The sequence below is a fragment of the Conger conger genome, chromosome 5 (assembly GCF_963514075.1).
Source record: "Conger conger chromosome 5, fConCon1.1, whole genome shotgun sequence".
Classification (NCBI taxonomy): Eukaryota; Metazoa; Chordata; class Actinopteri; order Anguilliformes; family Congridae; genus Conger; species Conger conger.
In genome coordinates this window covers 9,919,679-10,061,746 of record NC_083764.1, presented here as the reverse complement: position 1 = coordinate 10,061,746, position 142,068 = coordinate 9,919,679, and the positions used below count along the sequence as shown (strand labels likewise).

The following is a 142,068-nucleotide window of genomic DNA, read 5'->3' as shown; positions in this document are numbered from 1 at the left end:
CGCAGACTCAAAACCCACCTTTTCAAACTCTACCTTAGTCCTCCCTCCTGATTTCCCCTGCCCCTCCTTTCTGATATCCCTATCCTTGTCTAACCCCCCCCCCCCCCCACAAAAAAAAATAAAAATGCACTTATGATCACAACTATGTTTAGAACAGCATTTCATGTGTATTTTGCTAGTTTCTGGATGTGATGCTTTGACTTATGGTAGAACCTATGCACTTGTAAGTCGCTTTGGATTAAAAGCGTTGTCGAGGACCCGGCCCTAGGCCCCCCTGATGAGAGATTGACGGGGGATGGGTTAGGAAGGAATGCATTGTTAACCCCTCGCACACGCCATCGAGGTGGTAGTGAGAACGCCCGTAAGAAGAAAAATATGTGGTTCAGAGATAATGAGCAGCCATACTTGTCAGTAGAGGAGTCTGAAGTCGGGGGACTTAGATTCAGGGTTTTAGAGAGCAAGGCTAAAGGCCTGACTGAGGCCATGCGTAGAATGTGTTCTAGGAGAGACTATGAAATTGAAACAGACACCAGTGATGAATAGGTTCCTTAAAAAAATACAAAAACGCTAGTGTTTTTCCACTCGTATATTAAGATGGTGGAAATTCCCAAACCGGAGGGGCACATGAGATAAAGTATTGGGGAAATTTATTTTGAGGTATGAGAAAATGACAGTTGGAAAAACAGAAATAATGAATATGGTCATTAAAAAACAAGTTACATAAGAGATAAATGTCTTCCCGCTTGAAATATTGGGGACATTTCTTATCAAAAAGGTACACTTTTGTATGCAAAAAAGATATATAAGGAATAAGCTTTTAGACCTTAGGGTAGGATCTTAGAATTTGACTTCAGAAGATATCTACGAGCTGTTGAAGAAATAGCTACGCAGAACAACTATAACCAAGCTGGAGTGGTAATTATAATCTATATTACTTGTAGAAGTAGGAAAAATAATACATAGAAGTAATACATTATAAGCTTCCTTTTATTTTAATGTCTTTTATTTCTCATTAAGGTACTATATAAGGTAGAAAAATGTAGAGACGTTATTATAGTTAGATAAATATAATATTCTAGGAATAGTTTCTTTTAAACGTCCAGAAGGGGGAGCTATAGGATAAGGCTAAGGCCAAAGAGGATGGGTATTTGAGGGGTGTACCTTGACTTTTAAACATCATGGTGGAAAGGTAAATTAGAAAGCGCTAAAGGGGTATATGTAACTTGCATGTGATCAGCAAACTGAAAGATGATATTTACACTGTAATCTGTATAACTCTATTCTTTTGATTGATTATAATAAAGTATATCTTACTATAGTCATATGTGATAAAGATTCTTTAGAGGAATACATTGAATACAGGACATCGAATATCAGATTTGCATCACACCCTTCACTTCGAGACTGGGCTGGAAGTTCAGTAGAACTTACCAGGGCTCCAGGACGTTCGGAGTACTTGAGTTCGTCCCCGAGACACCTCATTGTGAGGTACTGCTCGTGGGAATGTGAGGTCTGAGCTCGGCAAGGGGTCCGTGGCTCACGACAGCGTCTGCCAAATGACTAAAATGTAAATGAAATGTAAATGTAAGACTAAGACAAAATGAATAAACATAAAACATGGCGAGACAGACCTGAAACGTGACAACATCCTTGGACCAGCTAATTGGACCACTGTCGGCGGGTTTGGTCACCAATCTGCCAAGGGCTGCCCTGGTCAATTTAGGAGGCATGTCCTGTATCTGTCTTCTGGATAACACTCCAAAATAGGGGATAATCTACTGTGAAAGTGAGTTATAATTTGTGTGAATGTGATTTGACCATTAAAGTCAGACAGCAGCCATGACTCAAAATGTCCTCCCCCTCTCAGATTTGACAACATACGACACAGTGAAGCACTTCTTACTGAGAAATACCTCTCTCCAAGACAACAGCCTCTATCATGCTTTGGCAAGGTGAGATCTTGTAATATATATTTATTCTTGTTATTTAGTTTCTGTGGAGGTTCCATCTTGCAATTCATCTCATGAGACATGGCATGTTCCATGGACACAACAAAACTTGTTTTAATTTTTTTATATAGAAAACTCACAAACACAGAGTTCTATTTTTAATTGACTTTATTCTATAAGACAATCAGCAGGAAGGTTGTTCCAAGCATGTTGGAGAACCTGTCACAATTTTTTTGCTTTGGTTGGCTCCTTGCTTCTGATTTCAGACAGCCTTGATCAAGTTTTTATGTAAAAAGTAGTCAATTGCTTAGAGATGAACAATACTTGGTAGAAGTTTAGGGTAACAGAAAATATTTATTAATGTAGTTATATAGACAGTAATAGTGTACCAAAAAAAGAACATTCTAAATTGAAGAGGCTTAAATATGGTTGTATATCCAGTTTAGAGTTTTGTGTAACTATGATGTTACCAGGTCTAGTAATAAAAACTTTTTTGTTTTTCCTATTTCTTGAAAAGCTTATTTTTTCTGTCAAAAAACAACTGACAAAATGAAATAAAATCAAAACTGTAATACTTAATAGGAATACTTAAATCTAAGAAATCCAGAGCTTTGAAAATAGCTTATTGTATATACTAAAGATAACAGGTAAGAAAAAAATCAGTTTCAAGTAAATTTATGAAATATTCAGACAGTCAGGTACCTTTTGAAATATCAGGGACCAAATGTAATCATCCAAGTATGTCAAACACTGTTGTTCTACAGTACATACTGTAGTCCTCCACTGGCTATCTAATGCGGTTTGTTAAAGGACAGTCAGCTTGGCAGTATTCACATTGGACATGCAAGATATGTGGTTAATACACATGACTTTGTTTTTTGTTTGGTTGGCTTTGGTTGGCCTTCATAATTCCTTGTTCTATTAGCTGCCTTTCTTACCCTGTGTTCTTCAATAAATAAACTGTGCACGCTTGTTACATCGCAGTAGAGCAGGAGTATAGGGCAGGAGTAGTTTTTCCCAGAATAAAAAAAAAATGAGGGCAGTTCACACTATTAAGGAAACCAAATGTAAAATAAAAAAGTGAGTCCATTCAGAAGATGAACAGTCTACGGATACTCCGAACAGTATTCCTAGAACAGACACATACATACAAGGAGAGAGCAGGAAGTTGTGCTCTCTCTGAGGAGTGCAGAGTGTCTTCAGTCTTGCTTCTCATTATTTGCTGGCACTTTGACATAGGCTGCCAGGTTAACCACGTAACCCTGGGTCTGTATATCTTCCAAGTTGACGTTCCTGAACAGTGAAGGCTCCATGGCATCGTAGAGCCACCATCCAACATCCAGGCTAGTGCACAGCACCATGTGGTTGGAGTTTGCAGTTATTATGCCCAGGAGAAGAAACTGCAGCCTGAAGTCCCTAAGACATTTGGGAGGAATGGTATGTTTGAATACACATAAAGTCAAATACTGTTCTCAGTCACACCGTGTAGCACATATTTATTCCGTCACCAGCATTCATTGTTAAATTTCCCCCCTTTAGTTGCCAGCTTTCAAGGTTACCTTTCATAGTCATCAGTGATCATGACAGGCGGGAATTTATCCATTCGGCTGTCAACGTCCACAAGAATGAGTTCTGGATTTCCTCTGGATCCCAGCACTCTCACGTCACCAAAATCCTCAAACTTGCTGTAAAACATCCAGATCTTCAGAAGGCATTGTGCCACCCTTCATTACAAATGAGCCCTACATATTATAATGAGAGGTTATATTTCTATACCCTGCCACCTTGTACAACCCTGATCCTGGATAATGGGTTAGTTGCAACAAACAATACTTTAAATAAAAAATCCATTGGAATACTGTTATAATCGTTTCACTGACTTATGTTTTTAAAGGAAACGCCTGAATAGAAATTTTACCTCACTGTCTTCATGTAAACAACATCTTCAGGATTGGGACTCCTCCTCTCGTCGTCGTAGTGAAACTTGGCGCTGGTCAGATCCAAAAGGTTTGGAAGGTGGTCTTTGACGTAGCCCCTGATGTCAATGTAGTCTCTCTCTGTGAAGTATTTTTTGCGGCCCAGCCGAAAATCTAAGTTAATGAGCCATAGGGCTTTTGCCTCTGCATACTTCCCACTATCCAGGAGGGTCATGACTGCATCGATAGTGTTGTCTTCCATAAAAAGCTCCCTAATGTTGGGGTGCACACTAGCAGCAATGTTTAAACCTGCGAGCAGCGAGTCAAGAACACAGGTGTTACCAAATGAGTGTGTGAGGTACTGGCCACCAAACCCTATGTAAGTAAAGGGAATTTGAGTGTCACGAAACTCCTGGATTGGACTGCGCAAGCCCAGAGTCCTGGAAAGAAAATGTGTAGCATGCATTAAATCATTTATGTAATGCTAATACAAGACCGCTTCAAAAGTAATGCTTAAAGTAAATCTGTATTTTTTACTTGTGATTTCTTTAATTTAGCTTAAGTCGCACCTTAATATCTACACCATATTGCCTTAGTTTACTTCTTTTGAGCTTTGTACAGGAAAAATAATTACCTTTGATTTTTTCTTGACTTGTCAGCTGAAAAAAAAGAATTTAAAAATGAGTTTTGAAATTATGTCATTAATGAAAAGACAACTGGTTGGAAACATACAGGCCTCTGTACAAGAAAACACCCTGCTCTTAAATAATGTATTTACCCGGAGGAATCTCGAAAACATAATTTGTTAGACTTTCATAAGCATACCATATAAATATTTTGGCTGATTACAGAATTAGGAGTATTGCTGGGAGGGACTGTGCTTCTTGTATCTGGTGCCTTGTTTAGCCTTGATATAAGCCATATATTTTTCTGCACAGTAAAACCATAAAAATACCCTTTAATAAAAGCTGAGAATTTCACTTTAAAATTGTGGCATTCAGAGGCATATCAATAAAAAATGTATTTGTATTTTTAACCAAAGTATCTAATGCACAATGACTACCCTCCATTTCTCAGTCGAGCATGCAAAACCTTCAAAACCAGGCCTATATCAGACCATAGGCAAGCCCCATTTGTTGACCACTTTCCCAAATGCCCTACAGAGTATATCCGTGTTACCTATGGCCTGGCCTGGCCTAGTCAACAAACTTGATCGCTAGCAGGCTAGCTGAAGGATCAATTCCTTGCCAGCAAAATCATTAGTAAGACTGCTAGCTGTCTGAAGCATTACTAGCTAGCTAGCTAGTTAGCAGATGGCTAACCTCATCCAACCTAGCTGTGCAGCCAGATAACTATAACAAACGGATAAGTCCATTAAGCAGATAAATACATTGTCATGATTTGGAGTTTTTCACCGCTACTTTAGTAGTTTCAAGCACCATCAAAGAGTGACTTTAAATCGTATAACTGACTTTAAAGAGTGAAGGCAATGTGCTTTGATTTGGAGCACATCTACATTAGTTACGTCTACGTTAGTTGTTTTAAGTCATTCAGTAAACGGCAAACAAAACCCCACCTATTGCGATGAGCAGTGCGTAGATCTTTTTCTGGCGATCTTCTGGAATTTCCTGCAAGCTGTAAAAACACTTTATGAAGTTATAAATCACTATTAGCGTTCCAAGTTGTTTTTCCTGCATGAAGTAGCAAAATAGCTCTTGCCACCGTAGTTTTCTTATAAGTTTATATGAAGTGAGGATATGAACAGTGAAAGCAGAATTTTCTCAAAATAAGTGAGCAATGTATCAGACAAAAGCTACCTTTGAAAACATCCCATGTTGTCTCTATCAACGGTTGTTATCTTGTGATTACGCTAATCCCAGAAGAATATATAAAGGCGAAAGCGTGCCAAAAGCCTGCGTGCAAGAAGTCTCGGTGGCCTATGGAGCAATGACCGCATTAGATTAGCCTAGCCTACTTTAGCAGAATACATGACAGTGCCACGTCATTTCCAGGCCTGCTTCCCCTAGGTCAGTTTTTAGAAAACGATGTGCCCGTATCCAAAGAACTGAGAACAGGGTGTCTTGGTGGCGCAGCCTACCGGGCACTGACCGTATGTGCATTGCGAGCCGCAATGTCAGCGGCCCCAATCTGACCGTCTGACATTTGTCCCATGTCTTTCCCTCTCTCTCGCTCCCATTCTTCCTGTCTCTCTATACTATACTGTCCAATAAAGCTGAAAAAGGCCAACAAAAATATCTTTAAAAAAAAGAACTGTGGAACAGCGTGAGCTGAAATCAAACACTTAAGAGTGAAGAGGTACATCAGGAATCTAACACATTTCCCCAGCAAACTTTCTTTGATACATTTACTGTTAAAATCTGCACAATCGTTGCTTAATCTTATCTGATGTATTCTTTTCTGTTATTGCATCATACAGCAAGTGACAAAGGAAAAACAGCTTATGAGTAATGTCTCAGTAATGAGTCAAGCCACCACAAGCCTCCACAAAAACTTCAGTATGCCTTGGCATAGATTCTACAAGTTTCTGGAACTTTAGTGGAGGGAACACCATTCATCCAAAAGATAATCCCTCATTTGATGTTTTGATGGTGGTGTAAAATGCTGTCAAACAAGTCAGTCCTAAATCTCCCATAGGTGTTCAATTGGGTTGAGATCTGGTGACTACCAAGGCCATAGCATTTGATTCACATCATTTTCCTACTCATCCAACCATTCTCAGTGATGCCTTGTGCGTGGTGGTTTTGTCATCCTGGAAAAGCACTCATTGCCAGCCTAATGTTTCATGATGGAATAAAGGTGATCACTCAAAATAACTTTGTATTGATTTGCAGTGACCCTTCCTTCTAAGCAGCCCCCATAGCATAAAAGCATTTTTGCACCACTGCACTGAAATGCTAAGTGCATTTGTCTTTGTAATGAGGGGTTTATGTACTGTAATATCTGTCTCTATGTAGTTGTCGACAGGTGACAGTTTGATCACGTCCTCCATAGGCATTCTCAGTCACCTGTTTTTCCTCACACATTGCACGAATGAACGGGCACTTTTGACCACAATTTCTTTGTTCTATTTGCCGATATCCCTCCGATAGATCTGAATGCAGATGTAACTGTAGTCACTGTTCCTATTAAAACAAGCCAGTTGAGCCATCTTTGTGATTGAAATTCCTGTCATCCCTGCCCCAAGAATGAACCATCTTTCACTTAGATTTCTTTCCTCTTGTCATTTTGATCCAAAATGGAGGTCAACTGGGCCTACTCAGCATTTTTCTACATGCCACAGTGTATGATATGACGGACTGAGCTCCCCTGGCTGCCCTGTAGTTCTCAAACCCTGTGGTACATACTCTTTTAACAATCACTGTAGTTTCCTAAATTCCAATTGAAGCTTTAGCTTGACGCACGATATATTCCCTCAATCCACAGAACACTTGAAAAATATTCCACAAGTCAACTTCTTGCATTTAACTGTTTACTTGAAAATTCTTGAAGCAATCATTAAAAAAATAAAAAAGGTTATCCACAAATACATAGAATTCAAGGTTGTAAAGAGAGAGAGAACGCGAGAGCGAGGTCAAAAAACTATTTCGCCCCAATCTTCCATCTGTTTTTTCCCTAATCCACACATATCAAAATAAAAGCACTTAACAGTGGGCATCAGGATAAATTAAACTCCCGTCTTAACCTTACAGCGCAAATCAATGCATTTTAACATTTATATCAAGAAATTATGAGCTGTGGTGGCGCAACAGGCTAAGACGCAGCAGACTTGCGGTTGCAGTTTGCTGCAGTTGCACACCGGGGACCAAGGTTCGATTCTTGGTCCTGCCAAAAGCCAAGTTTGGCCGGCTCACGTGGGGCAGCAATAATTGGCTCGCTCCAGAGGGAGGGACTTGGCAGGGTTATTAGATTGCCGCACAATAAGCACCTTGGGCGCCTCGGAATCACAGCAACGGGCATGAGACGAGACGGCTTGAAGAAGGTGTGTTGCTCTCATTCGGGCTGCTGAGGGACGGGGTACGGGGGTACATCTAATACGACTACCTCCAATTGAATCAGACGAGGTACAATTGGCTACCAAAAAGGGAAAAATCTGGAAAAAAATTTAAAAAAGAAATTATAAATCATATTTATCTTATTGTAAAGTAAAATCATTTTAACATTTTAAATAAACTGCATTTAGGCTGCATTTAGGCTCCTACATTTCCGGCCCCTAATTGTTACCAATGCCATTGAGACAATTATTCAAAACTTAAACTGAAGGAGCCTAATGATACACTAATTCACATATCTTGCTTTTAGTTAAGCTAACTCAAAACTGCACAACACTTTCAGTCCATAACTACATTCACAGAACAGTCAATTAATCCTCTTCTGCCTCTTGCAGCAGGCACAGCTTTGTTATTGGGCGTAAAAGTTCAGTGGCTCGGGTCTTGACCTTCGCCTGCCGAACGAATCCTCTCCTGTCAGGAAAAATTCTCTATGATCTTTCCAAGCTGCCTGGAGTTTCTGGGTGACGTGTTGTCCACGATCAGCACCACATCACCGACACAGAAGTTCCTTTGAGGAGTTGACCATCGTTGCCGTTCTTGGAGCTGTGTGAGGTACTCTCTGCACCAGCGCTTCCAGAATATGTCCATGAGATACTGGACTTGCTTCCATCTTCGGTTTGCATACTGATCATCTTTGTTAAACACTCCTGGGGGCAACTCAGGTTTGACTTTCAGTAACAAAAGGTGATTAGGGGTTAAGGCCTCTAAGTCATTCATGTCAGAAGATGCCTTTGTTATGGGCCTAGTGTTTATGATGGCCTCAGGTTCACATAAAAGGGTGTGAAGACTCCCTTCATCCATCAGCTGTTCCTTTACTGTGACATTCAGAGTTTTTCTTACAGAGCGGATAAGCCGCTCCCAGGTTCCTCCGTGGTGAGAACCTGTTGGAGGATTGAAGCGCCACTGTACACCCCTTTGTTGCAAGTGTTTTTCAATCATACTGGTGTTCCACTCACTTATCATTTTCTTCATCTCATTGTCAGCTGCTCTGAAGTTTGTCCCATTATCTGAATACATCTCTCTGACCTGTCCTCTTCTGGCTAGGAATCTTCTAATTGCATTCAGGCATGCATCAGTGTCAAGAGAGGACGCAACTTCCAAATGCACTGCTCGAATGACAAGACAAGTAAAGATGACACCGTACCTTTTTACATGTCCCCTTCCCTTTTTTACCAGGAATGGGCCAAAGTAGTCAATACCAACTCTCGTAAATGGAGGATCGTCAGGCAGGACCCGGCATTTTGGTAGATCTGCCATGAGTTGCATGCCAGCTGTGCCGTGTAGCTCCTTACAGGTGATGCACTTAGACAAGATTCTCCTAATGGCTCCATTTACTCCAGGGATCCAGAATCTCTGCCGCAATTGAGCCAGCATGTGATTCCTTCCTGCATGTGCTGTAACATCATGAATGTATCTAAGAACAAGCCTTGTAATGTGCGAGTCCTTTGGCAAGATGGCTTGCTGCTTTGAGTCATCTGGCATTGCTACACAGCTCAATCTACCGCCCACTCTCATAAGCCCGTCTTGTAGTACTGGATTCAGCGAACTACTTCTCTTTACCCTTTGTTGTTCTTTTAGCATTCCCAGATCTTCTTTGAAGCCTTGCTTTTCGGTGTATTTCACTATTTCTGTCTCTGCAATGGTCAAATCCTCACAGGTAAGTCGTGTTCCTTTATAATCTTTCTTGAACGGATTCATTTTTTCACTACATGATGAGCTTGGTTCTGTCTTTTTCTTTGCTTTCAATTCTTTCAGCAGATCTTTCAATTTCACAAACCAGGCTACTGCACGCTTTAGCTTTGTCTAGGATGAGTAATACATCATCAGCTGGCCCAACGGATCCTGGCGCTCTTGCATCTGAATGACATGTGATTGAACTCTTTTGACCTCTGGGTCATCCACATTTATCATTCCAGGATCTGGATTCTTTGGCCACTGGTCTTCACCGCAGAGCAGGAAACAGGTCCTGAAAGCCAGCTTTCACATTTCAAGAACGCTTCTACAGACTGACCTCGGGAGACGTGATCCGCTGGATTCAGGCTAGTATTGACATACCTCCATCGTGAAGCTTGAGAGTGCTCCAGAATGGCTAACACTCTATTAGCAACAAAAGTCTTGAATCTGGTACTTTCACTATTCAAGTATTTCAGCACGACTGTGCTATCTGTCCAATATATTGATTCGTGAAGTTTCAATTTAAGCTCCTTCTTCAACAGCTTGTCCATCTTGACTGCAACTGAGGCTGCAGTTAATTCCATTCTAGGTATAGTTGGAGATTTCAAGGGCGCTACCCGTGCCTTTGCTATCATGAGAGTAGATTGAGTTTCACCTGCAGAAGAGCGTAGCACAAGGTAGCTTGTCGTTCCATAGGCGCCTTCACTCGCATCAGCGAAATGGTGTAGCTGAGCGAAGACTGGTGCACCAAACTCCTCTGTCTTGATACATCTGTCAACGCCAAACTCATTTGACTGTTGCAAGACTGAAGTCCACTTTGTCCAATTTTTAATTACATTTTCTGGTAAGCTTTCATCCCAGCTGTATTTCTGCCGGCATAAATCTTGCAGAATTCTTTTGGCGAGTAGGACCACTGGAGCTATAAACCCCAGAGGGTCAAAGATGGAACTGACAAAGGAAAGCAGGCCTCTCCTGGTGTGTGGGCTATCTTTGAGATTGATCTTGAACTTAAACTGATTCGTCTCAGCACACCACTGGGTTCCCAATGCTCGCTCGACTGGTAAACTGTTCATATTCAAATCAAGGTCCTGGAATCCTTGTGCTCTCTCTTCCTCAGGAATTGAGTTGAGCAACTCCCTGCTATTACTTCACCATTTGGTTAGCCGAAAACCACCTTTTGCCAACATGCTTCTTAAGTTGGTGCACAGACTGACGGCTGTGTCTTCATCAGCTGTTGACTTAAGGCAGTCATCCATGTAAAAATTCTTTTTTACCGTTGTAGCGGCTTCTTGACCGAATTAATCTTCAAAATCAGCTGCACATTTCTGCAGAGCATAGGTTGCTACACTTGGTGATGATGTTGCACCAAAGATGTGCACCAGCATCTTGAATTCAGCAAGTTCTCTCTCATAGTTCCCTTCTGGCCACCAGAGAAATCTTAGTAGATTTGTGTCTTCGTCTTTGACTCTAACTTGGTAAAACATGGCTTCCATGTCAGCCATAATGGCAATGGTCTCTTGTCTGAACCTCGTGAGGACCCCAACTAGCGAACTTGTCAGATCTGGTCCTTGTAAAAGCTGCTGATTTAGTGATGTTCCTCCAAAGCTCGCTGCACAATCAAAGACAACGCTCAACTTTCGCTTGACTGGATGTCTGACTCCGTGGTGTGGCAGATACCATGTTCTTCCCTCAGCCAGTTCACATTCAGCACTGTTTATTTTCACTGCATAGCCTTTCTTGACAATATCTTCCATGAATGCAACATATTCTGTATAATAATCTGCATCCTTAGAAAATCTATTTTTTAAGTTCAGTGCACGCTGCTCTGCCACTGATCTGTTTGGCATGCACAGCGATTTGTTTCTCAGTGGAAGGCAAATACTGTAATGACCATCTTTCAATTGTGACGACTGAGACACCATGTTAATGAACAGGTGATCTTCCTGGGACATTTCAATGTCTTCATTCTGCCCCGCATCGGGAAAGGCTACTGATTTCCAGTCCTGTTACAATGTGTGTGTTCACCACCGACTCATTTCCCATTGTTCGCAATGAGATGCTTGTGTGGCGTCCATTCATGTTCAACTGATTTATTAGTGACTCTGTAACAAAGGTAGCAGAGCTTCCTGAATCCAAAAACGCATACGTTGTCACAATCTTGGTTGCTTTTTGTGCCTTGACCTGTACTGGAATGATTGAAAGAAAACAGTCTTCTCTACCGGCCCCGGTGACACCACATGTTTCTGACTTCTGAGCAAGAGCATTAATGACGGCTTGCTGATCATTGCTTTTTTTCGCTGCTTCTCCCTTTGAGTCTTTGAATGTAATGTGCAGCAAGGTGGGATGCGAACGAGAACATTCTTGACACTGAGCCTTCTCTCGACAGCTGATACTCATATGGCCAGGTTTCAAGCATGCAAAGCACAGACCTTTACTTCTCAAAAACTCAAGTTTTTCCTTGTGTGGCTTGCTCTTGAACCCTCTGCAGATTATGAGGCTGTGATGTTCTCTATTGCAGTAAAGACATGGTTTGCTATTGACATCCACTGAAACGGCCTTTGTTTTGTCTGATGTTGAGTTCTCCTCATTTTCCTTCTTATCTTTATTTTCCGCTGATGAGGCAATGGATGTTGTGAAAACCCTTTTGGCTTCAGGCATTTCTGTATGTTGTGCTTTTGCTTTCTGTCAGAATGAATCCTTTGTGTTAGAGATGTTTTCTTTTATGTTTCCATACAGAGAGGGTGCAATAAGTACTTGACTTGCTTGTTAACAAATTCAACAAAGTCCTTAAACTTTACTCTTTTCTTTGTTCTTTCTTGCAGGTCGCAGGCGAACTTTCTCCAGGGTTCTTTGAGTTTGTAGGGGAGCTTATTAGCTAATGCCCTTATGCTAGCTGCATTGTCTAAATCTTCCATGTAGCTAATATCTACCATTGTGTTGGAGCAACCAGTTAGAAACAGTGCGAAGGACTGTAGAGCAGCGCCATCTTCTGGCTTGATTGTCTGCTTGATTGGCTTCCTTTAAGTATGCCTCTGCAATCTTGTAGTCATCACCAAAATATTGCTTTAACATTTGCTTTGCTTTGGCATAGCCTGTCGAAGGTGGCATGTGAATGCAGCTCTTGACCAACTCATGTGGCTGTCCACTTGTGTACTGCAGCAAAAACTGTAGACGATCACGGTCATCGTCAGTGCGACTTTCAATTCCATGTTCGATGGATCGGATAAAGGATTTATATTCCAGCGGTTCGCCCTTAAATGTTTTAATAGTGAGATCAGGAAGTAAAGATGCCTTGTGAGTCTTCACTAGATACTCTGTCACTTTGGCTTGTTGGGATATAGCCTTGCACAAACTCTCAAGCACTTTTCCGTCATTGCCGTCTCTAAAAAAATCTTCCTCGCACAAAAATCGCTGCAAACCGTGGTTTAAATCTTGGAATTCTTGCTGCAAACCACTGAAGTCAACACGCAGCTTATTCTTAACAAAGTCAACATTTGCATCATCTGCCATAAATTTTTCAACTTGTGTAATCATGCTAGTAAGCTGGCTTAGCTTGTTCCTGCGGGCATGCATTTGTCTAGACTTTTGCTCTTCCATACCCTTTTCAGTCATTTTTACAGTTAGTTTTCCTATATGCTAAATAAAGTATTTCACGTACACGTTAATTAGCTGAACTGTTAGCACTTAGCTTTGTACTTCGTCCCACGTCGTCCTTCCACAGAAAGACGTCCTTTTACAGCTTAACCAAGCAGGCTATCAGTAGCACAATCCGTAACAATAACAACTTACATTCGTCGTTTTTCTTTCTCGAACAACAGTCCAAGAAAGTCCATGAAATTGTATCCTTTTTTCAGTCTCTTTATCCAGCCAGTCCAATTCGGAATCCAATAATCTGCGAAGAGCGAGTTTTTTGACTAAAATGTAGTTTCCTAAATTCCAATTGAAGCTTTAGCTTGACGCTCGATATATTCCACGATATATTCCAAAAATATTCCACGAGTCCACTTCTTGCATTTAACTGTTTACTTGAAAATTCTTGAAGCAATTCATAACAAAAATAAAAAAGGTTATCCACAAATACATAGAATTCAAGGTTGTAAAGAGAGTGAGAGAACCCGAGAGCGAGGTCAAAAAACTATTTCTCGGGTGTCTCGGTGGCGCAGCCTGTAGAGCACTGACCGCATGCTTATTGCGAGCCGCGACGTCGGCGGTTCGAATCCGACCGTCCGACATTTGTCGCATGTCTTCCCCTCTCTCTCGCTCCCCTTATTACTGTCTCTCTATACTATATACTGTCCAATAAAGCTGAGAAAGGCCTAAAAAATATCTTTAAAAAAAACTATTTCGCCCCAATCTTCCATCTGTTTTTTCCCTAATCCACACATATCAAAATAAAAGCACTTAACAGTGGGCATCAGGATCAATTAAACTCCCGTCTTAACCTTACAGCGCAAATCAATGCATTTTAACATTTATATCAAGAAATTATAAATCATATTTATCTTATTGTAAAGTAAAATAATTTTAACTTAAATAAACTGCATTTAGGCTCCTACAATCACTGTGCTAAGGAGTGTTTGAAGTTGTACATTTTACATTATATTTACATTTTAGTCATTTGGCAGACGCTTTTAATCCAAAGTGACTTCCAAGTGCATAGGCTCTTCTACAGGTTAAAAGCATCAAATCCATAACTAGTAGAATACGCATGAAGCGCTGTTCTAAACAAAAAGACAGTCATTGTAGGTGCAATTTATTTTAATTTTTTTATTAAGGGTTAGGGTTAGAAAAGAGGGATATTGAAAAGGTGTGTTTTTAGTCTGCGTCGAAATATGGGGAGGGATTCTGCTGTCGTGACAGCAGTAGGCAAGTCATTCCACCACTGAGGAACCAGAAGGGAAAACAGGCGTGAACGTGCAGCTTGACCACCAGGTGCTCAATTTGTAGCTCAATTTGTAGCAGGTGCTCGAAAGTTGTACCACAATTTCAATTTCAACCCATTTGAATCAGAAATGGTTCACGTAAAGATCTTAGAAGCCCGCTAACCATTCGTTTTTACTTCTTTCAGGTGGGGTTTGAGTCTCAATTCCGGGGTTCAGACCCAGCTTCAGCAGTGTCTGTTAGCTGCAATGGCTTTGGCCTCATTCATTTACATTACATTTTAGGTATTTAGCAGATGTTGTTGTCCAGAGATTGCAAAAATGTGGGCACCCCTGGTTTAAATGTCTGTTACAATGAATCTGTACCTGATTGAAAGCAAAAAAAAGGCCCTGTGCAAAAGTTTGGGAACTCTAAAGCATTATTCTTTGTTACTTTTTAAGAAGATGATTACCAAGCCTGAGGCCCAGCTAATTTACTCGTTGGGGGTTCAATGAGTCAGGTGAGTAAATGGTAAATAGTTGTTACATTACATTTAGGAACGAACACTGGATACGCTGTCTACATTTCATTAAGCAATACTAATGTATGCAACACTCGAAAATACTTTGATTCCGGGACATTTCATTGCATTATTTTTTCCAGGACAGACAACAAAAATCCGGCACTGACTCCAGCTTCAGTCCACTCCTTGTGAAGGTCCCCCAAGTTCTTGAATCCCCCAAGTCCTTGACAATCCTTTGCTTGTACACCTTTTCCTACCACACTTTTCCCTTCCAGTCAACTTTCCATGAATATGCTTTGATACAGCACTCTGCGAGCAGCCAGCCCTTTCAGCAATGACCTTCGGTGGCTTACCCTCCTTGTGGAGGGTGTCAATGAGTGTCTTCTGGACAACTGAACTGTCAAGTCAGCAGTCTTCCCCATGATTGCCCAACCAAGTATTCCTTAAATGAACATATTTTTCAGAAGGTAGACATTTCGGTATTATAAATCCTTTTTTGATTGGTCTTCAAAATTCAAATATTTTGAGATCCTGGATTTTTGATTTTCATGAGATGTAAGCCATAATCATCAAGATTAAGACAAAAAAAGACTTGAAATATTTCACTTTATGTGTACATCTAGAATATATGAAAGTTTTTGAATTAAATTACGGAAAAAAGACTTCCACGATATTCTAATTTTTTGAGATGCACCTGTATATGAGAAAGGGTGTAGGGGTACTCAGACGCCAGGGAAGTAAAGATACTGTAAAGACGATGGGGTTTTTTGTTGTTGTTGTTTTTTTATTATTAAAGAAGTAAACCAAGAAGTGAAACCATAATAGTGCCACCAGTAGGTGGCAGTAATACACTATACTTAATTTGGCAACCGCCATAAAAAACTGAAAAGAAGAAAAACCCTTTCGTCTCTTATCCAAAGGACGGAGTCCAATGAAAGTAAACGGTGCAGCGTGCTTTTTACAGCCGCGTCCCTCATTTGTTCACTAGGTCTCAGGTGATCTTGAGTGAGAATTCTGTTTCTTATGTTTGTCATAATGTTATAGTTTATGTCGAAGACAACTATCCAAAGGGGGCGTTCTACCGAATCTAGTGTTAGCTTGCTTAATCGTTAGGCTTTCGGAATGGGACATAAACAAGAAAATAACAGTATTTTTTCGAAGTGGCCGCGGTCGACGAAGTTCGCCTTGTCTGCTTGTGCAGCTGCTGTTGCTGAAATAGGTAAGTTAGCTCGCAATTTTCTGTAGCTAACTTACTTAATGAAAGCAAATGTGCAACGTCAAATGATGTCAAATTGTTTAGTAGTTCAATTGAGGCATCATTTAACTTCTGTAAGGAAAATGTGTTTGGAATATAATTTAATTAATCTTAATAACGTTAAACTAACAACTGAACAACTGAACATTCTTCACGCCAGGATTTTTTTGAAATGCGGTGGTTTAAAATTGGAAAAAAAGTTCAAGATAAATATAGAGACCTGCCTTCAGTTAAACGGTAGTAGCCTACAATAATTATGTTTTAAATATTTTAATACAGCATAATAATTGTGTGTACGTTGCACATAATGCACTTGATTAGTCATGTTTCCCCAGTTTTTAACGACTTTGTGTGAAATGAAAGGTTTCATCAGTTAGCTTCGTTATTTTGACCTCAGTTACATTCCCGCTGGACTTGACGAAAACCAGGCTTCAGATCCAAGGTGAGGTTGCTCTTGGTAAACATGCGAACGGAGGCAACGGTCAGATGGTGTACCGGGGGATGCTGCGCACTGCCATCGGGATTGTGCGTGAAGAGGGCCCACTGAAGCTATGGCAGGGTGTCACACCGGCCATCTACAGACATATAGGTATACTTGCACCTTGAGTACAAATGAGTGTGACTGCAACAAAATGAATGAATGAATGCATGCATTGGCTCCCACCACAGCAGTAAGTTGTTTCCCATATTCCCAGATGCTTGAGCCAAATAATTGTGGTTGTGTGACGTGACGCAGTCAGTTATTCTAAGGTTTTGTAGCGAATATAGTCCTGATAAATCTTCTTGATTTGCAACAGACCTAGAAATCACTTCATATTGTGGCTAGTTTCACCACTGTGATGCCGAGTATAGTTGTAAATATAGTGACTTTAATGCTTTAATTCAAGAATACACTGCCTATGACCGCAATTAATGATGTACCATGTATGTTTGCGCTGTTGCTTTGAACAATTATTTGTTTTTGTTGTCCGATAGTGTATTCGGGGGTGCGGATGGTCGCCTACGAACAGCTTCGGGATTTGGTGCTGGGCAGAAGAGCGGACGCCAGCTTTCCGTTTTGGTGAGGGCGTGGCAGCACCTTCCTGCTGGTCGCCGCTACAGCAGCCGCGAGCATAGCGCGGGTCGCCTCCTGCTGTGCGTGGCTCACCGAATCACCTCTCCCCCTCCCTGCAGGAAAGCTGTGGTGGGGGGTATGGTTGCGGGGGCTGTGGGCCAGTTCATGGCCAGCCCCACGGACCTGGTGAAGGTGCAGATGCAGATGGAGGGCAGGCGCAGACTGGAGGGGAAGCCCCCTCGGTGAGTGCAGCAGTCCCTCCCCACAGCTGCTCCAGGACCCTGGTAAATGTGCTAATGTATGTCTCTCTATTTAGTTTTGCCGGATGTCCTGTCCTGAATGTATGCAATTACCATTCGATCATTGTTTGATCGTTATGTTAAATGCTGTGAATAGTAAAAAAACTATAAATAACACGCTCCAAGGCCCAGCCCTGCCCTTTTTCATGGAGGGTGGACGGGTCTGGGTCTGGTGTCTGTGTCACAGGAGTGAATGCACGCACACACATCCTTGCTAACTGCGCCACTCTTGCGGTAGGGTGCATGGCGTCTACCACGCTTTCCTGAAAATCGTCTCTGAGGGAGGGATCCGAGGCCTGTGGGCAGGGTGGGTCCCCAATGTGCAAAGGGCTGCCCTGGTCAATTTAGGAGGTATGTCCCCTACCCGTCTTCTGTATAACGCTCCACAGTAGGGGGGAACCTCTTCTGTGGAAGTGAGTTATCATGTTCAGTGTCAATGTGATTTGGCCATGAAAGTCCATGACTCAAAATGCACTCGCCCTCTCAGATCTTACGACATACGACACAGTGAAGCACTTCTTACTGAGAAATACCTCTCTCCAAGACAACAGTCTCTGTCATGCTTTGGCAAGGTGGGTTCTTGAAATATTGATTTATTCTTGCTTCTTGTTTGGTATGAATTCATCTGATGAGAAGTAATAAAAAATGGCTTGTTCAAATTCCCATTTTCTTTTTATATATTCCCATTTTTTTAATACACAAAACGCACAGTTCTATTTTTGATTTATTTTATTTAATGAACGCATTATTTTTTAATACAGTACTTGCTTGTACAGCCTGCTGATGTAGTTAAAACAAGAATCATGAACCAACCAAGAGACAGCAATGGCAGGTAAAAACTACTATGCTGAAGTCTAAATTAACCTCTAAACTGGCCTTTACAGCTTAGTATACAGTGGCTTCAGAAAGCATTTCGACCCCTTCACCTTTTGCACACTTTATTGTGTTGTAGATATATTTTAAATCAATTAAATTGTGAGTTTTCCCATCAATCTACACACAATAACCCATAATGACAAAGTGCCAACAAGTTTTCAGAAATTTCTGCGAGTTTCTACAAGCTTTGCACAGCTGGATGGCAGTTTATCCAGATCTTCCTGGTAGATCCTCAAGTTATATCATATTGGATATCCAATATAATAGCTAATATTATATGGAAATTTGATTGAGTAGGCCTATTCCTATTCTAACGTATAATAAAAACATCGTTTGGAAATTACAATCCAATTGACTGAATATGTGCACAGCTGACCTAGAGGGAGGGAGGACAACCAAAAAATTTTTTTCCCGAAATCAACATGAATATTATGATTAATATCTCAGTTTAACCTTAAATTAACGTGTTGTTGACAATAATTCTGGAATTTTAATGTGACAAAATGTTTTTGTCGCTTTTAAGCGCTCATTTTACCAGTGATCATGAGAGGCGGGAATTTATCCATTCGGCTGTCAACGTCCACAAGAATGAGTTCTGGATTTCCTCTGGATTCCAGCACTCACCCATCACCAAAATCCTCAAACTTGCTGTAAAACATCCAGATCTTCAGAAGGCATTGTGCTACCCTTGATTACAAATGAGCCCTACATATTTCTATACCCTGCCACCTTGTGCAAGCATGGTCCTGGATAATGGGTCAGGTGCAACAAACAATAATTTGAAAAAATTCATAGGAATACTGTTATAATTGTTTCACTGACATATGTTTTTAAAGGAAACGCCTGAATTGGAATTTTTACCTCACTGTCTTCATGTAAACAACATCTTCAGGATTGGGACTCCTGCTCTCGTCGTCGTAGTGATAATAATCCCTATTAAACATAATTTGTAACCTGTTCATGAGCATAATATTTATTTCTCTATTTAAAATGAATAATTAATATTGTCTTGTGTTTGGTCCCTGATATAAGATAATTTAATTTTACAGTGCTCTCCATAATGTTTGGGACCCATTCATGATTTTTTTGTGTTTTTGCCTCTTTCCCCCGCAACTGTAGATTTCTAATCAAACAATTCACATGTGGTTAAAGTGCAGGTTTTCAGCGTTTAATAAAGGAAATGTTTTATACATTTTAGTTTTACCATGTTACATACATTGCTCCCAATGCCATTTCAAGGTGCCTGTAGCTAGCTCCACTGAAAGACGGCTCAAAGGCTGATGTTGTTTGTGCAATAAAAGTAGTGTTTATTCCTGAAACTGAGTAGACTTGGTTTTAACGTAGCCTATAGACCTTACTATGAAAGCATAAACACTCATTAAAGATTGACAACCGTAAGAACACCGTAACAGCACCAACAACACCGTAAGAGCTTTAAAGGAAACGCCTGAATGGAATTTTTACCTCACTGTCTTCATGTAAACAACATCTTGAGGATTGGGACTCCTGCTCTCGTCGTCGTAGTGAAACTTGGCGCTGGTCAGATCCAAAAGGTTTGGAAGGTGGTCTTTGACGTAGCCCCTGATGTCAATGTAGTGGATCTCTGTGAAGTGTTTTTTGCAGCCCAGCCGAAGATCTAAGTTAATGAGCCATAGGGCTTTTGCCTCTGCATACTTCCCACTATCCAGGAGGGTCATGACTGCATCGATAGTGTTGTCTAATATAAAAAGCTCCCTAATGTTGGGGTGCACACTAGCAGCAATGTTTAAACCTGCGAGCAGCGAGTCAAGAACATGGGTATTACCAAATGTGCGTGTGAGGTACTGGCCACCAATCCCTATGTAAGTAAAGGGAATTTGAGTGTCACGAAACTCCTGGATTGGACTGTGCAAGCCCAGAGTCCTGGAAAGAAAATGGGTAGCATGCATTAAATCATTTATGTAATGCTAATACAGGACCGCTTCAAAAGTAATGCTTAAAGTAAATCTGTGTTTTTTACTTGTGATTTCTTTAATTTTGCCTAAATTGCATTTTAATTTCTACACCACATTGCCTTAGTTTACTTTTCTTGACTTTGTACACGAAAAATAAGTACCTTTGATATTTTCCGGGCTCCTGAGCTGTAACAAAAAAATTGAAAGCTAGTATTGAAAATAATGTCACCAATCAAAAAATAACTGGTGGGAAACACACAGGCCTCAGAATGACAAAATAAAATAATCTGGCACAAAACAGATCTGTTTATTTTCTTGAATAATCCCTATTAAACATAATATTGTAATTAATATTCTCTTGTGTTTGGTCCCTGATATAAGATAATTTAATTTTACAGTGCTCTCCATAATGTTTGGGACCCATTCATGATTTTTTTTGGTTTTTGCCTCTTTCCCCCGCAACTGTAGATTTCTAATCAAACAATTCACATGTGGTTAAAGTGCAGGTTTTCAGTGTTTAATAAAGGAAATGTTTTATACATTTTAGTTTTACCATGTTGCATACATTGCTCCCAATGCATTACATTACATTACATTATTGGCATTTGGCAGACGCTCTTATCCAGAGCGACGTACAACAAAGTGCATACCCATAACCAGGGATAAGTTCGCTGAAAGACCCTAGAGGTAAGTACAATTTCAACTGCTACCTGTACAACAAAGATAAGGACAAGGGCCATTTTTTTTATTTTTTTTTATTTTTTATTTTTTTTGAACAAACAAACAGAGCAAAAGTCACCAAAGCTAACTATCCAAACACTGCTTACCTAGCCAACTAAAAATACCGATACACAAAGCAAGTCACAGAGACAACAATTAAGGTTCACAGGGAGGTAGGGAGGGATGGGGAGAGGTGCTGCTTGAAGAGGTGTGTCTTCAGCTTGCGCTTGAAGGTGGGGAGAGATTCTATAGTTCTGACCTCAACGGGGAGTTCGTTCCACCACCGTGGAGCCAGAACAGACAGTAGTCGTGAGCGTGAGGTGGAGGTTCTGAGAGGGGGAGGTGCCAAGCGGCCTGTGGAGGCTGAACGAAGAGGTCTGGCAGGGGTGTAGGGTCTGATGATTTTTTGCAGATAAGCTGGGGAAGACCCTTTAACTGCTTGGAAGGCTAGCACCAATGTTTTGAATTTGATGCGAGCCATGACAGGCAGCCAGTGAAGGGAAGTAAGCAGGGGGGTGACATGTGAGTATTTGGGAAGGTTGAAGACCAGACGAGCTGCTGCATTCTGGATGAGTTGGAGGGGTCTGATGGCGGACGCTGGGAGGCCAGCCAAGAGGGAATTGCAGTAGTCCAGGCGGGACAGAACCATCGCTTGGACCAGGAGCTGGGTCGAGTAGGGGGTGAGAAAGGGGCGGATTCTCCGTATGTTGTATAGGAAGAACCTGCAAGACCAGGTCACCGCCGCAATGTTCTCGGAAAGGGACAGTCTGCTGTCCATCACCACGCCGAGGTTCCTTGCACTGGGTGACGGCGTGAGTGTGGTATCCCCGAGGGAATTGGAGAGATCCAGATGGGGAGAGGTATTAGCAGGGATGAATATCATTTCAGTTTTACCTGGGTTGAGCTTTAGATGGTGGTTGTCCATCCAGCTCTGGATGTCCCTCAGGCAAGCAGAGATACGGGCTGAAACCTGCGTATCAGACGGCGGGAACGAGACGAAGAGTTGGGTATCGTCCGCATAGCAGTGGTAGGATAGCCCATGTGCAGTGATCACAGGGCCAAGGGAGCGAGTGTAGAGAGAAAAAAGAAGTGGGCCAAGGACTGAGCCCTGGGGAACTCCTGTGGCGAGGGGCCGAGGTGTCGATACCGAACCAGCCCAGGCAACCTGGAAGGAGCGACCAGAGAGGTAGGACTCAATCCAGTCCAGGGCTGTGCCACAGATGCCCGTTGCTGACAGGGCAGACAGGAGGATGGAGTGATCCACAGTGTCGAAGGCAGCAGAGAGATCTAGAAGAATGAGGACAGAGGAGAGGGAGGCTGCTCGTGCGGCATGAAGTGACTCACTGACGGAGAGGAGCGCAGTCTCTGTCGAGTGGCCCGATCTGAAGCCAGACTGATGGGGGTCTAGCAGGTTGTTGTTAGAAAAGAAGGAAGAAAGTTGAGTAGAAGCGGCTCGTTCTATAGTTTTAGAAAGGAAAGGAAGAAGAGATACCGGGCAGTAGTTCTGGATGATGGAGGGATCCAGGGTAGGCTTTTTTAGCAGCGGAGTGATGTGGGCCCTCTTGGAGGATGCCGGAAAACAGCCGGAAGACAGGGAGGAGTTGACAAGGGAGGTGACAAATGGGAGAATGTCAGGTGTGATAGTTTGGAGAAGAGAAGAGGGGATAGGGTCAAGGGCACAGGTTGTAGGGCGGTGGCAGAGCAGGAGTTGAGAAACATCAGAGTCTGTAAGGGGGGAGAAAGTGGAAAAGGAAGGGATCGCCGCCAGGAGAGACTGGTAAGTCATGAGGTCGGAAGCGTCTCTGGATTTCCCCCACTTCCTCTCCGCTGCGCGGAGGCTGGCCCTGGAGGTACGGAGGGTGTCAGATATCCAAGGACTGGGAGGGGATGTGGGAGGTGGCTTTGAGACCGGGGGACAGAGAGAGTCAAAGGCGGAGGAGAGAGATGAAAGGAGGGTGGCAGATGCAGAGTCAGCGGGGAGTTTGGAGAAGGTTCGAGAGGGGGGAGTGAGGCGGTGACGGTGCTGGCAAAGGAAGAGGGTGAGAGGGAGCGGAGGTTACGGCGGGCTGAGGAAGTGTGGGTGGGAGGAGGGGGAGAATGAATGCCATTTCAAGGTGCCTGTAGCTAGCTCCACTGAAAGACGGCTCAAAGGCTGATGTTGTTTGTGCAATAAAAGTAGCGTTTATTCCTGAAACTGAGTAGACTTGGTTTTAACGTAGCCTATAGACCTTACTATGAAAGCATAAACACTCATTAAAGATTGACAACCGTAAGAACACCGTAACAGCACCGACAACACCGTAAGAGCTTGTAATCTCTTCAGTAAAAGGGAGCAAGCTTTCCGTTCCATACAGTTTGAGACAATCCATGTGAAGCAATTAATTCTGGGAAACTCTTCGAATTGCGCGCATATGCAGGCAGGTCGTAGTGCCTGTCAATATGTTGTATTTCAATATAAAAGTACTCACATGGGATAGCTTGCTCACTAAAAGTCCTTTGCTCTTACAATGATATTACAACAGAAATCAATAATCAGTACCTTGTATACTCAAAAGATAGGGTCATCTACAGTGCCGTAACAATAATGGTAATAATGTTTGCCACATCTTATGTAAATGAGTCATGTTTAGTACTTGCAATGAGTGCTTGAAGTCTGGGACCCATAGAGATTATGTGCTGCGTATCTTCTCTGGGGATGCTCTGCTAGGCCTGTACTACAGCCATCTTAAAGGAGCACTGTCTTATTTTCAGTTGAGATTATTTGAATTAAATGCTTAAATTCTGTGTGTACGCATTTTTTAAATCACCGTCAGTGTAGCTGTTTCCTAAATATGGGGCAAAACTTCTAAGGACCAAACACGTCCAGTGACACTGAACGCGTTTGGCTTGAATCTCCAGCCTGTGTTTTGCAAAAGGAAACAGGCGCTCAAACTCCACCCTTGAACACTCAGTATTTAAGCATTTAATCGAAATAATCTCAACTGAAACAAGCGTGACAGTGCTCCTGTAAACTCCTGCTTGTTCTGGGGGCTAGTTGCCTTAGGTTGTCTTTTCATTATATGGAATGCATGTTAATTTGAATTCGGATTGGATGGCTAACCTGTCATGCATTTTCTAGTTTTTGGCTTTGAAAAACTGCTTCATTGCTTTAACAGTATGTTTGGGATCATTGTCATGCTGTAGGATAAATCTAGTGAGTTGAAACTTTTGCTCGAACTCGAACAGAGGTTTCTGCACACTTCAGCATTAATTCTGCTGCTGCTATGAGCAGTTGCATCATTAGTGAAGACAAGTGAACCAGTATTTGTGGCAGTCATACTATGCCCAAACCATAACACGCCCACCATCATGTTTCACAGATGAGGTGGTGTGCTTGGATCCTGGACAGTTCCTTTTGGCCTCCACACTTTGCTCTTGCCATTGCTCTAATACAGGTGAATCTTGATCTCTTCTGTGCACAGAAACTCTGCAGGCCTTCTTGGTAAACTATAACCTGACCATCCTATTTTGTGGCTAACTAGTGGTTTGCATCTTGCAGTGTAGCATCTGTAGTTATATTTGTCTTCTTTGGGCAACAGTCACTGATAGCTCCACACCTGCCTCTAATCTGACAAGTTTTTGGGTGTGTTTCTTGGAAAAAATGTTTATTTTGTCTTCCTTGATTCGTAGCCAAATCAACAGCAAGACTGCTGGCTTTCTAAAGGATTACTAGCTAGCTAGCCAGCAATTAACGCATTAACCTAATAAATAAAAGCTAATTAACCTCAGCAAATCTGGCTGTACAGCTCCCCTGCTGCCAAATAACTCACAAATGGATAATAAGTCCATTAAACTGTCAAAATAGAGCTGCTGATTGTCTCTTACTTCTAGTTAGCATAGCAGCTAGTTCACAACAAAAGTATTTCTGTGCTACTTTAGTAGTTTGAAACCTAAAAAAATATACAGAGCAACGAAAAACTTTTTTTTCCCTCTGATTTCCTCTATTATGGCATAGACAAAATGTAATATCAGACAAAAGGTTGACTCTGAACTCTTTGAAGCCAAATGTCTCAATTTGCATCAAAAAGTCCTCCCTTTGATTTTTATTGAACAACTCTCTTATTCTTGAACATTGGATCCTTTTTTCTTTGTCATGCAGTGGAGCTTTGCAACTTGTCATGTAGCAAGACAATGGGCCTCATTTATCAATATTTTCAGCAATCGGTGTGCAAATCTAAGTGTGATTGTAAAGGAACTAAGAACTTCCACCAGATTCATGAAAGACACAGCTTCTTTTCGTATCCACGTGTATGTTGATTAATACCAAGTAATTATAAATCAAAGGCACGTACACATTATTTTTGATTAGCATAACTTGACGCCCCCTAAAACACCATATATGTAATTTTGTCTTTTTAAAGAGATAGTTGAAAAATAAAAAAGCTTCTCTGAAGCGAAGATTGAAGTTCTGTTAATGGAAATACAACAAGCCAAAAACATACACCGATCACCTATAACCAGGGCTCTCAAGTTTCTTGAAAAACTCTGAGTGAGATTGCAAATCAGGGCTGGAGAAAATCGACATTGTGTATATTTGGTCGCAGAGGCCCCTTGGCCGAATCCACTTCTCCCAATTATAATTTAGTTTATAATTGAGTTTATATAAACTATATAAACTATAATTTAGTTTAGAATTAAGTTTATAATTAACAAATAAAACAAATAGAACCGAAAATGACGGGCCAAACCAATAAGACAAACTCAGCTGAATAAAATTAATTGATTTAGTTACACATGTAAGAAAAAAATGTAATAATTCGGGAGGTGATCTTTGTGAGCATTTGTGCGAGGGCGTGACTTTGAGTGTGTGACTGAGTGTGTATGTGCGTGCGTGACTGACTGTGTGTGTGGGTGTGGGTGTGTGTGTGGTAGGGATGAACCGATATGAAATTTTACGGTACTATACGATATCTTCAAAATATCACGATATCACGATATTACACGATTTTGCCCAGTGGCGTAACGCAAAAAACGCCTAAACCTTGCGGGGGGCCTTTTTCAACGTGGGGGTAGATTGGTCCAGTGTCAAGTAAATTGAATTTTAACAAATAAATAAATAAAATACTTCGTGTTTTTACTTGTAAAATTGTCTGGTAGACTCTAAACCCCTGTCAGTAAACATTTAAATTCGAATTAACATCAATTATCTATATCATTTTCGCAGGGGCATCTTTTCATTGGCTGCACAAGCAAAACATAAGGAATTGCATTTAAACTTTCATATTCGCGCATTTTTGAGCAATGTTCCAAAACATAGGCTAATAGCAGCTAGTAGCTAACGTTAAGTTTGCATACACTTCTTCAACATGGGAGGTTAAAAACCTCCCATTGGGACTTTGTATTGCAGCCAAACACTACAATTCATAGAAAAAAATGACGTGACACATGAAATATGTCGGAAGTTTTCAACTGAAAGAATATTTTACTATTTAAAACGTACTAACTTACTGGAGCGTTGTTCATAGTATACCTACCCATCAGTGCACACCGCCTTTCTGAGCGTGCAGGTGCAGAGTGGGACAAACGCGGCAGATCCTCACAGTAACCCCGCCTACCGGCCAGACGGGTAAAGATCACCAAAAAATGTCAAAAGATCCTCAAGTGTCCAAACGTGGCTCCAAATCCAACGAGACTGCTTTTAAAATCATGTTTATTTCCGTGTAGTGGGTTTTATCCCTTCTCGGCCGACTCACCGTGAGAAAAGACAGGTGTGGCATATGAGTGTGTGAACTGGTTGAAATGCGTGTGTCTCACGGTCAATGGGTAAGACTTGAGAGGTTTGCCTATAACAGCCACTGCGCCACTCCTTTGACCTCTGCCTGCATCACTCTCCCCCAACCCCCAAGGCTGGAAACCTTCTAGACTGATCTTTGTGAGGAACTGCTCCTCTTCTAACCCCACTGTTTCCCCTTGTTAGTAAAACAAAGTTTTACCAGGAACCAGTAAGATGACCGTTGTCACAGGAAGAAGCAGATGTTCGTCGTTAGAAAACAGAAAAGTTTATTACAATCAGAACAATGTTCAGAAAACCAATGATGTTTGGGGTGTTTTAAAAAATTACATTTGCATATGTAAATGGTAGGCATTTATATAGCGCCTTTATCCAAAGCACTGTACAATTGATGCTTCTCCATTCACCCATTCATACACACACTCACACACCGACACACCGACAGTGATTGGCTGCCATGCAAGGCCCCGACCAGCTCGTCAGGAGCATTTGGGGGTTGGGTGTCTTGCTCAGGGACACTTCGACACAGCCCGGGCGGGGGATCGAACCAGCAACCCTCCGACTGTCAGACGACTGCTCTTACTGCCTGAGCCATGTCGCCCCCCATGTCTACAAATTAATTGTAACCTGATTGGAGGTTTGGAGGTAAGGAATTGCACCTATCCCAAGCACTTCGGATTGGGCCATTCAAATCCTTAATGGTTGTGAGGCCTTGCCCCGCTCCCCCCTGGAGTCCAGTGGAAAATCCCCAGAGGGGGAACCTTGAAACTGATAGCGGTCATTACCATGTATATGTGAAGTAGTCCAATATACAAATTTGTCTGTCTCCCAACAGTCCCTCCTTTTTGACACAACATGAATTACATGGTGAAGTAAATTTTTGTTAAGCTCTTTAGTCATGGTTCAAGGTGGGGGCGAAACCTGTTTTAGGAACAATTCAGGAAAAATTCCCCCACGTCCCCTTATGGGCGAACGAGATATACTCCAAGAACATGACTGATAAGAAGAAAAACCGCTCTCCTGCTAGATAATAAAGGAGCAAGAAAGAGAAAGAAAGAATCCGAAAATGATCTTGTACAAGGCCTATTACCAGATACAGGTATCTCTACTTATAGTATGATGCACTTGTAGGGGAAAATTCACAGAACAAAAGATCTCCCTCCTAAAAGTCAAAATCAGACTCCACCTTAGTGAGCAGGCTGGTTCCTCCAAAACTCTTGACGATGTGTGCTAAAAGTTTATCAATATATCTGTATTAAAGTATGATATGTACCCTGTATAGTTTCAAACTGATTAACTGCTAAATTGTGCTAGAATTACACAGCAGCCAGCTGGGGGGGGGGGGGGGGGGGGGCGTCTTGAACTGTGTAGACCAAACTGAACTAAACACCTGATTAATGAAGGCTGCAGGTGTCTGTGGCAGTGTGGTCTGGGTCAGGCGTCAGCAGTCTTGGTGGTGTCTTCAGATGATGCGCAAGGTTTGGTCCGGGAGTGGTGGATCCAGACCGGGATACCTGTAACGCGAAGGGCAGACTCAGAGGTTAATAGAACCTGATGGGGTCCTTGCCATCGGGGTTGGAAGGATTTAGGATGAGTGGCCTTTATCATAACCCATTGACCAGGTTCATATTTCTGAGTTTCCTGTTCCCCCTCCTTTTGTTCATCTTTCAGAGATGCATTAGGGGTTGCTCTCATCACCATGAGTGCAGCTGGGAGGCCCTGGACCCAGCTCCCCCCTTTTGACAATACCTTGGTCAGTTTTTCTTTCAGTGTCCGATTTGCCCGTTCGACCAGGCCTGAACTTTGAGGATGGCAGGGGCAGTGGAATTTTTGCTTGATCCCCAGGTACGAACATACCTGCTTCATGACCTTCCCTGTAAAATGGATTCCTTGATCTGAATCTATGAAACATGGAAGACCCCAACGTGGGCAGAATTCAGACGCTATTATCTTCGCCGTGGTGGCGGCACTGGCACAAGCTACAGAATCCAGGCGAGAAGAATAATATGCAACAGGGCGTTGCACACCTCTATGGGGCTGGGTAAGAACAGCCGTCATGTGACCTTGTTTAACAGCTGACCATAGAAAGAACGGTAGGTCAGAGCAGGGGAAGCCTAAAGCAGGAGCAGAAATAAGACCAGATTTGAGCGATTTGAATGCATCTTCACATTCAGGCAACCAATCAACTGTGTCTAGTGGGCGACACGGGCCCTTCAAAAGAGCATTGATTGGTGCAGCAATAACGGAGAAGTCTGGTATATGGTTCCTGCAGAAGTTAAAAAGCCCCAGAACCTTACGACCGTCTCGTACAGTGTGAGGACGTGGAGCAGTGGCAATAGCAGTTCTCTGTTTAAGTGTATTTGTTATTGGAGGGTTGCGCTTTGGGTGTAGTGGCTGGGCATTTTGTTGACCAGTGTCCTTTTTCTCCACAGCGAAAGCATTCATCTTGAGTTCGGCTTTGGTGAGCATAACCACGCCTACCAGTCCCGTAATCCCCTACTCGGCATTGATGAAAGTAATGACCTACCTTCCCACACTTTTTGCAGCGGATATTACTGTGAGGCGGATAGTCATGCACAGCGGCGATAGGATGTGGACTTGAGGCATTTTTACGTGTCTGTTCTTCTAACCGAGAAGCCCAAGCCACAATATCAGTAAAGGAATTACCGGGGTGTATACCGATCGCTAGTACCTTTTGAATATGTGGGCCAGCATCCGCTAGTAGCTGTTGGGTGAAGACAGCCACATTCCTATTTGGATTAGGGAAACCACAATGCGTTTCAAACGCTTCATATTTTTGGTCCGCACATTCTGCAAATGGCAAGTTACCCAGTTATGCAGTACTGCCGTAAACCGATGCCATTTAGGTGCGCCTTTGCCTAAAGCAGTTTTTACAGCCTCTCTGAATAAATGAATTTTAGTTACCATCGGTGCTATATTATCCGTGCGTTTATTCTCATAATATAATGGATCGGTTATCGAACGTTCCTTGCTTAGATCTGGATATAATCTTTGAACGCCTTTTGAAACCTCCGGGATACATGCTTCCGCCAAACTCTTCAACCTTTTTCCTCAGGCCGGATAATTAATTGTCTTTCATTTGCAACTGATTTTGCATTGTGTCGTACTTCTCTATAAGTTTCCTGTGTTCAGTCACCAGGATTACAGTACCAAAAACAGTGCGATTGCTATTTAGATTTCCCCACCATTGTAGCAACGACGGAGTAGATCCTTTCGAATCCCAACCCTTTTTTTATCATCTGTTTTTCTTGTTTTGCGTATTTTTTTTTTATATAAGAAGAGATACACCCGGCATATTTAAGGGCATTTTCCTTTTCTGTCGTCACTGTTAATTGTAATTTATACGGTATGTTAAATGTATATTTTATAGTTATAAATGTTTGTTAAAATGTTTATGTTAACATGTTTATGTTAAAATGACGCGATTCTTTCCAACAACTGTATCACAGTCAATGGAATCTACGTCCGACGGACACCGAAGTACGCTTCTTAGGAAAAGCTGCTATCAATAGCCAACCACTTCACCTAATACCCCAGGTACGAGGGTACACCTCTGTCCCCTGGACTGAGGGCCAAATTCTCAGCCAGCCTCAGCACGACACTTCACACAAACCCAAGTGAGACCACAACTTCCTTGTCTCTCACTTTAGGCCGGGGCGTAAAACACTCACTCTCCCCTTAAGATATAAACACAGACACGGGATACGCTTCTTGGGTAACTCTCGGGACCTAATACCCTGGCGTGAAAATATTTTGTCACCCGGGCTGTTGGCGAACACTCAGCCTGCCACAGCAACGCACCCACGTATTTCCTCAAGGCGTGAATACCTCAATCACCTTAGGGGGATGATACACCTGACACCCCGTCACATAAAGCTATACTCACAATAGATATAGCAAACAACAGCGCTGGTATACACTCACCAGCGCTCGCATATATTCCAACAATAGCGGATACAAAAACAACAACAACGCTCACGTAAATTCAAACAATAAACAAAATCAGTTATCGTACCAACTAATATCCAAGTAGACACGTTACAAAAAGACACAGTTTTTCAACAACGAACAATTGATCGCTTCTTTAAAGGTCATGAAAATTATGCAGGTTACATACCACTGGATGGAGTGCACCTCAGTTCTCCGCAGGTTTACCTTCCGATCGCCTTTATGGTGGTAGAACAAAAGTACTCACTCGTCAATGTCGATAGGGGAACCAACGGAGATTGAAGCGATTCCACCCTGCTCGCAGCGCCAATTTGTTAGGAAAACAAAGTTTTACCAGGAACCAGTTAGATGACCGTTGTCACAGGAAGAAGCAGATCCGATGTTCGTCGTTAGAAAACAGGAAAGTTTATTACAATCAGAACAATGTTCAGAAAACCAATGATGTTTGGGGTGTTTTAAAGAATTACATTTACATATGTCTACAAATTAAGTGTAACCTGATTGGAGGTTTGGAGGTAAGGAATTGCACCTATCCCAAGCACTTCGGATTGGGCCATTCAAATCCTTAATGGTTGTGAGGCCTTCCACCGCTCCCCCCTGGAGTCCAGTGGAAAATCCCCAGAGGGGGAACCTTGAAACTGATAGCGGTCATTACCATGTATATGTGAAGTGGTCCGATATACAAAGTCTCCCAACACCCTCTACATATGTCTGATCACCACTTCATTTCCTTCTCCATACCCCTTGCTCCCCTGCTTCCCTCCACACCAATTCTGGCAGTTGTGTTTAGTTTCAGAGTCCTAAACACAAGTTGAGAACCGTAAGATAATTTGAGTGCTAATATTAAGTTGTGCCAAAAAAAAAAACGAGCCCAATTTAAGAAACGGTAGTCTTGAAGCAATTGAGGAGATTATACGGAAAGCTACGAATGCAAGTAAGAACTGGGGAAAGTTTTTTGCATACAAACAACTGGCAAGGCGGTTGATGTCTTTGCTGAACGGTTTTCTGAAACCTTTCTAAGGCATTCAGGAATCAATGAGATAAAACGTGACAACTTCTCCTCCAGTGTAAATGGCCCTCTCAAAACAACATTCTTGCAAGCTACCAGTTACGATCTGCCACCAAACTTAGAAAACCAGACTGGCAAGATGAAAATATTACTTTCGATCAATTATTATCAGCAGCTAGAAGGGTTGAAACTGATACGGAATGTAAGATCCGGGTTTTGAATGGTCGTAAACAGAATCAAACGCATACAAATATCAGTAATAATTGTGGAAAATCGGATCATTATTGGAGGCAGTGCTGGGCACCAAAGAAAAACAGAGACAATGGTCCCTCAATTTCACAGAAGATGACATTGATGAGTTTGACCAACATATTGCGTGTCAGTCAGAAAAGGCCATTTTGTCTGCGGTCCCTTTAAACGAGAGGACCCCTCACTGAGACACATCGCGGCCGTGGTGAGGCAGTCAAAAGACGGACTTTATGAGTGTGCAACAACTAACCGCCGAATAGACATTGATTTCCTTCTAGATACTGGCGCTGAACTGACAGTTTTACCTGCTTCCTATGCGAACAACAATATCTTACCTTTGACAGACCGTGTACAACGATGCTATGGTGTAGGGGAGCAGGCTGTGATGTTGCGACAGACACAGCCGGTGCCGAGCCAGGACCTACAGAAATAACGGTTAATTTATGGGTTGGAGAAGCATGTCAGCCTTTACTTGGTATGGATGTTTTGTTAAAATTAAACTTGAGTCTCGTATTTTCTCGTAAATCATGTGGAATTTAAGATAACTACAGAAATCAGATGTTGCCAGACACCCAATTTGGGCAGAAAGTAAAAATGACAGTGGTTATGAAGCCAGTATTACTTACCGGGACACCTCCCCCCAGCACACCTTTATCCAAAGCGCTGTAAAATTGATGCTTCTCCATTCACCCATTCATACACACACTCACACACCAATAGCGATTGGCTGCCATGCAAGGCCCTGACCAGCTCGTCAGGAGCATTTGGGGGTTAGGTGTCTGGTTCAGGGACACTTCGACACAGCCCGGGCAGGGGATCGAACCGGCAACCCTCCGACTGCCAGACTGCTCTTACTGTCTGAGCCATGTCACCCCCAAGAAGAAACTGCAGCCTGCAAACTGCAGGACTCTGGCCAGAGGGGTGAGTGGTTCAAGACCCAGGAAAAAAACAAAAACAAAGAAGGAGAAGGTTAGTCACTGTCAAATTATTTTGGCAAACTTACTCAGATTGAGGACCAAACGATGTGCAGTGACAGGAAGTTAATGTCTGTACAATTGAAGGTTTTCTCTTGATGTAATGTGGTTCATAATTAAGGTTGCTGATTGACTATCCCAGACACTAAAGCACTTGATGTGAATTGGACCAATATTTATAGAGAAAATGACAAATAGCTGCACAATGGCCCTGTGTTTGGAAGACTGTTGGCTCATAATGGTCCGAACACCTATTCACTCTCTTATGGGCAATTCCAGCATTATGGATGTGACATGAAATGACAATCAAAATCCTTCAGAAAAATTACTTTCGAAAAGAAGATTTTCGAAAGACTGATTTGACTCATGTTATGTGTTCATGTGACACCAAAACATCCATCCATCCATCCATTATCACCCGCTTATCCGGAGTCAGGTCGTGGTGGCAGTAAGATAAGCTGGGTATTCCAGGCGTCCCTCTCCCCAGCAACACATTCCAGCTCCTCCTGGGGGATCCCGAGGCGTTTCCAGGCCAGGAGAGATATATAATCTCTCCAGCGGGTTCTGGGTCTACCTCGGGGTCTCCGCCCAGTTGGCCGAGCCCGGAAAATCTCCAAAGGGAGGCGCCCGGGAGGCATCCTGATCAGATGCCCGAACCACATCAATTGGTTCCTTTCGACGCGAAGTGTATGCAGGGTATTCTAGCTGCTAACTGTGGTATGCTGGTTTGGGAGTTGATGTATTCTTCAAGGGTTCCGATTATATCTGTATGTTTACACTAGGACTCGGAACTGTACTGTCCTCTCAGTAGTGTTGCTTTCGTCAACGAAAATTATGATGAAATATCTTCGGCAACGAACCTTTATCATGTGACAAAAACGAGACGAGACGCAACGAAGATGCTGGTCACGTGACGATAACAATAATAAAATGTGTAATGCCATTTTGTTGACGAATAAAAACGAGTCGAAAATGTGGTTTACAAAATAAAAACTATGCTAAAATGTCTCTTAGTTTTTATTATCATTATTTTGCCTGAGCGACGTCACTTCCTTGATCCCAACGAGCGGTATTATTTCATTTCAGAAGATGCAGCTGCGGTGGGTTATCACTTGATAAGCACAGCTTAATAAATAAAGGTGACACAGAGAAAGGGACCAATGGCCGCCCAGCCGGGGGTTGTCTTTGGGAGAAAAAGAAGAAACGACATTTGGACACACTTTCGTTACATAGACGTGGAAAAGAAAACGGAATGTGTTGTGGAAAAAGATGGGGAGAAATGCGGCCACAAAATCGCAACGTCTTTGTCATTGTAACGTTCGTTTATATTTTAGAAAGCTCATGCCAAGTGCCAACTGACGAGACTGGTTAATGTTTCACATTTTAACGCTAGCTCTAGTAGACGTTAGCGACTGGAGCTGTTTCTGACGAGACAAACGCATGGAACATGGACAACCAGTCTTAAAATAACACCTCCAGGAGGTTACAGTTTAGTTGCTGTTGAGACTGATGGTTATTTGATTTCATTTCAAAAATGTGTATTGGACTATTGTTGTTGTTGTTTGTGACAACCAGTCTTAAAATAACACCTCCAGGAGGTTACAGTTTATGTATTTGCTGTTGACTTGAGACTGATGGTTATTTGATGTCAAAAATGTGTAATGTAGGGTATTCCAACAAGAAGGTGGTTAAGTGGCAAACCTGGCTAAGTTAACCCATGAGAAGGGGTAAATTCACTAATAGATGAACCCTTTGGCTTTGTTTAGCTAAATGGATGTGTGTGTACTTGTAACATATTTGGTTGTTAAAATAAATATGTTGTAGAACATAATAATTCAAATCAGAGCGTCTTCCGTGTCTGAAATGGATGTATTCTTGAATCTATAAGCTAACAATTGGGTTTGGCTAAAAGAAAATGTTGGTTTCATCTCTATACCACTAGGTACTTATACTATATTGACGGGGTTAGATAGAATAACATTACTGAAAAGAGATTAATACAGTTTTCTTTGACTAAAACTAGACTAAAATGTCATCAGTTTTCGTTGACTAAAACTAGACTAAAGTGTCATCAGTTTTCGTCGACTAAAACTAGACTAAAATAGTCAGGGACAATTCTGACTAAAACTAGACTAAAATGCTCAGACTTTTCGTTGACTAAAACTTGACTAGACTAAAAGGAGTATGAACATGACTAAAACTAATAAAAACTAAAATGACCGCTTGACACAAAGACTAGACTAAAACTAAAAGTAAAATAGGCCGCCAAAAACAACACTACCTCTCAGGTCCTCTACGCACTTGTTCTTGTGCTTGATCTGCACTTTGTTGTACGTCACTCTGGATAAGAGCTTCTGCTAAATGCCATGTAATGTAATGTAATGAAGGAGCAGTGGCTCTACTCCGAGCTCCCTCTGGATGTCCAAGCTCCTCACCCTATCTCTAAGGCTGAGCCCAGCCACCCTAGGAGGAAGCTCATTTCGGCCGCTTGTATACGCGATTTCGTTCTTTCGGTCACTACCCAAAGCTTGTGACCATAGGTGAGGGTTGGGACGTAGATTGACCAGTAAATCGAGAGCTTTGCCTTCCGGCTCAGCTCCCTCTTCACCACAACGGTCCGGTGCAACGCCCGTATTACTGCTGAAGCTGCACCGATCCGCCTGTCAATATCACGCTCCCTTCTACCCTCACTCGTGAACAAGACCCCGAGATACTTGAACTCCTTCACTTGGGGCAATTACTCGTTCCCAACCCGGAGGGAGCAATCCACCGTTTTCCGGCAGAGAACCATGGCCTCGGACTTGGAGGTGCTGACTCTCATCCCAGCCGCTTCACATTCGGCTGCAAACCGCTCCAGTGCAGGCTGAAGGTCACGGTCCGATGAAGCCAGCAGAACCACAACCGCAAAAAGCAGAGACGCAATTCTGAGGTCACCAATCCGGACACTCTCCTCACCTCGGCTGCGCCTTGAGATCCTGTCCATGAATATCACAAACATACACACACAGATATCCCCGGGGGACACAGTCGAAAGCCTTCTCCAAGTCCACAAAGCACATGTGGACTGGATGGGCAACTCCCATGACCCCGCCAGCAACCCCGCCAAGGTAAAGAGCTGGTCCACTGTACACTGTAAACTGTACACCAAAACAGTTTAATAATATATATTTTTTTTAAATTCCCGCCACCACCCTTGGGAGGTCAACTAAATGTTTTTTTTTTTTTTTTTTTTTTTTCCCGCCACCACCCCCTCCTCTTGGGAGGTCAACTTAATTTTTATTTTTCTTATTTTAGAGAGAGAGAGAGAGAGAGAGAGAGAGAGGCGTTAGGACCGTGGATTCTTGTCCTGGACAGATGCACAAAGCTGGGATGTTCCCGTGCGCTGCGCCATGCCGTCCGGTCCATTCGGTTCTGGAAGATGTCCAGTGGCCCCTTTTCTGTGAGGAAAAAGTTTGTTCGCTGCAGTTTCTAATGGTGAGCTGATGTAGCAAAACCTCTGTCCGAGTCTCTGTCTCTGACAGTGTGTGACATGGTCCGAAACGAAATTATGTGTACTTCACGCGTTCACAGAACGACGTCACATCCGCATGTACGTTCCTGGGCAGGGTGTATTGAGTGTATTAAGCGTGATTTAATCACAAATTATGTCACATGTTTTGTGGTATTGATCCGTATCAGATGTATCGCGCTATTTATTGATCAGTAACCAACATTTCCCGCGCTTGATCTTGAAGGAGATTAATCTTGAAGGAGACTTGATGTAAAACCCTGTCCTGTCATATCCGTATCCGACGTTTCCAAACTATTGACGTTTCTCCATATAATGTGAATGATTAATATGACGAAACATCTGAAAACTATTGATACCAGAAAATAAATAAATAAAAATTAATTCAAGAAACAAGTCTGAAATATCCTTACCGCTCAGTCTTGCTTCTCATTATTTGCTGACACTTTGACATAGGCTGCCAGGTTAACCACATAACCCTGGGTCTGTATATCTTCCAAGTTGACATTGCTGAACAGTGAAGGCTCCATGGCATCGTAGAGCCACCATCCGACATCCAGGCTAGTGCACAACACCATGTGGTTGGAGTTTTCAGTTATTATGCCTAGGAGAAGAAACTGCAGCCTGAAGTCCCTAAGACATTTGGGAGGAATGGTATGTTTGAATACACATAAAGTCAAATACTGTTCTCAGTCACACCATGTATATATACACACATTTATTCCGTCACCAGCATTAATTGTTAAATTTCCCCCCTTTAGTTGCCAGCTTTCAAGGTTACCTTTCATAGTCATCAGTGATCATGGGAGGTGGGAATTCATCCATTCGGCCATCAACGTCCACAATAATGAGTTCTGGATTTCCTCTGGATCCCAGCACTCTCACGTCACCAAAATCCTCAAACTTGCTGTAAAACAACCAGATCTTCAGAAGGCATTGTGCTACCCTTCATTACAAATGAGCCCTACATATTATTCTGAGAGGTTATATTTCTATACCCTGCCACCTTGTGCAAGCATGATCCTGGATAATGGGTCAGTTGCAACAAACAATAATTTGAAAAAATCCATTGGAATACTGTTAGAATTGTTTCACTGACATGTTTTTAAAGGAAACACCTGAATGGAAATTTTACCTCACTATGTTTTTGTAAACAACATCTTCAGGATTGGGACTCCTCCTCTCGTCGTCGTAGTGAAACTTGGCGCTGGTCAGATCCAAAAGGTTTGGAAGGTGGTCTTTAACGTAGCCCCTGATGTCAATGTAGTTGCTCCTTGTGAAGTATTTTTTGTGGCCCAGCCGAAGATCTAAGTTAATGAGCCATAGGGCTTTCGCCTCTTCATACTTACACCTACTCACTAGGGTTATAACTGCATAGACAGTTTTGTCTTTCATAAAAAGATCCCAAATTTTGGGGTGCATACTAGCAGCAATGTGTAGACCTGCAAGCAGCGAGTCAAGAACACAGGTGTTACCAAATCTGTATGTGAAGTACTGGCCACCAAACCCTATGTAAGGAATGGGTTTGGCGGCACAAAACACCGGGATTGGAGTCCTGGAAAGAAAATGGGTAGCATGCATTAAATCATTTATGTAATGCTAATACAGGACCGCTTCAAAAGTAATGTTAAAGTAAATCTGTATTTTTGACTTGTAATTTCTTTAATTTTGCCTAAATTGCATTTTAATTTCTACACCACATTGCCTTAGTTTACTTTTCTTGACTTTGTACACAAAAAATAAGTACCTTTGATGTTCTCCGGGCTCCAGAGCTGTAACAAAAAAATTGAAAGCAAGTATTGAAAATAATGTCACCAATCAAAAAATAACTGGTGGGAAACACACAGGCCTCAGAATGACAAAATAAAATAATCTGGCACAAAATAGATCTGTTTATTTTCTTGAATAATTCCAATTAAACATAATTTGTAACCTGTTCAGGAGCATACAGTTAAATAATAATATTTATTGCTGTATTTAAAATGCATAATTAATATTCTCTTGCGTTTGGTCCCTGATTTACCCTTGATATAAGATAATTTAATTTTACAGTGCTCTCCATAATGTTTGGGACCAATTCATGTTTTTTTGTTTTTGCCTCTTTCCCCCACAACTGTAGATTTCTAATCAAACAATTCACATGTGGTTAAAGTGCTGGTTTTCATCGTTTATTAAAGGAAATGTTTTATACATTTTAGTTTTACCATGTTACATACATAGATCCCAACGCCATTTCAAGGTGCCGTAACAATAATGGTAATAATGTTTGCCACATATTATGTAAATTAGTCATGTCTAGTACTTGCAATGAGTGCTTGAAGTCTGGGACCCATAGAGATTATGTGCTGAGTATCTTCTCTGGGGATGCTCTGCTAGGCCTGTACTACAGCCATTTTATTTCAGTTGAGATTATTTAAATTAAATGCTTAAATTCTGTGTGTATGCATTTTAATCACCGTTAGTGTAGCTGTTTCCTAAATATGCAAAACTTCGAAGGAGCAAACGCGTCCAGTGACACTGAATGCGTTTGGCTTGAATCTCCAGCCTGTGTTTTGCAAAAGGTAACGGGCGCTCAAACTCCACCCTCAGTATTTAAGCATTTAATCGAAATAACCTCAACTGAAACAAGCGTGACAGTGCTCCTGTAAACTCCTGCTTGTTCTGGGGGCTAATCGCCTTAGGTTTTCTTTTCATTATATGGAATGCATGTTAATTTGGATTCAGACTGGATGGTAACTTGTCATGCATTTTCTAGTTTTTGGCTTTGAAAAACTGCTTCATTGCTTTAACAGTATGTTTGGGATCATTGTCATGCTGTAGGATAAATCTAGTGAGTTGAAACATTTGCTCGAACTCGAACAGAGGTTTCTGCACACTTCAGCATTAATTCTGCTGCTGCTATGAACAGTTGCATCATTAGTGAGCCAGTATTTGTGGCAGTCATACTATGCCCAAACCATAACACCCCCACCATCATGTTTCACAAATGAGGTGGTGTGCTTGGATCCTGGACAGTTCCTTTTGGCCTCCACACTTTGCTTTTGCCATTGCTCTAATACAGGTGAATCTTGATCTCTTCTGTGCACAGAAACTCTGCAGGCCTTTAGGTACTTCTTGGTAAACTATAACCTGACCATCCTATTTTGTGGCTAACTAGTGGTTTGCATCTTGCAGTGTAGCATCTGTAGTTATGTTTGTCTTCTTTGGGCAACAGTCACTGATAGCTCCACTCCTTCCTCTAATCTGACAAGTTTTTGGGGTGTTTCTTGGATTCCTAGCCAAATCAACAGCAAGACTGCTGGCTTTCTAAAGGATTACTAGCTAGCTAGCCGGCAATTAACGCATTAACCTAATAAATAAAAGCTGATTAACCTCTGCAAATCTGCCTGTACAGCTACCCTGCTGCCAGGTAACTATCACAAATGGATAATAAGTCCATTAAACTGTCAAAATAGAGCTGCTGATTGTCTCTTACTTCTAGTGAGCATAGCAGCTAGTTCACAACAAAAGTATTTCTGTGCTACTTTAGTAGTTAGAAACATAAAAAAATATACAGAGCAACAAAAAACTTTTTTTCCCCTCTGATTTCCTGTATTATGGCATATTTCTGACACTGAATAGTGTCAGATCCATAGACAAAATGTAATATCAGACAAAAGGTTGACTCTGAACTCTTTGAAGCCAAATGTCCCAATTTGCATCAAAAAGTTCCCCCTTCGATTTTTATTGAACAACTCTCTTATTCTTGAACATTGGATCATTTTTTCTTTGTCATGCAGTGGAGCTTTGCAACTTGTCATGTAGCAAGACAATGGGTCTCATTTATCAATATTTTCAGAAATCGGTGTGCAAATCTATGTGTGATTGGAAAGGAACTAAGAACTTTCGCCAGATTCATAAAAGACAGCTTCTTTTCGTATCCACATATGTATGGCGATAAATACCAAGTAATATTAAATCAAAGGCACGTGCACATTATTTTTGATTAGCATAAATTGATGCCCCCTAACACACCATATATGGAATTTTGACTTTTTAAGGAGATTGTCAAAAAAATTAAAATGCTTCTCTGAAGCGAAGATTGAAGTTCTGTTAATGGAAATACAACAAGCCAAAAACATACACCGATCATCCATAACAGGCACTGCTCGACTCCTTTGACCTCTCCCTGCATCACTCTCCCCCAACTCCCAAGGCTGGAAACCTTCTAGACCATCTAGAGTCTAGACCATCGGTCTTCAACCGGGGGGTCGCGACCCCTAGGGGTCCACGGAGGTACTGCAGGGGGTCCGGAAAATTATTTCACCTGAAGCTTTTTTTTCCTCTTCCAAAAATTAAAAATGTCATAAGCTAACAGAATATAGAAAAGAAAAACACTTCCTATTTGTTTATAATAACACATAGTAGGCTACCCATGAATCATGCATGCGATCATGTGATCCCCATGTGCAACATTTAGCTATCCTGTGCCAAAACACGTTAGCGATAACCATAAAATGTGAAATGATGGATCGTTTTGTAATTTCTCGGAACAAAAGCTCCACGTCAGACAGAACTGATGGTGGTTCGGGTGACCCACCTTCAGAGGATGCCAACACCATCATAATGAATAGCCATAAACGCAAACGAGAGAAGACTCGTAAATATTCAGAAAATTATCTACAGTTTGGCTTCACCTGCAAGGAGACCGATGGAGTTGAATTACCAATGTGTGTGGTTTGCTCTGCCGTGCTATCAAACGAAAGTATGAAGCTGTAACGACATTTAGAGACACACCATGCTCACTTGAAGGAAAAAACCATTGAATATTTCCAGTCCCGTTTAAAAGCTTTTGCGGGCCAACAGACCTTGATGAGACAATCAGTGAAAGTTGGCGAGTTAGCTTGAAAAGCATCTTATCAAGTTGCATTACGTGTCGCTCAGACAAAAAAGCCCTACACAATAGCGGGAAGTTTAATATTGCTTGCAGCTAGTGATATGTCTAAAACAATGTTTGGGAATGATGAGTACATTAAAAAACTGAAAAGCATCCCATTGTCAGACACAACCATCGCCCGCCAGATTGATGAAATGGCAGCTGATGTGAGGGCGCAACTAGTAGAGAAACTCCGTAAGGCAGATTCTTTTGCACTGCAATTAGATGAATCCACCGATGTGTCAAACGACGCTCAGCTTTTGGCGTTTGTGCGGTTTGTCGACCAAAATGAGATACAGGAGGAATTTCTTTTTTGTAAGCAGCTGCCTGGGCGTACAACAAGTTCTGAGATTTTCAAAGTGATCGATGATTTTTTCCGTGAACATGATATACCCTGGTCAAAATGTGTCGTGATGTGCACAGACAGTGCAAGAGCTATGGTTGGCTTAAAAAGTGGCCTTAATGCGCTCGTCAAAGATGTGGCTCCCAATATTATATGGACGTACTGCATGCTTCATAGGGAGAATCTCGTTGCCAAAGACATGAGTGATGAATTGTCAGACGTCATGGACACTGTTGTGAAAGCTGTCAATTTTGTCAAGAAGAGTGCTCTACGAACGTGCCTATTTTCCTCGTTCTGCGATGCTGCAGGAGAAGAACACACTGCGCTCCTCTATCATTCCGGCGTTAGATGGCTTTCGCGTGGAGATGTGTTGTCACGTGTGTTCGAGTTACGTGCGTCTCTCGGAGAGTTTTTAGCGTCCCACAACTCCGCAGAGCTGGCTGAACATTTTAGTGACAATACCTGGCTTACCAAGCTTGCATATCTTTCAGACCTTTGAACAGTTCTATGCAAGGACACAATACACACGTCATCCAATTGTATGACAGGATAGAGGGCTTTCTGAAGAAAGTCAGAAGGTGGAGGGAACGAGTCAGGGAGGGCACTTTTTCCATGTTTCCATCTGTGGAAGAGTTAAGTGAATCTGCAGTGCTGTCTCCTCGCCTAACAAACACAATTATTGCACATTTGGAGGCACTTGATGGTGAGTTTGGGAAATACTTCTCTGAGGCTGAGTTGTGGCGCAAAGACAAGACATGGATACAGTTCCCATTCAAAGACAGTGCAGCAGATGGCTCAAACTTAACAGTGACAGAGGAAGATCAGCTCATTGAACTATCCACCGACAGCACATACAGGAATACATATGACACAAGAACACTCATCCAATTCTGGATCTCTTGCCAGAAAGACTTCCCGCAATTGACAGCAAAAGCAATGAGGAGCCTTTTACCTTTTGCTACTACATATCTTTGTGAAAGCGGATTTTCCTCTCTTGCCTACCTGAAGAACAAATACAGGTCAAGGCTGCAGCCTAAGACTGATATGGCACTCTGCCTCACAACTTCCATCTGTTCTAGAATAGAGAAGCTCTGTGCCACTCACCAGGGTCAGTCCTCTCACTAGGTAGCCTATGAGATATTCCATCCATACTCAATTAGCTTAATTCTTTGTCCCTCCGTAATTAAAATGTGACTACCGATCGCTGTGGATTATCTTTTATTTTATTTTAGAGTTATTACGGCGAGTAAAGGATCCTTTTTCCTAACCTGCGTTAAATGTCGAAATTGGGCTTTGGGTTGGGCATCTGACCGTAAGCCAAACCCTTCTTTTCGATTCCAGGAGATCAGTTTGAGACTTAATTTACGTTTCGACTGTTTGATTCAGTTGCTAAATGTTGGGACTGATGGGCACTGAACTTTGGGGGGTATTTGTTGTTCATTGGGAAGTTTTACATTGTTTTATTAATGTCAATAATAAACAGAATAAATTGAAACGAGTTGTATAAAGCACCCGTTACAGATAATGTATAATCCTGTTGTGTGTGTGTGTGTCCGCGCGCTTGCGGGAGCGGGCGCTCGTGACTGACAGTCCAAATATAAGATGAATAGGCCTATCAATACTAAATTTGGGGTGGGGCAGGGGTGGGGGTCCGTGCTCAGTGTCTCTCTCAGCCAAGGGGTCCTTGGGCTGAAAAAGGTTGAAGACCCCTGTTCTAGACTGATCTTTGTGAGGAACTGCTCCTCTTCTAACCCTACTGTTACCCCTCTACATATGTCTGATCACCACTTCATTTCCTTCTCTATCCCCCTTGCTCCCCTGCTTCCCTCCCCTCCAATCATCCCCACTGTTTCAGTCCACTGTAACCTCCGCTCTCTATCACTCTGCTCACTTGCCCCCAGAGTCACCGCTTCTCTCCCTCCTCTTGAATCCTTCTCCAAACTACCCACTGACTCTGCATCTTCCACCCTGCTTTCCTCTCTCTCCTCAGCACTTGACTCTATCCTCTTGTCTCCAGGAGAGCTTGATCCTCCCCTCCCAGTGCATGGGTTTCCAACCTTCTACATTCCTCCAGGGTGTATCTCACCTCCTGCTCTCCCACCATCATACTACTTGTACCCTCAACCCTATCCCCTCAAACCTCCTTCAGGCAATCACACCTGACATCCTCCCATTTGTCACCTCCCTTGTTAACTCCTCCCTGTCCTCTGTCTGCTTTCCCTCATCCTTCAAGAGGGCTACATCACCCCACTCCTAAAGAAACCCACTCCTGCCTACAGAACTACTGTCTGGTATCTCTCCTTCCTTTTCAATCCAAATCCGTTGAGCGAGCTGCCTCCAACAAACTCTCTTCCTTGCTCTCACAGAATCTCCTGCTGGACCCCTACCAGTCCGGCTTCAGACTTGGCCACTCGACAGAGACCGCACTTCTCTCTGTCAATGAGTCCCTACAGGCTGCACAAGCGGCCTCCCTCTCCTCTGTCCTGATCCTCCTTGACCTCCCTGCAGCCTTCGACGCGGTCAACCACTCCATCATCCTATCCTCTTGGCATGTACAGGGATCTGTGGCACAGCCTTAGACCAGATTAAATCCTATCCTCCTAGGTGGCCTGGGCTGGAAAAGTGTCAACCCCTCGCCCCCTTGTTACAGGAGTCCCCCAGGGCTCAGTCCTCGTTCCCCTCCTCTTCTCCATTTACACCAGATCCCTTGACCCTGTTATCTCTGCTCATGGCATGTCATATCATTGTTATGCCGATGACACCCAACTCTTTCTCTCCTTCCCCCCATCTGACACACTGGTCTCTACCCATATCTCCGCCTGCCTGAGTGACATCCAGAGCTGGATGGGCAACTACCATCTAAAGCTCAACCCAGGTAAAACGGAGGTAATCTTCATCCCTGCTCTAACCTCTCCCTTCTCCAATTTTTCCATCTCACTAGGGGATACCACAGTGACCTCATCCCCCAGTGCAAGAAACCTCAGAGTGGTGTTGGACAACAGGCTGTCCTTCTCCAAGAATATCGCTACAGTGACCTGGGCATGCAGGTTCTTCCTGTACAACATCCAGAGAATCCGATCCTTCCACACCACCTACTCCACTCAGCTCCTTGTACAAGCAATGGTCCTGTCCCACTTGGACAATTGCAATTCTCGACCTACAGAAATAACGGCTAATTTATGGGTTGGAGAAGCATGTCAGCCTTTACTTGGTATGGATGTTTTGTTCAAATTAAACTCGTATTAAACTTGTATTTTCTCGTAAATCATGTGAAATTTAAGACAACTACAGAAATCAGATGTTGCCAAACACCCACCTCTGAGTTGAAAACTCGAAAGTTGGTGGCCCGTGAAGAAAGCAAATGGCAGCTGGTGTTTGACTGTTGATTTCAGAGGGGCAAACAAAACCATTGATAAGCTGACACCTTTGGTAGCAGATCCATCCACCATATTTAATTCACTGAAACCTGAACATTGCATCTTTTCAGTGATTGACATGCTTAATGCATATTGGACTGTTCCTTTAGCCCCAGAATGTCAGGACTGGCTAGCTTTTACTTTTAATGAGCAACAATATCGTTGGACACGCGTCAGGGAATGCATTCGAGCGGTACCATTTACCATGGAGGCGCTACATAAACACCTCACATATAAACAAATGCAAGATTGTGCTGACAGAGAATAAAAAATGGGATAGCCTATAGTTGCATGCTTCTTCGATACTGCCGCATTCTTTTCTCTCCTGTCTGATTCAGATTGGAGACGACCAGACATTCCCAACACTTTGATGTCATAAAGCAGTCGACTCTACCCTACGGCAAGACAACGAGGCCTCCGAGAAAGGAACAGTCATCGAGTCTTGGAGCCCCGAAAATAACAACAAATTCTTGCCGTGAATGGGACCAGAGACAGAGACAATCACAGACACATACATACCAATACAAACTGGACATATACATACACCTATACCAATTCAAGTTTTATCCTTATTTTATTATTTATTTTACATTATTTATTTATTCCCCGTATTTCATTTCTGTTTTTCATTTTATTTGGGCGGCACGGTGAATTATGGAGTTTGCATGTTCTCCCCGTGCCCGCGTGGGTTTCCTCTGGGTACTCCGGTTTCCTCCCACAATCTAAAGACATGCAGGTTTAGACCATTTCACAGGGCTTTGCTGCAAAAGAGCATGTGTGCTCAGTCAACATTATTATGATTATATTCCATTTCATGGTCAGCATACATGACTCATTGTGTCACACCGATGTATATGTAATTTCTATTTCTGTACTCTCTTGAAATGATGGTTGATCATAGATGTATATGTGATTCAGACACCTACAACTGATGCAGAATGCTGCAGCCCATCTGGTATTCAATGTTCCCAGACATTCACATGTCGTCCCCCCTGCTCAACAACCTCCATTAGAAAAGGACAGGGGATTCTACAGGCATGCATCTAGCCATATCATTGTTATGCCGATGACACCCAACTCTTTCTCTCCTTCCCCCCATCCAACACACTGGTCTCTACCCATATCTCCGCCTGCCTGAGTGACATCCAGAGCTGGATGGGCAACTACCATCTAAAGCTCAACCCAGGAAAAACGGAGGTAATCTTCATCCCTGCTCTAACCTCTCCCTTCTCCAATTTTTCCCTCTCACTAGGGGATACCACAGTGACCTCATCCCCCAGTGAAAGGGAGCCTACAGGGCGCATGCTCATGCAGCGACCGGCAGCAGGCTGTGGCTGAGCATTGTTTGATGTTTGTTTTTTTGTTTTAACTTCGTAACTTATCATCTGGATAAATAGTAGTACCGGCATGCGACTGTAAGCTTTAATCTACTGATATCAAGGTTGATCGGTGAACTATAATGGAACTTTGGGCATTGCTTCTGTTGTGGATGGCGTTTCGGCTGGTTTGGAGTTTTGGCGATTCATCTTCACTCCATTTAACGAGGATCCAGTACTCCAGGGAGTTTCTCCTATGCTGGAGTCACGTTACTCATTTGCCATCGAACTTAAACTCGCCAATATGGGACTTAGCGCGGCCAGTCGGACAACAATATCAAGGATCGGGTTCGGCCCGTAGAACCAAGACCAGGAAGCGGGGGCGCAGAGGAGTTGTTCGTCTTAGGGTGAAAAAACAGTCACTCTCACGTATCCCTCTGCCATCAATCATCCTCTCGAATGTGCAGTCACTTCGGAATAAATCCGAAGACCTACAGGCACAGGCTCGGTATTCCCACGAGTTCAGAGACTCCTGCATCTTGGCGCTTACGGAGACGTGGCTGTCCGACAGGGACACGGACAGTGACTTGGGACTATGCGGCTTCGGATCGCCTGTCCGGCTGGACAGGGACGCAACAACTACCGGCAAGTCCACTGGCGGGGGGGTGTGTCTCTACGTGAACGAGCGCTGGTGCAAATCGGTCAATGTTCGAGAGAAAATCTGCACGGCCGACGTTGAATTACTCACGGTGGCGTTATGTCCTCACTACCTCCCACGTGAGTTTCCCCAGCTGTTCGTCACTCTTGTGTATATACACCCCAAGGCGAACAGTAACAATGCCTGTGAAATTATCTCTCAAGTAACCCATTCACTCCAAATGCGATCCCCTGATGCCCCGATCATTATTCTTGGGGATATGAACAATTGCTCTTTGTCTAAAACACTCAGAGACTTCCACCAGTACGTTACGTGCCCCACTAGACACAATAAAACACTGGACTTGTGTTATTGTTCAGTAAAAAATGCATTCAAGTCCATTCCCCTCCCACCTATAGGCTCATCTGATCACAATTGTGTACACCTCATCCCCTCATATCAAACTGCTCCTAAGAGGGGCAAGGTACAGACTGTATATATTAAGGACTGGTCAGAGGATGCTTGTCTGTCTCTTCAGGGATGTCTGGACTGCACAGATTGGGATATGTTTAAGGACTCATGCTCTGATATTGATGAATTGACTGATGTTACCAGTAGTTGGGTGTCTTACTGTGAGGATATTGTTATTCCAACTAAGGCCTTGAAAGTATACCCCAACAGTAAACCGTGGGTTTCTAAGTCTCTCATGGGTCTTTTGCGTGAAAAGAAAAGAGCCTTTAAGGAGGGTAACTTGCAAGTATTGCACAAACTTCAAAAAGATATAAAATGGGAAATCAGGGCAGGCAAACTTAAGTATAAAGATAAATTAGAAACACAGCTCAAAATGAACAACCTGGGTTCAGCCTGGGATAGTATGAAGACTATTGTAGGGCCTAAGGAAAGGGGAAAGAGAAAGTTAGAATTTAACAACAAATCTGACTCAGTACTGGCAGAGGATCTCAACAGGTTTGTCAGATTTGACACACATGACTTCAGCAACAGACATTCTGAACTCAAGAGGAGTCTCCTGGCATCCCCACCGTTTATCCCTAGTTTCAATGAGTATAGTATTGTTAGGTGCTTTAAACACTGCAGACCGAAAAAAAAGCCCTGGCCCAGATAACATCAGTGGCCGCACGCTAAAAGTGTGTGCCGAACAGTTAGGCCCTATCTTTCACCACATATTCAGTTTGTCACTCTTCCAGCAGAGGGTGCCATGTCTCTATGGAAGCAGTCTGTAGTGGTGCCTGTTGCCAAGGTCAGTCGCCCCCAAACCCTTAATGATTTCAGGCCGGTTGCCCTCACATCCCTTGTTGCAAAATCCTTTGAGAAGTTGATTAAAGCTGAGCTCCTAGTTAAGGTGGAACCCCTCTTGGACCCTTTTCAGTTTGCCTATAGGGCCAAGAGGGGGGTGCAGGATGCTACCATCACTCTACTTAATCTTCTCTATAAACATCTGGAGAAGAGTGGGAATCATGCTAGGTTGCTCTTTGTTGATTTCTCCTCAGCATTTAATACCATCCAACCCCACCTGCTAACTGAAAAATTACTGAGCAACTTTAGCTTTGATCCAAGCCTGACTGGTTGGCTACTTGACTTCCTTACGCTCAGAGGGTGAGGGTGAATAATGTGCTGTCCAGTGCTCTAACATCGTCCACCGGCTCACCTCAGGGGTGTGTCCTCTCCCCCCTGTTGTACATTCTGTATACCAATGACTGCCTTAGCCAACATGACAACAGGTACATTATAAAATTTGCAGATGACTCTGTAATCGTCAGTTTGTTGAATACTCATGAGAATGAGCATGGCCCTGTCATTGATGACTTTGTGTCCTGGTGTGAAGATACCTTTTTGCATCTTAACATCAGTAAAACTAAGGACATGTCTATAGACTTCAGACGCCTCCCCCCTGCTCCTGTGCATAGTGTAATCAAGGGGCAGGATGTTGATATGGTATCATGTTATAAGTATCTGGGCACCTTGATTGATGACCGGCTTAAGTTCGACTTGAACACCACTTCTGTGTGCAAGAGAGGACAACAAAGACTCTCTGCTCTCAGGAAACTTGAAAGGTTTCAGGTGGATAAAACATTGATGACACTGTTCTATAGAGCTTTTATTGAGTCTGTCCTGACGTTCTCCATTATCTGCTGGTATGGAAATGTCACTATCAAAGACAAGAATGCACTTTCTAAAATTGTGAATGTGGCCAATAAGATAGTGGGAGTGAAGTTCAATAGTCTTACTGAGTATTTCAACAAGCAGCTGTTTAACAAAGCCATGAATATCTATCAAGATACAAGTCATCCTCTGTATACAGAATACATGTTGTTGCCATCTGGCTTACGATTTAAAACTCCCATTGCTTTAAAACAGAGGTACAAAAATTCCTTTATTCCTCTTTCTATTCAAGCACTGAATGCACACAACAGAAGAAGATAGCCTTGTCCACTTAGTGACCCCATACCCCAATCCACTACCTCTTTTTATATCTACCTTCTATTTATTGAAACTGTATCTTGATTTTAAATGACTCTGCCAGTCAGTTTTTAATGCACTGCCAATACTTATCACAACTGAACTATTTATTATGCTTCTTGTGCAGAATCTGTCTGTCTGTCTGTATTGTGTTATGCCTATTGTTGTGTGGTATGTGTGTGGTCCTGCTGCAAACAAATTGCCCATTTGGGACAAAGAATAAACTGAACTGAACTGAACTGAACTGAACTGAGCCATAGCCATTTGAATGCTGCGCACAGAACTGAACAGGAGAGTGGAAACTGGTGACACTATACCATGTTTCTTGGGAAAAACACAGGTTGAGAAAAAACAATTCTACATCAGAAGCATAGGGAAAGTGGTGCAGTTTCTGGCTGTGAACGAACTTCCTTTTCGTGGAAGCACTGAAAGTCAGTCCAAAATAAACGATGACAGAGATATCTCTGCTGGGCTGTTCCTGAAATTGTTTGAGTACACTCTGGCTAAGGATTCCAAACAAAAAACATCCCTCAGAATGCAAAGTACACATCAAAAGGCATTCAAAATGAGACAATTAACACTCTATCCAGTGTGGTGTTGCATGAGGTGAAAAGAAAATATGATAATGCAGATACAATAGAGTTCTGTATCAAACGTAATGGAACCAGAGACAGGTGCTTTCACCTGTGATTCGGTTTGTCTGCAATTTGGTTCCTGAGGAGCATTTGATTGGTTTACTGGACTTGAGTGGGTTGGATGCAAAATATATAACAACAGAAATGCTCAAACAGGGATGGGGTTCAAGCATCGTTGAAGGTACAGAAGCTTGGCAGGCTCATTCCTTATGTACATTGCTACAACCATCAGCTGCACCGAGCAGTGGTGCATGCCATTCAGGTAGAGCCATGCGCCAAAACATTCTTTGAACACTCCGGCTCACTACATTCCTTCATTCGCCATCATTATGTAGCCCAGAACTATAATGCAGCCTCTCTTAAAAGGTTACACGAGATACGGTGGACCGGTCATTATCACCCGCCATATTTACAAAATACATGGGATCGATTCCGACATAAGTTTCACCACATGCAGTACCATGTATTTCCAACGGAGGGAAGAAGGGTGAAACTGATTTAGGATTAGATGCCATGCATTTTTAACTATGGCGGGAGGTCTTTATTTCTTGTTAAATATGAAAAATTCTACAGGTCCTGGAGCATCTGTTAAAATAGACGTCATCGTGAACACCAGTATATTAAAATATTAAAATAACAAAACAGTGCGCACACCCCACGACGCTCCCCTCTCAATAAACTTACAAGTCTTCAATTTTAATTTAAAAATTAAACTTTTGATTGCAATCTGCTTATATAAGTACGCATATCATATAATTAAATATTAAGTGTTTATAGACAAGTGTATACAGTTTAAAGCATTTTTAATCATGAAAAACTGGTTTAAGCAGGTAGTTGGCTGATCGGTGTATTTTATTTCCGTAATGTAAGCAGTTCATTGTCAGAGCTGTGGAAGACTAAAGCCTGGAAATATAATGAAACGAAACACTTTTTCACGGCACTGTAACTGACTTTAAAGTGGAGCAAATGTTCATCATTAGATGTCTTGAGTCGTTTGGTAAATGGCTCTAAATATCATTCACCTATATTAATTATTCCCTCGTAGATCCTTCTGTAGTAATTGAGTAACTTCATTACTTCTTCATATATATATATAGCAATGTAATAATAAAATAGCAATATACGCTTTACAACGGTGGTTTTTCATCGAACAGCTGAGACCACTCGTGAAGTTTGTTCGGCACCTGCCAAAAAATTGACATCCGAAAACTTTGATAAATCCCACATTATTTGTTGAAATGCATTTCCGATAGATTTATGGTGAATTTCGTTCGGCTCATGTTTGATGAATGAGGCCCATTGAGTTTCGGTTTTGTTTCAACTGAAACCATTCTGCGACAAATATGTAGTAATAGAAGAAATCAGGAAGTGGGCAAATACTTTTTCACGCCACTGTAACTGACATTAAAGTGGAGCAAATGTTCATCATTTGATGCATTTTTAACTTCTTGTTAAATATGAAAAATTCTACAGGTCCTGGAGCATCTGTTAACATAGACGTCATCGTGAACACCAGTATATTAAAATATTAAAATAACAAAACAGTGCACACACCCCACGACGCTCCCCTCTCAATAAACTTACAAGTCTTCAATTTTAATTAATATAATTTATATAATATCATTAAATATTAAGTTTTTATAGACAAGTGTATACAGTTTAAAGCATTTTTAATCATGAAAAACTGGTTTAAGCAGGTAGTTGGCTGATCGGTGTATTTTATTTCCGTAATGTAAGCAGTTCATTGTCAGAGCTGTGGAAGACTAAAGCCTGGAAATATAATGAAACGAAACACTTTTTCACGGCACTGTAACTGACTTTAAAGTGGAGCAAATGTTCATCATTAGATGTCTTGAGTCGTTTGGTAAATGGCTCTAAATATCATTCACCTATATTAATTATTCCCTCGTAGATCCTTCTGTAGTAATTGAGTAACTTCATTACTTCTTCATATATATATAGCAATGTAATAATAAAATAGCAATATACGCTTTTCAACGGTGGTTTTTCATCGAACAGCTGAGACCACTCGTGAAGTTTGTTCGGCACCTGCCAAAAAATTGACATCCGAAAACTTTGATAAATCCCACATTATTTGTTGAAATGCATTTCCGATAGATTTATGGTGAATTTCGTTCGGCTCATGTTTGATGAATGAGGCCCATTGAGTTTCGGTTTTGTTTCAACTGAAACCATTCTGCGACAAATATGTAGTAATAGAAGAAATCAGGAAGTGGGCAAATACTTTTTCACGCCACTGTAACTGACATTAAAGTGGAGCAAATGTTCATCATTTGATGCATTTTTAACTTCTTGTTAAATATGAAAAATTCTACAGGTCCTGGAGCATCTGTTAACATAGACGTCATCGTGAACACCAGTATATTAAAATATTAAAATAACAAAACAGTGCACATACCCCACGACGCTCCCCTCTCAATAAACTTACAAGTCTTCTATTTTAATTTATATAATTAATATAATATCATTAAATATTAAGTGTTTATAGACAAGTGTATACAGTTTAAAGCATTTTTAATCATGAAAAACTGGTTTAAGCAGGTAGTTGGCTGATCGGTGTATTTTATTTCCGTAATGTAAGCAGTTAATTGTCAGAGCTGTGGAAGACTAAAGCCTGGAAATATAATGAAACGAAACACTTTTTCACGGCATATGCCGCCATATGTATTGCTATTATATATATATATATATATATATATATATATATATATATATATATATATATATATATATATATATAATAGCAATACATATGGCGGAAATAAAATACATAAATACATAAATACATAAATACATAAATAAAATACATAAAATACATAAAATACATACATTTGCTTCGATGAAAAACCACCGTTGTAAAGCGTGTATTGCTATTATATTTATATATATTTATTTTATTTCCGTAATGTAAGCAGTTAATTTCATTATATTTCCAGGCTTTAGTCTTCCACAGCTCTGACAATTACATTACGGAAATAAAATAAATATATATAAATATAATAGCAATACACGCTTTACAACGGTGGTTTTTCATCGAAGCAAATGTTCATCATTAGATGTCTCGAGTCGTTTGGTAAATGGCTCTAAAAATTTCACTCACCTATATTAATTAGGCTCTCGTAGATCGCTTTGTGGTAACTGTCATCATTCGGCTGGAACCTGTGAATTAATAAATCATTATCTGACAACATCTCCATCGTTCCTTTTTAAGTTTATAAAATATGCGGAAACAAGCAGTTAAAGCTAGATTTTCTCAAAATAAATGAGCAATGTATCAGAAACGTCAATAAAGCTTTGATAATAAAAAGATTCTTTACCATTGATCCATTATCTCCATTATAATAGTGTGTAGGTGTGTAATGTATAGGTATTTCCAAGATGCTTATAACAACCAAAACTCCTCCCAAAGTACAACGTCACTTACCCATCCTCCAAACTGGAACACAGGTAACGTCACAATAACAATAAGAAAGTCAGGTGGAACAGAGGTGCAGGTTGTCATAAGTATCTTGGAAATTCGTATGCATTCACACCAGACTCTTTTATGAGGATAATGTTTTATGATAATTTTTTGAAAGGCGAGTTGGCTGGCCAATCAAGCACAGTAATACCATGGTCAGCAAAGCAGTTACTAGTAGTTTTGGCACTGTGGGCAGGTGCCAAGTCCTGCTGGAAAAGGAAATCAGCATCTCCAGAAAGCTTGTCAGTAGGCGGATGTAGTGATAGGCTTGTGACATGTGATACGTCATGCTGTTGACTGTATGTGTGGTCATGCAGCTGCCAATAAAGTTATTTGATTGAATGGCACTAACGGTTTGAGACGTTCGTCAGCCTCTAGGTTTATCATTGTACCTTTTAAACAACACAACATGGTGTCAGAAGTTTAAAAACCGAACTTAATATGATTTCGAGTGACGACGGAAAGTGAGTGTTAGTTTGCGTGTTTAGCAACGTTATTTTACGTTGTTAGTAGTTAGCTAGATAGCTTCAGTTGTAGCCAGCTAGCTAGGAGTTCGCGCCGCGAGTGACGTTAGTAGCTAGCTATCTCACGAGCTAACCAAACAGCAGCATGAACCCAAACCTCTCAAGTCTCACCCATTGACCGTGAAACACACGCATTTCAACCAGTTCACACGCTCACACGCCACACCTGTCTTTTCTCACGGTGAGTCGGCCGAGAAGGGATAAAACCCACTACACGGAAATAAACATCAATAAACATAAACATCAAATAAGCAGTCTCGTTGGATTTGGAGCCACGTTTGGACACTTGAGGATCTTTTGACATTTTTTGGTGATCTTTACCCGTCTGGCCGGTAGGCGGGGTTACTGTGAGGATCTGCCGCGTTTGTCCCACCCTGCACCTGCACGCTCAGAAAGGCGGTGTACATACACCGTCAGTCACGCACGCACATACACACTCAGTCACACACTCGAAGTCACACCCTCGCACAAATGCTCACAAAGATCACCTCTCCCGAACTATACATTTTTTTCTTACATGTGTTCTATTTGTTTTATTTGTGCTGGTCAATTATAAACTTAATTAGAAACTAAATTATAGTTTATATAGTTTATATAAACTTAATTATAAACTAAATTATAATTGGGAGAAGTGGATTCAGCCAAGGGGCCTCTGCGACCAAAACATACACAATGTCAATTTGCTCCAGCCCTGATTTGCAATCTCACTCTGAGTTTTTCATGAAACTTGAGAGCCCTATGAACCAGTTCCAAATAGCCCCACCGGAGAAGTTCACGTTCAAGGCAGACGACTGGCCGAAGTGGATCAAGCGCTTCGACAGATTTCGCATCGCGTCTGGTTTAGAGACACAGGCGGACGAAAATCAAGTCAATGCCTTGGTGTACACGATGGGCGAGGAGGCGGAAGACATACTGACGTCGCTGCACCTCAGCCCGTGTGAGGGGCGAGTGAGTACTCAACCGTCAAAGAGAAGTTAGAGGCTCACTTCATAGCTCGCAGGAACGTGATTTTTGAAAGGGCCAAGTTTAATCAGAGGCAGCAAGAGATGGGCGAGTCGCCCGCCGACAGCTTCATTACTGCTCTCCATTGCCTGGCAGAGTACTGTGGATATGTTGCTTTGCATGACGAGATGGTGAGAGACAGACTGGTCGTGGGTCTGAGAGACAAAAGACTGTCCGAACAATTGCAAATGGACCCTGGTCTAACACTCCAAAAAGCAGTCACCAAAGCCAAACAAAGTGAGCAAGTGAAAAAACAACAGGAAATGTTGAAAGCTAATTTTAAAGGAGATGTCTAAAACACAGAGCTCGAGAGCGTCCATGCGCAGCAGCAACGCAGGAGCGCGAGATCAAAGCCCGCCAAACAACTGTCGACACACGCATTCAAGGAGCACAGGAAGGCACAGGACTGGCCATGCAAAAGATGCGGGGACACGAAGGGGCACAGACTACAACAGTGCCCAGCGAGAGAAGCTACCTGCAATCAGTGCAAGATGAAAGGACATTATGCTCGGGTATGTAGAACAAAAAAAATGCATGAAGTGAACGTAGCCGACACTGATGATAGCACTGATGATGATGATGACGTCAGATTCCTGGGCACAGTAACAGCGGATTCAAGGGACAGCCCCTGGATGACTGAAATAAAAATGGACAAACACAAAACCGTGTTTAAAATTGACGCTGGCGCTGACGTGACAGCAGTCCCGAAAACGCTCTACACCCAGTGAGACGGGTGCATGGGGGTTGGACCCAAAATGCACGACTCAGAAACAATGGTTAGATAAAGTCCCGGCAGGGCTTTATTCGGGACGAATCGCAGGAGCGTAGTCAAAACAAGCAAAGTCCATACACGTAGATCCAGCCAAACATAACACTAAACAAACAAAAAGCACGGTGCCGAGGGAAGAGGCAAACTCGTAGTCGGTAGACGTGCAGGAGCTGTCCGGTAGCAGGACAGCCGTCAGCGGGGCAGAAGTACAGGCGGACGGCAGGCAGAGGCGTAGTCGTGGGCGAAGCGGAAGTCGAAACCATAAAACAATCAGCGAGGCAAAGGTACAGAACGGTAGGCGAGGACGTGGTCAAAAACAAGCGAGGGTCAACAAAACAGAAATCAATAAACAATGGTCGGAAACAGGCTTGGATCGTAACGTGTAATCAATCGTAAATAATGCTCAAGAGTTGCTTTGACGGACAAGAGGCAGACAATTTCGCAGTGAACAGTAGCGCGACTGGGATATAAATGCAGGTGTAGACAGGAGTAGACAATTAGTTAGAGCGTAGCAAGGAAATGGAAAACAGGTGCGATGGATGACAAGTTTAACAAGGTAATTAGTAATCGTTAGTAATAAACCTATCCTGCCCTAGCATTAGTAAATTAGTAAATGACATGCACGAGAAACGTAAGGTAACATGAACACATGATTAGTTTGTTAGTTTCTACCCAATCCTGATCTAGCGTTAGTAGTTTTAGTAAATAGACAAATGGAAACAATTAGAGAGTGAATGACAGAAAGAGAGAGAGAAAAGGCGGAACGCAAGGTTTGCGGAAAGACATGTAAAAGTGTATGTTTAAACAGTAACCAGTCTCCGTAACAATAAACATAAATCAAAACATAACACAAAAACGAAACTAAGACGATAACCACTCAACATAACAAGGTAATATAATCGTAACGAAACATAACTAGACATGACGAGAAAATAAATCGTAACAAGAAATAAACTAACTAACATGACGAACCTAGACTAACATAATACATGATAAGACAATACAAGACTAAGACAAATGATAAAACATAAAACATGGCAAGACAGACCTGAAACGTGACACCCAGGGCCAATTCAGCTGGCTGGAGAGAGCAACACTGATTCTGAAGGGGCCAGGAAGAGCACCTCTCAAGGTAGAAGGCAAGTTCACAGCATAAAGAAAGAACTGACTACTCCTCCAGGGTTAGCACTGTATGACCCGAACGCTGAAACACTCGTCTCCGCTGATTCATCGTCGTATGGGATGGGCGCCGTTCTCCTCCAGCGGCGAGACAACGCAGAGTGGAGACCAGTGGCGTACGCTTCAAGAGCACTCAGCAGCACTGAACAGCGATACGCCCAGATTGAGAAGGAGGCGCTGGCCTCCACATGGGCCTGTGAGAGGTTCTCAGAGTTCCTCTTCGGGAAGAGCTTCAAAATCGAGACGGACCACAAACCCTTGGTTCCGCTCCTGGGCTCGAGGAACCTGGACGAGCTCCCACCGCGCATACAGCGCCTACGCATGCGGCTAATGAGATTCTCCTACACCATCTCTCATGTGGCTGGCAAAGATATCGCAACTGCAGACGTGCTGTCTAGAGCGCTGGTGAACAACAGCACCACAGACGGGCTACGAGAGGAAAGGAGAGGCGAGGCTTGAGGAAATTCAGAGACATCAGGACAACGACGACATACTGCGGCAGCTGAAGCAGTACTGTGCAGATGGATGGCCAGACCGGTTCTCGATCGGAAGAGTGTTCGAGTCCTATCTGCCACATTCAGGTGAGCTCACAGTTCAGAGTGGCCCGTTACTCAAAGGGTGCAGAATCGTAATCCCAGCATCACTCAGGGCCGACATACTCTCCAAGCTGCACGAGGGGCACCTCGGCATAACCAAGGGCAGGGAGAGAGCTAAGCGATCTGTGTGGTGGCCAGGCCTCCACAGTGAGCTGACTAAGATGGTTGAGAACTGTGACACATGCGCCCGTGACAGAACAAATCTCAGAGAGAGCATGATGCCAACAGACTTTCCAGCTAGGCCATGGTCAACGGTAGGAGCAGACCTGTTCCAGATAGAAAGCAAACAGTACCTAGTCATAGTAGATTATTTCTCCAGGTACTTTGAGGTAGCCAAGTTAACATCCACATCATCAGAAGGTGTGATTGAGCACTGTCCATCTTCGCTCATCACGGGATACCAGAGGTGCTGCGCTCAGACAATGGGCCACAGTTTGCATCCGAGTCCTTCAGGAAGTTTGCACGAGAGTGGAGCTTCAGTCATGTGACATCCAGTCCACATTTCCCACAGAGCAACGGGGAGGCGGAATGGGCAGTGATGACAATCAAAAGTCTCCTCAAGAAGTCGGGTGACCCTTACCTAGCCCTCATGGCCTACCATGCTGCTCCTCTGGCCAATGGACACAGCCCCACTGAGCTACTCATGGGGAGAAAGATCCGTACAACTGTCCCCATCATCCCAGTGCAGCTCAACTCAGCATGTGCAGACATGGAGAACCTGAAAAGGAAGGAACAGAAATGCAGACAAAAACAGCAGCAAAACTACAACCGGAGACACCGTACACGTGACTTGCCAGACCTGCAACCAGGTGAGCATGTGTGGGTGAAAGACATGAACCAGAGAGGCACAGTGGTGTCTGCATCAAACACACCGAGATCCTATGTCATCGAGACGCCCAGGGACACCCTGCGCAGAAACAGACTTCACCTCTCGCCAACCCCTGTGGCACCTGAACCTGCCACCAGCGTACCTGAGACATCACAGGAGACCACAGCTACAGGTACAGCCAGTGCACCTGTCACACCTGCCAGACCTGCCCGGTGTGACTCCAGTGCGACAGAGAGAGCAAGCCTCCCTCATATCTAAAAGACTATGTTTAGTGAGCACTGAGTGACCCCAGGGGCAGAATAATCCCCTCACTCAGGTTAAGGGTTTGGGCAGTCTACCCATCCCTTATGCCACACACATAGGAGAAGAGAGATAGTAGTGGAAATGTTTATTGTTGGTAATTATAGGTTCATGGAAGCAAAAGTTCAGAGATGCAGTTCATACCAGTTATAGCAGTAAGATAAAGGATGGCATAAAAAGCAAAGAAGTAAAGAGACACATTTATAAGATTTTGAGTTAATTCTGAAAGTAATGTTTTCATTCATGTTTATACCTGAAATGCCTGAAGTGTTCGACCTATGTGAGCTCATCAACAGCAAGGAGGAGGGATCAAATCCCGCAGAAAACAAGATGGCAATATTTAGGGCATGGGTGGTAATTATAATCTATATTACTTGTAAAAGGAGGAAAAGTAATACATAGAAGTTCAACGTTATAAGTTTCCTTTCATTTTTATGTCTTTTATTTTTCAGTAAGATACTATAGGAGGTAGCATTGTTAGGTGATTTAAAGTTATAAGTTTCCTTTCATTTTTATGTCTTTTATTTTTCAGTAAGATACTATATATGATATAAATAAGTAGTAGACTTGAGGGGTATTCGTACCCATTGTATTAATGGAAGTTCAGTAGCTTTTATCTCCATGAAGGGGGAGCCATAGGATAAGGTAAAGGCCAAAGAGGATGGTGGATATTTGAGGGGTGTACCTTGAATTTAACATCTGGTGGAAAGGTGAATTAGAAAGAGCAAAAGGGGTTATATGAACCTTCAATGTATGTGATTACCAAACTGAAAGATGATATTTAACCTGTCAGCTGTATAACTCTTTTGAATTCTTTTGATTATAATAAAGTATATCTGACTATAATCATATGTGAGAAAGGTTCTTTTAGAGGAATACAGTGAATACAGGAAATCATATACCAGATTTGCATCACACCCCTTCACTTCGAGACTGGGCTGGAAGTTCAGTAAAACTTACCAGTTCTCCAGGACGTTCGAAGTACTTAAAGGAAAAGAGAATTCGTCCCCGAGACACCTCCTCGTGGGGTACTGCTCGTGGGAACGTGAGGTCTGAGCTCGGCAAGGGGTCCGTAGCTCACGACACAGTTTAGAAAAGCTATATTTTAGTTTTGAATGAGTAATTCATGCATCTCATAAGAAAGGGTTCTTATCTGGGAAAGGGGGATGTAGTGATAGGCTCGTGACATGTGATACGTCATGCTGTTGACTGTATGTGTGGTCATGCAGCTGCCAATAAAGTTAGTTGATTGAATGGCACTAACGGTTTGAGACATTCGTCAGCCTCTATGTTTATCATTGTACCTTTTAAACAACACAACAGCGAAGCATGAAGTGCTCTAAAATCTCCTGGTAGATGGCTGCGTTGACTCTGGACTTGATAAAACACAGTGGACCAACAGATGACTGACTGTGGAAACTTCACACTGGACTTCAAGCAACTTTGTGAGGTTGAGGAGGTGCGGAGAGCCAGATGCGACTAAGGGGTAATCCCTTGTAAGCGGACACACAAACGTGCCCGCCACTAAGACCCCGGGGGGGTAGAGGAGACAGCTCTGAAACTCGGAGACAACTCCGCACAAATAAAAGGAAGAGCCCCAAATAACGGCTCTGAAAATAAAACTACCCTACAAAACCAGGGCGAAAATCACAAACCAAAAATGAGTGCGTAAAGGCTAGCACTCCTCTCCCAGACCAGGGAAAACCCAAAATAAAAGTACAACCCAGTATAAAAGACTGGGCGACCAAAAATAAAGATTCAGGAGTCGCAGCTCCGAAATAACACACAAATCAAAATACTAAATACCGGGGACAACGTCACGGACTCACACAAGCCGAAAATAAAAAGAAACAAAGAACAAAAGAACCAAAAGGAAGGCGGTTGCACTGTACACACACTAGCACGCAGACCCCTTCCTTACCTTTTTTGAACACAAAGCGAACCAGCACAATACCTGACTCGCTAGCTGCTGAGTCTACCATGTGCTAAATACCGGCTTTAGGTGGAAGAGCGAACAGTGACACCGAAGCAAAGACTGAGGGGAAATGAGGGCTTTAAATACCTTCAGGAGGTAGACATCAAGTAAGCACTAATGACCACCAGGTGAAAGTAATAAGCCTGGTGGCCACAACCAGTACTACCTCCAACCCTGACAAACTTGGATTCTGTGCCTCTCCACTCTTCCTCCAGACTCTGGGACTGATTTCCAAATGAAATGCAAAATGTACTTTCATCTGAATAGAGGACTTTGGACCACTGAGCAACGGCCCAGTTATTTTTCTCCTTAGTCTAGGTATGACACTTCTGACATTGTCTCTGGTTCAGGAGTGGCTTGACAGTAGGAATGCAACTAGGGTTGCCACCTCTGTCCTGTAAAAATCCTGGACACATACGAAGCTGGCAAACTGATCAAGCTGGACTGTCAATCGCTCTCGAGGGTGCGTGAGCCTGAAGGAATGTGGTGCGCAACTACCTTGCGCTTGGTGCCAATTCCTCTTTCATTACAAAAATAAAGAGTGTAATTCCTGAAGGTTAATAATGTCTCTGCACCATTTGTTACATTGCATTTAGGAACGAACACTGGATACGCTGTCTACATTTCATTAAGCAATACTAATGTATGCAACACTCGAAAATACTTTGATTCCGGGACATTTCGTTGCATTATTTTTTCCAGGACAGACAACAAAAATCCGGCACTGACTCCAGCTTCAGTCCACTCCTTGTGAAGGTCCCCCAAGTTCTTGAATCGACTTTCCTTGACAATCCTTTGCTTGCACACCTTTTCCTACCACACTTTTCCCTTCCAGTCAACTTTCCATGAATATGCTTTGATACAGCACTCTGCGAGCAGCCAGCCCTTTCAGCAATGACCTTCGGTGGCTTACCCTCCTTGTGGAGGGTGTCAATGAGTGTCTTCTGGACAACTGAACTGTCAAGTCAGCAGTCTTCCCCATGATTGCCCAACCAAGTATTCCTTAAATGAACATATTTTTCAGAAGGTAGACATTTCGGTATTATAAATCCTTTTTTGATTGGTCTTCAAAATTCAAATATTTTGAGATCCTGGATTTTTGATTTTCATGAGATGTAAGCCATAATCATCAAGACTAAGACAAAAAAAAGACTTGAAATATTTCACTTTATGTGTACATCTAGAATATATGAAAGTTTTTGAATTAAATTACGGAAAAAAGACTTTTCCACGATATTCTAATTTTTTGAGATTCACCTGTATATGAGAAAGGGTGTAGGGGTACTCAGACGCCAGGGAAGTAAAGATACTGTAAAGACGATGGGGTTTTTTGTTGTTGTTGTTTTTTATTATTAAAGAAGTAAACCAAGAAGTGAAACCATAATAGCGCCACCACTAGGTGGCAGTAATACACTATACTTAATATGGAAACAGCCATAAAAACTGAAAAGAAGAAAACCCCTTTCGTCTCTTATCCAAAGGTCGTCCAATGAAAGTAAACAGTGCAGCGTGCTTTTTACAGCCGCGTCCCTCATCTGTTCATTAGGTCTGAGGTGATCTTGAGTGAGAATTCTGTTTCTTATGTTTGTCATAATGTTATAGTTTATGTCGAAGACAACTATCCAAAGGGGGCGTTCTACCGAATCTAGTGTTAGCTTGCTTAATCGTTAGGCTTTCGGAATGGGACATAAACAAGAAAATAACAGTATTTTTTCGAAGTGGCGAAGTTCGCCTTGTCTGCTTGTGCAGCTGCTGTTGCTGAAATAGGTAAGTTAGCTCGCAATTTTCTGTAGCTAACTTACTTAATGAAAGCAAATGTGCAACGTCAAATGATGTCAAATTGTTTAGTAGTTCAATTGAGACATCATTTAACTTCTGTAAGGAAAATGCGTTTGGAATATAATTTAATTAATCTTAATAACGTTAAACTAACAACTGAATATTAAGTCCACAAACATTCTTCACGCCAGGATTTTTTTGAAATTCGGTGGTTTAAAATTGGAAAATAAATATAGAGACCTGCCTTCAGTTAAACGGTAGTAGCCTACAATAATTATGTTTTAAATATTTTAATACAGCATAATAATTGTGTGTACGTTGCACATAACGCACTTGGTTAGTCATGTTTCCCCAGTTTTGAACGACTTTGTGTGAAATTAAAGGTTTCATCAGTTAGCTTAGTTATTTTGACCTCCAGTTACATTCCCGCTGGACTTGACGAAAACCAGGCTTCAGATCAAAGGTGAGGTTGCCCTTGGTAAACATGCGAACGGAGGCAACGGTCAGATGGTGTACCGGGGGATGCTGCGCACTGCCATCGGGATTGTGCGTGAAGAGGGCCCACTGAAGCTATGGCAGGGTGTCACACCGGCCATCTACAGACATATAGGTATACTTGCACCTTGAGTACAAATGAGTGTGACTGCAACAAAATGAATGAATGAATGCATGCATTGGCTCCCACCACAGCAGTAAATTGTTTCCCATATTCCCAGATGCTTGAGCCAAATAATTGTGGTTGTGTGACGTGACACAGTCAGTTATTCTAAGGTTTTGTAGCGAATATAGTCCTGATAAATCTTCTTGATTTGCAACAGACCTAGAAATCACTTCATATTGTGGCTAATTTCACCATTGTGATGCTGAGTATAGTTGTAAATATAGTGACTTTAATGCTTTAATTCAAGAATACACTGCCTATGACCGCAATTAATGATGTACCATGTATGTTTGCGCTGTTGCTTTGAACAATTATTTGTTTTTGTTGTCCGATAGTGTATTCGGGGGTGCGGATGGTCGCCTACGAACAGCTTCGGGATTCGGTGCTGGGCAGAAGAGCGGACGCCAGCTTTCCGTTTTGGTGAGGGCGTGGCAGCACCTTCCTGCTGGTCGCCGCTACAGCAGCCGCGAGCATAGCGCGGGTCGCCTCCTGCTGTGCGTGGCTCACCGAAGCGCCTCTCCCCCTCCCTGCAGGAAAGCCGGGGTGGGGGGTATGGTTGCGGGGGCTGTGGGCCAGTTCATGGCCAGCCCCACGGACCTGGTGAAGGTGCAGATGCAGATGGAGGGCAGGCGCAGACTGGAGGGGAATGCAGCAGTCCCTCCCCACAGCTGCTCCAGGACCCTGGTAAATGTGCTAATGTATGTCTCTCTATTTAGTTTTGCCGGATGTCCTGTCCTGAATGTATGTAATTACCATTTGATCATTGTTTGATCGTTATGTTAAATGCTGTGAATAGTAAAAAAACTATAAATAACACGCTCCAAGGCCCAACCCTGCCCTTTTTCATGGAGGATGGACGGGTCTGGTGTCTGTGTCACAGGAGTGAATGCACGCACACACATCCTTGCTAACTGCGCCACTCTTGCGGTAGGGTGCATGGCGTCTACCACGCTTTCCTGAAAATCGTCTCTGAGGGAGGGATCCGAGGCCTGTGGGCAGGGTGGGTCCCCAATGTGCAAAGGGCTGCCCTGGTCAATTTAGGAGGTATGTCCCGTATCCGTCTTCTGGATAACGCTCCACAGTAGGGGGGAACCTCGTCTGTGGAAGTGAGTTATCATGTTCAGTGTCAATGTGATTTGGCCATGAAAGTCCATGACTCAAAATGCACTCGCCCTCTCAGATCTTACGACATACGACACAGTTACTGTTAGTTACACTTCTTACTGAGAAATACCTCTCTCCAAGACAACAGCCTCTGTCATGCTTTGGCATGGTGAGATCTTGTAATATTGATTTATTCTTGTTATTTCGTTTCTGTGGAGGTTCCATCTTGCAATTCATCTCATGAGACATGGCATGTTCCATGGACACAACAAAACTTGTTTAAATTTTTCATATAGAAAACTCACAAACACAGAGTTCTATTTTTAATTGACTTTATTCTATAAGACAATCAGCAGGGAGGTTGTTCCAAGCATGTTGGAGAACCTGTCACAGTTTTTCTGCTTTGGTTGGCTCCTTGCTTCTGATTTCAGGCAGCCTTGATCAAGTTTTTATGTAAAAAGTAGTCAATTGCTTACAGGTGAACAATACTTGGTAGAAGTTTAGAGTAACAGAAAATATTTATTAATGTAGTTATATAGACAGTAATAGTGTACCAAAAAAAGAACATTCTAAATTGAAGAGATGGTTGTATATCCAGTTTAGAGTTTTGTGTAACTATGATGTTACCAGGTCTAGTAATAAAAACTTTTTTTGTTTTTCCTATTTCTTGAAAAGCTTGTTTTTTCTGTCAAAAAACAACTGACAAAATGAAATAAAATCAAAACTGTAATACTTAATAGGAATACTTAAATCTAAGAAATCCAGAGCTTTGAAAATAGCTTATTGTACATACTAAAGATTAAAAAAATCAGTTTCAAATAAATTAATTAAACATTCAGACAGTCAGGTACCTTTTGAAATATCAGGGACCAAATGTAATCATCTGTTGTTCTACAGTACATACTGTAGTCCTCCACTGGCTATCTAATGCGGTTTGTTAAAGGACTCATCTGCATGGATGAGTTTGGTAGTCAGCTTGGCAGTATTCACATTGGACATTGTGCAAGATATGCGGTTAATACACATGACACTTCTTGGTCCATTTTAAGTCTAAGTTGTTCGTTGGTCACACTGGCCTCAGTTGTTGAATTATACAGTACCTATGCAAGTCTCTGTTCATGAAATAACAAAACATTCTCTGGACAAACGAAGCAACAAATAATAAAAGTGACAAGTGTGCATAGTTTGTTTCCTTCATAATTCCTTGTTCTATTAGTTGCCTTTCTTACCCTGTGTTCTTCAATAAATAAACTGTGCGCGCTTGTTACATCGCAGTAGAGCAGGAGTATAGAGCAGGAGTAGTTTTTCCCAGAATAAAAAAGAAATTTGGTCAGTTCTTCACACTATTAAGAAGACCAAATGTAAAATAAAAAAGTGAGTCCATTCAGAAGATGAACAGTCTACGGATACTCCGAACAGTTCGCTGGCAATCATTATCGGCTGATATTAATTCTAAATGCTTTGATTGGAGCCTTGAAGGCCAATCAGAAGAGCCAATCAGATATGTCAGCCATCTTTGGCAAAAGCAGCTTGCTGAAATGGCTTCTTGGCCACAGTGTGATGCTGCCAAGAATTGTGACTTTTATTGCTATACGTAGTAGATAAATAATGCTTCACAATTAATAGAACATCCCAATACCCTCCACCCACCCCATGATTGGTATCGGCCGATTATGATTCCGTTGTTTGGCCCCAAAAACCCTGATCGGAGTATTCCTAGAACAGACACATACATACAAGGAGAGAGCAGGAAGTTGTGCTCTCTCTGAGGAGTGCAGAGTGTCTTCAGTCTTGCTTCTCATTCTTTGCTGACACTTTGACATAGGCTGCCAGGTTAGCCACGTAACCCTTGGTCTGTATATCTTCCAAGTTGACGTTCCTGAACAGTGAAGGTTTCATGTCATCGTAGAGCAACCATCCGCCATCCAGGCTAGTGCACAACACCATGTGGTTGGATTCTACAGTCATTATGCCCAGGAGAAGAAACTGGAGCCTGAAGTCCCTAAGACATTTGGGAGGAACGGTATGTTTGAAAACACATAAAGTCAAATACTGTTCTCAGTCACACCGTGTAGCACATATTTATTCCGTCACCAGCATTAATTGTTAAATTTCCCCCCTTTAGTTGCCAGCTTTCAAGGTTACCTTTCATAGTCATCAGTGACCATGAGAGGCGGGAATTTATCCATTCGGCTGTCAACGTCCACAAGAATGAGTTCTGGATTTCCTCTGGATCCCAGCACTCTCACGTCACCAAAATCCTCAAACTTGCTGTAAAACATCCAGATCTTCAGAAGGCATTGTGCTACCCTTCATTACAAATGAGCCCTACATATTATAATGAGAGGTTATATTTCTACACCCTGCCACCTTGTGCAACCCTGATCCTGGATAATGGGTTAGTTGCAACAAACAATACTTTTAAAAAATCCATTGGAATACTGTTATAATCGTTTCACTGACTTATGTTTTTAAAGGAAACGCCTGAATAGAAATTTTACCTCACTGTCTTCATGTAAACAACATCTTCAGGATTGGGACTCCTCCTCTCGTCGTCGTAGTGAAACTTGGCACTGGTCAGATCCAAAAGGTTTGGAAGGTGGTCTTTGACGTAGCCCCTGATGTCAATGTAGTCTCTCTCTGTGAAGTATTTTTTGCGGCCCAGCCGAAAATCTAAGTTAATGAGCCACAGGGCTTTTGCCTCTGCATACTTCCCACTATCCAGGAGGGTCATGACTGCATCGATAGTGTTGTCTAACATAAAAAGCTCCCTAATGTTGGGGTGCACACTAGCAGCAATGTTTAAACCTGCGAGCAGCGAGTCAAGAACACAGGTGTTACCAAATGAGTGTGTGAGGTACTGGCCACCAAACCCTATGTAAGCAAAGGGAATTTGAGTGTCACGAAACTCCTGGATTGGACTGCGCAAGCCCAGAGTCCTGGAAAGAAAATGTGTAGCATGCATTAAATCATTTATGTAATGCTAATACAAGACCGCTTCAAAAGTAATGCTTAAAGTAAATGTGTAAATCTGAAAAATAATTACCTTTGATTTTTTCTTGACTTGTCAGCTGAAAAAAATAAATTTAAAAATGTCATTAATGAAAAGACAACTGGTTGGAAACATACAGGCCTCTGTACAAGAAAATAATAATTTATTTACCCGGAGGAATCCCGAAAACATAATTTGTTAGACTTTCATAAGCATACCATATAAATATTTTTGCTGATTACAGAATTAGGAGTATTGCTGGTAGGGACTGTGCTTCTTGTATCTGGTGCCTTGTTTAGCCTTGATATAAGCCACATATTTTTCTACACAGTAAAACCATAAAAATACCCTTTAATAAAAGCTGAGAATTTCACTTTAAAATTGTGGCATTCAGAGGCATATCAATAAAAAATGTATTTGTCCCAAATGCTACGGAGGGCACAGTATTTTTAACCAAGGTATCTAATGCAGAATGACTACCCTCCATTTCTCAGTCGAGTATGCAAAACCTTCAAAACCAGGCCTATATCAGACCATAGGCAAGCCCCATTTGTTGACCACTTTCCCAAATGAACAGAGTACATCTGTGTTACCTATGGCCTGGCTGGCCTAGTCAACAAACTTAATTAGCAACTAGCAAAATCATTAGCAAGACTGCTAGCTGTCTGAAGCATTACTAGCTAGCTAGCTTGCTAGCTATGTAGCGGGCAGATAAAATGCTCTACACAGCAGATGGCTAACCTCATCCAACCTAGCTGTGCAGCCACCCTGCTGCCAGATAACTATAACAAACAGATAAGTCCATTAAGCGGATAACAAATGCATTGTTATGATTTGGAGAGACATGAGAGCAGCTGGTTTTAACAAATATGGCGGCCTACTAAGTTTTTCACCGCTACTTTAGTAGTTTCAAGCACCATCAAAGAGTGACTTTAAATCGTATGACTGACTTTAAAGAGTGAAGGCAATGTGCTTTTATTTGGAGCACATCTACATTGTTAGTTGTTTGAAGTCATTCAGTAAACGGAAAACAAAACCCCACCTATTGCGATGAGCAGTGCGTAGATCTTTTTCTGGCGATCTTCTGGAATTTGCTGCAAGCTGTAAAACACATAGGCAAACTGTAGTTCAGCACGTTATAAATCACTGATAGCGTTCCAAGTTTTTTTTTCCTGCATCACGTTGCAAAATAGCTCTCGGCTCAGACAAGTTGTGCATTGCCACCGTAGTTTTGTTATAAGTTTATATGACTTGTGGATATGAACAGTGAAAGCAGAATTTTCTCTAAATAAGTGAGCAATGTATCAGAAATCTGAAATTTCAAAAAAGCTACCTTTGAGGACATTCCATGTTGCCTCTATCAACGGTTGTTATCTTGTGATTAGCCTAACCTCAGCCCACCTTGAGGCAGGAAGCATCATTTCCTGGCCTGCTTCCCATACGTCAGTTTTTAGAAAACAGTGTGCACGTTTGCAAAGAAATGTGGAACAGCGTGAGCTGAAAGTAGCAAATCAAACACTTAAGAGTGAAGAGGTACATCAGGAATCTAACACATTTCCCCTGCAAACTTTCTTTGATATATTTACTGTTAAAATCTGCACAATCGTTGCTTAATTTTACTCTTTTCTGTTATTGCATCATACAGCAGGTGACGATGTAAAAACCAGCTTAAAGTGTCTGAGTAACGAGTCAAGCCACCACAAGCCTCCACAAAAGCTTCAGTATGCCTTGGCAAGTTTCTGGAACTCTAGTGGAGGGAACACCGTTCATCCAAAAGATATTCCCTCATTTGGTGTTTTGATGGTGGTGTAAAATGCTGTCAAACAAGTCAGTCCTAAATCTCCCGTAGGTGTTCAATTGGGTTGAGATCTGGTGACTGCGAAAGCCATAGCATTTGATTCACATCATTTTCCTTCTCATCCAACCATTCAGTGATGCCTTGTGCATGGTGGTTTTGTCATCCTGGAAAAGCACTCATTGCCAGCCTAATGTTTCATGATGGAATAAAGGTGATCACTCAAAATAACTTTGTATTGATTTGCAGTGACCCTTCCGTCTAAGCAGCCCCCATAGCATAAAAGCATTTTTGCACCACTGAACTCTGCTATTTGCATTTGTCTTTGTAATGAGGGGTTTATGCACTGCAACCCTCCTGTAATATCTGTCTCTATGTAGTTGTTGACAGGTGACAGTTTGATCACGTCCTCCATAGGCATTCTCAGTCACCTGTTTTTCCCTCACACATTGCACGAATGAACGGGCACTTTTGACCACAATTTCTTTGTTCTATTTGCTGATGTCCCTCTGATAGATCTGAATGTAGATGTAACTGTAGTCACTGTTCCTATTGAAACACAAGCCAGTTGAGCCATCTTTGTGATTGAAATTCCTGTCATCCGTGCCCCAAAAATGAACCATCTTTCACTTAGATTTCTTTTCTCTTGTCATTTTGATCCAAAATGGAGCTCAACTGGGCCTATTCAGCATTTTTCCACATGCCACAGTGTATGATATGACGGACTGAGCTCACCTGGCTCCCCTGTAGTTCTCAAACCCTGTGGAACATAGTATTTTAACAATCACTGGACTAAGGAGTGTTTGAAGTTGTACATTTTACATTATATTTACATTTTAGTCATTTGGCAGACGCTTTTAATCCAAAGTGACTTCCAAGTGCATAGGCTCTTCCACAGGTTAAAAGCATCAAATCCATAACTAGCAGAATACGCATGAAGCGCTATTCTAAACAAAAAGACAGTCATTGTAGGTGCAATTTATTTTCATTTTTTAATTAAGGGTTAGGGTTAGAAAAGAGGGATATTGAAAAGGTGTGTTTTTAGTCTGCGTCGAAATATGGGGAGGGATTCTGCTGTCGTGACAGCAGTAGGCAAGTCATTCCACCACTGAGGAACCAGAAGGGAAAACAGGCGTGAACGTGCAACTTGACCACCAGGTGCTCAATTTGTAGCTCAATTTGTAGCAGGTGCTCGAAAGTTGTACCACAATTTCAATTTCAACCCATTTGAATCAGAAATGGTTCACGTAAAGATCTTAGAGGCCCGCTAACCATTCGTTTTTACTTCTTTCAGGTGGGGTTTGAGTCTCAATTCCAGGGTTCAGACCCAGCTTCAGCAGTGTCTGTTAGCTGCAATGGCTTTGGCCTCATTCATTTACATTACATTGTAGGTATTTAGCAGATGTTGTTGTCCAGAGATTGCAAAAATGTGGGCACCCCTGGTTTAAATGTCTGTTACAATGAATCTGTACCTGATTGAAAGCAAAAAAAAAAGGCCCTGTGCAAAAGTTTGGGAACTCTAAAGCATTATTCTTTTTTACTTTTTAAGAAGATGATTACCAAGCCTGAGGCCCAGCTAATTTACTCGTTGGGGGTTCAATGAGTCAGGTGAGTAAATGGTAAATGGTTGGCATTTATATAGCACCTTTTATTCAAAGCGTTGTACAATTGATGTTCTCCATTCACCCATTCATACACACACTCCCACACCGACGGCGATTGGCTGCCATGCAAGGCCCCGACCAGCTCGTCAGGAGCATTTGGGGGTTAGGTGTCTTGCTCAGGGACACTTCGACACAGCCCGGGCGGGGGATCGAACCGGCAACCCTCCGACTGCCAGACGACTGCTCTTACTGCCTGAGGCATGTCGCCCCCATGCCATTCAGGAAGAGCCATGCGGCAAAACATTCTTTGAACTCTCACTACATTCCTTCGTTCGCCATCATTATGTAGCCCAGAACTATAATGCACCCTCTCTTAAAAGGTTACACCAGATACGGTGGACCAGCCATTATCATTCATTCATTCATTATCTGAACCCACTTATCCTGAACAGGACTGACGGTCGAACCTCGGATTCAGGAGGAGCAATGTGGCTTCTGTCCTGGTCGTGGCGCAGTGGACCAGCTCTTTACCTTGGCAGGGTTGCTGGCGGGATCATGGGAGTTTGCCCATCGAGTCCACATGTGCTTTGTGGACTTGGAGAAGGCTTTTGACCACGTCCCCTGGGGAACCCTGTGGGGGGTACTGCGGGAGTATGGGGTACCGGGGCCGTTGTTACGAGCCATCCGGTCCCTGTATAACCAAAGTGAGAGCTGTGTCCGCATCCTCGGCACAAAGTCAAGCACGTTTCCAGTGGGTGTTGGACTCCGCCAAGGTTGCCCCTTGTCATCGGTCGTGTTTGTGATATTCATGGACAGGATCTCAAGGCACAGCCGAGATGAGGAGAGTGTCCGGTTTGGTGACCTCAGAATTGCGTTTCTGCTTTTTGCGGATGACGTGGTTCTGCTGGCTTCATCGGACCGTGACCTTCAGCACACACTGGAGTGGTTTGCAGCCGAGTGTGAAGCGGCCGGGATGAGAGTCAGCACCTCCAAGTCCGAGGCCATGGTTCTCTGCCGGAAAACGGTGGATTGGTCCCTCCGGGTTGGGAACGAGTCATTGCCCCAAGTGAAGGAATTCAAGTATCTCGGGGTCTTGTTCACGAGTGAGGGTAGAAGAGAGCGTGAGATCGACAAAGCTCATGACCATAGGTGAGGGTTTGGACGTAGATCGACCGGTAAATCGACCGGCTCAGCTCCCTCTTCACCACAACGGTCCGGTGCAACGCCCATATTACTGCTGACGCTGCTGGCATCAGGGCTCCAAGTGCATGTGCTCCATGTGCCTCTCCACTCTTCCTCCAGACTCTGGGACCTTGATTTCTAAATTAAATGCAAAATGTACTTTCATCTGAATAGAGGACCACTGAGCAACGGCCCAGTTATTTTTCTCTTTAGTCTAGGTAAGATGCTTCTGACATTGTCTCTGGTTCAGGAGTGGCTTGACACTAGGAATGCAACTAGGGTTGCCACCTCTGTCCTGTAAGAATCCTGGACACATACGAAGCTGGCAAACTGAGCAAGCTGGACTGTCAATCGCTCTCGAGGGTGCGTGAGCCTGAAGGAATGTGTTGCGGAACTACCTTGCGCTTGGTGCCAATTCCTCTTTCATTACAAAAATAAAGAGTGTAATTCCTGAAGGTTAATAATGTCTCTGCACCATTTGTTACATTACATTTAGGGACGAACACTGGATACGCTGTCTACATTTCATTAAGCAATACTAATGTATGCAACACTCGAAAATACTTCGATTCCGGGACATTTCGTTGCATTATTTTTTCCAGGACAGACAACAAAAATCCGGCACTGACTCCAGCTTCAGTCCACTCCTTGTGAAGGTCCCCCAAGTTCTTGAATCGACTTTCCTTGACAATCCTTTGCTTGTACGCCTTTTCCTACCACACTTTTCCCATCCAGTCAACTTTCCATGAATATGCTTTGATACAGCACTCTGCGAGCAGCCAGCCCTTTCAGCAATGACCTTCGGTGGCTTACCCTCCTTGTGGAGGGTGTCAATGAGTGTCTTCTGGACAACTGAACTGTCAAGTCAGCAGTCTTCCCCATGATTGCCCAACCAAGTATTCCTTAAATGAACATATTTTTCAGAAGGTAGACATTTCGGTATTATAAATCCTTTTTGGTCTTCAAAATTCAAATATTTTGAGATCCTGGATTTTTGATTTTCATGAGATGTAAGCCATAATCATCAAGATTAAGACAAAAAAAGACTTGAAATATTTCACTTTATGTGTACATCTAGAATATATGAAAGTTTTTGAATTAAATTACGGAAAAAAGACTTCCACGATATTCTAATTTTTTGAGATGCACCTGTATATGAGAAAGGGTGTAGGGGTACTCAGACGCCAGGGAAGTAAAGATACTGTAAAGGCGATGGGGTTTTTTGTTGTTGTTGTTTTTTATTATTAAAGAAGTAAACCAAGAAGTGAAACCATAATAGTGCCACCAGTAGGTGGCAGTAATACACTATACTTAATTTGGCAACCGCCATAAAAAACTGAAAAGAAGAAAACCCCTTTCGTCTCTTATCCAAAGGACGGAGTCCAATGAAAGTAAACAGTGCAGCGTGCTTTTTACAGCCGCGTCCCTCATTTGTTCACTAGGTCTGAGGTGATCTTGAGTGAGAATTCTGTTTCTTATGTTTGTCATAATGTTATAGTTTATGTCGAAAACAACTATCCAAAGGGCGCGTTCTACCGAATCTAGTGTTAGCTTGCTTAATCGTTAGGCTTTCGGAATGGGACATAAACAAGAAAATAACAGTATTTTTTCGAAGTGGCCGCGGTCGACGAAGTTCGCCTTGTCTGCTTGTGCAGCTGCTGTTGCTGAAATAGGTAAGTTAGCTCGCAATTTTCTGTAGCTAACTTACTTAATGAAAGCAAATGTGCAACGTCAAATGATGTCAAATTGTTTAGTAGTTCAATTGAGACATCATTTAACTTCTGTAAGGAAAATGTGTTTGGAATATAATTTAATTAATCTTAATAACGTTTAACTAACAACTGAATATTCAGTCCACAAACATTCTTCACGCCAGGATTTTTTTGAAATACGGTGGTTTAAAATTGGAAAAAAAGTTCAAGATAAATATAGAGACCTGCCTTCAGTTAAACGGTAGTAGCCTACAATAATTATGTTTTAAATATTTTAATACAGAATAATAATTGTGTGTACGTTGCACATAATGCACTTGATTAGTCATGTTTCCCCAGTTTTGAACGACTTTGTGTGAAATGAAAGGTTTCATCAGTTAGCTTCGTTATTTTGACCTCAGTTACATTCCCGCTGGACTTGACGAAAACCAGGCTTCAGATCCAAGGTGAGGTTGCCCTTGGTAAACATGCGAACGGAGGCAACGGTCAGATGGTGTACCGGGGGATGCTGCGCACTGCCATCGGGATTGTGCGTGAAGAGGGCCCACTGAAGCTATGGCAGGGTGTCACACCGGCCATCTACAGACATATAGGTATACTTGCACCTTGAGTACAAATGAGTGTGACTGCAACAAAATGAATGAATGAATGCATGCATTGGCTCCCACCACAGCAGTAAGTTGTTTCCCATATTCCCAGATGCTTGAGCCAAATAATTGTGGTTGTGTGACGTGACGCAGTCAGTTATTCTAAGGTTTTGTAGCGAATATAGTCCTGATAAATCTTCTTGATTTGCAACAGACCTAGAAATCACTTCATATTGTGGCTAGTTTCACCATTGTGATGCCGAGTATAGTTTTAAGTATAGTGACTTTAATGCTTTAATTCAAGAATACACTGCCTATGACCGCAATTAATGATGTACCATGTATGTTTGCGCTGTTGCTTTGAACAATTATTTGTTTTTGTTGTCCGATAGTGTATTCGGGGGTGCGGATGGTCGCCTACGAACAGCTTCGGGATTCGGTGCTGGGCAGAAGAGCGGACGCCAGCTTTCCGTTTTGGTGAGGGCGTGGCAGCACCTTCCTGCTGGTCGCCGCTACAGCAGCCGTGAGCATAGCGCGGGTCGCCTCCTGCTGTGCGTGGCTCACCGAAGCGCCTCTCCCCCTCCCTGCAGGAAAGCCGTGGTGGGGGGTATGGTTGCGGGGGCTGTGGGCCAGTTCATGGCCAGCCCCACGGACCTGGTGAAGGTGCAGATGCAGATGGAGGGCAGGCGCAGACTGGAGGGGAAGCCCCCTCGGTGAGTGCTGCAGTCCCTCCCCACAGCTGCTCCAGGACCCTGGTAAATGTGCTAATGTATGTCTCTCTATTTAGTTTTGCCGGATGTCCTGTCCTGAATGTATGCAATTACCATTCGATCATTGTTTGATCGTTATGTTAAATGCTGTGAATAGTAAAAAAACTATAAATAACACGCTCCAAGGCCCAACCCTGCCCTTTTTCATGGAGGGTGGACGGGTCTGGGTCTGGTGTCTGTGTCACAGGAGTGAATGCACGCACACACATCCTTGCTAACTGCGCCACTCTTGCGGTAGGGTGCATGGCGTCTACCACGCTTTCCTGAAAATCGTCTCTGAGGGAGGGATCCGAGGCCTGTGGGCAGGGTGGGTCCCCAATGTGCAAAGGGCTGCCCTGGTCAATTTAGGAGGTGTGTCCCCTACCCGTCTTCTGGATAACGCTCCACAGTAGGGGGGAACCTCGTCTGTGGAAGTGAGTTATCATGTTCAGTGTCAATGTGATTTGGCCATGAAAGTCCATGACTCAAAATGCACTCGCCCTCTCAGATCTTACGACATACGACACAGTGAAGCACTTCTTACTGAGAAATACCTCTCTCCAAGACAACAGTCTCTGTCATGCTTTGGCAAGGTGGGTTCTTGAAATATTGATTTATTCTTTCGTAATAAAAAATGGCTTGTTCAAATTCCCATTTTCTTTTCATATATTCCCATTTTTTTAATACACAGAACACACAGTTCTATTTTTGATTTATTTTATTTAATGAACGCATTATTTTTTAATACAGTACTTGCTCAGGTTTGGTTGCAGCCACCATGGGCACGCCTGCTGATGTAGTTAAAACAAGAATCATGAACCAACCAAGAGACAGCAATGGCAGGTAAAAACTACTATGCTGAAGTCTAAATTAACCTCTAAACTGGCCTTTACAGCTTAGTATACTGTGGCTTCAGAAAGCATTTCGACCCCTTCACCTTTTGCACACTTTATTGTGTTGTAGATATATTTTAAATCGATTAAATTGTGAGTTTTCCCATCAATCTACACACAATAACCCATAATGACAAAGTGCCAACAACAGTCCCTACAAGCTTTGCACACCTGGATAGCAGTTTATCCAGATCTTCCTGGCAGATCCTCAAGTTATATCATATTGGATGGGAAGCGTCTGTGAACTTGCCATCATCAGGTCTCTCCACAGATGTTGTACGGGGTTTAAGTCTGGTCTTTGGCTGGGCCACTCAAGGACAGTCAGACTTGTCCTGAAGCCACTGCCACAGAAGTTCTAAACACATCTCAAGGGTAATTAAAGCAAACAGATGAATTCGTATGCAAATGAGAGATTTCAGTTCTTTAAGATTTTAAGGAAATTGTTTTTAAACATGTTTTTAGTTTGTCCTTTTGGGTTATTGAGTGTAGTATAGGCAACACTACTGTCGCAACACTGAAGCCGCTTCGAAACTGTGATATTATTTACAAATTCCTGTTTCAATAGCTTTAGGTGATGACAACAACTGGCAGTAAACAAATATAATCAAAGATCAGATGTTATCAATCAAATATGTGAAACACTGTTTGTTGTTTAACAGAGGGATTCTGTACAAGTCCTCAACTGACTGTCTAATACAGTCTGTAAAAGGGGAGGGACTGAAGTCTCTGTATAAAGGATTTCTTCCCACATGGATGAGAATGGTAAAGTCAGCTCCATGTTTTTTATTTTTATTTTTTATTTTTTTTATTTTTTTTAAGCCAGCTTGTCAGTAATCGTGGTGAACATTGTGCACAACATGCAGTTAATACATTCTTTCTGCCTCTGCTGTTTGTTTGGTAGGCTCCTTGGTCGATGACATTTTGGCTGACCTTTGAACAAATCAGAAGAGCTTTAGGCGTCAGCTCATTTTAAGTGCCGTTTGTGGACGTTGTTGAATTGTGCAGTCCCAATATTAGTCACTATCTGTCAAATGACAAGTGATGCAATGAACATATGAAACGGCAAATAATAAAAATGATTTCACATTTTGTTTCCTTCATAGTTTCATGTTCTTATCACAGCTTTTCACACGCAACGTTCTTCAATTTCCAGGGAGAATACATTTATACTGTACATTCTTGTGACATTTGAAAGATTCTGATCAAATGAAAATAAATACCGTGTAGTGTACACTTGGAAATACATCATTTAAATAAAACACAAAACATCAATGAAATCAGTGCAATCAGAACAGTACTATCTGCACAGGGACACGATTTTCATAGTTTTGGCAAATATTATGATGTCCTGAAATGGGCTTAATCTCAAATCCAATGTACAGAATACCGAAGTGAAACTACAAAAATCACTGTGAAAATAGTTACGGACCGCACTGTACATGCGAGGGGAGAGCAGACCCTTACGCTGCCCAGGGGGTTGAAAGTTTCTGCAGGATGGTTCATTTGCTGTTGTTCGGTGGTTGTGTCATTGTGCCATCTTCCAAGCTTGATCAAGTAGAGGAAATGGCTATTTTTAAAAGAGCATCAAGAGAAGGCAAGGGATGTGTTACACTTTTTATGTTGTTTTGCACATGGGAAATATCCTTACCATCATCCAACATTCACTCCTGTAAGTTTTTTTTATTAGAATTATTTTCTAAATTACGTTATGTATTTTGCACAAGGGGATTTCAACACTCAATTTCATTGTGAGTGGCATGAATTCTGGCAAAGCATGCCAATATGAGCCAGGACGCTTACTGGCTGCCCTGGGTACGCTACACTAAATGTCATAGTCGTGTCAACTTCTTGCTAGCCCCCCGCCTGAAACGAAGGAGGGGTTAAATAAACTTGCTAAAGGGTCCTGAAAAGTCACTAAATCTAGCGATAAAGTTTCGAAGTGGGAAACAATGTTGTGTAGTGTTTTATCTGATCCCCCATATTTTTTCCACACAGTTCTTTTGAATCATGTCCCTCCATCGAGTTCAGGGGCGTTTTCAGGACTTTTTCTTCCACGGGAGGTGGGGACTTGTTTTGTGTCTATGTTACAGAAGTGAATGCTTGCACACACATCCTTGGACCAGCTAATTGGACCACTGTCGGCGGGTTTGGTCACGAATCTGCCAAGGGCTGCCTTGGTCAATTTAGGAGGCATGTCCTGTATCTGTCTTCTGGATAATACTCCAAAATAGGGGAACATCTACTGTGAAAGTGAGTTATAATTTGTGTGAATGTGATTTGACCATGAAAGTCAGACAGCAGCCATGACTCAAAATGTCCTCCCCCTCTCAGATCTATCGACATACGACACAGTGAAGCACTTCTTACTGAGAAATACCTCTCTCCAAGACAACAGCCTCTGTCATGCTTTGGCAAGGTGAGATCTTGTAATATTGATTTATTCTTGTTATTTAGTTTCTGTGGAGGTTCCATCTTGCAATTAATCTCGAGACATGGCATATTCCTTGGACACAACAAAACTTGTTTTAATTTTTTTATATAGAAAACTCACAAACAGTTCTATTTTTAATTGACTTTATTTAATGTAAACAATATTCACAATTGAAAGCGTTACTTGCTCAGTACAGTTTTTGTGACCACTCTTTGGTGTTAAAAGTGCATCACTTCTCTGAGACAGCCAACGCTGTCCTGCAGTTCTATAAGATAATCAGCAGGGAGGTTGTTCTCCTAGGATGTTGGAGAACTACAGTTTTTCTGCTTTGGTTGGTTCCTTGCTTCTGATCTCAGACAGCCTTCATCAAGTTTTTATGTAAAAAGTAGTCAATTCCTTTTTTATTAAATACAAAAATGTCTAAAATGTTAAATATTTTGGAAAATGAATATTTGGACATTTCAAATGTGTTCTTTTAAAAACTAACACACACAAAAAAATAAACATATATAATAAAGTCTAGGGTGCCTAAGTACCAATGGCAGTAGGTGAACCATACTTGGCAGAAGTTTACAGTACCAGAAAATATTTATTAATGTAGTTTACTGGCATTTGCTATACAGAAATATATATATTTTTTAACAGAAAAATACTATTTCCAGACAGTTATAATGTACCAAAAAACAAATATTCTGAATATGGTTGTATATCCAGTTTACAGTTTTGTATGACTATGAGGTGACCAGGTCTAGTAATAAAAACTTTTTTTTGTTTTTCCTATTTCTTGAAAAGCTTGTTTTTTCTGTCAAAAAACAACTGACAAAATTAAATTAAATCAAAACTGCAATACTTAATAGCAATACTTAACTCTAAGAATTCCAGAGGTTTGAAAATAGCTTATGATATATACTGAAGCTGGCAGGTAAGAAAAAAATCAGTTTCAAATTAATTAAACATTCAGACAGTCAGGTACCTTTTGAAATATCAGGGACCAAATGTAATCATCCAAGTATGTCAAACACTGTAGTCCTCCACTGGCTATCTAATGTGGTTTGTTAAAGGACTCATCTGCATGGATGAGTTTGGAAGTCAGCTTGGCAGTATTCACATTGGACATTGTGCAAGATATGCGGTTAATACATGAACACATGACTTTGTTTTTTGTTTGGTTGACTTCTTGGTCCATTTTAAGTCTAGGTTGTTCGTTGGTCACACTGGTCTCAGTTGTTGAACTATACAGTACCTATACCAAGTCTCTGTTCATGAAATAACAAAACATTCAATGGAAAAATGAAGCAGCAAATAATAAAAGTGACAAGTGTGCATAGTTTGTTTCCTTCATAATTCCTTGTTCTATCAGCTGCCTTTCTTACCCTGTGTTCTTCAATAAATAAACTGTGCACGCTTGTTACGTTGCAGTTTTGATAGAACAGTTTTTCCCAGAATAAAAAAAAAAATTATGTACAAGTATAAAGGAAACTAAATGTATAATAAATAAATGAGCACATTCAGAAGATGAACAGTCTGCAGATACTCCGAACAGTTCGCTGGCAATCATTATCGGCTGATATTAATTCTAAATGCTTTGATTGGAGCCCTCTATAAAGGCCAATCAGAAGAGCCAATCAGGTATGTCAGCCATCTTCTCTGTGTTTGGCAAAAGCAGCTTGCTGAAATGGCTTCTTGGCCACAGCGTGATCACAGTTAATAGAACATCCCACCCACCCCATGATTGGTATCGGCCGATTACGATTCCGTTGTTTGGCCCTAAAAACCCTGATCGGAGTATTCCTAGAACAGACACATACATACAAGGAGAGAGCAGGAAGTTGTGCTCTCTCTGAGGAGTGCAGAGTGTCTTCAGTCTTGCTTCACATTATTTGCTGGCACTTTGACATAGGCTGCCAGGTTAACCACGTAACCCTGGGTCTGTATATCTTCCACGTTGACGTTCCTGAACAGTGAAGGCTTCCTGTCATCGTAGAGCCACCATCCGCCATCCAGGCTAGTGCACAACACCATGTGGTTGGAGTTTGCAGTTATTATGCCCAGGAGAAGAAACTGCAGCCTGAAGTCCCTAAGACATTGGGGAGGAACGGAATGTTTGAATACTCATAGTACTGTTCCCACCATGAAGCAAGTGAATCTATTCTTCACTCAGTCTTCATTTCTACTTTCTTTAGTGTTGACGGTTACCTCCCATAGTCATCCTTGATCATGGCGGGTGGGAATGCATTCATCCCTCCGTTGACGTCCACTAGAATGAGTTGGTGGGGGTCCCTTCTGTTGCCCAGGACTGTCACGTCACCAAGTGTCTCAAACTTCCTGTAAAACATGTCCACAACTGCCCTTTATTAGAGTTAATGTGCCCAACATATTATTCTGTGCAGTTACATTTCTAAAGCCAACCATCTTGGTTTGCAAAAACATTTGTGCAAGTCTGTTCCTGGATAATGGGTTAGTTGCAACAATCCATCGTTTGAAAAAATCCATAGGAATACCGTTATATTGGTTTCACAGAAATTATTTCTTAAAGGAAATATCTGGAGATTTTACCTCACTGTTGTGCTGTAAACATGTTCTTCAAGACTGGGACCCCTCCTGTCATGGTAGTGTAACTTGGCGCTGGTCAGATCCAAAAGATTTGGAAGGTGGTCTTTGACGTAGCCCCTGATGTCGCTCTCTATGAAGTGTTTTTTGCGGCCCTGCCGAAGATCTAAGTTAATGAGCCATAGGGCTTTTGCCTCTGCATACTTCCCACTATCCAGGAGGGTCATGACTGCATCGATAGTGTTGTCTTCCATAAAAAGCTCCCTAATGTTGGGGTGCACACTAGCAGCAATGTGTAAACCTGCGAGCAGCGAGTCAAGAACACAGGTATTACCAAATGTGTGTGTGAGGTACTGGCCACCAAACCCTATGTAAGTAAAGGGAATTTGAGTGTCACAAAACTCCTGGATTGGACTGTGCAAGCCCAGAGTCCTGGAAAGAAAATGGGTAGCATGCATTAAATCATTTATGTAATGCTTATACAAGACTGCTTCAAAAGTAATGCTTAAAGTAAATCTGTATTTTTTCCTTGTGATTTCTTTTTTCTTTTCTTTACTTTGTACAGGAAAAATAAGTACCTTTGATTTTTTCTTGACTTGTCAGCTGAAAAAAAAGAATTTAAAAATGAGTTTTGAAATTATGCCATTAACGAAAAGACAACTGGTTGGAAACATACAGGCCTCTCATCCTGCTCTTAAATAATTTATTTACCTGGAGGAATCCCGAAAACATAATTTGTTAGACTTTCATAAGCATACCATTTAAATATTTTGGCTGATTACAGCATTAGGAGTATTCCTGTGCTTCTTGTATCTGCTGCCTTGTTTAGCCTTGATATAAGCCATATCTTTTTCTACACAGTAAAACCATAAAAATACCCTTTAATAAAAGCTGAGAATTTGACTTTAAAATTGTGGCATTCAGAGGCATATCAATAAAAAATGTATTTGTCCCAAATGCTACAGAGGGCACAGTATTTTTAACCAAGGTATCTAATGCAGAATGACTACCCTCCATTTCTCAGTCTAGCATGCAAAACCTTCAAAACCAGGCCTATATCAGACCATAGGCAAGCCCCATTTGTTAACCACTTTCCCAAATGCCATACAGAGTACATCCGTTTTTAGCAGGCTAGCTGAAGGATCAATTCCTTGCTAGCAAAATCATTAGCAAGACTGCTAGCTGTCTGAAGAATTACTAGCTAGCTAGCTTGCTAGCTATGTAGCGGGCAGATAAAATGCTCTACACAGCAGATGGCTAACCTCATCAAACATAGCTGTGCAGCCACCCTGCTGCCAGATAACTATAACAAACGGATGAGTCCATTAAGCGGATAAAAAATGCATTGTTATGACTTGGAGAGACATGAGAGCAGCTGGTTTTAACAAATATGGCGGCCTACTAAGTTCACTACAAAAGTATTTCAACGCTACTTTAGTAGTTTCAAGCACCATCAAAGAGTGACTTTAAATCGTATGACTGACTTTAAAGAGTGAAGGCAATGTGCTTTTATTTGGAGCACATCTACATTGTTAGTTGTTTTAAGTCATTCAGTAAACGGCGAAAAAAACCTTACCTATTGCGATGAGCCGTGCGTAGATCTTTTTCCAGTGAATCAACTCATCTTCTGGAATTTCGTGCAAGCTGTAAAACACGTATGCAGACTGTAGGTCAGCACAATATAAATCACTGATAGCAGTTTTTTTTCTTGTGCATGACATTGCAAAATAGCTCTCGGCTCAGACAAGTTGTGCATTGCCACCGTAGTTTTGTTATAAGTTTATATGACGTGTGGATATGAACAGTGAAAGCATAATTTTCTCAAAATAAGTGAGCAATGTATCAGAAATCTGAAATTTCAAAAAAGCTACCTTTGAACACATCCCATGTTTCCTCTATCAATGGTTGTTATCTTGTGATTAGCCTAGCCTCCGCAGAATACATAAAGACAGGAAGCGTGCCGTCATTTCCTGCTCCCTGAAAGTCAGTGTGCGCTGGAGGAACGTGCGTTTACTCATAAGAAAACTTGCACGTTCACACAGTAATGAGGAACAGTGTGAGCTGAAAGTAGCAAATCAAATACTTAAGAGTGAAGAGGAACACATTTCCCCTGCAAACTTTCTTTGATATATTTACTGTTAAAATCTGCACAATCGTTGCTTAATCTTATCTGATGTATTCTTTTCTGTTATTGCATCATACAGCAGGTGACAAAGGAAAAACAGCTTATGAGTAATGTCTCAGTAATGAGTCAAGCCACCACAAGCCTCCACAAAAACTTCAGTATGCCTTGGCATAGATTCTACAAGTTTCTGGAACTCTAGTGGAGGGAACACCATTCATCCAAAAAATAATCCCTCATTTGGTGTTTTGATGGTGGTGTAAAATGCTGTCAAACAAGTCAGTCCTAAATCTCCCATAGGTGTTCAATTGGGTTGAGATCTGGTGACTGAAGGCCATAGCATTTGATTCACATAATTTTCCTACTCATCCAACCATTCAGTGATGCCTTGTGCATGGTGGTTTTGTCATCCTGGAAAAGCACTCATTGCCAGCCTAATGTTTCATGATGGAATAAAGGTGATCACTCAAAATAACTTTGTATTGATTTGCAGTGACCCTTCCTTCTAAGCAGCCCCCATAGCATAAAAGCATTTTTGCACCACTGAACTCTGCTATGTGCATTTGTCTTTGTAATGAGGGGTTTATGCACTGCAACCCTCCTGTAATATCTGTCTCTATGTAGTTGTCAACAGGTGACAGTTTGATCACGTCCTCCATAGGCATTCTCAGTCATCTGTTTTTCCTCACACATTGCACAAATGACCACTTTTGACCACAATTTCTTTGTTCTATTTGCTGATGTCCCTCCGATAGATCTGAATGCAGATGTAACTGTAGTCACTGTTCCTATTGAAACACAAGCCAGTTGAGCCATCTTTGTGATTGAACTTCCTGTCATCCGTGCCCCAAAAATGAACCATCTTTCACTTAGATTTCTTTCCTCTTGTCAACTGGGCGTACTCAGCATTTTTCTACATGCCACAGTGTATGATATGACGGACTGAGCTCACCTGGCTCCCCTGTAGTTCTCAAACCCTGTGGTACATACTGTTTTAACAATCACTGTGCTAAGGAGTGTTTGAAGTTGTACATTTTACATTATATTTACATTTTAGTCATTTGGCAGACGCTTTTAATCCAAAGTGACTTACAAGTGCATAGGCTCTTCCACAGGTTAAAAGCATCAAATCCATAACTAGTAGAATACGCATGAAGCGCTGTTCTAAACAAAAAGACAGTCATTGTAGGGGCAATTTATTTTAATTTTTTAATTAAGGGTTAGGGTTAGAAAAGAGGGATATTGAAAAGGTGTGTTTTTAGTTTGCGTAGAAATATGGGGAGGGATTCTGCTGTTGTGACAGCAGTAGGCAAGTCATTCCACCACTGAGGAACCAGAAGGGAAAACAGGCGTGAACGTGTAGCTTGACTACCAGGTGCTCAATTTGTAGCTCAATTTGTAGCAGGTGCTCGAAAGTTGTACCACAATTTCAATTTCAACCCATTTGAATCAGAAATGGTTCACGTAAAGATCTTAGAAGCCCGCTAACCATTTGTTTTTACTTCTTTCAGGTGGGGTTTGCGTTTCAATTGCGGGGTTCAGACCCAGCTTCAGCAGTGTCTGTTAGCTGAAATGGCTTTGGCCTCATTCATTTACATTACATTTTAGGTATTTAGGTATTATATGTTGTCCAGAGATTGCAAAAATGTGGGCACCCCTGGTTTAAATGTCTGTTACAATGAATCTGTACCTGATTGAATGCAAAAAAAAGGCCCTGTGCAAAAGTTTGGGAACTCTATAGCATTATTCTTTGTTACTTTTTAAGAAGATGATTACCAAGCCTGAGGCCCAGCTAATTTACTCGTTGGGGGTTCAATGAGTCAGGTGAGTAAATGGTTGGCATTTATATAGCGCCTTTATCCAAAGTGCTGTACAATTGATGCTTCCCATTCACACACACACACACACACACCAATGGCCATTGGCTGCCATGCAACACGCCAACCAACTTGTCAGGAGCATTTTAGGGGTTAGGTGTCTTGCTTAGGGACACTTCAACACAGCCCGGGCGGGGGATCAAACCGGCAACCCTCCGACTGCCAGACGACTGCTCTTACTGCCTGAGCCATGTCGCCCCCAGTATAATTTTTTTATTCTGAAGTAACTCCATGCCTTCTAAAGTATCCAACTGCAGTAGCTGTTCTGTCTGGTGTTAACAACCATGGGTTCCTCAACAGTTGTCCAAGGATGTCAGAATGAAGATGGTTCATTTCCACCAAGAAGGAGAAGGCTACAAAAATTCTCTCAATGTTTCAAACTACCTATTTCCACTGTCAGAAACATTATTAGAAAATTTAAGATAAATGGAACAATTGAAGTCAAGGCAAGGTCTGCAAGACCAAGAAAGATTTCAGATAGAATGGCTTGAGATTTGATGAAAAATACTCAGAAGAACCCACACATCACTGCAAAAAAGCTGCAAAAAAAGTAGCAGACAAGGGTCTAGCTGTTCACAGGACAACACGACGTACTTTAAACAACAAAGAACTGCATGGTAGTGTTGCCAGATATGACCTCAACATACAATTAAGTGTCAGAAGTATGCAAAAGAAAACATTGTCTTGCTCTGTATAAAATAAAAAAAAGAAAGAACAACAAAAAAAAACTTTCAGTGCCTTGTGGCCATTTTTTGGCCTCGAAAGTGAATCAGGTTTCATTTTGTCCGCTTGTATGTCCTGCGGTTCAGCAAGTGTTTGCAGTAGATAATGGTCATCTCAGTGGAGGGAACTCTGTAGGGCAACAGCAGCAGGTCTTGGAGGAATAACTAAGACATGCAAGCCGCTTAATCTTGATTCGATTTAGCATAACTGGTTCGTGTTTTTGTATTTTTATATGGCACCACACTGGGTAGCTAGCTTGCTTTCAAAGTTATGTATTTACACATATGTAGTTATGTATCTTTATGCCTGGGCTATACTTTAATATTCCTGCAAATGCTCAGATTGTGATCGTCATGAAACCTACACATTCTTTGAACACAATCTCCACTCTGAGGACACAATATAACGTGCATCTTGTTTACTACTCTGCCATTTTTGATGATCCAACGATTAACCCATTTAATCACAATAGTGACCGAAAAAAACTTTGTCAGTCATAAGACTCTAAAAATATCACTGAATGATGTATCAATGCAGTTCCAACAAATATTGAAAGAATAAAGGGTCACAATGAAATGTGTGCAGTGTCACATGTTCACTGTAATTTGTCACATGACCAGAGCTGTTTACTTCCTGTTTACACCATGATAAGAGGATGGCAGCATCAAACCTCTCAAAGGAAAGGTTAGTAAAGTATGTTAACATCAAGATAGGGATAAGATTTGTAGACATCATGATTGAGGTGTCTAGTATTGATATGTGTATTTTAATTTGCTCAATTTTGTTCAGTGTGGTCACAGAATGAGTACAAATGTCAACGGCAACAATAGTGACTGGTGGGATAACAGTGTCTCTTGGTATACACATAATTATACATATACATACAGTAGTTACTGAGTTATTGTACTACCCAACTTTCTACTGTGTTCTTTCTCTTAGTTTAACTATGTCTGAAATCCTGGATTTGTTGGATTGAGAAAGATGCAGTCCTCAGTGATTGCGATAGTGATGGGTCAGATGGGGACTATGGGGGGGATGCAGGCCATTTGCCAGCCAGGCTGTTGAATGCGCATGCTGAAGTTATGCACACAGATCATGAGTGGAATAACATTGCCAATGAAGATGACCTCCCCTTCACCACACCCCCTACCCCTCACCCTCCCCCCTCCCCCACCCACCACTATTGCTCCCCTACCCTCCTCCATAACAATGAAGAACTACAAGCTTCTAGCCACCAGAGGGGCCAGCCAGAAGAGCCAAGAGCCTCTAGCTACCAGAGGGGCCAGCCAGAAGAGCCAAGAGCCTCGAGCCTCTATTCTTATCACAAGTGGGTACAGCTCTGTTCCAAGAAGACACATGTACTGGTCAAGTGACAATGATGTGCACAATGAAAGCATTTCAGGTGCAATGCGGAGAAATCGCTTTGACGAAATAATGGTTGACAACACAAAGATCACTGATGACCCATTTTTCAAGGTTAGACCCATCTTCTCTGAACTGAATCAGTCATACAAAATCATGCCATTTCAGGAATGGCTGTCAGTGGATGAGAGCATGGTCCCATACTATGGCCGACATGGATGTAAGCAATTTATAAGAGGTAAACCAATCCGGTTTGGTTCCAAGCTATGGAGCCTCGCTTCATCTAGTGGTTACATGTATCACATGGAACCATATGGTGGATCCCACACTCTCCTCCCTGAAACAGGGCTGGATCAGGGACCCAGCGTTGTTCTTGGTCTTTCAGAGCAAGCTCAGGTGACAACCTCTTCACATCACTTGCACTCCTTGATGAGATGACAAAAATACGATATGGGAGCTCTGGAACAATGAGGCAGAATCGCCTGTTTGATGTCCCTTTCATGCCACAGAAGGACTTCATGAAGTTACCTTGGGGAACCGCTGAGGTTCTGACCCAAGGAGAGAAGCTGCTGGTCCGGTGGAAAGACAATAACATTGTCACAGTGGCAACAAACGTGGAGGAGAAATACAGTGAGGTCACAAGGAACAAGGAGCGGCATGCCTTTGATAAAGTCCAACAACCAAAATGCATCACCAAATACAATGAGTCCATGGGTGGTGTAGACCTTCACGACCAACAAGTTTCAAGATACCATATCTCAATCAGGTCTAAGAAGTGGTGGTGGCCCATCTTTGCATGGTCTCTCAACAGTGCACTTGTAAACAGCCATCTCTTTTACAGAGATGTTATGGGAGGGACCATTGACCTGCTCAATATTTATATAAGGCTTATTGATGTTTAAAATATTCACACTACAATGTGATGGAGCATTTTAGTGGCAATGCTGGGACTGCCAGTGTCAGAGTTTAATTTGTGTTAATGAATAGTATTTCATCTATAAGGAATTTAATAACTGCTTAAGAGGAATATGGTAAGTCAATCTATAAATGTAGATACAACACGTTATCCCACCGGTCACAATTGTGACCAACCATAAAATACACTTTTTCACCCACTTCTCAGTGGAAATTAAAAAAAAATAAGATTGATTATTTCAAAGGGTTGCTAATGACACCTGATTTGGATATTTTCATGTTTGGGAAAAATTCGGGATTAAACGGGTTAAAGCCCCGCCTATTCTGCTCCGCTTTAACGTCATTTCCCGTCCAAATCAAGATGGCTGCGCCTGGCACCGGCCCGTCACGCCGTTTAGTGCAGTATGTTGTAGTGCGCTCGGATTTGGTTCATACGTTGGCATGGCCTTTGGGAGCAGTTATCACGCAAGCTTGCCACGCCGCCACCGCTGCTATTCACCTATTTTACGAGGACCCAGACACCCAGGAGTACTTGTCAGAGCTGGACAGCATGCACAAAGTGGTGCTGGAGGTAATTTTAGCTATGCTTGCTAGCTAATGAACCGGCGCCAGTCATGCCTATGTGACGTGCTGCCAAGCTTAGGTTGCTCAGTTCTTGTTCTCATTTGACAGACGTTAAGCCTACTTTATAATATCATCTACGATAATGAGGAATACATTCCCTAGTCACCTAGCTAATAACATGACGAGCATTAATAGCTGCCATGTCCTATTTTAATAAAGAACACATTTGCTCCTGTTACCTGTCCGTTTAATGTCTAGCTAGTTAAATTACCTCATCATTTTTAAATGTGAAATTCTGGAACAAATGATCAGCTTTTAACCCACGGTTTCATGTAATCATTTAGGCTCCGGACGTGGCGTCTCTCTCCGGCCTGTCAGAAACACTTCGTGAGAAGGGCGTAGCTCACAAGCTGTGGGTTGAGCAGCCAGAGAACGTACCCACATGTCTCGCCCTGAAGCCTTACCCAAAAGAGGCAGTGCATCCTCTCCTGCGAAAGTTCAAACTTTTCAAGTGATTAAAGGAAAGTGAAATCTTTCACGCGATGTGGACTTGCACTGGACATCTATACAGCTAAGCCAACTGTTCTACATTGAAAGCATTCTGCAGGCTTACCTCTTGGACATAAAAAAAGGCTATTGAAGAGGATTATGAAAATTATGAAACACATTTATTCGCTATTTTTCCGTGCTTGATTTGGAAAAATAAGCAAAAACATCAGACCAGCACAAAGATTCGGTAATGATGCCATGTTCTGTACTGTATTTTAGCATACATAAGTTGCTGTGTTTTGTTGGTCTGGTATATCTGGGGTGGTAAAAATGTGATGTTGAAGCAGGTGCTTTTATATTCAAGCGCAATAAAAAGAGGTAACATCAATTTGGTGAAGAGTTTACGTTACATTAGGGGCAAGGAGTTTAAACGCATGTATAGCCCTAGTTGCTATAAATGCAGTCCGTTTACCATTTATCTGCGTACACGTACATATTTATTCGGATCCTCTGAATTCCTGAGGCGACGGAGCCAGAAGATGGTGAGTGGATCAGTCACAGATTCCTGTTGAGATGAAACCTTCACTTGAGCGACAGGTGACCATTTTGTCTGGATAATGAGACTAAATCCCTGTTTGCCTCTGATGGCATTATAAATAATTCATCCAACTTGCATTAAGCAGGCAGCAATAACCCCAACCCAAGAAATGCCACAAACACAATCAGTACAAAGGTAATAAAAAAAAAATTCAACAACGTCACCAAAAAGGACTATTTTGGAAGTAGACTAATAATGGGAGTGTGAACCTGAAATATCTCCAACCAGAACCCAACAGAGAATAGGCTACCAGGCAAATCAACTAAAAATTATGTTACATTACATTAATGGCATTTGGCAGACACTCTTATCCAGAGTGACGTACAGTTGATTAGGCTAAGCCGGAGACAATCCTCTGGAGCAATGCATGGTTAACAACCTTCCGGGTCCTAGTCATGTACCTTAACCACTACGCTACAGGCCAATGTTCAATAAAAAATACTGCAGGAAAACTATCATACTAGAGAATGACGGTGGAGATGAGGGCTGATTATTTAGGCTCTAGAACAGGGGTCGGCAACCCTGGTCCTGGAGAGCCGCAGGGTGTGCTGGCTTTCGTCTCCACCTTAAAATAAGCAACCGATTCAGACCCAAGAAACCAGGGGAGGCGAGTTAACTGTGCAATCAACGGCTTTCATTGATCAATTAATGCCAAGTAACAACGAAAGCCAGCACACCCTGCGGCTCTCCAGGACCAGGGTTGCCGACCCCTGCTCTAGAAGGTCAAATAAGGGTGGTTGCCAATGAGTGCAGGTGTAGATTGTTCCTAATCAACAGATGGGGGAGGGACACTGGTCACTGATTGTTGTACCTCAATGCACCAGCGTGTGGCAGTGGAGGACTATGAGAGATCTGTGGCTAAGGTGTAGGCCAAGGTGGGATAGGGTGAGAACAGTCTTTGTATAATGATGGGATGAGGAAGGGGGATACAGAGGCAGGAGGGTAAAATGGGATGAGGAAGGGGGATACAGAGGCAGGAGGGTAAAATTGGTGTATGTAAGAGAGATTGAAGGCAGGAGAGCGGAAGGAGCAATTCAGAGTGTTGTCTGTTAAACCCTGTTTGTTCACTAATTGCTTATATTACTTATGTGCGTTTATCGAAGTAGAATGACTTATGTGCCTATGTACTTACAGTACTGTGCAAAAGCCTTAGGCACCTGTATAACATTCTGTACAGATAAAAATATAGATCAAAAATAATTCAATGAAAGGGCCTAAATAAATGTACTATACATTTTACATTACATTTTAGTAATTTGGCAGAATAGTTAAAAACTGAATCAAATCAGTATTTTTTGTGACCACCCTACAGCGTTAAAACTGCATCATTTCTCTGAGATATAGAACTGCAGGACAGCGTTGGCTAAGACAATCAGCAGGGAGGTTGTTCCAGGCATGTTGGAGAACTTGCCACAGTTCTTCTGCAGACTTTGGTTGGCTCCTTGCTTCTGATCTCAAACAGCCTTAATCAAGTTTTTATGTAAGAAGTAGTAAATTGCTTACAGTAATATGTTACTATTTAAAATTTAATACAAAAATGTCTCTGTAAAATTAAATCTTTTGGAAAATGAATATTTGGAAATCTCAAATGTGTTTTTATACACACACAAAAATAAACATATATATAATAAAGTCTAGGGTGCCTGAGACTTCTGCACAGTACTGTACCTATGTACTTTATCATTTTCAGAGATAGAGGTGGTCACTGTGTGAAGACGGTGTGTGTTTCAGTACGGTGGCTAAAAGACTGGACTGATGGGCAATATATGGCACACGATAGCTCAGGACAGCCATGCAGCCGTGTGCTGGGGTAATCTACTGAACGTGTTTCAGTCTGGTGGCTATGAGGCTGTGTGAGAAACAGCTGCTGTTGATGGCCTTCCAGGCCACAGAGTCCCCCCTCCCCCCCCCAGACACCTCCACCTGCATCATCATTAGTGGACGAATGTTCCATTTGGCGTCCATCTTGATTCTACGCTGTGGTGCTGTTTGAACACAGTAATGAAACTGGTCTGACTGTTGCCAGTCTGCAACCCAGTTGCTCATCTAACACGTGTGGATTCCCTTGTGTTCCTCCACGTTGGAAGTCAGAGTAGTGTCTACTAAATGAATCTTATGCAATGTGATTTATGCCCACTCCATTTATGCAGGTGCAAACACATCAAGGTGCCGTTGGGGGGACAAAAATATACAACCAAAATTCAAGATAAATATTTGCCTGGCCAGATTAAAGTCCCTGGACAACCCTACTAATATCTTATAAAAAGAAAGACTTAATGAGCAATAGTCTTCCCCATTAGGTAACTGGCTGATTAACGGCAAATGGCTGCCTTATGGAATTCCATGGTTGGTTTCATCATTTAGCAGCAGCAACACACAACATTTGCAGTTTATTTCAGTGTTGTTGTAACATTAATACCTAGGTAACTGCATGAAGTAAATACATTTTCTTGCTATAAACTCTTTATTTGGTTAACTAAAATATATTATAAGCTAAGTAGCATGTCTGATATTTTTGTAACTCGGTCAATAGGTAGCAGTGCCTTTGTATATATGCAACAAGCGATTGCCTGGCTTTTAGTGCTAACACAAGCCTTAATATGAAATGTGATACTACAAATAAAGCTGGGTGTATGACTGGGGAGGGATCTTATGGTATCTTATGGAAATTATAACATGTTATGGAAAGTGAAAAGTCCCAATTTTCAAATGAACAATGAGACATTAAATTTTTCTGGCAGCAGGGATGTCCTGTATTCTGTAAAATAAAATGCAGATGAAGTCAGTTTGTTGCCTGCCACTGACAGTGTTTTTATATTTCTGAATGTGTCAGTGAGTTTGCTGGCTGAGGGAGTTCACTGAAGACTGGAAGCGCTTTTAAATGGTGCTTTTATTGCAATGTGTTGCAATCTCACATTCGCTGATGCTTTTATAGGAAAAAATAGATACATTTTGCTGGTCAAAAGCATCATTCCTCACAGCAAGGAGGTCTTGGGTTTGAATCCCCGTCGGCCGGGGCCTCTCTGTGTGGAGTTTGCATGTTCTCCCCGTCTCTGCGTGGGTTTCCTCCGGGTACTCCGGTTTCCTCCCTCAGTCCAAAGACATGCAGGTTAGGCTGATTGGAGAGTCTAAATTGCCTGTAGGTATGACTGTGTAAGTGAATGGTGTGTGTGCCCTGCGATGGACTGGCGACTGTCCAGGGTGTATTCCTGCCTTTCGCCCAGTGTATGCTGGGATAGGCTCCAGCCCCCCTGTGACCCTGTTCAGGATAAGCGGGTTAGGATAATGGATGATGAATGAATGAATGAATGCATGAATGAAAAGCATCATTCCTTCCAAGGTCATCACTGCAGTCGGGCTGATCCAACTACACTCTGCCCTCTGTCAAAAAAGCACTGGAGGGGGCTGTGTGTGTGTGTGTGTCTGTGCACATATGTGTTTGTGCGTGCCTGTCTGTGTGTCTGTGTAATTGAAGCAATGCAGTCTCAGCCCTCTGTCAAAAAAGCACTGGAGGGGGCTGTGTGTGTGTGTGTGTGTGTGTGTGCGCGCGTACGTGTGTCTATGTGTGTGTGTGTGTGTGTGTGTGTGTGTATGCGTGCATGTGTGCGTGTGTGTGTGTGTGCATATGTGTTTGTGCGTGCGTGTCTGTGTGTCTGTGTAATTGAAGCAATGCAGTCTCAGCAGTGTACACTCCCGTGACTGAGCTGAGGTAAGACAGACTGTAGTGACTGAGCAGATGCACCTCCATCAGCCCACAGGACATGTGTACAGGTGCTGGACCCAGGACATGACTCTCTGATTAATAACTGAGGTACATTGTCAAGTTCACACCCCTCAGAGTATACCCTCACCCCTCACACGCCTTTCCATAACAAAGGATGCAAGTACAATGTACAAAAACCGGACAAAATGTGTAAAATGTATAATATATATTTATTTATATTAATTTTACAGGGAAAAAGTGGAACCTTGTTTCAAGAGAGCGTTCCCTGTGCTAATGGAGGGACACAGACAAGCTCTGGACTCATCTGAGCGACCACAACCAATATCAGTATCAATAAGGCAGCATTTACAATACTTCACAAGCATTATTTCTCAGACAAACAGGTTGCTCCTAAGTTTTTCAGACACTGGAGTAAAAGAGCGCTATAGTTAGGTGTTGGGTATTTGGTGAGTAGAAAGCGTTATTGAGAGAGAACAGCTGTACAGCAGACAGACGGGAGGTTATATGCGAATAAAAAACAAAATAAATCTGTATATCAACAATCTTGACAGCTTGTTGAAGGAGGCCTGGAAAGGAGCAGTGCCTAGTATGCCACAGTTATATTATAGACTCGAAGGAGCACAAAATGGCTGACAGTCAAATGCTGAGTTGTTTTTTTTTTTTTTAAAAGGAATGTTTGTAAAATACAATGTTAAGAGCTCTATTAAAAAAATCGACATACAGCAGTTTTTTTGAGAGGGAGAAAGGAAATGAAGTTTAGCATAGCTATTAGTGTTGACCTGCAGTAGAGAAAAACTAGCCATTTATTCAACTACTCGAGAGACGGACATCAGCAAGGTTTTCAAAGAGCCTGAGAAATTCACGGATTACTTCTGAAGGAGTAAAATCACGGGTTACATCGTGTCGATTACATTCAGGGGCTAATCTTTTTTTAACGTAGCATTGATCTAATTTGGACGTGACTACCTACAGCAATGGCCTCTTTCCTTTGAATTTTAGATATAAAGTGCAAAAACTAGATTGTATTTCCTGTAAATGCCTGGTATATTTAGATTTCAGTAAAAAAATTATGTAAAATACAGCATACATATTTTACAAAGGATAATATAAGAAATTCAGAAATTCCTCATTAACAAGGATAATTTTAATCAAACAGTAAGGATCTGTCCTCTAAATGCAGAAAATATGTACAAGAGGCACCTCAAATTTGGTATAAAGTGTTCAGCTAAATAAATTCAAATATAATAATATAATTTATATAAATTTAAATTCAGAATATTCTGCATCATCGGGTTCATTTCACAAAACTGTTCAGAAAGTTCCAGTTCCGAACATCAAATAATGCATTTTGTAAGTAAAAAAACCCCAAAAAAACAAAAAAAACAAACAAACAACTGTATTTGTTATTTGTATAGTTGCCGAAAAAAAGATGTTTGTCAATAATACAAGCATAATAAAATATGTGATTATATTCTGATTGTTGAATGTTGTGAGAGTGTTTAAGGTGCATAGCTAGCTGTGTCTGTTCCTCCTGCCCGTGCCCACTGGGGGCTTCTGGTTCCCCTCCCTTGGTTTGCATGCACCAGCAGTTGCAGGAGACACTTTTTTTTTTTTTTTTCTTTTTTTTTTTTTTTGGGGGGGGTTGGGTTCTACTTTGGGGAAACTCCACAAACCACAAGTGCGGTCCAAAAGCAGAGAGCGCCAGGACGCTTTTCAGTATCTTCGGAAAACAAGAGTTAGGCATTATTTTAAGAGGTTTAAAAAAAGAAGAGAAAAGGGGAAAAAGCATAGCACTTTACAAACTGTATACCACACAATACTACTGTTGATCAACAGGCTATTTATACATCTAAGATTATGGGATTATTATTATTATTATTATTATTAGATATTTTTTACAAGGTTAATGTTAAGTTTTGTCTCCTCCAGTCAACCCAAGGTTTGCATACGATACAATTTTCAACATATTGAAGCTTTGGTCATCATCTTCACATGCAATCATGCTTCAACAGGATTGCACTTACTAGACTTACTCGTAGTATAAACTAGATCTGTACTGGTCAGGGGTGAACAAAACCCCATTAGGATTACACAAGCAGTGCTCTCTTCAATCCAAGGTTCCACTTTTTCAGATCTGTTTAAACTTTTGACAACAGAGACAAATTAAATAATATGGCCTTTTTTATCTTTTTTTCTTTTTTCTTTTTTTTTCAAAAAATTAACCCGTACAAAAGCCGCACTGCTTCTCTCTCCGTCAAAACACATTCAGCAGTCTCTAAACCATTCTCTCGCATGTAGAGCAACCTTAACACCTACAGGTCATATGCAGGCATCTAAAAAGATAGAAGAAGAAATCAAATCAGGACATTTCTTTTCCTTTTGCATTTGAAACACCAGATATACAGTATTAATCACATACATTCTCACTCACACACAGCCACACTTAAAAAAAAAAAAATGGAAGCAAGTCATCAGGTCCACACAATTCTGGAGCACTAAACAACTTGAGTTCTCAAACAGATAAATATTATTATTTTCTTTTATATACAGTTTTACTGTAGTGGTATGCTATTTTACTTTTCCCCTTGTTAGGCTAATTGAAAATTGATTGTACTTTGCCTCCAAGATCGTTTTTGAAACATCGTATTTATGCAGTAAAATGAAGTACAATCAAATTGTATTTGCTTAGCACAAATAAAACTATAACAGTGTAGTGCTGTTGGAAATATAAATAGACCGCTGGGGCAGCAAAAAGACTGAATTCAGTGAATCACATTAATTGCATTTGAGAGGAAAAAGGGCATCTGAATAGGAAAGCTAGGAGATGTTACCATGGTACTTTTTTTTTTGGTGTTTGGTGTATTTACACAAATTAAAATCCAAGGACATGTAGCCCTTGGCTAACTCTGGCGCATTTACATAAATGCCATTAATGTGCAGTGACCTTTTCAAATAAACTAATATTTATTTTTAAAAAGCCAATATCCTAATGCACGTTCCGAATTACAACAACAGCGCTCATTTATTGCTTCCACTTTTTTTAGGTAAATATATTTACATGTACCCATGTGGCTCTATAAGTCCTGATACTCCTCCGAAACCATCTACTGCGTCACACCTCTACAGTCTGGGGCCAAAGCAACCTGGAGCGTGCAATGAAATGTAATACCTATTATCCGTCTTCTAGATGAGCCAAGGTCCTGACTCACTGCGATCATTATAGATCCCATGACACTCTTCACAAAGAGTAGGGGGTTCCCCAGTGCCCTGGCTAAATACCCAACCCTGGCTCTTTCAACCTGCCACCAAATCATGCCATGATTCAATTGGCAATACACTGTTCTCTCCCTCTCCACCTCAGCTGATCTGTGGGGAGCATTCTGGCACAAAATGGCTGCCATGCATCTCCCAGGTGGGTGCTCCACAATGGTGGTGGTTGAGGTGACTTTCCCCCTCTTCACTGTAAAGCGCTTTGAGTGTCTCAAAAAACACTTAATTGATTTATCTATCATGTGTAAATCTACCATTTCATGCCAATCTCATTTTCTAAATATGTGTGTTGGTCTGTTACCCAAAATATCACCTTAAAAATGTGCTGTGCATCAGTAGTAAAACGATCACGAGTAAGAGTGTGTGTGTGTGTGTGTGTGAGTGTTAGTGTGTGTTTGTTGTGAGTGTGTGTGTGTGTGGTAGCTGGTAGGTAACGCAGTGCAGTGGCATAAAAGACAGGTGTTTTACACACCTCTTAAATTGCACAACAAAGGGTGCAGAATGGAGAGAGGGAAATCACCTTCAAACGGGCACACAAATGGGGCTTCGAAACGGATGCCAAGGCTTTAGCCGCAGAGGAATGATTCATGTCCCGGCGCATCTTCCAAATGAAAACGAGGTGGCCTTCTCCAGCGCAGAGGTGACGACGGCAGCAGAGGGCGGGGGAGGACACGGGGCAGGAGCGCACGCACACACTCACACGCAGCCCATGTAGACGTTTACACAGAGTCATTCACAAACGAGAGGCCCATAAGCATTACTGGAGTATGACTAAAAGTGGCGGGTGCGAGGACGGCGGAGCACGGCACTCTCCGGACCCCCCGTTTTCAGCGTCGCTCTGACGACGTGGCGGGTTTTTGGGTGACGCGCCTCGCGCGCACACAGCGACGCCTCAGACAACAGGTCATGTCGGACTGTGGAATCCTTCTCAAAGCCTTTCTGCGGTCAGACACTCGCAGAGAGCGACGAGAAACAATCAGACCGTCGATTCTCTTTTCGCCGTCGAAGACTCGCCCCCGGAAAAAGGAATCTGCCTCGCCGAATCCCGCCTTCTCTCTTTGTAACGGTTATTGCTTGTTAATAGCTTTTTAAAATTTTTTACATTTTTATCATTTTTTTTCCAAAAAATTGTGGACCGTTAAAAGGAAACGGTATCTTCTGCCAAGATCCTTTTAAGCGATAGTGTTATGTCAGCGTCAACGGAGGTTAGACACTGACAGACAGTGTCTGACTGGGCGACAGTAGTCACATAAGCAGCCTACGAGCTGTAGTGTTTAGCCAGTGGGGTAGCGACCAAGGCCGTCCTCAAAGGCTAACTGGAGGGTGGAGGGGGTCTGCGCAGTGAAAAATGCCATTTCCAACCTTCCTTCGCAAACCCCCTTTTGAACTGAGATGACTGTTGTCCAGGAAACAAAAATCCCTACTCAAAGACGTAACGTAACTGTAAAACATAGTAATGTGTTTAGCGGTTGATCGTATGGGATTGCAACACCTCGTAGTGGGGGCGCGGGGAGTGGAGAGTTTTGGGGGAGGGGTGGAGGAGCAAAGCTAGCCTGACCGAAACCGAACATTCTATATCTAAACAATCGTTTCCTCTTCACATTAAACGAACAGAGAGCGAGCAATCCCCCACGACGACAACAACATTTTGCTGGGTTACATCTGTAGACGTCCGCATTCTCCTGATGCCAAAAAACATTGCGCCTTAAAAAAAACAAAACAAATAAAAACAAAACAACAAAACATAGACAGGTACCAATTCTCAAATTAAACAGCCAAAAAAAAAAAAAAAGTCCTGCTTCAAATCCAACAATATTTTGTGAGTTTGACTTCAAAACGAACTGTTGCCATTAGAATAATTCATCGACGTTAAAAGGAAAGTAGAAAGTGTTAGCTCATCCCAAATGTGTCCATCTATTGTACAACACTACCCGCCTGATTAGCACACTGATCCAGGTCCTTATTCACAGCTGCTGAGGAAAGAAAAGAGGGATTTGTTTTGAACAGTTTTGTAGTCTAGTGTTTATAACAGTTCCCCCAGGGGATCTGTGACACGCACTGGGCGACTGTACAGTCTCCTGTCCTGGCGGTTCTTGTTCTGATTCATGGAGAGGAGAGAAAAAAAAGGAAAAACAAAAAAAACAAAAACAAAAAAAAAAAAAAAAAACTGGGAAATTCCTCCCACCAGGCACTGCTGTGGAGAGCCAATCAGTGACAGATCCTGCTGAAACTGAGCTTTCCTTGCACAACAGAAGAAGAGTGTCAGTTGTGCCCCCTTTGCGTCGGTCGCGGCGGGCGGGCAAAGGCCGCGCCAAGCTGAGCTGTGTACCCATGAAGCACTGCGCCTGCCCGACGGGACAGCGAGCGGCCAATCAGGTACCAGGTCCTTCTGAAATTGGCATATCCGGAACAGGATCCTTCTCCAATCAGGAAGCAGATTCTTTTTTTGTCTTTTTTTTTGTGTTGTTGTTTTCTTTTTAAGTAGGTAACCAGGAATGAGCCTTTTTCCCACAGGTTAGAGATATCCTCTCCCCCATCACTCCACCCAGAAATACCATACCTTCAGAACCACTCCTGCTGAAAATTAGAAACCGAAATGTAAAAAATATAAATATCTCACTGCTCCCAGCGCTCGACGACAGTGTCATTCCGTTAAGAGCTGCTGGAGGAGGCTCTTCTGCTGCGATTGGCTGCTCTGTCCTCCCGTCGACCCTTTCTGTGATCCCATTGGCCCAGGCTGGTTCAAATAGGAGTCACTGCCAACCAGATTAACGGTACACTGGACATCAGCAAACACTTGAACCTGTTGTACCTGTTGAAGGAACAGACAGCAGAACGATGACCGTTAATACACAGTCTGACTCGGACTCCTTATGATATAATATGCACCCAACATGATAACCACTGGCAGTATGGATGGACTACACTCAAGATTCCCTTTTGGATTTGGCCTAATGCAGTGTCTCACTGAGATAGTTTGGTACGTAATTTAAGCAATTTATTCAGATTTTGAAGAACAGACCAGACTCTGTCCTGCTAGGTGCCTGAAACAGCGAGCGCTAACCGCTAACAGCAAGCCGCAGGGGAGGACGGGGCCAGCCGTGGCACAATGTCGTTTGTTGCGCAATGTTTTCTGAGCACGAGAGTGACAGAAAACCGGTCCGCTGAAATCCGAGGTGAGAGAGGACGTGTATGGGGGTGCGCAGTGTGATTAAAGCAGGCTAGCTTGTCTCTGACCGGGCAATAACACATCGATTAACAATGGACCAATGTTAATCACAGCGTGTGTGATTCTGGTTTTAGCACAGCGTGGGTAAACTGACCTGATCGTTGCACATGGAACTGACGTTGCCCAGGGAACTGTTGCCCATGCCAACAGGTGGTCCCATGGGAGGTAAGGAGGCCACGCCCCCGGAGCCTCCAGCCATCGACACCGTGATGCTCATGTTGTTGTACACGCCCTGCTGCCCGAAGGCCTGCGGCGCATTCTGCCCCGATTGGCTGTAGATGCTGTCAATCACAAACACACACACACACACACACACACACACACACACACACACAGACCAATCACAATCACGCGGAACCGTTCGCTTTCAAAGTGTTGCAACGATGGCGATTGTGAAAGCAGAGCTGAATGGACTCCATCTCTGTGCTGGAGAGGTCAATCTGCAAACACTGTGGCTAATGAATTACGAGCAGAACGCACTGCAGGCCAACGGGAAACACTGGAGACCCAGCACCAAATACAAATCAAAACAAACAAACATACTGTACCGGCTTTCATGTCACTGAACGGTTCATTGCTAGACCCTGAGCTAATACACTGTGGACTGACAGGCTTTTACATACTGTACAGAAGTTAATAAGTGCTAAGTAAGTGTCAGAAGGCAGATTTAATTTCACGCTAAACAGCTCGCAGTTCTTAGCCTTGGTTTAACACTGATGTCCTGCACCACTGTACGTCTCGCAGGATCCGCCAATTCAACGTAATGTGATGACTGCAAAGTAATGATTGTAATGTAATGCAATAACCTAGCAGCAAGATTCATGCCCACACACAAATGACGACGCGAGGAAAAAAGAAAAACCTGCATCTGGCTGCAATTCTTCTATTTTTGGATTTTGGCTGTCACATTCTCAGGCAAATAAGCGTTTCAGGAATTACGCAATACCTGGTAACACATTTGCACGCTGGCAGTAGGAAACGGTATGTCAAATATCTCGGTGGCAAAAAAAACGTTTTGCAATTTAACCGGCGCGAGAAAGCGATCTTCGCACCCCTTCTCACACCGGCTACGACACGTCGACGGCGGCGCGGCGGAATTCAGATTCCATATGCGAACGGCGCCCCCGCGGGCGAGCCTGCCGCCCGGCACGGAAAGTTCTGGAGAAAGTCTCTTCCCCTCGGAGAAGAAAGGCCGCCGCGCGTCGCCGTGGAAACCGTACCTGTTGTTGCCCATTCCGCCCGGCTGCCAGCTCTTCATGTCCGGAGACTGGTAGCCGGGAGGCGGCTGCGTCTGCTGGAGCAGAGGACTCTGGGAGGTGGCCATCTGCGGGGAGAGCAGCGGGCTGGAGGGGCTGAGGGACGGGGGGAAGGGTGGCTCCCCCTGCTGGACCAGGCCTGAACAGCGAGACACAGACTTTCAGCACGATGTTACCCACGGGGAGAACAGTGACCCGGCTTGATATACGCAGCGAAACAGGAATTTCATAATAGCAGCACAATAAAAATTATTTTAAAAATGAGACAGGAGTATGTAAAAGCAACATTTACACTTAAAATGTGAAGTCAGCTCTTGGTGAGCTCACAGACCCTTGTAGCGAGTGGTAAGTGGACTGCATTTATGTCGCGCCTTTATCCAAAGCGCTTTCGTAAGTTAGTCAAGACCAGGTTCCGGGAGATATACCATCCTGTAGGTATTAATTTCCTTTCAATGCTAATTTGGTACACCTGACCCTACTTATAAGCAGCTTGACAAGACCTCGAGCAGTTGAATGAGGTGTGCTTTGTCAGGGTTGGAATGAAAACCTACAGGACGGTATACCTCCAGAGACAGGGTTGTGCAGCCCTGGTCCAGAGTAACCTTAAGTAAAAGACCGGTTCAGTGACAATATGATGCGTTTACGGAGGCCTCTCCTCACACCTCCGCAGGGACTGACCTGATCCTGCAAACTGCTGGAAGAGACCGGGCTGGACTGGCGAGTTGACGGCACCCCCGAACTGGCCCTGCATGTTTCCCATCATGCCCTGGTTAGCCATGGGGCCCCTGGCGGCCATCTTGGGGTCCAGGGGCCCGCCCATGGCGCTGAAGTGGCTGGGGGAGCCGGGCGAGTTGCCGCCGGCGGGCGTGTAGCCGGGCGGGTAGGCGAACTGGGGCTGCCCCTGCTGCTGCTGCGGAGGCTGCTGGGGCCCCTTCTGCATCCGAGGGGCCCCCAGGGGCCCCGCTGCCATGCCCTGCCTCATCAGCATCACCTTCTGTTGGAGGAGCTGGCGCTGGCGGTGCTGGAAGCTGTAGAGCTCACGCTGTCTCTGCGCCAGCATCTGCGCGTTCAGGGGAGGCTGTGGGGAGGCGGGTACAGTAACACTGCTGTTTACTTCATTTATTTCATGTTTATTAGCGTAGGGACAATGCCAAGAAACATAGCATCATTACCAGTTTACAGCAGGTTCATGTAGCTGATGCCCCGCATACAGAGATTATAGCTATTGCTAGTTTTCAAACTCCCGTCCCTAGTTAGGCTTTTTTTAATGAAAAGTAAAGAAAAATACTAAAAATAAGACAGCTGATGTTTTTATGCAAAGGTACTTAAAGTTGATTTGACTAAGCTGGGGACAATCCCCCCCTTGGAGCAATGTGGGGTTAAGAGCCTTGCTCAAGGGCACAACAGCTGTGCAGATTTTATCATGGCGAAACCAGGGCTTAACACAACGCCAGTACTTTCAACCTGCCTACTGCTCTGCTCTGTGATTGGTCAACTATAATTATAATTATAACCTTGAAGAGAAGCGTAGACAATGCCTTGACAAGGGAAGTGTAGCCAAAGAAGTGTTCAGGGCTACCCCTGTGGAATTTTAATCATTTCTAATGGACATGCCAATTCTGTAAAAGGCATTTTAAATCACATTCCTCCCCTCGGTTCTATAAAATGCAGGGAAGTGAGCCCAGTTTTACGAGCGATGCTCTTTCTGAAACACGGACGGAGGTTTTCCCTGTGCGTCCCTTTGGCTTCTCAATCTCCAGCAAGACATCGGCAGAAACACTACGCCTTTTAACCTGGCTACTCAACACACACAGCGCTCTGCCAGAACCCCGTTTAAGTGCTCATTCAACTCATAACAAAGCCAAGACGGGGGGGGGGGGGGGGGGGCTATGGACTATGGACTATGGATACTCTATTTTAAATAAAACTTGACATGTAATTTCCGGCTGCAATCAGGATAATGTAAAGCCTGGAAGCAGGAGGAAAATGGCGGTTCGGCCCGAGTCCCCCGGTGACCTCTGACCCCCTGCCTCACCTGCGACTGCATCTGTGTCTGCTGCATGCCCTGGGGCATTCCCATGGCAACGTGACCCCCGCCTGGGAACTGGCTCATGGCTGCCAGTCTGTTCTGCTGCAGGATCTGGGGGGAGAGGGGGTTAGGGTTAGGGTTATAGAGAATAAAATTCACACAGCATGTGTGTATTGGTGCAGTGATAGAATGTGTACGTGCAAAGTGGGGACACAGTGCAGTGTGGGGACACAATGTGCGTGTCTGCGTGTGTGTGTGTCTGTGTGTGTGTATTGGTCCAGTGATTGACTGTGTATGTGCAGAGTGGGGACACAGTGCGTATGTATGTGTGTGTGTGCATTGGTTGAGTGACAGACTGTGCACGTGCAGAGTGGGGACACAGTGTGTGTGTGTGTGTGTGAGTGTGTGTGTGTGTGTGTGTGTGCGCGCGTGTGTGTGTGCATTGGTTGAGTGACAGACTGTGTACGTGCAGAGTGGGGACACAGTGCGTATGTATGTGTGTGTGTGCATTGGTTGAGTGACAGACTGTGCACGTGCAGAGTGGGGACACAGTGTGTGTGTGTGTGTGTGTGTGTGTGTGTGTGTGTGTGTGTGTGCGTGCGTGTGTGTGTGTATGTGTGCGTGCGTGCGTGTATGCGTGTGTATTGCTTGAGTGACAGACTGTGTACCTGCCTAGTGAGGACCCGGTGCATTACCTGCTGTTGGCTCTGCAGACGCTGCTGTAACTGTAGCCTCAGCTGGTTGGGCAGGCCAGGGGCTCTGGTCATGCCCGGACGCATCGCCATGTTCATGCCTCCGGGAAACGGCGCCCGGGGGGCCCCGAAGGCCATCCCCTGCGCCCGCGCCATTTCGGGGGCGAACTGGGGGGAGCCGCCGGGGAACTGGGAGGGGTAGCCGGGCAGTTTGGGGTCGGCCGGGACGGGGGCCGTCTGCGGGGCCGGGGCAGGAAACCGCTGGGAGAGGGGGTCCAGGCAGCCGCCCTGTCGCCACGACAACCACAACTCACTGACCCCTTCCCCTGAAGTACAGTCGCCCCCCGAGGGGGGCCTACTTAACGACGCTACGCGTGCTGCCGTTCCTCACCTGCACCAGCTTGTCGATGCCCAGCGCGCGGTCCAGTTCGGCCAGCTCGCTCTCGTCCGTGCCGCTCAGGAAGGAGACCAGCTGCTCCAGCAGGGCCTTCTCATCGCTGCGGCCCTCCGGCGTGGTGGGAGGGCACAGCAGCTCATCCAGGGGCGTGCAAGGCCTGAGAGAGAGAGAGAGAGAGAGAGAGAGAGAGAGAGAGAGAGAGAGGGGGGGGAGAGAGAGGGAGGGGGAGAGGGAGGGAGAGAGAGAGAGAAAGAGGGGGGAGGGAGAGAGAGAGGGAGAGAGAGAATGGGAGAGAGAAAGGGGGAGAGAGGGAGAGAGAGAGGAAGGGAGAGAGAGAGAGGGGGAGAGAGAAAGGGACCAAGAGAGAGGGAGAAAGAGAGGGAGGGGGAGAGAGAGAGAGGGGCAGAGAGATTTAAAACTCCTTTATTATTATTTTTTGTGGATCTATAATCCAGTTCTTCGCACCATGTTTTCCTTGAGAAAACACACCACAGCAGTTCTTATCTATTACAGTCAGGTTAAAACATAAAAAAAATAATCTGCTCGGTATCGCCCACCTCACACAAACCTACTCCCCTCCATCCAAGTTTCACTGACACTGAGTATGTCATCAACCAATTTAGAGAGAGAGAGAGAGAGAAAGGGGGGGAGAGAAAAACAGACAAAGAGAGAAACAGGGAGAGAGACAAGCCGGAGTGGTGGTAGAGGGTGTTGTGGGAAAGAGGGCGATAGGTGGGGAGAGACAGACAGAAAGAAAGAAAGAACGAAAGAAAGAAAGGGGTGAAGACAGAGCGAGAGAGGTGTCACACGGATTGGGCATGGTACTCACTCCTGGGGGGAGGTGAGGGGGGCCGGGGTGGCGCTGCTCAGAGCCCCGTCGAAAGGCATGGTCTCCCCCAGAGCCTCGGCCGGCGGGAAGGGCTGAGGGCCGGCCAGCTCCATCTTGGACAGGCCTGCGTGAGAACCACACACCGCCATTACCGCCATTACCGCCATTACAGCCATTACAGCCATTACAGCCATTACCGCCATTACAGCCATTACAGCCAATACCGCCATCACCGGCATTACAGCCATCACAGCCAAAGGTGCCTGATAACGGGCTGCTTTTCTCAAGCTCATTTCCTGCTCGTGCTGAGAGACGGTACTCGGTAGCGCTACCGCGGTGGGCTCCAGTATCGGTCATTCAGACCCGTTTTCGACGTAAAGTCAAAGGCACAACTGCAGGCAAAATACGAAGTCAATATGTCGCAATCTGTATGTTTTATTAATGTAATCTAACATGTGCCACACATTTTCCTTAAGTTAATGTGTTATTTGGACAATACGACAATACTTTGTGGACGAGTCAGGGACAGATGACGTCCCTCTCTCTCACACGTGGAGGAGCTGCATCGGCTTCCCCACTGCCCAGACTCTGGCTCCACACAGTACAACACGGCCGCACTGACCGCTAAACTTCACTTCCCCGGCAAAAAGCTTTCCACGAGCCCATGGAGAGTGGGGTATTTGTACAGTGGACGGACACGTTAGGTGTCCAGGGTTCAGGGAGGATGGGTACCTGAGCCGGCGCTGAAGGTGTTGCCGTGCCCCGCCTCGGGAGGGTAGGGGCTGCCGTCTTTCGGGGGCTGGAAGGGGTCTCCCTGGCCCTGGCTGGGAGTGGACGGACTGCAGAACTCGAAGGGCGACTGGCTCTGGAGGCCAGAGCTGTCTGAGAAGGCTAAGGGCAGGAGGAGTCATACAGTCAGGGAAGACGGACGTGTACACACGTGTACACACACACACACACACACACACACACACACACACACACACACACACTCACACAGGAGCACTGACCCTGACCCCACCTCCATCCCCAACCCAACCCACACAACTCCCTAACCCCGCCAACATAACCCCCTAACCCAACCCACACAACTCCCTAACCCCGCCAACATAACCCCCTAACCCAACCCACTCAACCCCCCAATCCTGATCACATCCCCACCCACTGAAGCCCCATAACCCCACCCACTCAAGCCATCACCCCACCCACATCTGGAGCAATATAGGATTCAGGGCCTTGTTCAAGGGCCTAACAGCTGCACTGATCTTATTGTGACTGGGGCTTGAACCATCAACCTTCCAGGTCCCAGTCAAGCGCCTTAGCCACTAGGCTACAGGCTGACTCCCTCGACCCCTGACCCCGTGACCCCTCACCCCGGCCCGGCTTGATGGGCGGCTCCTGCTTGACGCTGACGCCGCGGGGAATGTTGGCCTCCGCTGGCTGTGACGCGCTCTGGTCCTCCGAGGCTTTGGCCCCCGCCGCCGACACCCCCCTCAGACCCGGCAGCAGCTGGTTCAGTGTGTCCAAGTCAGAGCTGGGGAACTGCTGTGTACACACACACACACACACACACACACAGACACACACGATAAAGGTCAAGGCCCCTGGCCACAATCAATGAACACTACACTTTCTCTGACCACACCCAGAATTGCATCTTACGACCCACCTCAATCACTCTCGCCCCCCGCCCCCCCCAAAAAGGGAACGAAAAGCTGCTAGCACATTAGCAGCACACAAGTATGAATGAATGAGCACGATATATAACGCATACGATATAGGTTCAGATGGGGCAGTAGAGGGGCAAACAGGGGGAGGCAGAGAGGGGGCAGCAGAGAGCAGGCAGCAGAGGGGCAGTAGAGAGTAGAGAGGGGGCAGTAGAGGGCGGGCAGTAGAGGGGCAGTAGAGAGTAGAGAGGGGGCAGTAGAGGGCGGGCAGTAGAGGGGCAGTAGAGAGTAGAGAGGGGGCAGTAGAGGGCGGGCAGTAGAGGGGCAGTAGAGAGTAGAGTGGGGGCAGCAGAGGGGCAGTAGAGAGTAGAGAGGGGGCAGTACAGAGCGGGCAGAAGAGAGTAGAGAGGGGGCAGTACAGAGCGGGCAGTAGAGAGTAGAGAGGGGGCAGTAGAGGGGCAGACAGGGGGCAGTACCGGGTTGCTGGGCCTCTCGCTGGCCTTGGGGGAGCTGAGGGCCACGCAGGGCGTCTCCGTGCTGCCCTTCCTCTCGGACTTCACGCGGATGGTCTGCAGGCTGAGGGTGGCGGGCGGGGGCAGGTTCTCCAGGTCCTTCTCGTCCGTGTCCAGCAGGAAGCGGAGCAGCTGGTGGTCCTGGTGCTGGTCCCCCCCCGCGGGGGCGTCCTTGGGGCTGGGGGGAGGCTCCCTCTTCAGCGGGCCGTCCTTCCGGGAGCCGTCGGCCGGCTCGGAGGGGCTGCTGTCCTGCAGGAGGCGGTGCAGGATCTTGTGGCGCTCCGTCAGGGAGCTGTGGGAGGCCGGGCACTGGCCGGGGAGCGAGGGGGGGTCTCCCTCCGCCAGCAGGCCCAGTTTCAGGTTGCCCGGCGCGGGCTTGGCGGCGGGGTCCTCCCTGGGTTCGGGGGCCGGCGGGGCGGGGGGGTCGGGGAGCTTGCCGGGGGCCGTGGGTCTCTGGGAGGGGAGGGGGGAGGGCAGGGACAGGCCCAGGGAGCCTTCGCCCCCGGACCCCTGGCGGCTCAGTCCCCCGCTGCTGCTGCTCCCGCTGGGGGCCCCGGCCGGGGAGTGCAGGCTGGGGGTGGAGGGAGAGAAGGGGTTCCCAGGCACCCGCGGGCTCCCGCCCAGCCCGGGACTGGCCCGGGGGGGGCGCGGGGACATGAACGAGGTAGGGGTGGCCCCCAGGGGGGACGGGCTGCTGACGGGCTGCGGGCACATTCGGCTGGGCGTCAGGTACCCCCCCGTGACAGGACTGGGGCCTCCGCCGCCGCCACCATTGTTGAGATGCTGCAGGCCGAGGCCGAGGCCTGGGGCTTGGCTGAGCTCGCTGCCCGGCTGGAGGGCAGGGGAGCGGGAGGGCTGAGCAGGGGTCGGTGGAAGGCTGGGGGTCGTGTTTTCCTGAGAGCTAGCAGTGTTGTGTTCCCTGCGGAAGGACACAGCAGAGGAAGGTGGCGATGAGGAAGAGGAGTTCATAAGTAAGAAAGCACATCTCATGCAACAGCTAAAGATCAGGTTGTGCTACTATTTAGTATAATCAGGTGCAGGTGTTCTAATTTAAGGTTGGAGTGACCTACAGGAGAGTAGATCTCCGGGAACAGGGTTGGGCAGCCGTGCCCAAAGGTGTACACCCTGAGGCTGATGACACAGTGGATGCGGGCAGTTAGACAGGGTGCAGGTGTAATGGCTCTGTGGCTTGGCGTGGAGACGGGCGTACCTGTCGATAGTGTGGATGCCCATGATGAAGGGCTGCAGGTCGGGGTTGGGGGGGCAGCAGAATTTGCAGCGGGTCTGGGCACTGAGGGGCGTCCCGTCGTTCAGGGTGAAGCGGTACACCTGGCTGATGGCCGTGCCGTGGGCCATCACTGTATACACACACACACACACACACACAGGATATACACACATATAAGCACACAAACATACACAGAGACGCACACAGATACAAACGCACACAAACGCACATACACACACACACACACACAGGATATACACACATATAAGCACACAAACATACACAGAGACGCACACAGATACAAACGCACACACACACACACACACACACACACACACACACACACACACACAAAATAAAACAAGGTGTTCCTTACTCACAGTACAGTACATTAATCACACAGCAACCAGTCTCTGCTTGACACCAGACCGCTACACAAATCCATCATGACAACTCAGGACTGTGCTGGCCCATACCCAATAAAACCAACAGGGGGCAGCAACAAATTATGATGCATTGCCATGCCACACAAACCGACAGGCTTGGAATACAGCAGTACCATTTGAAATCAATTTATCAAAGAAAAAACTCAAATGAAAATCTACAGAAGCCTAGATAAGAATGTGAAATATCTGTATTTAAACAATGGCACCAAGGCAGCATATAGGAGACAAAATGGCCGCCTCATCGGACATGCAGGTCACAGCCCAGCGGGAGGCCTGAAATGACCCCTCAGCAGCAGGGACCCCCCTGGGGCTCACCCTCGTGCAGCAGCTGCTTGGCGTGGGACGGCTCCTTGCCCTGCGGCTGGAAGAAGGCGTAGATGCACTTCCGCACCAGGTCCTCCCAGCCCGGCCGCCCTGAGGCCCTCAGGGCACTGGTCTCTATGGAGATGATCTTACCTGCAGCAAGCAGAACAGTCATGACTGACCGACTGACTGACTGATATACTGACCGACTGACTGAATGACTGATATACTGACAGACTGATTGAATGACTGACTGATATTCTGACAGACTGACTGAATGACTGATATACTGACAGACTGATTGAATGACTGACTAATATACTGACAGACTGACTGACTGACTGATATACTGACCGACTGACTGAATGACTGATATACTGACAGACTGATTGAATGACTGACTGATATACTGACAGACTGATTGAATGACTGACTAATATACTGACAGACTGACTGACTGACTGATATACTGACCGACTGACTGAATGACTGACTGATATACTGACCGACTGACTGAATGACTGATATACTGACAGACTGATTGAATGACTGACCGATATACTGACAGACTGATTGAATGACTGACTAATATACTGACAGACTGACTGACTGACTGATATACTGACCGACTGATTGAATGACTGACTGACTGTTATACTGTCAGGCTGATTGACTGACTGATATACTGACAGACTGATTGAATGACCGACTGATATACTGACAGACTAATTGAATGACCGACTGATATACTGACAGACTGATTGACTGATATACTGTCAGGCTGATTGACTGACTGATATACTGACAGACTGATTGAATGACTGACTGATATACTGACAGACTAATTGAATGACCGACTGATATACTGACAGACTGATTGACTGATATACTGGCCGACTGATTGAATGACTGATATACTGACAAACTGATTGAATGACTGACTGACTGTTGGACTGACTGACAGAGTCATGTAGGGTGTTAATGAAGATGCTTTATTTTTACCATTTTCTCTGTTAAAGGCACACTGTGCAGCATGTTTTTGCCTTGCTGTGATAAGTCACTCTCTGTCATTAACCCAGCCTCAGTCTTTATATCTGCTTTTTTGATCACAGTCGCCAGAGAGGAGAAGCAATTCCAAGGCTGACTCTGATTCTTGTACGAGCCCCATTGGCTTGTGGTTTCACCCCACTGTACTGATACACCCCTCCCCAAACCCAGAAACGTCCCGGACACATTTTTAGAAAACCAAATACAGGTAAAGCAGCACTAATTTGGCTAAAATGCGTGAAGACAGAGACTACCAGTGCATCATAGACATGCCTTAGCGTGGTTATTTCATTATATTTCCAAGGTAAAATCCCCGCAGGGTATGCTTTTAACATTGAAGCACAGGAGGACCGTATCTCCAGTCAGCCCTGTCGGAGTGAGACTTTGAAACGGGCGTCCGCTGCGCTTGCCTGTGGGGTCCTGCTTGGTGATGAAGGACTCGGTGCTGACGGGGATGGGCTGGGGCCGGGGCACGCGGCAGGCGATGCAGATGAGGCAGCTCTGCAGATCTGCGCAGACGGGACAGGGGTCACATGATGCAGGTGCTCCGGGTCGCGTACGAGCCAACGACAGCGCTGTCTGTAACCGCTAATGCGGTCAGTCACGGTCACGGTCACGGTCAATGTGTACGCAGGCAGTCTGCAAAGCGGGTGTAGACTATGCAATGTGGAAGGCAGGTGTAGAGGATGCAGTGTTGATTATGGGTGTAGAAAATGGGTGTAGAATATTAAGTATAGAATATGGGTACAGTGTTGAGTGTGACATTTTCAGTGTTGAGTGTAGAACATGAGTGTAGAACAGTGTTGAATATAAGTGCAGAATGTGCAGTGTATAATGTGCAGTGTTGGATATATGTATAATGTGCAGTGTTGGATATGTGTAGAACACAGTGTTGAATATGAGTATAGAATGTGCAGTGTTGAATATGAGTGTAAAACACAGTGTTGAATATGAGTGTTGAATATGAGTGTTGAATAGGAGTGCAGAACACAGTGTAGAATGAGTGTTGAATATGAGTGCAGAACACAGTGTTGAATATCAGGGCAAAACACAGTGTTGAATATGAGTGTTGAATATGAGTGCAGAACCCAGTGTTGAATACGAGTGTAGAACAGTGTTGAATATGAGTGTAGAATGAGTGTTGAATATGAGTGCAGAACACAGTGTAGAATATGAGTGTTGAATATGAGTGTTGAATATGAGTGTTGAATATGAGTGCAGAACACAGTGTTGAATATGAGTGTTGAATATGAGTGCAGAACCCAGTGTTGAATACGAGTGTAGAACAGTGTTGAATATGAGTGTTGAACACAGTAATGAATATGAGTGTAAAACACAGTGTAGAATATGAGTGTAAAACACAGTGTAGAATATGAGTGTTGAATATGAGTGCAGAACACAGTGTAGAATATGAGTGTTGAATATGAGTGTAGAACACAGTGTAGAACATGAGTGTTGAATATGAGTGCAGAACACAGTGTAGAACATGAGTGTTGAAGGCTGACCTTCGCCCTCCTCCTGCATGGCAGATCGGGGCTGTGCCACGGTGAAGCACTGCATGATCTCGTACTGCTGCCGCGCCTCCTGGTTCTCAGAGTCGATCTCGTCTGGAGGCCGCTTCAGCATGCGGCAGTTAAAGGTGTGACTGTTCCTGCGGGCGGGGTCCTGGGGCCAGGGCATGCCATTCACTGCAGAGAGAGAGGGAGGGAAGGAGGGAGAGAGAGAGAGAGAGACAGAGAGAGAGAGGGGGGGAGAGAGGGAGAGATGAAAAGAGAGCAAGATAGTGTGACAGAGAGAGGGAGAGAGAACGATAAAGAGAGAGGGAGAGAATGATAGAGAGAGAGAGAGGGGGGGAGAGGGGGAGAGGGGAAACGGTGAGGAACATAATTCGCTCGTATGATTAAGGGAACGCTGACTGGCAGTATCCTAACAGCAGAACAATGTTAAGACCTGACCTCTCGGCCTCGGCCAGCATTAACATGGCATCCCCGGTGGATTACACTGATCTGGAGGCTAAAGCGCTCCGGCCAGAGAGGCTCCACCGCCTGACCCGCTCCGTGACCCGCTCCACAGAAACAGCGGCCCCTCGCTCTCCTCCAATAAGCAGCGCGAAACAGAGGGGGCGGCTCACCCAGGCTCTTGGGCAGCAGGTTGCGGACGAACTCGTTGTGGTCTCCCACGTGGAGGAGGCTGTACACGCTGGTGGTCATCAGCTCCTCCTGGGCGTAGCCCAGGTAGCCGGCCACGTTCTCCGAGACGAACACGATCCGGCCCTCGCCGTTCACCACAAAGAAGAACCCGTCCAGGGCCTGGGGGAGACGCACAAACAAGTGAAACCTATCCCAGCCCCGAGGAGGAAGAGGCGCACACAAAGGCGGGGCGGGGCGGAGGGGAGTCACCGCCAGAAACTGCACGCAGGAGAAAGTGGGCCGGGGGGGCCACCGGGGGCCGAACGCTGGGGCCCCTCGGGGCCCCTCACAGCCACGGGGGGGGGGGATATAAGCGCTGACTCAGGGCTCAGTCCGAATATCGCAAAAGCACAAAAAAAAAAACCTCAACGTTTCGTTCGGTTCACTTGAAACAGTTTACATGCTTCCGAGTAGACTATATTGTCTACTTGGAAAGTCTACTCAAAAGCATTCGCGTCAAGCAGTCAGTGTTTGAGTTTCCGTTTCAGAACTGGACTAAGTTCAACAAACCCCCATGGAAAACGTACAAACAATACACATCAGCGGTGCCCATTTTACGGTCAGGGCACAGACACGGAATGGGGCTCCAGTCAGCAGAGATGGCCGCGTGTGTCTAACAGCATGCGGAGATTCTCTCTAAAGCTGAGGAAGGAAGAGGAGGGATGAGCTCACCTCCAGCAGGAGCGGCGCCAGGGCCTCCTTCTCCACCGTCCCGTGGCTGCTGGACGAGATGTCGCTCTTCTGCACCTCCTTGTCCGCCGCCGACATCAGCGCGGCTTTCTCTGCGGGGCAGACGGGTGGGCAGTGAGGGCCGAGCACGCTCAGGGGCCAGCTCAGGGGCCAGCTCAGGGGCCAGCTCAGGGGCCAGCTCAGGGGCCGAAGTGACCCCATTTTAGGAAGTCACAGCTCGTGGGGACCCTGATACAGGGACCCCGGTTCGTGCTCGGCGTTAACGTGAGGGAGGGTGAACGTCAACTACTAAAAAGATGTGTCGGTGTTCTTTCAACGTTTCTGTGCGTAAGAACGGTTGCACAGTTCTATTAATAGAAAGGACAGACCAGGACAATCTTGCGTGTATCCCCCTGCCCCCACACACACGCACACACACATACACACCCACAAACACACAGATTAAAGGAGTCTGTAGGCCCCAGCATTCAAAGCTTACATAGTTTCATCATCCTGCAGCAGGACAGAATTGAGGAAGTGACTGCGTTTAACTCATTTCTGGTGACGAAACCTTGAAGGAGGGCTAAATTAAGACCTCGGATTACAGCACCGTCTATCAACTTAATACTGGCAAATATCTGTCCCCCAGAAACCGGGGGGGGGGGGGGGGGGGGGGGGGAGCAGACAGGTAGCATCTTCTACACAGCACCATTAACCCTTTCAGGTATACATATGTGATCGGAATGATCTTAACCCGACATTCCAATGCTGATGTAACAATCAATACTAGTCATTTAAAACAACGGAGCTCTAGAACACCGACTTAGAATTTGGAAAAGAAGAACATTCCGAAAGAACCCGCTCTTGGACGGTGTTGCTGGGTCCCTGCGCTCACTCCGTGCTGCAGGACAGCTGAGAAAGCACAGCCACGGTTCCTGAATCGGAGTGTGGGAAAAGGTGCAGGGTTTCCAGGCAAATGAATAGCCGGTACGTCGTCAGCGATTCCATTTCGAACAAACAAAGGACATTTAGACGGGGTGTGGACACACAAATATGCGGCATCGGTGTGCGTGAGCGGCCCATTGTTAAAAAAGTGACCGCTCTGAAACGCGGACGACGGTGAAAGGAGGTCAGGTGCTTCCCGAAAGGATGACAGCTGTGGTCTCTCAGTCTCCCCCGGGTATCCGACAGCATCCATTTGTCACCATGAGAAATCCAGGCATCAGTCTGGTTTAATGCATCTCCTGATTCCCCCTCTCGACAAAGCATAGCATGAGTGGATTATAAATTACAGGAACGGCGAGCGATAAAATGAAGTAGGCTTGTCAGCCATCACTGTAGCGCTACCCTTGAAGTTGGCGTAAACATACTCTTGCCTTGTCCATCACGAAGCCTTCATGCACTGCCCTTTTGACAGGACTTTAAAAAGTTGCCTTTTCTGCAGTGTAGCCTACTGCGGTGCCATCACATTTCGAATAGATCAGCAGAACGCGACCTGACATCTGTCACTCCAAGCGTCGCCCCGGGCGACGGAAGGCGGTGGTGGCAGAGCGAATGAAAAGGGTCAGACTTTTGGCTGGATTCCGTTAGCCCCTCCCCCCGACTCCCGCTGTCAATCATTTGTCCCGCCCACAAAACTGCAACGGGCCCCATACACTGCCCGGGCCGCTCAGCTGTCAATCAAGCCGGCGGTGCCAGGATACGCCCCGCCCCCCCATCCTCGACCCCGCCCCCCCCTCGGGACACCCGACACGCTGGGACTGTGGATTCCTCCGTGGGTGATGTCAACAACGCCGGCCTGGTTCCAGTGAAACGGCACAGGCGTACATCACAGAGCTGACAAGATGAGCCAGAGGGGTGGAAAGACTCCTTCTGTCACAAGTCTCTACAGGGAAGGGGAAAGGGACGACGGCTCCAGGCTGGCCGCCAGCCAGCACTTAAAATAAGGGTGGTGAGCGCACAGCATCGATGTAAAACGCATGTGCTGTTTTAAACGGGGCCTGAAACGACGAGACAAAACAACCGAAACCAGAAACAGGCCGCAGAGCCATAAACGTATTTCCTACGACCTGCGTTTCCTACGAAACGTGTTATTACAAGAGGGAGAGAGAAAGTGAGTGACGGAGAGGCCGAAAGAAACAGACCGAGTGAGAAACGGGGGGAAAAAAAGGAGAGCGAATGAGGGAGAGGGAGAGAGAGAGAGAGAGATTTAAAAAGGAATGTGCCTAGATTAGGCTAGATTTTCTATTTTGGGCTCTCAGGATCTGAGGTCAGTGCGGGTCTCGTAAGGAGTCTCGGCCACGCCCGAACTCACACTCCCAGCGGCCTTTGCAAATCACTTTTCCAGGGAAATTCAAACGTCCAGAGGAAAAAAAGGAAATTTCCTTGGGAAATTAACAGCTGCTAAAAAAAAAAAAAAAAAACGGCTGAGTGACAGTCTGCTGCCGGAGCCCACCCTGCGCGGCAGCGTAGCGTGTAGCGTAGCCTCCCACGCGTGAGGGCTGAGTGCTCAGGGGCCCCCCTCGCCGCCCCCTCACCCCCCTCCCGGCCCTGTCCTTGCCTGACAGTGCTGACGCCGCCGTGAGCAGCAGTAGGTGAGAGGGGAGAGCAGGGGAGCTGCTTCCTGTTTCTGGGTCCAGATCGGGCAGTGGGCCGGACGGCCCTGCGAGGGGCCCTCTCTCACAAGGTCAGGGGGCAGGGAGAGCCTTCATTGGCTACTCTCTCACACGCCCCGCTTCCCTTCCTGGGCTCTCAAAACAACACCGAGAAGGACGGGGGCCCTCACACACAACACACACACACACACACGCACACACACACACGCACACACACGCGTGCACACACACGCGTGCACACACACGCGTGCACACACACGCGCGCACACACACGCGCACACACATGTACAAACACATGCACACACACACACCACACACACACGCGCACACACACACACACACACACACACACACACACATGTACAAACACATGCACACAAAAACACACGCACACACACGCGTGCACACACGCACACACACACATGTACAAACACATGCACACAAAAACACACACACACACACACACACACACACGTGAGGGTCAGTATCCTCTCTGATGTACATGCTCAGGCCTCCAGAAACAAACAGGCAGGCATGGGGGGGGGGGGCTCAGTCCCAAAAACCAGGGCTGAAGAAAAAATCAGCGTTTCATCAGCACAGGGGTGGGGGAGAAAGTGTACAGTTGTGCGCTGCGTAGAGGTTGCGAAAGTCACCCTGCAACTCTGTGCTAATTCTGCTGCAGCATTAACATTAACATTAGCAGCAGCCTGCCTTCGCACACGTGGAGGCTGCCAAGTGTGCCTAAGCCACTGCGGAACACGGAACACAGAACACGGAATATGGAACACGGGCCCCAGCGCTGCCTTCCGGTTCTTATTCTGCTCATTCAGCATTCTCACGGAAAACGAACAAACACACACACACACACACGAACGCCCAGATACATGCATACACCCTCACAAACAGGCGCGCTCACGCACACACACACACGTAGAGAAACACACATGCATACACACTCACAAACAAGCGCGCACACACACACATACAGAAACATACATGCATACACACTCACAAACAAGCGCGCGCACACACACACAAACAAGCCCTTGAATATTTCAGCTCTCCTCCGCGCTCCCGTGTTGGTTGCGCATCCCGCTGGGCGCGGGGCGGATGGGAAGCCTTTGGCCAGGTGCCAGGGGCAGCACTGAGGTTTGATCTGAGCTCAGATCTGCCCGCATCGTACCGCCGAGCAAGGGCCCGGGGACCGCGACAGTGACAGACACCGAGAGCGGCAGGGAGCATTGTGGGTAAAGCGTAAAGCAACGCTCCCTACCTGAGCACTACTACCCCACGCCACTACCCCACACACGCCCGGACCAAACCCCCCAACACATGAAATATTTACAGCGCAGTGAGAGGTTGTGTGCCACGTTCGGGAGCTGCGACCGCAACACACACACACACACACACACACACGCACACGCGCACACGCGCTTGCTCTCACACTCTCACACACACACACACACATACTGTACACACACACACACACACACATACTGTACACACACACACACGCACACACACATTATCGCTTTCACCGTGACCCACATCTGACGGTGCTCATGAAAACCCCGTGGATTTAAAGTGCTTGTAAAATAATCTTCTGCATCTCCTCGCCTTGCAGTCTGAAACCAGAAACGTTTCATAAATAACGCTTGTGAAAATAATTGGCCGCTTAATTTGCCTGTATTAATGCGGGGGCTGAATACCATGGGATAACAGGATGACAATTACTGCTAAATACGCAGTAATAAACTACGCTGTTATTCCAGACACTGTTACACACGGCCGCGTAACAAAATTATTGAAGAATATGCACTGCATAATCAATCCCATTGTTCGCTGCTTAAGAAATGCCTCAAAAGCCTTCTTGATCTCTGGAGAAGCAGCTAGGAAAGTATCAGCCAAGACCAGAGAAAAAGAAAGGGGGGGAAAAAAGAAAAAAGGAAAAAAGATGACCCGCATTGCTACAGCATCCACATTTTCCAGATTGTGGCCAACACATGAAATCCTCAATACTTCCGAAACTTGAAACACTGCGCTATAAACAAATGGGACCGGTCCCAGTCAATGTCCCGGGGCTACTCGACGCAGACAACCCGGATTTGCGTAAAAGCTAATATTTGACCGTTTTAAGCAGCTGTCTTCTGGAGTATAATGCGACGTAGACACGGTTAGGATCAGGAAAACCCTGCACGGTGTGGCTTTAACACCAGGGGCAAGGGTCAATAAGCCTCGGCACTGCTCTCTGATAATGTTTAACCTACAGAAAGCATCTGGTGGAGGGCGACCGCCTTTTTTTTCCCCCCGATCGACCTTGTGAGGCCCATCTCCGAGGCCCGGGTTTGGAATTTCTGTCCAAAATATTTCCCTGGTTTCCAGTTTCACATGCTTGATTTTTTTGTTTTTTTTAACAAACCTCAAACTGATTAAAGATCCACTATACTCAAATACATAACAGAGAAGTTCAGACAGATGACTCAGTTGCAGGTTCATTGGAACAGTGGCTTACATGTTAAATGACTGCACATTTGATCCAGCTAGTTGTCTCAAAACTAACCCATAGATGTCACTCATGCACGCACACACGCACACACTCACAGACACACACAAATTCTTCTAATTGCTGTAACCAAAACTTCCAGGTGACACTCAACATTAAGGGAAAGAAAAACCTGTCTTGTCACAACACTGGTTTGTTTAGCAAGGTTAGCTCATGGTGAGAATGTGAGTCTTAAGATGGACAGGTTGGTTTGAGAAACTGGAACAGAACTACAGACTACTGAAACAGCAGCAAGCCCCATCGTATTCCCTGCAGAAGACCTACAACACACACTTTAACATCACAGAAACAATACCAAAGTTCAGCTCGACTACTCCACAGACTAATTACAGCTGAAACGACTGTGGAAGCCTACGGCTAATTTCTAATATTAGTCTGTTGATTAACAAGCAGGCGCCCCAGTCATCATAAAAATTAGGGGTTGCAGTGATAATCATTACCATCACAGCGTCTCAACGTTATTGCTGTCAGTAATAGCAGTTGTGTCGTTACTGACATTAATATTAACGGTGCCATTGTGAGAACGATCAAAAAACTATTCCCGACAAGATAAGGTGATGCTTAAACAAAGCAATAGCATGTTTTCAATACGGCACGCTAGTGAAATGGGGATGCAAAACAGATGCTAGTCTTAGCCACGCGATTATACAGAGCACCACCATGAGCCAGCCTCAACATCCCAACGTTCTGCCATTTTATCACTTTTCTGAAAACTATTTACATAATGTATACATCTCAGATGACCTACAGCGACTAGACTAGGCAGGCTTCAAACAAGTTTTAAAAAATGGTTTTCTACTCCGGTTTTTCGGTTTAGAAACAATACTCTTCCCCCAATAACATACGGTATGTCATGGCAGGCAACACTCACTCCCTTCCACACCGATTGCGAGCAGGTGGTGAAATTTGGGGCAACGCTGGTCGAGAAGGACCTGGGTGTGAAGGACCTGGCTTTGAAGGAGATGGTTAAGAAGGACCTGGTTGAGAAGGAGCTGGGTGAGAAGGACATGGTTAAGAAGGACCTGGTTGAAAAGGATCTGGTTGAGAAGGAGCTGGGTGAGAAGGAGATGGTTAAGAAGGACCTGGTTGAGAAGGAGCTGGGTGAGAAGGAGATGGTTAAGAAGGACATGGTTGAGAAGGATCTGGTTGAGAAGGAGCTGGGTGAGAAGAAGCTGGTTGAGAAGGAGCTGGGTGAGAAGGAGATGGTTAAGAAGGACCTGGGTGAGAAGGATCTGGGAGTTGAGGAACTGGGTGTGGAGGAGCTGGGTGTAAAGGATCTGGGTGTGAAGGATCTGGGTGTGGAGGATCTGGGTGTAAAGGGAGGCTCAAAAGGGATGTGTGAGGCAGAGTGCTGCTCTTATGGAGCTGGAGCCCGGGGGTGAGACTGTTCCAGTTATCACAGGCATGCGGCTCTTTCTCTTGCAAATATCGCTGCGGCAGTCCCTCCGGCTGGGTCCTGTGTAAACGGTGGAGTGTGTGTGTGTGTGTGTGAGTGTGTGTGTGTGTGTGTGTGTGTATGAGTGTGTGTGTAAGCGTGTATGTGATTGAGAGTGTGTGTGTGTATGATTGTGAGTGAGTGTGTGTGTATGATTGTGAGTGAGTGTGTGTGTGTGTATAACTGTGGATGTGATTGTGAGTGTGTGCGTGTGAGTGTGTGATTGTGAGTGTGTGTGTGTGTAAGTGTGTGTGTGATTGTGAGTGTGATTGTGAGTGTGTGTGTGTAAGCGTGTGTGTGATTGAGTGTGTGTGTGTATGATTGTGAGTGTGTGTGTGTATAACTGTGGATGTGATTGTGAGTGTGTGTGTGTGAGTGTGTGGTTGTGAGTGTGTGTGTGTGTGTGTAAGCGTGTGTGTGATTGTGAGTGTGATTGTGAGTGTGTGTGTGTGTGTGTGTAAGCGTGTGTGTGATTGTGAGTGTGTGTGTGTGTGTAAGCGTGTGTGTGATTGTGAGTGTGATTGTGAGTGTGTGTGTGTGTGTGTGATTGTGAGTGTGTGTGTGTGTGTAAGCGTGTGTGTGATTGTGAGCGTGATTGTGAGTGTGTGTGTGTGTGTGTGATTGTGAGTGTGTTTGTGTAAGCGTGTGTGTGATTGTGAGTGTGATTGTGAGTGTGTGTGTCTGTGTGTAAGCGTGTGTGTGATTGTGAGTGTGTGTGTGTGTGATTGTGAGTGTGTGTAAGCGTGTGTGTGATTGTGTGTGTGATTGTGAGTGTGATTGTGAGTGTGTGTGTGTGTGTGTGTAAGCGTGTGTGTGATTGTGAGTGTGATTGTGAGTGTGTGTGTGTGTGTAAGCGTGTGTGTGATTGTGAGTGTGTGTGTAAGCGTGTGCGTGATTGTGAGTGTGTGTGTGTGTGTGTGTGTAAGCGTGTGTGTGATTGTGAGTGTGTGTGTGTGTAAGCGTGTGTGTGATTGTGAGTGTGTGTGTGTGTGTGTGATTGTGAGTGTGTTGGGCTCACCCTGCTCGCGCTTCTTGATCTGCTGGATCTGCTCCACAGCGCTCCTCAGCATGTGGCACTTGTCGGGCTTGACGTTGAGGCCGGTGTTGATCTCGCCCATGTTGGCGGACAGCAGCTCCGCCAGCTCGTCGATGTAGCGCCACTCCAGCTCCCGCCGTCGCTTGTCGGCGCTGGGGGGGAGGAGGGGGGGACCGAGAGACAGACGGAAGGTCAGACACAAGGGCGCTTTACAGCCAGGCCTCGCTGTAACACCCCAGGTGCTCAGTGTGCGATCGCCAACTCATCTACACAGGCCTGTAGGAGGCGATCTCACACCAGTGCTGTCACGCCTAAAACAGTTAAGCGGGACGAGTCACATGATCCGATCACTTTGGCTGCACCCATGCCCCCCCTCCCAGACTACGGGGTAGGACCTGTCCCCTTCTCAGGACAATGGGCCAGTGAGGGCTGGGGTCTCACAGAGAGGGAGTCAGGGAAAGGTCTGGAAAGGGGGAGCCTACGGCCACCCGGGGAGACCGTCCAGGTGGGCAGAGGAGTCTGGAAGACGAGGGTCAGGGTGCTCCGTTCGCTCTCCGGAAACAGAGGGGGGCGTGTGTATGACTACCTTGAAGGGGGGGGGGGGGGTTGTGCTGTCTCAGGGTCGTTGTGTGGGTGGGCTCCGCCAGGGTAGGCTCAAATGAAGCTACGCTAATGAAGCGCCACATACCACACTCTCTCAGGGACAGTCCCTGTGTGTTGATGTTAGAGGCTGTGTGTTGGTGTGTTGGTGTTAGAGGCTGTGTGTTGGTGTGTTGGTGTTAGACCCTGTGTGCTGGTGTTAGAGGCTGGGTGTTGGTGTGTTGGTGTTAGAGGCTGTGTGTTGGTGTGTTGGTGTTAGAGGCTGTGTGCTGGTGTTAGAGGCTGTGTCTTGGTGTTAGACCCTGTGTGTTGGTGTTAGAGGCTGTGTCTTGGTGTTAGACCCTGTGTGTTGGTGTTAGAGGCTGTGTCTTGGTGTTAGACCCTGTGTGTTGGTGTTAGAGGCTGTGTGTTGGTGTTAGAGGCTGTGTGTTGGTGTTAGAGGCTGTGTGTTGATGTTAGAGGCTGTGTGTTGGTGTTAGAGGCTGTGTGTTGGTGTTAGACCCTGTGTGTTGGTGTTAGACCCTGTGTGTTGGTGTTAGAGGCTGTGTGTTGGTGTTAGAGGCTGTGTGTTGATGTTAGAGGCTGTGTGTTGGTGTGTTGGTGTTAGAGGCTGTGTGTTGGTGTTAGAGGCTGGGTGTTGGTGTTAGAGGCTGTGTGTTGGTGTTAGACCCTGTGTGTTGGTGTTAGACCCTGTGTGTTGGTGTTAGAGGCTGTGTGTTGGTGTTAGACCCTGTGTGTTGGTGTTAGACCCTGTGTGTTGGTGTTAGAGGCTGTGTGTTGGTGTTAGAGGCTGTGTGCTGCTGTTAGAGGCTGGGTGTTGGTGTTAGAGGCTGTGTGCTGCTGTTAGAGAGGCACAGGTGCTGGAGTCGGGACATTCACACAATAACAGAATTAGGAGACGGAAAAATTGAGAAATTGTCTGTGATGGGACTGCGGTTCAGCATGTGGACAATGGGGCAGTTTGTTGGCAGGGCTGGTGTAACCGTGGCCTGGGCATTCTCTGCCCCGTCTGGTAATCTGTGGCAGTTACAGAGCGAGGGAAAGAAAGTGTGTGTATGTGCATGTGTACGTGCATGTCAGAGGTCGCGATAATGAAGAATTCAGCTTTTTTTTTTTTTTTTGAAGCAAACAAAGAGGTAAAATGCAGGAAAAGAACTACACTGTGTTCTATAAACGCCAATAGTCTTTTTTTTTTCTTTTTTCCCCAAGCTTACAATGAGCAATGACCAAAACATGACCAAAAGAATAATTACTCCTGTGATTTGACACAAAAAAGAATAATAATCTAGCGAGCAGCAGTTCTGTAGGCAGAAATGCGTTGTTAATGAGAGAGGTCAGAGGAGAATGGCCAGACTGATCAAAGCTGACAGGAAGGTGACAGTAATGGAAATAACCACACATTACAACTGTGGTATGCAGAAGAGCATCTCTGAACACACAACGCATCAAACCTCTAAGTGGATAGGCTACAGCAGCAGAGTCTAATAAATAGCTAATAAAGGGCTGGCAGAGTGTATACACATATGTATGCGAGTGTATCTGCGTATGTGTACGTGTATGTATGTATGTATGTACGTACATACGTACGTACAGTGTATGTGTATGAGTGTGTATATGTACAGTATATGTGACTGAGTGTATATGCGTATGTGTATGTATGTATGCATGTATGTATGTATGTATGTACAGTATATGTGACTGAGTGTGTATGTGTATGTATGTATGCATGTATGTATGTATGTACAGAATAGTGTATGAGTGCGTATATGTACAGTATATGTGACTGAGTGTGTGTGTGTGTGTGTGGGTATGTATGTGTGTATGTATGTACAGTATATGTGACTGAGTGTATGTGTGTGTGTGTATGTATGTACAGTATATGTGTATGAGTGTGTATATGTACAGTATATGTGACTGAGTGTGTGTGTGTGTATGTGTATGTATGTACAGTATATGTGTATGAGTGTGTGTGTGTGTGTGTGTGTGTGTGTATGTATGTACAGTATATGTGTATGAGTGTGTGTGTGTGTGTGTGTGTGTGTGTGTATGTATGTACAGTATATGTGTATGAGTGTGTATATGTACAGTATAGGTGACTGAGTGTGTGAGTGTGTGTATGTGTATGTATGTACAGTATATGTGTATGAGTGTGTATATGTACAGTATATGTGACTGAGTGTGTGTGTGTGTGTGGGTATGTATGTGTGTATATGTACAGTATATGTGACTGAGTGTGTGTATGTGTATGTATGTACAGTATATGTGACTGAGTGTGTGAGTGTGTGTGTGTGTATGTATGTACAGTATATGTGTATGAGTGTGTATATGTACAGTATATGTGACTGAGTGTGTGTGTGTGTGTGGGTATGTATGTGTGTATATGTACAGTATATGTGACTGAGTGTGTGTATGTGTATGTATGTACAGTATATGTGACTGAGTGTGTGAGTGTGTGTGTGTGTATGTATGTACAGTATATGTGTATGAGTGTGTATATGTACAGTATATGTGACTGAGTGTGTGTGTGTGTGTGGGTATGTATGTGTGTATATGTACAGTATATGTGACTGAGTGTGTGTATGTGTATGTATGTACAGTATATGTGACTGAGTGTGTGAGTGTGTATGTATGTACAGTATATGTGTATGAGTGTGTGTATGTACAGTATATGTGACTGAGTGTGTGTGTGTGTGTGTGTGTGTGTATGTATAGTATATGTGTATGAGTGTGTATGAGTGTGTGTGTGTGTGTGTATGTATGTACAGTATATGTGACTGAGTGTGTATGTGTATATATGTACAGTATATGTGACTGAGTGTGTATATGTACAGTATATGTGACTGAGTGTGTATGTGTGTATATGTATGTACAGTATATGTGACTGAGTGTGTGTGTGTGTGTGTGTGTGTGTGTGTGTGTGTGTGTGTGTGTGTATGTATGTACAGTATACGCGCGGTGCACGCAGCAGAGCCCAGTGAAAGTAGGTCAGCTCAGTGCCAGGGCTGCACGCAGGCGCTCTGCTGCCTCGGCCGCTGCGTGGGGTTGCTGTAGAAACAGGCAGCGTGCAGCGAGGCGGTTACATCAGCCCACCGGAGGCAGGCCTGGCGCAGGAGACAGACGGGGCGAGTCCCGCTCAGACGCCGGAGCTGACCGCGAAACCGTCGACAAGGCCTCCTCCTCCTCCTCCTCGCCTCTGTCCGAGGGGCGGGAGAAACCCCCGCTGCCCTTCTGTACCGTCCTCTCAGTTTGAGCGACCATTTAAGGTGTGGTGACATCACACATATGCGAGTAGAACGTTCTTAACTGGACATTCTAATGCTGATGTCACAATCACAACTGGTGATTGAAAGCACAGGAGTTCTAGAACAATGAGGGTGGGAGGGGGCATTACAAAATGTGGTCTTCAAAGGGATGGTGGTGGGGGGGTTGGAAGTGCTTGGGGTCTGAATAACCCCTTAATGTGTGGTGACATCACAAATATGAGATCGCAATGTTTTTATCATTCTAATGCTGATATAACGATCACTATTGGTAAAAAAAAAAAAAAAAAAACTGTTCTTCAAAGGGTTAACCTGCACCATCACCTAATACATGCAGCATAACAGCCACTCTGAGATGGCGGGAAAAGTTCATGACGGGATTTATCCTGGGGCTTGTGTAAGCTGGATCATGAGTGGGAACAGTCACAGGTCAGAAGACCTCAGTTACAGCACATTATACCGCACACACAAGAGGTGAGACAGCGTTTATGTGACAAGTAGGTGACTGCATCCATTCACATCGCCTTGGCAACCACAAATCTGGGATTACTGGTATACCGGGCAGGAGGAATCAGTAACTGACAACAGCGCATTGTTATTGTTAAGTGAAAGAACACATCTATTGTGTGCAGCGTAAACTCTTCAAAATATTTTTGGAATAAAAGAAATAAAAAGAAACAGTTTTGTAGAATTAGTGAGTTCGCTAGTTCACAAGCTAAGCATTGGTGAAAAACTAAAGCAAAATCAAAAGTCTATAAACCTTTCAACTTGTACTCGCTTCAATCTTTGTGGACAGGATCGAAACGGGCGTCTCGCCGGCTAACTAGCCAACTAGGTAAGCCAGCTTTGTTAGCTAGCTATAGTTGCTAAGCTTGCTGGCTGACAAATATACGGATTGCCAGAGGGTTTACAATTGATCAATAGATTTTATCTTTAGACAAATATTTGAGAACTTGACTGTATTTTATTAGTGGGTGAAGTGCAAGCCAGGTGTTTGCCAGTAAAACAAGAAGAAGAACGCCAGCTGGCGGGATAGTACCCATTTATATACAGCTGGAGATTTTACCCAAGCATTTCAGGTGAACTATTAAAGGATCATTACATTCCAGATCACATTTTGTTTGAACGGTAGACGTGTTTGGTTGCCCAACAGCTCCACGGATCTCATCTGGCTACACAGCTGCTTGAACGACAAACCAGAACCTCCACACAGAAAGGTCCGGTCAGGATTAAAACCCAGGACATTTCTGTTGTGTTATCCGCTGCACCACCATGCTGCCACACATCATGTATGTGTTTTTAAGGTGTTCGTCCCAAAATGGAATCGAACCAAACGTGTGATGGGAACCGAACCCAGCGTCTGTGAGGTCTAAGCCCAGTCCCCTAACACTGCTCTCCGAGGTGCGTCCATACCCTCGAGTTTACCCTGTTGCTGCTAGCTGCTGTTCACCGCTTCTGAATCAGGACTGACCTTCAGAGAACGATACCCTCTGGACTTAATTACAAGTGATTTGCCGCGCCCCTCCAGCGAAAAAGCAAACCGAGAATGTTTGCAGATAGCATAACGTAATCTCAGGACTCATATAATATCTCGGCTCAATAAATAAGAAAGCGGACGGATGTTTATAAACAGTTTATGGCCAATTTATGGATGGATTAAAAAAAAGGGATTTCACTCGAACCTCGCATCCTACTCTGCTCCCTCTCTCCCCCAAGCGAGGCCCGATATTTATCGCGTACTGCACAGACGAAACGTGGGTAACGAAAGTCTGCACATGACCCAGGCCTGGCAGGAAGGGGGCAGTTAGGGGGCCAACAGACGCACCTCTGGCTCCGGAGCAGGGGTGGAGAGTCCAGTGGTGAGGACGTGAGAGTTCTGCTACAACGTCTCTTCCACCCATGAACTCAGCTAGCTGATTTCACAAATTAGTCCCACAATCCATGCAAATTTACAGGGCGTGACTTTCAAAATGGCAGAAGACATAGCGGAGAAGAAGCAATTTACAGAACGTTATCGTTCGTCGGTGCGGATGGTCACAGCGGTATCCGTTATAGTTATGGCTGCATTACAGTTATTTAGCTGATCCTTTTATCCAAAGTGACTTACAGTTGATTAGTCTAAGCAGGGGCCAATCCCCACCTGGAGAAATGTGGGGTTAAGGGCCCAACAGCTGTGTCATGACCCCCCTGGGCTTGAACCACCCAGTCAAGCGACTTAGGGGGCAGCCTGTAGCGTAGTGGTTAAAGTAAATGACTGGGACACGCAAGGTCGGTGGTTCTACTTCCGGTGTAGCCACAATAAGATCCGCACAGCCGTTGGGCCCTTGAGCAAGGCCCTTAACCCTGCATTGCTCCAGGGGAGGATCGTCTCCTGCTTAGTCTAATAAACTGTACGTCGCTCTGGATAAGAATGTCTGCCAAATGCCTGTAATGTAATGTAATGTAACTTAGCCACAAGGCTACAGGGTGCCCCGTGTCCAGATGGATCCCACGGTTATAGTTTTTGGAGTGGACGGGCCTTTAGGTGAGTGCAGGTGGGACGGGGGGGACTCTCCTTACCTCTGTCCAGAGGTGTCGCAGGGCGAGCCTTTCCTCTTGCGGGACTCGGGGATGGAGGGGTCCAGGGCGTTTTCCCCGAGGGCACTCATGTTGAGCTACAGCAGGCCTGCGGGAGAGCAAAGACGGTCAAGAAAGAAGGATGGGGAAACTCAACCGTAAGCCGCCGTTCTGCTTTAGCCTAGCTGCACGAGAGGCCAGGAAGTGAGGTGAGCAAGTCGACTGGCCCTCTCCGAGATAAGTATTCAAGACACAACTGTGAGATAAAAGCATCGATTTCGTACCGAACACCCTAGGCTATCTAATAACCGTGCAAACCCACGGTTTTTTTAAAGACAAAAAAAAAAAGGTCTGCATAAACAGATTTAAACACTGACCAAATTAGCCTCTAGGCTGGACCTCCCTCTACTGGTCCTCCCTGGCGGTAGTGAGTCAGGTGAGCCAAGCCCCCCTTCCCAAACCTACAGGTCCAGGGAGCAGGCAGCTGATGTTCAGCGTGACGCTTAAGAAAGCCGTTGCTTCCCCCCGCGGGTCCGCGCCACAAGCTACTCGTTCAAGAAACTACAACCGCAGATCTGTCACAGACAAGGTCCTTAATAAAACATTATCTTAAAGCCTTTGATCAGGAGACGGCAAAACAATATTCTCTTACGGAGGCAAGCTGTGACCACGGATAACGTGGTGAGACCAATGCCTTCATGTTATACATTCATCGGACGACAAAATGGAGTCCGGGTTTGAATACCGCCATTATGTTGCGGAGTTTACTTTCTCCACAGCTGGCCGACCCCGTTCTGAGAATGAGGAGAAAGGCCACGCTGAGCAGAAGGTTCCGGAAGCACTTCCGCCATGAACTCCATGGGGGTCGAGGTAAGGGGGGGGGGGGGTGTTAAAAGGGGTGTACATCGGGTTTTAGGGTCTTGGATTTGGGAGCCATGGCAACTGAAGACACAGGCAAGCTGGGCTCAGCTCTCTGGAGAGAAACAAACCCCCTCAAGGGCGATAGCCTCCTCAGTCTGGGGGGTCTGGGTTGGCGGTGCATAACAGCCTCATGATACAATCCCACAATGCCCCTGGCCCCGGGTGCTGTGGGTGCGCTGTCGACTCTTCTAAAGGGGGGTGGGGGGGTGGGGGGGGGGGGGCGCCGTGGCTGGCTGTAGTCGGCCCCCCAGGCCTGGCCCACACTGATTCGGGGGAAGGGGGGGGCCTTCTAAGGTGAACAGGCCTCTCTCCAGGCGGGAAAAGGCAGCTGCTCACGAGCCGCTCGTAATCCCCACAGCCTGACTCCCAGCACCTCGCCTCAAACGGACGCCCTCCGCAACGCCGCGGCCGCCGGGCCCGCGCGCACACACCGGGCGCGTGAGAACGCCGCTCGCCACACTCCAGAGGAGGAGAAGAAGAAAAAAAAAAAGGTGAATAATTCAATTTTCTCCCGGAGCTAGATAAATATATTAATAAACGAAAGGAAGGAGCGGAGCTGAAGGATGTCCCACGTGACGTGAGCGAGGGGGGAGGGGGAGAGGGGGGTCAGTTCAGGTCAGTGTTCGCTGCAGAGGCGCATTGGCATGCAGGCCGTGTCCGGCGCCGAGTCTCATTCATTCCCGCCGCCGCGGACCTCACATGCACTCGGGGATGTGACCGCCCGCCAGAGTGAACCAATTAAATCACGGGAGCCTCTCCCCCCGACAAACCCACGCGCTCGTGAAGCGCGCTGTCGCACCGCGTCTGACGGCTCGTAAAAAACCCCCCCCCAAAAAAACGCCAGATTTACAGGGGGGGAGAACCGCCCGTCTTGTTGTTTTATTTTTACAGTTGGTTTTTGAACTTGCCGGCCGGCCACCTCCTTCCGGCGCGTTCTCAAAACGAACGCGGGGTGTTTCGCGGTGTTAACGCCGTGTTTGAAAATCTGCGGCGACAGTTGCGGTTTGTGGGTTTACATCATCAAAACAGGAGGGCAGATTAGCGTAGCCTATTTCTCGGCTATTTCTGATTCAATTTCTGGCCTTTTTACGGACGGCTGATTGGTCCGTAATTACGCCGTTATAATTCGCCTCTTTGTTCGGCGCTGGCAATAGAGGGCTTGCAATTTTCCCGTAAGACTTCAATTACCGGAAACATTTCTTGTTAAGATTGTAAAAATCTTCCACCAGAGAGAATGGGATGGACACATTTCCTTCACAGCATATAAGGGCTATACATAGGGCCCAGAGAAGGTTCTAGAAATGATCAGTGGAGTAAAGACAGAGAAATGGCCCTCCTGCACTTACACATGCACACACCACCTCTAGAGGCCCCTTTGACCCACGAGTGCCCAGAAAGCTCTCCCCGATATTCCCTCTTTGCTCCAGCCTGCACACAGGCCAACCATTGGTTGCATTATTGACAAATATTTGGAGAGGCCCGGCACCACAGCAGCTGATGAGGCACCTCGAGCCGTTTGTGTCCCGAGTCTGGGATTCAACGCGGACGGACATCCGTCAAACGTACCGAGTTCCAACTGAAGTCAAAACCTCTGGGTCTCTACGAGCGACACAACAGAGAGAAGAACTGTCCACACCCAACCCCAGTTTGAAACAGGTGCAGAGGAAACAGGAACCTTGCAATGAGGGGAAAAAAGAAACAGCCCAGCCACACACTTAACCATCCGCTCCCGTGCATTTAATACTACAACGTTATGACCAACAGGGCCTTCATCGGGGGAAAAACTACAAACACAAAGAAATAAAACTACAAAGACCCTATTGGTCAAAACGGTGCAGTATTAAGAATATAGGAGGTTCTGTGTGCGGACAGTTTCCTTTTTCCCAACATCATTCAGACTCTTTACAGCACCGCCTCTCTCTTAGTCCAGTTGACCTCCCTCCCTCTCTCTCTCTCTCTCTCTCTCTCTCTCTCTCTCCATCTCAATACAATATTATACAGTACATAGAAACACACACAGAAATATGGAAATCACATAAATGACATGAATGAACACTTACAAATCTCTCTCTCTCTCTCTCTCTCTCTCTCTCGATCGATATGAGGCGTGCTAATTTATCAGTAGTAGTTTATGATTATGACTGGAATGTGGAGTCCCGCAGGCCAGCGTTTGAAGGACGGCACCACCTTTGTACAGTGAGCTGCTCACTCGTGTTTGCTAATGGCTCGCGGCTCATTGGCTGGCAGCGTTGTGCAACGCTGACCAATGAGGCGCCATCCAGTAAGAGCAGGTTGATTACTTCACGAGTGGTGTGTACAATCTCAGACCACTCTGCACTCGCGTAATGAAAAAGGGCCCTACCGGTACAAAGCCAACTTTCTGCAACAGCCATTTAGCCCCATCTGAACAGTGATAATGTGCACTACTGGATGCAAGATGTAAACTGCGCAGATCAGTGTCTCAGTCACTGGAGGGGTTTTCAAGACCAGGCTTGATATGGTGCTAGATACCATTTAGCTTTTAGGCGGACTAAGCAGTAGATGCACTTTAGTGCCAGGGAAACGGCAAGGATTGCTGGGCAGGATGGCCATTATGTTACATTATGTCATTCATCTCATACTTAATGTAAGGGAGCGTTAATGAAATGCATCCGACTGCTATAGATGCATTGACGTCCCGATCACTATAGCTCTTGTTCACACACACACACGCACACACACACACACGCACACACACACAAGCACACACCGACACACACAAACACACACAGAAACAGACACACACCTGTAGTCACACAACGCCAGGGAAGAGTCAGAGAACCAATTCAGCAGCCATTCCGGCTCCAACAGAGCAGCAAACAGCCACATTTTCTGCACCCAAATGGCTGCCAATTCCACATGGCGCTCAACATACATTGTGCAAACACACACTAAAAAAAAAAGAACGAAAGAAAGAAAGAAACCCCATTTCCACAGAGTCTCGGTGTGAACAGAGGCGGCAGGTCTGTGGTCTACACCAGAGCGCCCCGGGCCTCTCCGTACAGCAGGGGGAAGTGGGCCCGACACACTCCCGCTACTACATTGTTTTGGTAAGGTGTCGCGCGCTGGCGCAGATACGAGGCACCACTTCCTGCCGGGGGAACTCCGTCTGCGATAAACGCGGGCGTGCACCGGGTCGAGGGTCACCTTTAACCACAGAGAGGAGGCCCCGACTGCACAGCGCGACTTTAAAGGGAGGAGAGGGCATTCGCGAGACTCTGCGCCCTGCCTCTTAACCATCAGCGCAAGGGCCTGCCTCTGCAGCAGCTTCAGCAGGGCCAGGAGGTCAGCAGGGCCTACTCCAGAGGCAGGAGAGAGGTGTGTGTGTGTGTGGGGGGGGGGGTCTTCTATTGGGAGGGTGAATGGGGGGCTCTGTTTTGCTTTTTTCTGACTGCCTTTTGAAAAATGGTTGCGGAAACAGTTTTACACAATCCGGTGAGTGATTACCGAAGAGAACGGCTCGACACAGGCCATTTCCATAACAATGTCAAAGCCAATTTGCAAAAAAAAAGACCCTAAAAGTAGACGAGTTGTCGTGCAGCTAAGTGAACTCGTCATTTCCTTTCCCGATCCTCTGTTACTCCACATTTATTCTAAACGGCGTAAGAAGTGTACGTTTGTGGATTAATCCTGAATAAACAATGGCCCTAATCCCAGACTCCGCGCTTTCGTTCCCACACCGGCCCTCCAGTTACGGCCTGATGAGGAGTAAGCTGCTGTCGATGTGTCGAGCTGTCAGCTGTTTAATTGCCTTTGGTGATAATCTGGTTAAGTGTTTTACATTCTTCCCACTGTCAGATATCTTCGCCATGTGACGGGGGGGGGGGGAGAGAATCCCCGATTACATTTCGAGTGGGAGAAGATCAAAGAGGCAGCAGCGAGGTCTGTGGAATCGCGTTTCCGTGCGCCTCTATATGTCTTCCATATGCTTTCAGGCGGCATGTTTATGCGGAGAGTCCTCTACCGATCTGTCGGCACGACCGGAAAAAATAAGAGAAAAGTACGGTTACGTTAATCCCAGCCACAGCGGACTGATTTACGGCCGGATGAAAACAATGTGGTCATCCGTGTGACGCCAACGGGCGACCAACCGACCGGGCCGGGAGAGCCGTCTGCAGAGAAGAGGTGTGGAGACAGAGACACACACACACTGCACACACACACACACACACACACACACACACACACACACACTGCGCGCACACACACACACGCACACACTGCACACACACACACACACACACACAGCGCACACACACACACTGCACACACACACACACACACACATTGCACACACACACACACACACACACACACACATTGCACACACACACACACACACACACACACACACACACACACACACTGCGCGCACACACACACACACACACTGCACACGTTCCTTTCCAAACAACGGGCACTTGCAGAACCCTTCAGGAAGAGAACAAAATGAAAAAACATACAGCACACTGTCCCCGCCCCACCTACAACTCGAGCCTTGAAATGCACACCTCAGATATACACACACACACACACACACACACACACACACACACACACACACACACACACATACACACATACATACATATAGTGCAGCACAGCCTACAAACTCTTTGCATGCAGCAAACAAACATGCACATACATGCGCACACAGTGCAGCGCAGCCTAGACATGGAACACATACACAGATGCACGCACAGACAAGCACACACACATACACAGATGCACGCACACAGACAAGCACACACACATACACAGATGTACGCACACAGACAAGCACACACACATACACACACACATGCATATACATAGTGCAACTCAGCATACAGACTGCACGCACACAGCAATGCATGCGCACACACTAGCACAAAAACACACACACGCATGCAGCTCAGCCTACAGACTATACACGCAACACACACACACAGCCCACACACACATGCGCACACATAGTGCAGCCCAGTCTACAGACTATACATGCCACACACACACACACACACACACACACACATGCACACAAACACACAGCCCACACATGCATATGCACACATAGTGCAGCCCAGCCTACAGACTATACATGCAGCACACACACACAAACACACACACACACAAACACACACACACACACAGCCCATACACGCATAGTGCAGCTTAGCCTACACACAGGGTATACGTACGTATATACACACACACACACACACACACACACACAGACACACACACGCACGCACGCACAGCCCACGCACGCATACGCACAGTGCAGCCCAGCCTAGACTAGACTATACACGCAGCACACACAAACAAACACACACATACACACACACACACACACACTCACACTCACACTCACACTCCACGCAGCAAACACTCCCGCTGCATGCGGCCGCGGCCCTCCCGCTACCACGGCAACCCGCAACCCGCACGAGAAAAAAATAAAAAGCAGAAGAAAAAGGGGGAGGGAGGTAAGAAAGAAAGAAAGAAAGAAAGAAGAAGAGACATACGTGCAGTGAGGGCCTGCCAGGCGTGGGGCAGCTCCGGGGGAAAGGGACGCAGACGCCCCGCTCTGGATTACGGAGCGGCCCACTCGCGGGGGGGGCCCAGGAGAGAGGCGCCCCCGCTGGCAGCAGGAGGGCTGGGGGAGGCAGGCTGGGAGTCCATTCCTCTCTCGCTTCTCTCTCTCTCTCTCTCTCTCTCTCTTTCTCTCCCCGTGGTTCGTTCTCTCGCTCTTTCTCTCTCTCTCCCTCTCTCTCTCGGTCGCTGCGCGCACGGCCGGACTAACCGCCCCACTCTCGCACACAGAAAAGCAATGTATGTCACAGAGGAAGAGGGGCGGACCACTCCGCCAGAAGCGGGGGGGGGAGGGGGGGGGGGGGGGGGTTTGGTGTGTGCGCACGCGTGTGTCTGTGTGTGCGCGGGGATTGTTTACACACTGTCGTCCCACTGCAGCGAGAGAGAGAGAGGTCCGGCGTAACGGACTTCACGCGGTGCGTTCGAGCGGAAAGGTACTAGCGAGAGGAGGGGAACGAAGCAAAACAAGGAAGTGAGAGAGAGAGAGAGAGAGGGGGGGAGAGAGAGGGAGAGCGACTGCTTTTGAAACTGACACATTCCAAGCTTTAGAGAGAGTGCGCCCCTCCCCCCTCTCTCCCTGCCCGTAATGGTTCGTTCCATGAGAAGCTGCTCAGTCACTGCTGCCGACTCCCTCCCCTGGCGATATGGGAGGAGGGAGAGAGGGAGAGAGAGAGAGGGAGAGAGGGAGGGAGGGAGAGAGAGAAGGAGGGAGAAAGAGGGAGAGAGAGAGGGAGAGAGGGAGGGAGGGAGAGAGAGAAGGAGGGAGAAAGAGGGAGAGAAGGAGGGAGAAAGAGGGAGAGAAGGAGGGAGAGAGAGAGGGAGAGAGGGAGGGAGAGAGCAAGAGATAGAGGGAGAGAGAGAGAGAGAAGGAGGGAGAGTGAGAGGGAGAGGGAGGGAGAGAGCAAGAGATAGAGGGAGAGAGAGAGGGAGAGAAGGAGGGAGAGAGTGAGGGAGAGAGAGGGAGAGAAGGAGGGAGAGAGGGAGAGAGAGAGGGAGAGAAGGAGGGAGAGAGCGAGAGAGAGAGGGAGGGTGAGAAAGGGAGGGAGGGAGAGAGAGCGAGAGAGAGAGGGAGGGAGGGAGGGTGAGAGAGAGAGGGAGAGAGAGAGAGAGAGAACGCACGCCGTCAGGCCCGCGATATTGACGCTGTCCTGACGTCGGCCTGCAGGACCCTCGGTCTCGGGTGACAGCGCTCGCACAGTCCACTGCGGCAGCCTTTTCACAACAACAACAACAACAACAACAACAACAACAACAACTAAATAAATAAAACAACCGAAGAAACGTGCGCAAGGCGGCCCGGCCTGTTCCAGGGCACAGAGGAGACGGCGAGCGTTAGAGCAGACGGGGGTGGAAAAATAAAGCAGGACTCTCGTCCTCGTATTTATTCTTCACAGCTCATTCAGCCCTCCCTCACGCACAGGCACACCTCCTGCCAGACTCAGGTTACGCACCTGATACTAATGGCTGCCTCTCCTCCTCCTCCTCCTCTGTAGGCCCCGCTGGGGGGGTTACAGCGTGGAGGGGGGGGCAAAGTCTCCGTTCGGGGGTTAGGCTCGGCTCCTTCTTCCACGGTCAATATCAAGCGGCCCTCAGATAAACCGAACCAGAACTGCACCTCCGGTCCCTGGGGCACGGGTATTCCGACACTCGGAACTTGAACTTCCCTCTGGGGTTTTCAGCGCACTATGAACTTTGTGTTGTATGCCCGGATAAGAATGTCGGCTAAATGCCTGTAACGCAATATAATGTAATGTCAGGTAATGCTCTGCTGCAAGGCCCCAGAACAGGCTCGATCTCAGGCCCACGAGGGCTGAGGACAGCCAGCCTTGCACAGTCCACGTCCCTGCCGTAGCCTCCCGGTTCCACACAACTACACCCGTCCTCAACTAGCTTCTTATCATTGACATTATGTTCGCAGAGGCTCGCTAAAGCGCCCGCATAGAGGTACGGGCACAGATGCGGCTACACCGAGCCGTTAGCCGTCGGCCGACGACACACACGTAAGCAGGCGCGAGAGGGAGCGCTTTAAGCGCTGCACGGGGTTTTGAGGGTACGGTGTTAGATTTAGCGAGGGTAGGAGTGCCGGTCCCGCATTAAATGCGCAGAGTTCACGGTTAGTTGAGATTCCTCAGTGACACCACGACTTACAGCCTCCACAAAAGCTGCTGCTGACCTCTGTCCAAGCTCGCTCGGTGCCGATCTCTCGCTCCTGTGCGCATTTGCTCTGGCACAGCAGCGGTGCTGTTGCGAAACGGGGGCAGCCTATAGCCCTGCAGATAAGGCGCTCGACTGGGGCCGGGAAGGTTGGTGTGTAGCGTAGTGGTGAAGGTACATGACTGGGAGCCGCAAGGTCGGTGGTTGGATCCCCGGTCTAGCCACGATAAGATCCGCACAGCCGTTGGGCCCTTGAGCAAGGCCCTTAACCCCGCATTGCTCGGATCGTCTCCTGCTGAGTCAAATCAACTGCACTTCGCTCTGGATAAGAGCGCCTGCCAAATGCCTGTAATGTAATGTAATGTAGCCGCAATAAGATCAGTGCCGCTGTTGGGCCCTTGAGTAAGGTTTTTTTTTTTTTTTTTTAAGATATTTTTTTGGCCTTTTTCAGCTTTATTGGACAGTATATAGTATAGAGAGACAGGAAGAATGGGAGCGAGAGAGAGGGGAAGACATGCGACAAATGTCAGACGGTCGGATTCGAACCGCCGACGTCGCGGCTCGCAATGAGCATGCGGTCAGTGCCCCACAGGCTGCGCCACTGAGACACCCGGCCCTTGAGTAAGGTTAACCCTTGAGTCACAAGGCCCTTGACCCCACATTGCTCCAGGCAGGGACTGGCCCGTGCTTAGTCTAATCAACAGCAAGTCGCTTTGGATAAAAAAAGCGTCAGCCAAATAACGGTTATGTAATGTCCTGTAAAACGGCACGCTCCAGCAGAGGGCGACGCGGAGCGGGGGCGGCGGGGCTAGGCTACGTGCCCCCGCTCGTATTGTCCCGCGCGCCGATGCAGGATGTTTTTCGGAGCGGAGGAAGGGGCTCGCCTCGGGGCTCGGCGGGGGGCTCCGGCTCGCTCCAGTCACGGGGAACTCGGTTACGCGAATCCCGCCGCGACCGCTGTGTTCGCTCCGCAGGCCCGCCGCGCTTTCCCGGAATCACAGGCCAGGGAGGCGCGTAACCCTCCGCACCGGGCCCAGGAAATGTTTTGCTTTGGTTTAGGTTTACCTCAGAACTTTTACGTAGGTCGAGCTTTATGTTTAAAGTTAAACGCAAGACGTTCGGGGGTGTCTCGGTGGCGCAGCCTGCAGAGCACATGCTTGAATCCGACCGTCCGACAATTTGTCGCATGTCTTCCCCTCTCTCGCGCTCCCATTCTTCCTGTCTCTCTATACTATACTGTCCAATAAACGCTGAAAAAGGCCTAAAAAATATCTTAAAAAAAAAAAAAAAAAAAAAACACACAAGAAGTTCATAAGACTAAGCTTTTGCATTCACGTTAACACCCGAATTCTATGCAGGTATAAGCTTAACGCTTTATTTTAATACCGTTGTCAGCCAACGTGGGGCTGATCATGTCCAATTCCTGCCATAATTTTGACCGGTGCAGTTGCATACAGGGTGTGAACCCACTACACACTGCAGAATACAGCTGAGTGGAGTTGGAGGAAGACCATTCAGACGTGACTTTTACACGCTGTCTGTATGCGCCTGATCAGCCAATGGGGGTTGCCAGAAAGCTCTGTCCATGCACGTAGTAACAGAATGAACCTTTTCGCACACCCAGGGTAATACAATTGCCAATTGCGCATCGCCCTATGGAGTTACCGTTCACAGTTCACACCGGCCCGATTAAGGTTAAACTCAGTTTTGATGTCGGTTTAAAGATACGTTTCCATCGAAATTCCCAGCGAGTTACATACGTTCAACAACCACAAATTGAACTCGAAACGATCGTGTTTTAAGTTCAACCGCGTTTAAACCGAGATTTCACGTTGCGTTGACTTTCACATTTTAAGCGAGATGCGAGCTCACGCAGGTTCAGATTTTCTGTAAAAACGAGACTCGTCTCCGGGAGGAAGGCGAAGGCTGCTTTTTAATTGAAACACTTGTGAAGTGGAGCTGAGGAGCAGAGGGTGAGGGTGAGAACTGGCAGGGTTGGAGTGCCGACTGCAGCAGGTGTCGGGGGTGACATCTCGCACTGCTTCATTATCGCTCCGTCCCTCTGAGAGAAAACGCGCTTCCAAACCGACGGAAACTATCGAGGACGGAAACTAATTGGTTCAGTTTAAAATTAGGTTCAGGGCCTATTAAGATGTGTAATCAATTCATACGGACGACCTATCCCAGGGTAAAGCGGGGGGGGGGGGGGGTGCTTCCGTATGCTGATCGCCCCCTCATCAGAGGGGAAAGAGAGAGGACCGTTTTTCCCCTGGATGTAGACGTGGTAATTGTGGAATTGGGGCAAGGGGTTGCTGAATTCGGCACCTTGCTGTTCTGTTTGACACTGCATCTGATGCTTGTTAGTCGCCCTGAGGAAATAAAAACTACTTTCACCGAACTTTTTCTTTTTGTTTTGTGTCGCAGCCACGTAACTCGGCCGTGTTTTATAGACACAGTTCTCTCTGATGCCCCACACCTCCCAGTAAGACTATCAGTGTGTGGTATAGGGACTGAGATATCCCAACACCTCCCAGTAAGACCAGTCATGTTTGAGTCAGGGACAGATATACTCCCCACTCCTGCCAGTAAGACCAGCAGTGTGCAGTGCAGAGAACATGATACCCCCACACCTCCCAGTAAGACTATCAGTGTGTGGTATCAGGACCATGATACCTCCACACCTGCCAGTAGGAACAGAAGTGTGCAGTAGCATAGCGACCATGATACCCCCACACCTCCCAGTAAGACTATCAGTGTGTGGTATCAGGACCATGATACCTCCACACCTGCCAGTAGGAACAGAAGTGTGCAGTAGCATAGCGACCATGATACCCCCACACCTCCCAGTAAGACTATCAGTGTGTGGTATCAGGACCATGATACCTCCACACCTGCCAGTAGGAACAGAAGTGTGTAGAAGCATAGCGACCACGATACCCCCACACCGGCCAGTAAGCCCAGCAGTGTTTGGTATTGGGAACATGATACCCCACACCTCCCAGTAAGCCCACCAGTGTTTGGTATTGGGAACATGATACCCCACACCTCCCAGTAAGCCCACCAGTGTTTGGTATAGGGAACATGATACCCCGCACCTCCCAGTAAAACCAGCAATGTTTGTTATTGGGAACATGATACCCCACACCTCCCAGTAAGACCAGCAGTGTTTGGTATTGGGAACATGTTACCCCACACCTCCCAGGAAGAGCAGCAGTGTTCGATATTGGGAACATGTTACCCCACACCTCCCAGGAAGACCAGCAGTGTTTGGTATTGGGAACATGTTTCCCCACACCTCCCAGTAAGACCAGCATGCAGACACACTGCATAACCCTGGTTCTGCAGGTGCAGTCATTCCTTACAGACCGTTATGATTCAGAGCTGAAGGAAAGGGGATAGGAGGGAGTGCTGCATGCTTACATAAATTCATCTGAGACCAACCACCAAGAATGCAAATGTCAACATGCCCTTAGCCAGTGACTAAAATCTGGGATGATAATTCCAGATGTCTTTATATTAAATACAAATCCTGTTTGTATTTTTTGTCGTAGTATTAAATTCAATTTCATTCAATTTATAGAATTGAATTTAAACACAGTGAGGCATCCATTTATTTGTCAGAAAACATACATGCAACATTCTAACATCTCATATGTATTAAGCATTTTGACATCTCACTTTAAAAGAATGTACATTGTGGTTTTAGGTTACCGCACTTAAACTGCAGTGCATAGCAAGCAAGTAAAACGTTAAATCAACACTTAGAGAGCACACATGGTCCCTAATTCAACTCTAATTCAACTAGAGTTGAATTAACACAGGGGATTTTACTGCGCATACTGGAGGAGCACGATCAGCCCTCTCTGAAATCAGCAGCCGTTCACAGGTGAGTTCCACGCAAGATTTTCAGGACTCGGTTCAGTAAACAGAACACTGGAAGCATACCGGTTTTAAGGCTGAACGGGTGAAATTAAGTGCGTCGTAGAATTCCAATTCACATAATGAATTCAAAACCCAAAGTCGGACAAATACTGTTAATGCAGGATTGTAATTGATCGTGGTCATCAGGTTTCCGAGCACAGCGAATTACAGAAGATTTATGATCAGGCGGAGATACCGGCCAGGCAAGATCAGATTTCAAGTTTCCATGGAAACAGCAAAGGCTGTTAACTACAGAAACACAGCTAATCTTTAAGCCGAGTTGGGTAAAAAAATACAAATAAAGACTGCTTTTCTGCTTGCTTGTTTTGACAATTTTGGTACACACACTGTTAATGACCATTAAAGTTGAGAGATGATTTTTTTTTTTTTTTTTTTTTTTTTTTTAAACCTCTTTAATCTCTTCCTGCTATAGGGCTCAGGGATGTCAATCTTTATAGGAGGGGGAAAAAATATATATAAAACCTTTCATCTGCAAAACTGAAACAAATGTCACATGTCTCCTTTTCCACCAACTGGGCCATATGAAACCAATCAGAGCGGCCTTTGCTATGTGCCGCGCAGCAGAAATGAAATAGGACATGACCGCAACACATAGGGTCCTTAAATGCGCTTTTGTAAATCAACTGCTGGCTGTATGGAGGCCATTGAGAACCGGCTGTTCAGCTGAAGCAGTGCAGCAGACGCACGGACCTTACACCCCTGGGCTGCAGTCTTTCCATCAGCAGTGGAGGACAGAGCTCTGGCGGTTACCAGTGAAGAGGACATTGTTCTAGCAGAGTTACCAGTGAACCGAGGACATGGTTCTTGCAGAGTTACCAGTGAGCAGAAGACATGGTTCTGATCGAGTTACCAGTTACCAGTGACGATGACATTGTTCTAGCAGAGTTACCAGTGGACAGAGGATGTGGTTCTGATCAAGTTACCAGTTACCAGTGAAGATGACATTGTTCTAGCAGAGTTACCAGTGGACAGAAGATGTGGTTCTGATCGAGTTACCAGTTATCAGTGAACAGAGGATGTGGTTCTGATCGAGTTACCAGTTACCAGTGAAGAGGACATTGTTCTAGCAGAGTTACCAGTGAACAGTGAACAGAGGACGTGGTTCTGATCGAGTTACCAGTTACCAGGTAAGGGTAGAGCTCTGTCAAAGTTACCACATTTACCAGAGGATATAGCTATGGTAGAGTAACCAGTTACCAAGGAAATTACCCTGGTACAGTTAACAGTTATCAGATGACATCATCAAAAGAATACTCACACATCTAATTAGTAGAGGTGCTGAGAAGGTTTCGTGGAAAATTTAAGCAAAGCTCATTATCTCAGACACACACCTTTATTGTGTTAGACAGCATTTTGTCAGGAGTGTTCATTTGCTTTTTGTTTCTGTAAGAGCTTATGTGTCAGAGTTATGTGTCAGAGCCTCTGAGAGTTGCCAAGTTCACTTCAAGGTTACCAGAAGAAGTGAGGGCTTTGATAATTACTGGAGGAAGACACACTGTAGATCTAGCATGGGAAATAGAGTTACCAGAGGGACACAGAGCCCTGACAGAGTTACTAGAGGAGGAATCTCTGAGAGTTACCTAGGGGACAGACCATAGATCTAGCAGGGGATATAGAGTTACCAGAGGGACACAGAGCTCTGATAGAGTTACTAGAGGAGGAAGGAGCTCTGAGAGTCATCTAGGGGACAGACCATATATCTAGCAGGGGATATAGAGTTACCAGAGGGACACAGAGCTCTGATAAGAGTTACTAAAGAAAAGATCTCTGAGAGTTCCCTAGGGGACAGAGCATAGATCTATCAGGGGAAGCAGAGTTACCAGAGGGACCCAGAGCTCTGATGGAGTTACTAGAGGAGGGAATGGCTCTTGGCAGAAGAAGACAGGGCTCTGTTAGAGGCCGGAGGCAGGAGAAAGAGGAAGAGGAGGAGGAGGAGGAGGAGGAGAAGAAGGTGGGTCTCACTTGATCTAGGGCTCCGGGCAGACGCTCATGGGGAGCGGGCGTGTTGTCCTCTGTGCTGCGCAGTGCTGGAGGGGGTCAGGGCTACGGGGCGGTCTCCTCCCCTTCACTCAGCAGCATCCTGCTGGGAGAGGGCGGAACGGGGGCGGCCCGGGCCCTGTGGAGCGCACACACACAGGGGAGGAAAGGGTTAACCCGGCAGAGCCGCCACCTCTCCCCACAGAGGGGCCACTTAAT

At 44.9% G+C, this 142,068-nt stretch overlaps 8 protein-coding genes and 1 long non-coding RNA gene across 16 annotated transcripts; 4 read left to right on the top strand and 5 right to left on the bottom strand.

Moving 5' to 3' along the window:
- Window positions 1-3,078: 3,078 nt before the first annotated feature.
- Window positions 3,079-10,956, bottom strand: LOC133128805 (uncharacterized). 3 transcript variants are annotated; one of them, XR_009708789.1, is made up of 6 exons: window positions 7,812-10,956; window positions 5,442-5,500; window positions 4,500-4,524; window positions 3,868-4,305; window positions 3,509-3,634; window positions 3,079-3,365 (listed from the first exon to the last, which is right to left on the bottom strand). XR_009708789.1 is itself a non-coding variant. In XM_061242609.1 (6 exons), exons 1-6 carry the CDS (start codon window positions 7,841-7,843, stop codon window positions 3,149-3,151), a joined length of 897 nt encoding a protein of 298 aa, XP_061098593.1. In that variant the 5' UTR covers window positions 7,844-10,868; the 3' UTR covers window positions 3,079-3,148. The 3 variants fall into 3 exon arrangements, 2 of the variants coding, with proteins under 2 accessions (XP_061098593.1, XP_061098595.1); XM_061242609.1 differs by having other exon boundaries at window positions 7,812-10,868; XM_061242611.1 differs by lacking the exon at window positions 7,812-10,956 and adding an exon at window positions 5,683-6,080.
- A 3,652-nt stretch (window positions 10,957-14,608) lies between these two features.
- LOC133128234 (mitochondrial uncoupling protein 4-like) lies at window positions 14,609-18,239 on the top strand. Its single transcript, XM_061241613.1, has 8 exons — window positions 14,609-14,677; window positions 14,931-14,989; window positions 16,154-16,211; window positions 16,645-16,836; window positions 17,223-17,307; window positions 17,421-17,543; window positions 17,839-17,951; window positions 18,088-18,239. The coding sequence occupies exons 2-8, from the start codon at window positions 14,981-14,983 to the stop codon at window positions 18,237-18,239; spliced, it is 732 nt and encodes a 243-aa protein (XP_061097597.1). The 5' UTR covers window positions 14,609-14,677; window positions 14,931-14,980.
- An 18,135-nt stretch (window positions 18,240-36,374) lies between these two features.
- Window positions 36,375-53,761, bottom strand: LOC133129797 (uncharacterized). The gene is made up of 7 exons (XM_061244108.1): window positions 53,688-53,761; window positions 53,471-53,529; window positions 38,357-38,381; window positions 37,745-38,164; window positions 37,391-37,516; window positions 37,023-37,242; window positions 36,375-36,538 (listed from the first exon to the last, which is right to left on the bottom strand). Exons 1-6 carry the CDS (start codon window positions 53,705-53,707, stop codon window positions 37,026-37,028), a joined length of 867 nt encoding a protein of 288 aa, XP_061100092.1. The 5' UTR covers window positions 53,708-53,761; the 3' UTR covers window positions 36,375-36,538; window positions 37,023-37,025.
- An 8,739-nt stretch (window positions 53,762-62,500) lies between these two features.
- LOC133129474 (mitochondrial uncoupling protein 4-like) lies at window positions 62,501-67,667 on the top strand. 4 transcript variants are annotated; one of them, XR_009708813.1, is made up of 7 exons: window positions 62,501-62,771; window positions 63,186-63,393; window positions 63,780-63,864; window positions 63,978-64,142; window positions 64,376-64,488; window positions 66,419-66,571; window positions 66,674-66,686. XR_009708813.1 is itself a non-coding variant. In XM_061243592.1 (7 exons), exons 2-7 carry the CDS (start codon window positions 63,291-63,293, stop codon window positions 66,700-66,702), a joined length of 609 nt encoding a protein of 202 aa, XP_061099576.1. In that variant the 5' UTR covers window positions 62,501-62,771; window positions 63,233-63,290; the 3' UTR covers window positions 66,703-67,667. The 4 variants fall into 4 exon arrangements, 3 of the variants coding, with proteins under 3 accessions (XP_061099576.1, XP_061099575.1, XP_061099574.1); XM_061243592.1 differs by having other exon boundaries at window positions 63,233-63,393; window positions 66,458-66,571; window positions 66,674-67,667; XM_061243591.1 differs by having other exon boundaries at window positions 63,202-63,393; window positions 66,458-66,571; window positions 66,674-67,667.
- On the bottom strand, window positions 64,864-67,043 carry LOC133129475 (uncharacterized). Its single transcript, XR_009708814.1, has 2 exons — window positions 66,694-67,043; window positions 64,864-66,550 (listed from the first exon to the last, which is right to left on the bottom strand). It is a non-coding gene; the product is annotated as an uncharacterized LOC133129475 (long non-coding RNA).
- A 2,901-nt stretch (window positions 67,668-70,568) lies between the features above and the next one.
- Window positions 70,569-77,120, top strand: slc25a27 (solute carrier family 25 member 27). Of its 3 annotated transcripts, none has more exons than XM_061243371.1 (10): window positions 70,569-70,629; window positions 70,888-70,943; window positions 74,235-74,426; window positions 74,813-74,897; window positions 75,011-75,133; window positions 75,429-75,541; window positions 75,678-75,762; window positions 75,920-76,012; window positions 76,722-76,824; window positions 76,964-77,120. In XM_061243371.1, exons 3-10 carry the CDS (start codon window positions 74,324-74,326, stop codon window positions 77,033-77,035), a joined length of 777 nt encoding a protein of 258 aa, XP_061099355.1. In that variant the 5' UTR covers window positions 70,569-70,629; window positions 70,888-70,943; window positions 74,235-74,323; the 3' UTR covers window positions 77,036-77,120. The 3 variants fall into 3 exon arrangements, with proteins under 3 accessions (XP_061099355.1, XP_061099356.1, XP_061099354.1); XM_061243372.1 differs by having other exon boundaries at window positions 70,610-70,629; window positions 70,885-70,943; XM_061243370.1 differs by lacking the exons at window positions 70,569-70,629; window positions 70,888-70,943 and adding an exon at window positions 73,449-73,794.
- Window positions 77,121-78,619: 1,499 nt separating this feature from the next.
- Window positions 78,620-83,188, bottom strand: LOC133129473 (uncharacterized). Its single transcript, XM_061243588.1, has 6 exons — window positions 82,915-83,188; window positions 82,620-82,687; window positions 81,622-81,646; window positions 81,050-81,475; window positions 80,690-80,818; window positions 78,620-80,570 (listed from the first exon to the last, which is right to left on the bottom strand). The coding sequence occupies exons 1-6, from the start codon at window positions 82,929-82,931 to the stop codon at window positions 80,354-80,356; spliced, it is 882 nt and encodes a 293-aa protein (XP_061099572.1). The 5' UTR covers window positions 82,932-83,188; the 3' UTR covers window positions 78,620-80,353.
- A 5,198-nt stretch (window positions 83,189-88,386) lies between these two features.
- ptrhd1 (peptidyl-tRNA hydrolase domain containing 1) lies at window positions 88,387-89,483 on the top strand. Its single transcript, XM_061243798.1, has 2 exons — window positions 88,387-88,613; window positions 88,951-89,483. Exons 1-2 carry the CDS (start codon window positions 88,404-88,406, stop codon window positions 89,119-89,121), a joined length of 381 nt encoding a protein of 126 aa, XP_061099782.1. The 5' UTR covers window positions 88,387-88,403; the 3' UTR covers window positions 89,122-89,483.
- A 4,124-nt stretch (window positions 89,484-93,607) lies between these two features.
- Window positions 93,608-133,836, bottom strand: ncoa1 (nuclear receptor coactivator 1). The gene is made up of 20 exons (XM_061243192.1): window positions 133,710-133,836; window positions 127,249-127,354; window positions 120,812-120,981; window positions 113,184-113,293; window positions 112,454-112,631; window positions 111,828-112,010; window positions 110,733-110,831; window positions 109,288-109,428; window positions 108,509-108,656; window positions 107,263-108,217; window positions 106,493-106,664; window positions 105,852-106,010; window positions 105,120-105,243; window positions 104,285-104,447; window positions 103,897-104,181; window positions 103,208-103,312; window positions 101,851-102,250; window positions 101,137-101,311; window positions 100,011-100,197; window positions 93,608-99,499 (listed from the first exon to the last, which is right to left on the bottom strand). Exons 2-20 carry the CDS (start codon window positions 127,335-127,337, stop codon window positions 99,332-99,334), a joined length of 4,011 nt encoding a protein of 1,336 aa, XP_061099176.1. The 5' UTR covers window positions 127,338-127,354; window positions 133,710-133,836; the 3' UTR covers window positions 93,608-99,331.
- Window positions 133,837-142,068: the final 8,232 nt, after the last annotated feature.

Bases quoted from the DNA above. Each gene is read 5' to 3' on its own strand.
- slc25a27 (XM_061243370.1), top strand. From the start codon at position 73,698: ATGGGACATAAACAAGAAAATAACAGTATTTTTTCGAAGTGGCCGCGG. The intron at 73,795-74,234 runs GTAAGTTAGCTC...TTTTGACCTCAG, and splicing joins AGCTGCTGTTGCTGAAATAG to TTACATTCCCGCTGGACTTG. The intron at 75,542-75,677 runs GTGTGTCCCCTA...TCGCCCTCTCAG, and splicing joins TGCCCTGGTCAATTTAGGAG to ATCTTACGACATACGACACA.
- LOC133128805 (XM_061242609.1), bottom strand. From the start codon at position 7,843: ATGCCCGTTGCTGTGATTCCGAGGCGCCCAAG. The intron at 4,525-5,441 runs GTGGGGTTTTGT...CTTTTTTTTCAG, and splicing joins CGCACTGCTCATCGCAATAG to CTGACAAGTCAAGAAAAAAT. The intron at 4,306-4,499 runs GTAATTATTTTT...TTTTCTTTCCAG, and splicing joins AAGTCAAGAAAAAATCAAAG to GACTCTGGGCTTGCGCAGTC.
- LOC133129474 (XM_061243592.1), top strand. From the start codon at position 63,291: ATGGTGTACCGGGGGATGCTGCGCACTGCCATCGGGATTGTGCGTGAA. The intron at 64,143-64,375 runs GTATGTCTCTCT...CTCTTGCGGTAG, and splicing joins ACCCTGGTAAATGTGCTAAT to GGTGCATGGCGTCTACCACG. The intron at 64,489-66,457 runs GTATGTCCCGTA...ATGTCATCGTAG, and splicing joins TGCCCTGGTCAATTTAGGAG to AGCAACCATCCGCCATCCAG.
- LOC133129797 (XM_061244108.1), bottom strand. From the start codon at position 53,707: ATGGAGATAATGGATCAATG. The intron at 53,530-53,687 runs GTAAAGAATCTT...ATTAATTCACAG, and splicing joins ATGGAGATAATGGATCAATG to GTTCCAGCCGAATGATGACA. The intron at 37,517-37,744 runs GTAAAATTTCCA...GTTGTTTTACAG, and splicing joins GTTTACAAAAACATAGTGAG to CAAGTTTGAGGATTTTGGTG.
- LOC133128234 (XM_061241613.1), top strand. The intron at 16,212-16,644 runs GTAAGTTAGCTC...TTTTGACCTCAG, and splicing joins AGCTGCTGTTGCTGAAATAG to TTACATTCCCGCTGGACTTG. The intron at 17,308-17,420 runs GTGAGGGCGTGG...CCCTCCCTGCAG, and splicing joins GACGCCAGCTTTCCGTTTTG to GAAAGCTGTGGTGGGGGGTA.
- ptrhd1 (XM_061243798.1), top strand. From the start codon at position 88,404: ATGGCTGCGCCTGGCACCGGCCCGTCACGCCGTTTAGTGCAGTATGTT. The intron at 88,614-88,950 runs GTAATTTTAGCT...GTAATCATTTAG, and splicing joins TGCACAAAGTGGTGCTGGAG to GCTCCGGACGTGGCGTCTCT.
- LOC133129473 (XM_061243588.1), bottom strand. The intron at 80,819-81,049 runs GTAAAATCTCCA...CATGTTTTACAG, and splicing joins GTTTACAGCACAACAGTGAG to GAAGTTTGAGACACTTGGTG. The intron at 80,571-80,689 runs GTAACCGTCAAC...CCAATGTCTTAG, and splicing joins ATCAAGGATGACTATGGGAG to GGACTTCAGGCTGCAGTTTC.
- ncoa1 (XM_061243192.1), bottom strand. From the start codon at position 127,337: ATGAGTGCCCTCGGGGAAAACGCCCTGGACCCCTCCATCCCCGAGTCC. The intron at 103,313-103,896 runs GTAATGCACCGG...CTCTCCCCCCAG, and splicing joins GTCTGCAGAGCCAACAGCAG to ATCCTGCAGCAGAACAGACT. The intron at 100,198-101,136 runs GTACGGTTTCCA...TGTGATTGACAG, and splicing joins GGCGGAATGGGCAACAACAG to CATCTACAGCCAATCGGGGC.